General features: G+C 44.6%; 5 protein-coding genes and 1 long non-coding RNA gene across 6 annotated transcripts; all 6 read right to left on the minus strand.

Moving 5' to 3' along the window:
- Window positions 1–8,393: 8,393 nt before the first annotated feature.
- Window positions 8,394–19,893, minus strand: LOC309537336 (lens fiber membrane intrinsic protein-like). The gene is made up of 5 exons (XM_082232195.1): window positions 19,828–19,893; window positions 18,341–18,559; window positions 14,641–14,787; window positions 12,848–12,961; window positions 8,394–10,125 (listed from the first exon to the last, which is right to left on the minus strand). The coding sequence occupies exons 2-5, from the start codon at window positions 18,507–18,509 to the stop codon at window positions 10,091–10,093; spliced, it is 465 nt and encodes a 154-aa protein (XP_082088321.1). The 5' UTR covers window positions 18,510–18,559; window positions 19,828–19,893; the 3' UTR covers window positions 8,394–10,090.
- Window positions 19,894–30,212: 10,319 nt separating this feature from the next.
- On the minus strand, window positions 30,213–33,914 carry LOC309537335 (protein NKG7-like). The gene is made up of 4 exons (XM_082232194.1): window positions 33,376–33,914; window positions 32,973–33,119; window positions 31,774–31,887; window positions 30,213–30,531 (listed from the first exon to the last, which is right to left on the minus strand). The coding sequence occupies exons 1-4, from the start codon at window positions 33,551–33,553 to the stop codon at window positions 30,491–30,493; spliced, it is 480 nt and encodes a 159-aa protein (XP_082088320.1). The 5' UTR covers window positions 33,554–33,914; the 3' UTR covers window positions 30,213–30,490.
- Window positions 33,915–39,062: 5,148 nt separating this feature from the next.
- LOC309537334 (lens fiber membrane intrinsic protein-like) lies at window positions 39,063–56,570 on the minus strand. The gene is made up of 5 exons (XM_082232193.1): window positions 56,396–56,570; window positions 48,787–49,014; window positions 48,395–48,541; window positions 41,799–41,912; window positions 39,063–40,317 (listed from the first exon to the last, which is right to left on the minus strand). The coding sequence occupies exons 2-5, from the start codon at window positions 48,962–48,964 to the stop codon at window positions 40,277–40,279; spliced, it is 480 nt and encodes a 159-aa protein (XP_082088319.1). The 5' UTR covers window positions 48,965–49,014; window positions 56,396–56,570; the 3' UTR covers window positions 39,063–40,276.
- Window positions 56,571–62,288: 5,718 nt separating this feature from the next.
- LOC309537327 (peripheral myelin protein 22-like) lies at window positions 62,289–68,363 on the minus strand. The gene is made up of 5 exons (XM_082232186.1): window positions 68,250–68,363; window positions 66,644–66,862; window positions 64,219–64,365; window positions 63,971–64,084; window positions 62,289–62,853 (listed from the first exon to the last, which is right to left on the minus strand). Exons 2-5 carry the CDS (start codon window positions 66,819–66,821, stop codon window positions 62,753–62,755), a joined length of 540 nt encoding a protein of 179 aa, XP_082088312.1. The 5' UTR covers window positions 66,822–66,862; window positions 68,250–68,363; the 3' UTR covers window positions 62,289–62,752.
- Window positions 68,364–71,030: 2,667 nt separating this feature from the next.
- Window positions 71,031–83,281, minus strand: LOC309537331 (lens fiber membrane intrinsic protein-like). The gene is made up of 5 exons (XM_082232190.1): window positions 83,232–83,281; window positions 78,347–78,577; window positions 76,852–76,998; window positions 75,198–75,323; window positions 71,031–71,632 (listed from the first exon to the last, which is right to left on the minus strand). The coding sequence occupies exons 2-5, from the start codon at window positions 78,525–78,527 to the stop codon at window positions 71,592–71,594; spliced, it is 495 nt and encodes a 164-aa protein (XP_082088316.1). The 5' UTR covers window positions 78,528–78,577; window positions 83,232–83,281; the 3' UTR covers window positions 71,031–71,591.
- Window positions 83,282–92,017: 8,736 nt separating this feature from the next.
- On the minus strand, window positions 92,018–100,226 carry LOC309538061. The gene is made up of 4 exons (XR_014222096.1): window positions 100,208–100,226; window positions 98,220–98,369; window positions 94,630–94,764; window positions 92,018–92,486 (listed from the first exon to the last, which is right to left on the minus strand). It is a non-coding gene; the product is annotated as an uncharacterized lncRNA (long non-coding RNA).
- Between the last annotated feature and the right edge of the window lie 9,280 nt (window positions 100,227–109,506).

Raw genomic sequence — 109,506 nt, forward strand, 5'->3', positions numbered from 1 at the left:
TAGCCAATCATGTGCAGCCCATTGTGTAAATAATGTATATAAAGCAGATACTGTGAGGGGACTTTCATTCATTCCTCCTCACCACTATGAGCTGAATAAAGAGCATGAAATCACTTTGCGACTCTGAGTATATTTCATCAGGAGAGGCTGAAGGGTTACCAGACCCAGAGGCAACCTCAGCTTCCCCTGACGGGGCTGAGAGTGGAGCACCTGCAGGCAACGGGTCCTCCATCACCTCAGGAGCCAGAGCAGACTCAGCTGGTGCCTGCAGCTGAGGATCCAGCACAGGTGAGGACCCTTCAGGCTCATGCCCCAGCCCTGGCTCAGCTGGTTCTGGAGGCAGGGAATCTTGTGCAGTCTGGGATCCCTCAGGTTCAACATCCGATTCTGAATCCCAGGCCATCACAGTGCAATCCAAAGTAATCCCAGGATCCTTTGCAACATGCAAGGTTGTATATAAGGTAGGGGCTTCTTGGCAGACAAAAAAAAAATGGCTTCCTGACAACATATATTAAAAATCAGAGGCAAGTGGGGTTTTTTGTGGAAAGGGGAGCTCATCTACACTGGTCAATTATAACGTTAAAAATGTGTTCTTTAAATGTGCCACGAGAGGGCACAGTAGAGCAGTGTTGCGTCGTCAATGGTAAACAGCATTGGGAGCTATATTCTCATAGTGTTTTTAGAGCATTTTTCATATCTGTGTAGATCCAGCCTCAGTGGTAAGAACTACCATCTCCTTTTAATTTTTTTGCTGCCCACCCACAGCAGCCATTTTGTGCTGGCACCCAGGGTTGAGGAAGGATCAACTAGGTCCCCCATTGCTGCAAACCTTAGAAATGAACATCAGTTCAATCAGCTTTGGAATACCGCACCTCAAGTACTCCTAGCACAAGACAGAGAAGAACTTACCTGGTACTCCTTTTATAAAAAATGGAACACAAGTATTGAAGAAAAACTCAGTACTGCAAACTGCCCAGATGCCACTGTTCTCCTTGGCACTTTGTATCCAGTAGTCTGAGCCTACGGCGATGAGGAGGAGGACAAGGCTGATGAAAGCACAAATCACAGCGCTGATCTGCAGTATAAGCATTGTGAGAACGGTCAGATCGGAGACTGAGGAGCACAATAGGGATGATGAACCTGGGGAAAGGAGACATCCACATTATTCCACATCAGTTGCAGTTTGTGTTCAGGTGTGCTTTAAAGATGCACATGTGCTCAGAGGCTTGCTGCAGAATGTGCTGTCCTGGACAGAAGAGGTTTTCAGGCTGCGCAGACTATGACAGGTGTTTAGAATTTATGTTCTGGGTTCTGAGGGCAGTTTGCAAATTAAAATAAACCTGGGACCTCCTTCCCCACCCTGTTCCGCACCCTGCAGCGGCAGACACAGAGAGGCAACAGGGTGCTCCCTGACCGCTGCAACCATCGCTCAGGACAAGCCCCAGCTCATTCTCCTTCCTGAGCTCAGTGGTGGCAGCACTGGCAGGGGAAATAGGGACATTGTGGGATCAAATCAGAAGCCAGGCAAGGGAAGAAACCATGAATTAAATATAAATTATTAACTGATATAAAGGAAAGAGGGGGCTTCGCCTTGCTGGATCTGAAACCCTATTATGACACCTCATGTTTATGTTGACTGAAAGAATGGATGACACTGAAAAATACAGATATATTAGACATAGAAGGATGGGACAACAGATACGGATGGCACGTTGGATGGCACGCATATCTAGGTTACGATAAAGCAAAAGTACATGGGGGGGGGGGTTTTAAACCATGTTATTCAAAAATCTCTAAACACAGTATGGGTCAGATAATAAGACTTTGTATATATAAAGACACCTTGGTGGCTTTCACCAATGGAGGCCTTTTCGGTAAAGGGAAAAAATATGGAACCAAATTGGGCAACATATAAAGAAGAACAAAGCCAATTAAAACCGGAACAAAATTGAAGCAATTAGACATTATTGTATGGATTGGTTACAATATCATCCATTAAATGATGTGTTTAAATTAGATAAGAAAATTTGATTCGAAAAACAAATATCAAAATTGGAAAAGGAATTATTACGTACAGCACATGCGTGCGACACCGCGCATGTGTTGTTGTAGCAGTTTGCTGCCACCACCGTCCGAGTGCCGTACAGACGGCGAGAACCTCTGTTCGCGGCTGTAGTGGCGATGGAGGGATCCCACTGCCATCTGTATGCTGCTCAGGCAACGCTGGAGGCAAACTGCTATGTACAGTGCATGTGTGTGACACCACACATATGTTGTACATAGCGGTTTGCTGCCAGCACCGCTCGAATGCCACATGGGTGGTGGCGGGATCCTCTGCTTGCGTCTGCAGTTGTGAACGGAAGATCCTTCACATGTGGCGGCAGCTCGATGGCTGCTTGACCTGCCGAACCTGGGGGTGGCAAGGCGAGCACCCCACCGAGTGCCTTCTTGTCACTCCCCAGACATGGCACCCAGGATGCTCCATCCCCCCGCCCCCATGCGACGCCACTGGCTACCACCACCTCCCTTCTGCACCCCCACCCCCTCTGTAGGTTTGTTCTGCCTGATGGCACACCAACGTTTGCTGGTGCACGGATCCAGAGGTTGGGAATGGGTCTCTAGCTGTGGCCCTCTGTTACTGCCTAGTAACTCCAGCTCTGGTTGACAAGCTGGTGACTAATTAACCTATACGATTTCTCCAAATGGGTCTCCTTCGCTTTTTGATGCTGGTTGCCTGCCATAGAGCAATAACCAAAGAAATATATTTGTGAGTTTTTGAAGCACTTTTATAACTTTGCATGCAGATGAATGAGCAGTGATAGGGGCTTTTGGCGGTTTCGTATGCCTCGTTCCCATAATCATTCACAGATATTTTAAGAAAAGAATTCTATGCCTGGTCTGGTCTGGGGAGTTGCAGTCTGGGGAGTTGCAGTCTGATCTGGGGAGTTGCAATCTCTCTCTCTCTCTCTCTCTCTCTCTCTCTCTCTCTCTCACACACACACACACACACTGCTCTCCTTCCCTCTTCCCTCCTTCATTGCACACCCCTATTGCCTCAAACTACAATTGCCTAGCCTAACCTAGCCAAGAGTGAAAACATGAAGGGAACCAAATAAATTGTTATCTGTTCATTCAGGAGTATTTCTGCCCATGGTGCTTGGCTCATGGCGAATAACAAAAGTGACCAACATTCACTCAATTTCCCAATTCTTCCTGAAACAAAGGCACACATCTAGTCTAACCTAAATATTTCCTCCACTACAATCTTTTGTCTGCATAGTCACCATCTATCTTCCCCCATTTTTTTCTGCATAACATAGGAAGCTGTCTTATACGTCTCACCATTGCTTCATCTAGCACAGTATTGCCTTACTCTGACTGGCTGCAACTCCCCAAGGGCTCAGCCTTTCCCCTGGGATCTGCTACCTCTTCCTTCTTTAACTAGAGATGTCAGAGACTGAACCTGCATAAACAAGTTCTTTACCTCTATTTTTTCAGTCCCCTCTTTTTGCCTGCACAGATTAGTGGCAGACTCTAGCTTATATGGCTGCCTCCTCCTGTGTTCTGAAACTTTGTCTTTGTCTCCAGACATTAGTGTGCAATTGTGTCCTCAATGCTGATGCTTCATCTGTTGATTTCTGAACACAGAGGCAGCATTCATGAGGCACTGACGGTTACAACCTTCATAGACTTGTGTCTGGTTCCTCTCTAAAAGCTTTATATCCTCTGCCCATGACGGCATCTTACTGAGTGAAATATGCCTTAGGTCTGATCCAGATGGCAATTTCTATGAAGTCACCAACACTTTTTCTTATCCCATTCATAGAAGGCACAGGTCTGACCCTTTCCCCCTTTCCCTGCTCCTTTTCCAGGGAAAACTTGCTCTTTTGCTTTAAATCTGAGCAAACGGCAAAACGGCAATCCATAGAAAACCCAAATTGCTGTTTCCTCTGATTGAAGGCTAAAGAGTTGTTTTTCCCAGGGAAAAGCAGGAGGACAAGAGGAAGTGTGGATAAACCCTCAGTTTTGCTGGATTGAACCCCTTGGTATGTAAGCTCTCTATCAACCTATCCATCTGGGACTGGTGGCTTTGCCTATTTCCAATGCATGGCAGCTTCATGGGCACTTAAGAGATCCATTCTGTCCCATTTTCTGTAGATAACAAAAAGCAGCAACATTTCACATCTAAGTTGTATGCCCTTTCCCCTAAAGTGCACATTTTGTACTCATCCATCCCACCCAACCAAATATACATTCTGTATGCTCTGAAATGCATGTCTTCCGTAAAATTGACATTTTTGTACTGGAACCGAGCCACAAAATTCAAAGACATGTCTAATCCAATGGATAGCTGTGCTCCAATCTGCATACAAATCCAGGACTGCTTCACTTTAAAAAGTGGATCGAAGAAATGTATCAGCAAAGTTGGCATCGTCAAAATTAGAACAAAAAGTTTATATGTAGTCCAGTGGAAAAATAAAATAAATTGCTTTTAGTCCCTCTCATTTGTTCCCTGTATCAAAATTCACCAAAAATCAGCTACTGAAAAATTTCCCTTTCCCTCCCGCATAAATCTAGAGATGTTTAATCCCACCTGGCTCACAATGCCTTCCTCTTTTCTTCAGGTGAAGTCTTCACTCTGGAACAAGGGCCAGACATGCTCTGACTCCACCACCCATGGGAGTGCACTTTTCCCTCTACGGAGGCGGGGGAACCTATTTGGAAGGTCCGCCCCCAGAGGCTGATGGATCCAGTGGGATTCCAAATGGTTCTGGGAGGTTTTCTGGCTGATATGACTGGCGCTCCTGTTGAAGCTCTGGCTGACCTCTGGAACACCTGAATGGCTTGGGCTATTGACACGATTGCTCTGAGCGCCCTCCCCACTTTGTGAAGCCCGTTTGGCCCCCTGGTATACTCCAGAGCTTAGGACGAGGAAACAAGCTGGGAAATGGCTTGAACGCAAGTGGAGGAAAGATCCATATGAATGCAACCAAACACTGGTAGGGGCTCATTATTGAGCCTACCTAGAGGCAGTGAAGGCAGCAAAGAAGGCATACTTTGCTGCCTCCATTGCATCCTCATTATGTCGTCAGGGAGAGCTTTTCTGGGGTGTATGGGGCCTTTTACATCCTGGCCCAAAGGAGGTGATAGAACCAAAGGTAGCTCTTTGTGACTTGTTTGCAAAGCATTTTGAGGATAAAATCGCTTGCATCCACCCAAATCTTGGCTCTGCTGTTATTGCAGATGAATCTCATTATGAGTGGCATCTACATCTGCAGACATGTCCAGAGTGAAATCTACACTTGCTGGTTTCTGCAAATCAAACCACAGCTAAAGACACAGGAGAAAGCCAGGGCATAAATTCCTATCTCCCCCTGGCCAGCTGGCACTACTATAAGTAGACCTAACTGCTTGGAGCAGGGTAAGGAGTGGAGGCAGCGGACCAGATGGCTGGCCCATCAGCTTGAGGTTCCCAAACCTGCTCAGATTCTTTCCTCACTGTAGCTTCATTATTTTAGAGTCATAGAATTGTAGAGTCATCTAGCCGCAAGGGTCATCTAGTCCAACCCCCTGCAATGTTTGGCCCAAATGGGGCTTGAACCCAAGACCTTGAGATTAAGATTCTCATGCTCTACCAACTGTCCAGCTGAGTCAAGATTAAGCCCCATTGGATTTTCTTTCTTTTTAAAAAGGTTTTCATTAAAGCTTGCGGGGGAGGGGATAGAAAAAGCAAGATACAACAGTTTCCATCAAATATGAAGCATCTTTTTTAAACATAAGAATGAAAAGAAAGAAAAGAAAGAAGAAACAAGAAACAAGAAAAGAAAGGGGGAAGACTTTTGGTGCTCAGTCTATCAGCTTTACAGGCTTACGCAAAACCCTTGCTCCACAATAACGCTCAACTCTTCTACTTTCCGTACTTTTTAGTCGTCAAACCCAGATATCACAAGTTCATTTTCCTTTTCGTGCAAAAAGTCCATAAGGGTTTTTCAATCATGAGATTATTCCCCATTGCTGAGGAACAAGTAAGCCACCCAACCTCTGCCACCACTCATTGCTAAATATTGTTGTTACTGTTTGTCAGAATAATTAGGCTCTGCTAATTGTATCCTTTTAAGAAATGGAAAACAGCACACTTGAACATGACTAATGAGTGAGTCATCGAGGCTTGGTCCATAGCTGTAATGGAAAAAAACTGACAAAAGAAGGTAGAAAGAATGGGGGGAGGAAACGCTACTGACTCATTCCATGAACACTGGAAAAGAAACCCAGCCAGATGGGCGGGGTAGGAAAAAAATAATTAAATTAAATTAAATTAAATTAAAATTTATTTCATATTCATCTCAGAAAGGAGCCCACTCTCAACACTCAGAACATTACAGAGGGATCTCCTGGGGTAAATGTTATACCATGTTTATTGCCGTATGAACCTGTACGAAACTGATTTACATCACAATTTTATTTCTTATTTCTACACCGCTTAATCATCTACCTTTTCAAGCAGTGGGCATTTAAAAAAAAACAACTTACGGGATACAGGTATATCAAACAATAAAAGATGTATCATAAAACCAGCCACTACCTTAAAATGCCTAACAAAACAATAAAGTCTTAGTCATGCACCTGAAGTTCAAGGAAGTGCCTGCATATGTAATCTTGGCTGCGGGGAGAGCTTCACTTCCCTGGGCCCACTACAATGATAAGTGCCGCTTATAGAAGCTGTGCTTCCCATGACACTCCATTTTACAAATCTGCACTCTAATGAAACAAGACAGGGAGTAAGAGGGGTCACACTTTTATAGGGGTCCTGTGCCTTTGCTCCCATTTCATTCACAAGTATTTTGAGATCTTTCAGATTGATGGACATTTTGGCTGGTTGGGGGGTGGAGGACACACATTCCTGAGTGTGGGGACTTGCACCCAACTGCTCTCTTCCCTCCCTTCCCTCCTTCTCTCATTGGACATCTGCATTGTCTTCAGCTGCAACTATCCTACACCCAACTTTGGTTTGCCTAGGAATTGCAACCTAACCCGGTTGTGTCCCCCTTTGCTATGGAATCGAAGCAGAAAGGCAGGATAATAGGAGAGGAAGATAATTCTTTAAACCCTGTAAACAGTGCCAGATTTACATATAAGCTGAACAAGCTATAGCTTAGGGCTCCACACTCTTGGAGGCCCCCCAAAAAATTTAAAGGAAAAAAAACCTGGATGTACATTTCCAAAATATAAGATAAAAAACAAATAAAACCTACATACAGCAACAGTGTGTTGTGCCGTGTAGGCTCCTATGATGTAAGTAATGGGCCCTGCCTGCTAGCCTGCTCCCTAAAATATCACCGGTTTTCTCATTTCTATATACAGGGTGCCTACATTCTGCATGGACTGGTTGCATGGCAACATGTACAAATGGTTTTAGATACCTATTAGGTCCATAAATTACCATATAGCAACATTCAACACAAAAAACAGTGACAATGTGTTGTTGACAAAGGACGCTGGACATAAAAAGGGCCCCTTTACCTTCAGCTGCTAAGGGCCTCATCAAACCTAAATCTGGCCCTGCCTGTAAAAGAACCTGCTGTTCTCTCTTTCAGGAATTGTTTCTCTTGTTGATGTTCAGCTCCTGTCATAGGATATAGGAAGTTGCCTTAAACCAAATCCATCGGTCCACATTGCTCCGCATTTTCTACACTGAGTGCCTGATCTGCCTCTTTAAACAGCATCAGCCTGCATCATAGATTTGTATAACGGCACTATAATACCTGCAGTTTTATTTTAAATTCTTTTCATAATGGTCCCTAGCATAGAATTTGCATTTTTCACAGCTGCTAGGCTGACATCTTCGTTGAGCTATCCACTACCAACCCAAGGTCTCATTCCTGGTGCATCCCTGCCACTTCAGTGAACCTCATGAGCATATGTGTGAAATTAAGGTTTTCTTCCCCCGACATGCATCACTTTACATAAGTATATATTGAATGGTATTTGCCATTTTATCGCCTTTTCACTCAGTTTTGAAGCGTCCATAAATGGATGTTCATTTTATTGTGGGGAGGGGGAGATTTTGCACACAGCAGTCACTGAGAGAAAAATAAAGCATTTTATTTTATTTTAGAATCTCTTTTTGTAAGATTGGTAATGTCAACATGGTTCAGGGTCGCATATTTCTTTTTCCGAATAGTTTCACTGGAGGTAAATTTAACAGTGCTCAGTTGGAATGCCTCCAGATTGTCCCTGTTTTGTGGGAAGGAGTCAAGTACAGGCTGTGAATGTAAGTTTGCGCAAATGAAGTGGATGAAAGTGCTTGGTAGCCCTGACACTACAAATTCACTTTAAAAACAGAAACAGAGAGTTCTTTTGTTTTCAAATAATATTTATTATTTTCAGTAGATAAACACAGTAAAGAAATGAAAGATTAACAATAATAAAAACAAACAAAAAATAAAAGAAAAAGGGGAAAAAAGAAAAAAGATACATACAACATATTACCACTTAATTTAGTAAAATTAAGTACCATCCATCTTCATAAACATAGTATTTGACTTCCTCGAATCGCTTCCATCCGAATTTCTTAGTAATTATATGTAGCAGTTTCCAATATCAGTGTTTCAAAAGACCATATCACAGTCCTATTCATGTTACATAGCTTTCCTTAACGTACATTTTCTTATTTATAAATTTAATTCCATTTTAATCCTAGGCCTAATTGTTTCTTTCACCGGGAGAATCCGCGACCAGAAAGAAGAGGAACATCAAGAAGACTGGAAGAAATTTAAAGACTATTGGAATAAATATTGTAATATTAAAGATATGTAACCACTTGACAGAAACAGAGAGTTCTAGTCGATGCTACTCCTTTAGTGTAGATCCACTGAAATTAATGGCTGTGACTAACCTAGGTCATGGGTCTACTCTGATTAGAAATTAGTTGGCTACAACCCTTAGGTTGACCGGGGGGGGGGATGCATTAACAAGTGGTGTGTTTGTGTTGTGTGGAGAAGTGATTAACGGGAAGACGTATAAACATCCAACAGTGATGAAGGCAGGATGAATGCTGATTGTTGCATGACTGTCCCACAACCAAATCAGAATGGAGGCTCAATAAAGACCAGACATAGTCTAACCTTTGCCTAACCCATTTTTTGCAAACACACCTGGATGAAGGCTCAAAAAGTAGGTTGTCTAGGGGAACATTCTGTTAAAGAAAAAGTCACACTCAGGTCTAATTAAAATGCCCCGAAGGAGCTTGGCAAGAAAAACCATTTTTCTCAGAGAACTTGCATGTTTGAGAGACAGACAGAGGAAGGCCTATCAAGAGACAGAGAAGAGGGAGGTTCAATTGCTTTTTATGACTTTGCAGGACTGTCTTCTGGCTGCAGAACTTGACCTGATTCTGAATCGGAAGCCGTGTTTCTGTCGTCATATGCAGGCTGCCTTTTAGGCATGGGAATCTTGGGGTTCATTTTAAATATATTATTCATCATTAAAACCACAAGATATAGGAGAAAAACAGGTGAATCACAAAGGTCATGTGCTCATACAAAATGTGAAGGCAAAGCATATGATTTACTGCATAGCCATAGGCTATTCCTTTCTTCTGGATGCAGAGAAGATGTCTGGTCTATTCATTCCTTATCTTTAACCCAGCCACTGACTACTATTCATCACTATTCTTCATTAATAATAGTTGCATATGCTAAGCAAACAATATCCTGTATATACTCTTTAATCTCTTTTTTAAAAAATGAATGCCACTATTTGGGGAAGGAATGATTTCCTTCTAAACCAAAGTTAGCCTGTCTTTTGCTCTCCTAAGTCAGAAAGGCCAGTGGTATGGGATGCTGGGAGTTGTGTCTTCTGTTGGTAGCTCTGTTCCACAGTACTGAGTTAATAGATTCCAATTTGTGGTGAAGGGACTACATTGCTGTTTCTTAACCCTATTGCTATTATATAATGCATCAGTTTCGTCATGAAAGTATAGTTATTTCCTCCAGGTCCAGCTGTCTTGGTGCAGGCTGTGTTTGCATCCCACGTGATCAACATAACTCCAGGTGTCCTCTGAAGTGGTAGCAGAGTCTTTCCCTCATGCTCATGCTGACCCATCCAAGAGGAAAGCCAGCGCACCTGTCAGGAGAGAGAAGGAGCTGAATCGGGCAATCGGCAGAGGAGAATAAAACATCACCCAAGATATCCTGATCATTGACCCCAAGATTACTTCTCTTGCTCAAAGATGGGAACATGCTCTGATCCTCAGACCCCTGCCATTCTAACAGACAGACATATACCGTATTGGCCCGAATATAAGCTGCACTTTTTTCCCAAATTCCAACTGGAAAAGTTAAAGTGAGGCTTAAATTCGGGACCTTACAAAATTGGCTTTCATGAAATCATTGCTGAAACAGACATACAGTAAATTGGAACAAAAAAAATTATTTTGCTGCCAATTTGAGACTGTTGTGCAATTAATTCTAATGTCATTTATCGCTTTCCCCATATCTTACAGTGCAGTATTGATTTTTTAAATTTGCATTTACGGTGCTACAGTGTTTAACCCACTTGCGGGTCCTCTCTAGTACCCATAGGATTTTCTTCTACATGTGCCATTTATGGATGTGAGTGCCTGCGGAATTTTAAGGGAGCAACTTATATTTGGGTATTGTCTTTTTTCCTCCTCCCCGCCCCCTTGAATTTTAAAGGTGCGGCTTATTTGCGGGTGCGGCTTATATTCAGGCCAATACGGTATTTTCTTCCACAGAACTACATTCTTTGCACATTTTGAGACTTTTGCAAGGGACAAGTCCTAGGCAGAAATGGAGGTGTCTGGGGATAGGTGGATCAGCCTAGTTCTGGCCTGTTACACCCCATTCTCACATTAGTATGTAAAATGTTTATTTAAATTATGCAAAAAACATATTAAAATGTATTCACGACATGTATTAGTTCAATGTATACATTTCTAAATGAATTTGATCATAAAATGCATATGTTGAAGCCAAGACGTCCCTCCCTGAGCCATTGACACCAAACTGGGAGGGGCAGCTAATGCTGCAGAGGACATAATCAGAATTCAAAATGACCTTAGCAGATTGGAGAACTGGGCGCAAGCTAACAAAATGAATTTCAATAAGGACAAGTGTAAGGTTCTGCACTTAGGCAGGAAGAAGCAGATGCACAAGTATAGGATGGGGGACACCTGGCTTACTAGCAGTACATGTGAAAGGGATCTAGGGGTCTTAGTAGATGACAAGCTTAAAGGAGTCGACAGTGTGATGCAGCAGCAAAAAAAGCTTACGTTATTCTAGGGCTGCATCAACAGAAGTATAGTGTCCTGATTAAGGGAAGTAATAGTACCACTCTATTGTGCCTTGGTCAGAGCACACTTGGAACACTGTGTCCAGTTCTGGGCACCACAATTTAAGAAGGATGTTGACAAGCTGGAATGTGTGCAGAGGAGGGCAACCAGGATGATCAAGGGTCTGGAAACTAAGCCTTATGAGGAGCTGAGTATATTTAGCCTGTTAAAGGGGAGACTAAGAGGAGATATGATAGCCATCCTCAAATATCTTAAGGGCTGTCACGTGGAGGAGGGATCATGCTTGATTTCTCCTGCACTGGAGGGTATGACTCAAACCAGTGGCTTCAAGTAAGGAGATTCCAACTAAACATTCAGAAAAACATTTAACAGTAAGAGCTGTTTGGCAGTGGAACAGACTCCCACAAGAGGTGGTAGACTCTCCTTCCTTGGAGGTTTTTAAACAGAGGTTGGGTGGCCATCTGTCATGGATGCTCTAGCTGAGTTTCCTGCATAGCAGGGGGCTGGACTAGACGACCCTTGGGGTCTTTTCCAACTCTAAGATTCTACGATTTCATGTGACATATCAGCCAGAAGTCCACTTGAGGATCCCAATTCCGTTTCTGCTCTCCCACACTACGGAAGGAAAGGATGGCAAAGCCATTAGCAAAGACGTCCACCCTGAACACACATGATCCTGGAAACACTCAGACAGTGTTGACTTTGATCATAAGAAGCTGCCTTATGCAGATATTCTCCTTGGTTCACTTATAAGTCATTGGGCAGAAGTAGATGCTCCTCCCCACCCCACCTACATCTGTTTTTATAAGTTTTCAAAGGGATGCACTGTGGGGTAAGGCAAAATCAATATGCAATGAGCTGCTATTTTTGGAATGAAAATAGTTTATCAAGGAATGGTTTACCGGCTGAAAAAAATAGATCTAGATTGTCTGTGTACTTCATAGAGGGTGGGGAAAGTACTCGGTATCTATTCATTCTAGAATAATGAATATACAGCTAAAGTCTCTGGAGGAGTTTGTAAGGAATAAGGCCAATGAATTCCAATTTGCTGAAGTTTTGTACAAATGCACTTCTGTAGTCTGGAAGTCCTGTCTACATACTCAGGTCAAACTTGATTCAGATGTTTTTCCTGCCCTTCAAGCTGAATCTGGGGGAACCTGATTCCTTCAGAGGGTAGGTAAGAAGGGAGAATGACATTTCTGAATGGTTTTCAATGCAAAACATACAGAAGTAATCCATGCTTTCAGAAAAGCAGCACGCCCAGGGGATTGGTTCACATTCCGCCCTCTTCCTCTTTTGCTGAGAGTGGAATCAAGTGTATGGCATGTCACACCCGGAAACTGTCCAATATGTGAACCTCTACCCACAGCCAATGTGGCACGCTGCCAGGGGCACGACTACATGGTGATGCTAAACGTGTAAATCAGCCCCAGACTGTTCTGTAATGAAAGAATGCAGCTGGGAACTCTGAGCGAAGGTAAACCTTGAAGGAAGACATACATTTTCAGCATTTCCCATTCGACAAATACTCACCAGTCATAAGGAAGAGAGGAAAGGAGGCCCAGCCCAAGCCAAAAGACCATCCGTAAGAGCCTTTTCCTTCTGTCTGCCCTGTGAAGGTGGCCATGGCAATCATGACGCAAAGAGCTATTAAGGGGGGGAAATGCATTAGGATATTAGATTATGTATAAATCAAATCCTGGAAGATGACCAGGAAAATTCAGCTTGTACAAAATGAAGAGGCTCAGTTGCTCACCAAAGCCAAACATCATCATCAAATTATGCTGCTGCTGAAAGATGTGCACTGGCTGCCAATTAACTGCCAGGGTAGGTTCAGGGTGCGGTTATTGGTGTACAAAGTCCTAAGCAGTTAGGAACCAGCATGTTTAAAGGATTAACTCACCCCCTACTTTGCATGCTGACCACTGCGTTCTGCAGGAGACGGCATCCTGTAGGCCCCAGGTTCGTTCCACATTATGTCAAAATTGGGCCTTTGGTGTGGTGACCCTTGGAAGTCCCTCCCACTACATATCCTCAAGCACCTTCTCTCTTGTCTTTTTAGTGCCTGGTAAAGATGTTCCTCTTTCAACAAGCCTACTAAAATCTTTATCTCAGCTGGTATCTGTACTGGATCTGAATGGATCGATATGCAGATGCTGTTGTTTTAAACAGATTTTTATATTTACGGTTGTTATTTTTCAAATTGTTTTCATATGCCGTTGTTTAACTGTCTTTATATGTGTAACATGCAATAAAAAGATAAGTGTGCCATCACTCTGCAGTTCACTTGAACACAGACAGGTGGCGATGTAATGTACAGTGTGTTGAGAAGTGGTGGGTGGGTGGCCCAGGTGAGATGTAGAGGGACAGCCGGAACAGGTGGCAGCCACTGCCCTGCTCTGCTGCCCTCCTCTGCCTGCCAGCCCAGTGGTTTATTCTCCCAGGACCCAGAGAACCAGGCTGGTCAGCACAGCTAGTGGCCACCTTCCTGTGCTGTTCCTCTTCCCAGGCAAATTCTTCATCCCGCTTGGTTGTGGCAGCATGAGGTTAAAAGGGGAAAGTCTTAGAAGCATGCTATACTCAAGAAGGGGGATGTGGTTTTCATTCAATGGAAGCCACTTCTCCTTGCAGTGTGCCTTTTGAAGCCAACCCACATGGCTGATTTCCAACTCCAACATAGCAAGTGGAAAGCAGTTGCTCTGGGGAGGCTTTGAAAGCCCTTTGTACTCCCACTTCTCTTTTGTAACTCCTAAACCAGGGATGGAAAGGGCTGGGGTTGCATTGCACCTTTTAACCAGATCCATCAATTTGAGTGGGTCTACTCTGAGCATATGCCTGTTGTCTTTGTCCATGGAGGAGACTCTTGAGAGTCCCATGGACTGCAAGAAGATCAAACCTACAAATTCTTAAGGAAATCAGCCCTGAGTGCTCACTGGAAGGACAGATCCTGAAGCTGAGGCTCCAATACTTTGGCCACCTCATGAGAAGAGAAGTCTCCCTGCAAAAGACCCTGATGTTGGGAAAGATGGAGGGCACAAGGAGAAGGGGACGACAGAGGACAAGATAGCTGGACCGTATTCTTGAAGCTACCAGCATGAGTTTGACCAAACTGTGGGAGGCAGTGGAAGACAGAAGTGCCTGGGCGTGCTCTGGTCCACGGGGTCACGAAGAGTCGGACACGACTAAATGACTAAACAACAACAGCAACAACTCTGAGTATAACTTAGTTCCACTAATAATAGTTTGTGAGGTATATACATCTGAGTTCTGGGGTTTGAGGAGCTTGAACTGACTGTGGAATCAGATGGTTATGATGCCCAGGTTACCTGCAACAAGGCTGGCTACAGCTGCGGTCTTGGTCTTGGAGAGGGAGCCACATTGAAAGTCAAAAAATTTGCCAATAAGCGTAAGGCAAGAGACGGCTCCAGCAATCATCCCGAAGAACATGAAGGCTCGGGTAGCATGGTAGTAATCTTTCAGGAAGGAAGGAAGAGAAAGAAAGAAAGACGGTTAAATATATCAATGGGATTGAACAATAGGACTCATTCAGTACAGACTACTGTCAACAGTTCTTTTGTTGTTGCCCATAGCATCCATTTTATGGCGGTACTGACATAAACTTTACCAAGATATTGGTACCAGCATACAGAGAGAGAAAGAGTAAAGGTCTTAACTATAGTTACACTGGGCTCTCAGGCAGTTGAAGAACCATGAAAGTTTCTTCCTGTTTTGAATACCATACATTGAGTACTTCTAGCAGAATGCATTGAGTGTTGTGGGAGGGCTAGACCCTCCAGTGGCAGACACACTGTGCTCTTTTTGGGATAGTCTGTCCACTTCTAATAATAAATAATGATAATAATAAAACAGCCAAGCTCTCCTTGGTGCCCCACACTAGGCCAACACATTCAATGCCGGAGACTGATGGTGATGGCAGAGCCCTGAAAGAGCAATCCTCCCAGATTAACAATGCTACAAACAGTCCGCGATTGGTGGAGGATGGAGAAACCTGGAGGTGTCATCTCATGCAAGGTGACTACTTCGCCTTCGCGCACCCAGGTCTCCGTCACACAAACCAGGTCAACCCTCTTCAAGATAAGGAAGTCTCGCAAGGTGGTGGTTTTATTGCCTATGGACCTGGCATTGCACAGCACCAATGATGGAGGTGGGTAATCCCTGCTCACCCTACCCATGTCCCTTGGGATGGGGCGTAGATTAGAAGGGGTTCAAGCATCAACGCATCTCAAAACCCTTCGCCGATAATATCTACCCCCACCACCGTTCCTCCCTTGTCCTTCGACGGTGGCAATCCCAGACCCCACGCTAGCCTCCCCTATAAAGGAATGATATACCCTCACTAACATAACATCCCTGGGCCAAGTCTCCCGAATTGAAAAGGTATAATATTGAGATGAAAAATCAGCAGGACAAACATCCCCGGTAGGTAAAACCCATCCAGCCACACCCCAGGTAGCGAGGGGAGCCCCACACTGGTCTGCTAACTGTCAATCCCTCTCTCCCTCATAAGGGAGCCAGGGGGCTATTAACTCTTTCTGTGCCTTTGGGAGTATTAATGAAGCATGTGCTGTAAAATGGGGGTCACTAGCGAGCAGAGAGCCAGCTTCATGTTCAGAGACTCCGTCCGCCATCTCGCCAAAGATGCAGTAGGGAAAGTCGGTCGTTCTCGTAAGTTTTAGGAGTATTAAGCAAAGGCTCTGGTGTAGCCTGGGTGCTTGGTTTCAGCAATCTATCCATGGCATGAAGGTCTTTAGAAGTTGTTGCCATGAGAGTGTCAGGGTCACCAGGTTCATCTTCTCCATCGCTATCACTTGGGACAAGATCAGGAAATTGCACAGGTGTCTTTCTTCGAGATGAAGGGCTATTGGGCATATTTCGATATTGTGTTCCGGGCTCTAATGTCCTTATGTTTTGAATTGAGATCTCTGTCTTTATACTCAATAATCTCCGCTTCAGTTCTTCTAATTCTGAACTCACGGGTTTATCTTCCTCCTTCTTGCAGGTAGTGTTTCTATTGTTTAATTTAGCTTCCCTTATCGGTGTTTGCTTTGGTTCTCTGCCAGGGACTAGCTGCCTCACTGTCTCATCCTTGAAAACCCTTACTGGGTGAGACCGCCATAAGATGTTTTTCATCTCTATAAGTCGAGATGGAAGAGCTGGAGTTCTAAAAGTCATAAACAGGCGTGTGATGTTTCTTATGCTGGGCAGGAAATGTAATTTTTTCAGATCGACTTTTTGGTAATGGCAGTTCAAAAGCTGAGATAAGGATACTGTAATTAACCTACGATTCATCCACCTGTACTCATTTCGATGAATCTCAAGCATTATCTGGTTTGCTTGGAGGACTTGGCAAGGCCTTATTTTATCTGTGACTCGTATTGACAGGTCACTGGCATAGTTGTATCTAATCCTCCTTTTAGCCCTTTGGGCATTTATAGAGGGAGGACATTTATCCAAGTATTCCTCTATATTAGCTATTTTGGTGAAAATTTCATTCAGTCTTTGAAGAACTAAGACCACAGTTTCTGCCGACATCATGCAAATCTCTTGGTAAGGGTATAAATCTGGAATCTGCTGGAAACAAGTTCCTCTATTGTCTTGTTCTAAAGACATGGGTGGGTCAGCATTTGGGATAGGGGGAATCCCTCCTACTCCTGTTTTCTGGGTCAGATCATCTCCTTCCCTCCATGAAAGGGGGGGGGGGTCGGATCATCTCCTTCCTTCTTAGACTGGGGGAGGGTTCCCCCAGGACAGTTTGCTCTGTTTCTGAGCTAGGAATGAAGGTGTTTGCTTTCCGCCTCTTCTCTGCGTTGGCGGAATTGTGAGTCCCAATTATGCTGTTTTGGCTCTTAATGCCTCATTTTTTCCTTCTAGCAGGCATTCCAGATAATTAGAAGCATTCTATCAGGTCAAGGCCAGGTCTTATGTTCAATGGATGAAAACTGTGCGTTAGTCGCAAAGGCTGCAATCTATCTTCTTTAGTGTTCCTTGTTACGCTAAATTGAGTTGAGCCATAAAACAATAGGTAATGAAACAATAAAACAATAAACCAGTAGGCTAAAAGCAAAGAAAACAAAACGACAACTCAAAATATAAACATAGGGTCTGAAAATGGCTAAAACCTAATTAAAAGCTTAATTGAGGGCAGGAGGTTCTGGCTAGGCTGCTACCTCCGTCGCCATTTTGGCTGTATACCCACCCTGCAATCAGCTCTCACCTGTGGCTCCTAGTCCGCATGTGGCAATGGCCACTTCCCAGGAATGACTTTGACTGGCTGGCTGAACTAGGTGAAGGCAGCCAATGGGTCTCAGACCCTCGGTGAGCTAGGGACTTCCCCTGTGTGCAAAGAGAGGCTCTGGTGGATTGTGCAGATGAGATCAATAGTGGGTCCAATGATCAAGAGGGTGGTTTCTGCACATGCTGAAGATGGAAGTGAGGGGCAGATGGGGCTCATCAACCTGGGAAGACATCTGTAGCATAGGTGGCAACTCCCTGGGTGCCCAAGCACCCACAAAATTCCCCATGAAGGGGCCGGGCACCCACAAATTTCGGTTCCAGGGCCATGCACGCTGCATGGCACCCTCAACCCCAGGCACCCTCAGTTGCAGGGCCAAGTTGGCACTCCTGATCTGTAGGACATCTAGGAGAAGGAAGGAAACCTCTGCTGCTTTGTGGGATATCTACAGGAGAAGAAAAGGCTAGGGAGTAAACCCTACACAAGTCCAGAGTGGAGTCCCTAAGACTGTTGGATGACACCTTATGTGTCTCCTTCCAGCAACTTCTGCAGCTAAGCTGGTACTCTGCTTTCCTTTGGACCACACCAGCAAGTCCAAGAGTACAGTCTTCTCACCTGAGCACCCCAGGACCTCCATAAACACTGCTCAGGCTTGCACCCTGGGGAGATCACGTCGGTGTTGCTAATGCAGTGGTTTGATTTCGCTCCCAGAGGCATACTCAATTCTCACACTCAACAACAGTACTCAGAGCTGAAGACAGAGAAGTTCTTACCTGGCACATCCATCCCAAATGAACGACAGCCACCTTTGGAATTACAACCTACCCACAGGCCATTGTTGGAAACACTGTTTTGCAACCAGTAATCTGAGCCCAGGGCAATGAGGAGGAACAGGAGGCTGATGAAAGCGCAAGCCACAGTGCTAAACTGTAGGACATTCATTGCGAGAATGCTCAGCTATGTAACAGAGGCGAGAAATAAGGATGATGAACCTGCGGAAAGGAGATATTCATGTTATTCTTCGTCACTTGCATTCCCTCCAACCTTCCCCAGATGAAAATAGGGACATCTCTCTAATTTTTATTAAATTTTCTGTTTTACAATTTAAAGTACTAATGTTTACATCCTTAAGATATCAGTGACTTCCCTTCTTCTCTTCCCATGGTTCGTTTTACATATCATCAATCCCTGCATATTTTACAGAGACTATACCATTCCGTATTCCATTATTACATCCATCATAACTTATTTACACTCCTGAATTTATCTAAATGCTGCCCACGTTTTCAGCTGTACAGTTATTTCCCATATATTCAATAAACATTTTCCCATCTTCTCTGAACATATGCTCTTCTTGTTCTCTTATTCTATATGGAAAAGAAGAACATTTGTCACTAACCTCAAATGACCCCCTTAACCCTCCATTTGTTGTCCATCTCCCGAGCATTTTCTATCAGAAGAAGGGCAAGTGTAGGGCTGACATATTTCAAAAAGTGAAAATCCAGAGCTGCTTTTTTTGGGGGGGGGCAAAGTTGCTGAACTTTTTGGCAAAATCTCAAAAATAAATATTTTTTTGAGCTATTCACATGGGAAATCACCAAAATCCTGACGTCCGACATTGGTTGCCATACGACAGGATTTTCCCAGACATTTCCTGCCAAGACGCTGCTTCTGACTACTGTAGTATTCCAGCTATGTTTGTTTGTTTGTTTATTATTATTATTATTATTATTATTATTATTATTATTATTATTTCCACTGCATTCCAGTTTCACATGCACTTAGAGATCCATCCCTCCCTGTTTAGTGTTGTAACAAAAAAGCATCAAAATTTTGCATCAAAATTGTATGCACTTTGCCCTAAAATACACATTTCTATATCCGTCCTCTCCCATAACCAAATATGCATTCTGTATGCTTTTTAGCTCATTTGAGACATGCCTATCTGAACTGGAACTGCACCACAAAATTCAAGGATGGCTCTAATCCACTTGACACCCGTGTTCCAATCTGCATATAAGTCCAGGACTCGTTAACTTTAAAATGTGGACCGAACATACTTCTCAACAAAATAAGCATAATAGAAATTAGAACTAAGAACTTGACTGTGTGTGTGTCTGTTTAGTACTTCACTGCATGACACTAGTGCAAAGCAACAGATTTTAGTCCCTCTCACTAGTATCCAAATTAGCTAACCAGCTTGAGGGAGGGGGGGGATTCCCTTTCCCTCCAGCATAAATCTAGAGATGTTTCATCTCACCTGGCTCAGAATCGGCTCCTCTTTTCTTCAGGTGAAGTCAGCACTCTGCAACAAGTGCCAGACATGCTCTGACTCCACCACCCATGGGATTTGTATTTTAACAGGGATGGGCAGTATCAGCTCCTCCTCTCCGAGGGCACAGCCCTTCTGTGAAAGGCCCCCATCTCTCTCCACCAAGCTTTTTGTTCATTTGCTTCCTTCTTGTATCTAATTTTTATTAAAATTTTGTGTTTTACAGTTTAAAATACTCATTAAAAATATCTCTTTCCATGGTTCATTTTACATATTACAAATCCCTGTATCTTTTACAAAAACTGTACCATTCAGTGTTCCACTATTGCATCCATCAAAGCTTATTTACACTGTTGAATTTATTTTAATGCTGCCAGCGTTTTCAGCTGTACACAATTATTTCCCATATATTCGACAAACATTTTTAGCCTTCTCTAAACCTATGTTCTTCTTGTTCTCTTATTCTATCTGTTAAGTCTGCGTGTTGCGCATATTCTGTCAGCTTGAGTTGCCATTCTTCTTTGGTTGCGACCTCTTTCCTTTTCCCATTTTTGGGCTAACAAAACCCAGGCCGCAGTAGTAGCATACAAAAATAACCTTTTTTTGACACCTGGGAATTACAGTCTGAATCATCCCCAACAGAAAGGACTCTGATTTTTTTGGGAAAGTACTTTTAAACATTTTTTTTTTCAATTCATTATGGATCATTTCCCAATACTCTTTTACCCTTTTAAAAGTCCATGTCGATTCGCTTTGTTTCTTCTCTGAATGGTTGAGCTGGCTTGTACAGTGGATCAGTACGCTTTTTGCTCAGGTGTGAGGATCATTTCAGACTCCCCACCTGTTCTATGGGCGCATCCTCCCATAGCTTTAATAGCAGCTGCTACATCTGCAGACATCTACAGCTGTAGCCGGGGGTGCCAACTTGAGTAAAATATTGAGGGGGGGGGAGAGCAGGCAAGCCCCGTAGTGGTTAAGAGCGGTAGTCTTGTAATCTGGGGAACCAGGTTCGCGTCTCCGCTCCTCCACATGCAGCTGCTGGGTGACCTTAGGCCAGTCACACTTCTTTGAAGTCTCTCAGCCCCACTCACCCCACAGAGTGTTTGTTGTGGGGGAGGAAGGGAAAGGAGAATGTTAGCCGCTTTGAGACTCCTTCGGGTAGTGATAAAGCGGGATATCAAATCCAAACTCTTCTTCTTCTTCTTCTGCATGACGCAGTGCGCACACACCATTTGAATGGCAATGGCCATCAACTTTGGGGTCTCCCAACCACCTCAAATAATTTACTGGGGGCCCAAAGACCCCACAGCCCTTAGGAGTTGGCTTCCAGGGCTGCAGCTGAAGATCAAACCACTATGAAATACACAGGAGGAAGACAGGGTATTAATGATTCTCCCCCTCTCCACCACCAGGTATAATTGCATGCAGAGGGCCAGGAAGTGGAAGCAGTGGACCAGATGGGATGCCTCATGGTCCATGTTTGGCCCACAAGCTTGAGGCTCCCCAGCCTGCTCAGGTGTGTTCCTCATCGTAGCCTCTATGTTCAGCTGAGTTGGGATGAATCCCCATTGCCGATGATCAGAGAAGCCTCTCACACCTCTGCCACCACCTGATTGCTAAATTGTTGTTTTTGCCAAAGTAATGAGGCTCTTCACTGCAGATGGTGACAGCAGTCACGAAATTAAAAGACGCCTGCTTCTTGGGAGAAAAGCAATGACAAACCTAGACAGCATCTTAAAAAGCAGAGACATCACCTTGCCAACAAAGGTCCGTATAGTTAAAGCTTCCGTTTTCCCAGTAGTGTTGTATGGAAGTGAGAGCTGGACCATAAAGAAGGCTGATCGCCAAAGAATTGATGCTTTTGAATTATGGTGCTGGAGGAGACACTTGAGAGTCCCATGGACTGCAAGAAGATCAAACCTATCCATTCTGAAGGAAATCAGCCCTGAGTGCTCACTGGAAGGACAGATCCTGAAGTTGAGGCCCCAATACTTTGGCCACCTCATGAGGAGAGAAGAGTCCCTGGAAAAGACCCTGATGTTGGGAAAGATTGAGGGCACAAGGAGAAGGGGACGACAGAGGACGAGATGGCTGGACACTGTTCTCGAAGCTACCAGCATGAGTTTGACCAAGCTGCGGGAAGCAGTGGAAGACAGGAGAGCCTGGTGTGCTCTGGTCCATGGGGTCACAAAGAGTCGGACACGACTAAACAACAACGAGGCTCTGCTTATGGCGTCCCCTCCAAGTGTCCCTCAGTCTCATAACATTAGGGAGGGGAGTCCTGGGACAAATTTTGTACTATGTTTATAAGAACCTGTACTGAAGTTATTTATATCACAATGTTATTTTATTTTTATTAAGGCATTTCTTTAGGACTTAATCATATACATTTGTAAGCCGTGTGCATTAAGAAAACCAAAAACCTGCAGGAAACAGGAAAAACAAACAATACAATATACATCATACATGAACCACTACCTTGAAATGCCTGCTGGAACAAGAAAGCTTTAGTCATGCATCTCAAGTGCAGGGAGGAGGTTGCTTTTGTAATCTTGGTTTGGAGGGAGTTCCACTAGGTTAGTCCCACTACAATGAATGCACGGCTTATAGAAGTTATGCCAAGCGTGAGTTATGGAGACACTCCCTTTGACAAATCTGCATCCACAGTTGCCACACAATGGGTCAACATCTTCAGAGAGCTGTCCTGGTCCATCAATGCCACTTCAGACTTCATGAGAATACGTGAAATTTAAATATACAGTCGTACCTTGGAAGTCGAACGGAATTTGATACAGAAGTCCATTCGACTTCCAAAATATTCGGAAACCAAAGCATGGCTTCTGATCAGAAGCTGTGGAAGCCACATTGGACGTCCAGCTTCCAATAATAGTTCACAAACTGGAACACTCACTTCCGGGTTTGCGGCCTTCAGGAGTCAAAAGATTCGAGAACTAAGCTGTTCAAAAACAAAGGTATGACTGTATATGTATTTGTCCCAGACATGCATTGCTTCATTTCTGTAAATGTTGAATAAGAGCAGCCATTTTATTGCCGATCACTCAGTTATGCAAAGTCCCTTCAATAGCATCTCCTCAAACTCTGAAAGTACTGGTATCTTTTCACACAGGGAAAGATACAGCATTTCATTTAAAAAAAAAACAACCCCTCTCTATACAAAATTGTTAATGTCAATGTGGCCTGTTTGTTTTTCCAGATAGTTGTATGTTTCACTGGTGTTAAATTTAGAACACTCACTCAGGATGCCTCCGGATTGTCAGTTTTGCAGGAGAGGTTAATGGACATGCTGCAACTTTATGTTTGCACAAATAAAGTAGATTAAAGTGCTCTGTCGCCCTGGCACAACAAATCCACTTTTCAGAATGAAACAGAAGGTGCCATTCAATTCTAGTCCTACTCATTAATTTCAATGGGTCTACTCTGATTTAGGTGGCTAGAATTTAGACTATTTGTGGTTAGAGAGGTGATGGGGTGGATTGACAAGTAGTTTGTATGTGTATTTGTGAAGAAAGAATGAGAAGTCAAGTAAACACCTGACAAGCAGATCAGGATGAAGACAGGATGAGTGATATTTGTATAACTGCTCCACAAGCAAATCAGAATGGATGCTCAATAAAGACTGGACATAGTCTAAACTCCTCCTAACCTTTTTATTTTTTGCAAACATAACAGGATGAATAAACAGGTTGTCAGTCACATTCAGGTCTGATTAAAATGCCAGAAATGAATTCAGGAAGAACTTGCATGTGAGATGATAGATAGAACAGTTGTGTTGCACCAGCTGAGTTTTCAAGGATGTCTGCTGGGTACAGAACTTAGAATCATAGAATCATAGAATCATAGAGTTGGAAGAGACCACAAGGGCCATCGAGTCCAACCCCCTGCCAAGCAGGAAACACCATCAGAGCACTCCTGACATATGGTTGTCAAGCCTCTGCTTAAAGACCTCCAAAGTAGGAGACTCCACCACACTCCTTGGCAGCAAATTCCACTGTCGAACAGCTCTTACTGTCAGGAAGTTCTTCCTAATGTTTAGGTGGAATCTTCTTGGTCTCCTGGTTCTACAGGCAATTCCCCACCTATGCAGGGATGATGTTCTGAGGCACCATGCGCTGAAGTGAAATCATGTATATTGGGAACACCATTGGAAAAGCCTGCAAACACTATCTAAACCTCTGGAAAGCCTTGAAAGCCCCTTTAAAGTCCACCACAATCACACTCTCCAACCATCCTTTCTCAAACTCAAATTCTCTACAGGACTCAAGGTTCAGTGCAAAGGCTCCTGGGATTGGGAGACACTGTTTTCGCAACGTTGTTGTCATTTCCATGCTCTTTTAGGGCCATTCCCCTCACCTTCCATGCCACTTCTGGGTTCACGGTGATGCGTGCATGAACAGTCGTGTATGCCTTGAACATGCGTAAATGGAAGGTTGCCTGTAAATCCAAAGGCATATTTCTGTCTTTGTAATGAGGTTGCCTTTTTTGGCTTGGGAATCTGTGTGCTTGTGTTAAAAATATTCTCTATTAAAACCACAAGATGTGAGACAAACAGAAGAATAACAATAGCCAATTGCACATAAAAACTATACAAAATTTGAAGGCCAAAACTCAAAACAATGTAATCCATAGATAATTCCTTTCTGTTTGATTCATACAAGATACCTGTCTTTCTCGTTCCTTACATTAACTGAATGAATAATAATATTGCTTAGCATCATTCTTAACTCGTAATACTAGCATGTGTTAGGTCAATACTATACTGTAAATATTTTGTAACCTCTAAAAAGAAATGTTTTAAAGATGTCACAGTTTAGGGGAATGAAAAAGGTTTCTTTCAGAACTGGGAGTAGCCTATCTGTTTGCTCTCCAGATGTTGGTGAACTCCAGCTCCATTCTGCCCCAGCTAGCCTCGTCAATGGCCAACGAACAAGGATGATGGGAGTTGTAACTAGGGTTGCCATACGTCCAGTTTTTCCAGAGCATATCTGGTATTTAAAGGGTGAAAACATCATCTGGGGGGATTTTTTCTTAATTGCCAAAATGTCCAGGGTTTTTTGGTTTTAGACAAAGCACACATGTGCTCGGGAACTGCCTTCCAGGAGCATGAACAGCTGTGCCCGGCAAGCGGAAGCGGCATGCCTCAGAGCAGGAGGGGCGTCAGGGCTCCTTTGCGTGGTTCAGCTGGGGCACGGCAGAGCTCCCAATCCCCAGCTGAGCCAGCCCCAGTGCTTCCCCCGCTTGCAGGCAAACCAGTGCCAGACTGGGGGCTCCTTTAACTGCTCTGCTAAGCAGTTTCACAGAGCCCACCCTCCCTGATTTAATTTAATTTAAAATAATAAATAAATAAACAAACAAACTTATGTTCTCTCGTTTGGTTTTGAAGATATGGCAACCCTAATATATAACACAACAGCGTTTGTAGGACACTAAGTTGGCTAGTTCAGTAGTCAGTTAACGGATTCCAATGTGCTGTGAATTTGTTATTCCTTAACGCTATTGCTATTGTTATTGCTATTGTTATCAGTTTCATCACGAATGTATAGTCATTTCCTCCAGGCTCAACTTGTCCCAGTGCAGATGGTGTCTGTGTCTGTAACATCAACATAGCTCATCTGAAAATGCAGCACAATCTTTTCCTCACTATGTTCAAGCGGCATTCATATGGAAAGCCAGCCCACCTATCAGGAGAGAAAAAGGGCTGGTGAGAGCATAGCCAGCGGGAATAAAACACTATCTGAGATATCCAGATCACTGATCCCAGCATTACCTTCCTTTCTCATCAGGGGAATCATGCCCTGATCCTCAAAGCCCAGTTCTCTCCCACAGAACTACATTGTTTGTGCATTTTGAGACTTCTACAAGGGACTCCTCTTGCCAGGCTCCATCTGTTTTCATAGGTTTTCATACGTATTGTGGGATAATGCAAAATCAATCTGCAAAGAGCATTTACTTCTGGAGTGCTTTTCGGGACCAAACAATATATCTAGATTCTCTAGATGCAGATTGTCTGTGAATAAAACAAGTGCTCTGTCTCCATTCATTCTAGAATATAATATCATTTGTACTCAGCCAAAGTCTCTGGGAGACTTTGTAAGGAATGAGGCTAATGAATTACGAATTGCAGAAGTTTGGCACAAATGCATTTCACTAGTCTGGAAATCCTACTGACACACTCAGGTCATACTTGATTCAGATGCTTTTTCTGTCCTTCGAGCTGAATCTGGGGAAACCTGATTCATTCAGAGTGTTGGTATGAAGGGAGAGTGACATTTCTGAATGCTTTTCAAGGCCAAAAAAATCCAGAAGTAATCCATGCTTGCAGTAAAGAAGCACACCCAGGGGATTGGTTCACGTTCCACCCTCTACCTCTTTTGCTGATAGTGGTATTCTGTGTACAGCATGTCACAGCAGGAAACTGATCAATATATGAGCCTCTGTCCGCGGCCAAAGTGGCCTGCTGCCAGGGACACGACCACATGATGCTAAATGTGTAGCTCAGCCCCAGACTGTTCTGTAATGAAAAAATGCAGCTGCCAACTCCATGCGAAAGCAAAACTTTAAATAAAGACACACATTTCAGCATTTCCCATTTGACACATACTCACCAGTTATAAGGAAGAGAGGAAAGGTGGCCCAGCCCAAGCCAAAAGAAAAGCCATAAGAGGCTTTTCCTCCTGTCTCCCCTGTGTAGACGGCCATGGCAATCATGGCACAAAGAGCTATTTTTAAAAAATGCATTAAGATATAAAGTTGCTTGTACATTAAATATTCCAGATGGCTACAGGGCTGGGGTCAAGGATCAAGTGGAACTGATTGTATTTAAGTGTTGCTGTTGTAAACTATTTTTTCAATTTATAATTGTTTTTTTTTAAAAAAAATGTTTTCACATTTTATTTATTTATAATGTCTGATGTCTTACCGTGTTGTCATTTGTTGGAAGCCCCCCAAAGTACCTGTAGCAACCCAGTCAGATGGGCAGTCTATAAATATATAACTTATTATAAAGGAGCGTCTCCACCCCCATCGTTCAGCCCGGACACTGAGATCCAGCGCCGAGGGCCTTATGGCGGTTCCCTCACTGCGAGAAGTGAGATTACAGGGAACCAGGCAGAGGGCCTTCCCGGTAGTGGCGCCCACCCTGTGGAACACCCTCCCATCAGATGTCAAAGAGATAAATAATTACCTGACATTCAGAAGACATCTTAAGGCAGCCCTGTTCAGGGAAGTTTTTAATATGTAACGCTGTACTGTTTGTATCACTGATTGGGAGCCGCCCAGAGTGGCTGGGGAAACTCAGCCAGATGGGCGGGGTATAAATAATTTATTGTTGTTGTTGTTGTTGTTGTTGTTGTTGTTGTTGTTGTAGAAGTAGTAGACTATATTTATATATATATATTTAATTGGGTTCATATTTTTTTATTTTTTTTAATAACAATACTTATATGCTCCTGTATCCTAAAGATATGTTATAGAGGGTGACTAGAACAGCAAAAGGTATAGAGCTAGCTCACTAGTTCCTGCTGCCCTCTCTTGGATGTTTGCTCATCTAGAAAGCAGAAGGAGGGGTCCTACTTTAAAGAGAGAAAGAGAGAGACGGAGACAGAGAGTTAAATCTAATGCCAACCTACTGAGGAGATTTCACCCCTCCCATATCCAAGAATCTGCTGATGAGCCTGGTGATTTTCCAGAGAGGAGGGGGCTGTGTTCTGCTCTCTACTTATTCCACTCCAGCCTAACATCAAAGAGTCAGTTAGTGTGTCGGAGAGAGAGAGAGACTGAGTGTTAGAGATTGTGTGTATAGATAAGGTTGCTGCTAAGAGCAGCTGCAGACACTCAGTGCAGTTCAGCATTCATTTTGCTTAGACCTCATATAGCTCTGTATATAGTTGTATTATCATTGTAGATAGAATAAAGAAGATATTCTACAGAGCTGCTCTCCGAGTTGTTTATGCTCTGCTGTACTCTGCTATACTCTGCTGTGCGATGACTGTCTTCTTGTTGGAGTGAATCCGGTGTTCACAACTCTAAGCTGTGAGTCCACAGCACTTTGACCTGTTCCTGTGTAGAAGGTGGTCTCTGGAAGTGCTACCCCAGCTTGCCTGGCCCAGTCAGGGCTGAAGTGGATGAGTCCAGTCCGTGGCACTGGCTCAAGGGCGATGCTGACACCTACCAGTGTAGACCCATTAGTTTCAATCGGTCAGTTTGGTTGGATACAACCTTGACGTTTGTTGTTATGAATGGAGGAAAATGCACTGACACGTGGGAGGTGAAGAACTGATGACCAAAAGCATATAAACACCCCACAAACAAATTTAAGATCAAGGCTGGATGAATGGGTGCTCAATAAAGACTGGACATAGTAATAATAATTTTAAGCTAATCTCTTTTGCAAGCATATCAGGATGAATAAATAGGTCATCTAGCTGAACCTTCTGTCACATTCAGGTCTGATTAAAATGCAAGAAATGAACTCAGGAAGAATTTGCATGTGAGTAATGTAGATAATGCTTTTCCCAGTAGTGATGTATAGAAATGAGAGCTGGACCATAAAGAAGGCTGATCGCCAAAGAATTGATGCTTTTGAATTATGGTGCTGGAGGAGACTCTTGAGAGTCCCATGGACTGCAAGAAGATCAAACCTCTCCATTCTTAAGGAAATCAGCCCTGAGTGCTCACTGGAAGGACAGATCGTGAAGCTGAGGCTCCAATACTTTGGCCACCTAATGAGAAGAGAAGACTCCCTGGAAAAGACCCTGATGTTGGGAAAGATGGAGGGCACAAGGAGAAGGGGACGACAGAGGACAAGATGGTTGGACACTGTTCTCGAAGCTACCAGCATGAGTTTGATCAAACTGTGGGAGGCAGTGGAAGGCAGGAGTGTCTGGCGTGCTCTCAACATCAGTTGTCTTTGCAGAGATGTTTGCAGGTGCAGAAAACCATTGAAAAAGAATGCAAGCACTCTCTAAACCTCAGGAAACCCTTGAAAAACCCTTTGGGTAACCCAAAAACTCCACCAAACTCCACCACAATTGCTCCCTCCAAATCTCCTTTCTCGAACTTGAACTCTCTGCAGGCCTCAAACTTCAGTGTAAAAGGCTCCTGGGATTGCAAGAACCACGTTTTTGCAGCGTTTTAGGGCTGTCCCCCCCCCTTCTGTGCCACGTCTGGGTTCACACTGATGCGTGCATGCACAGTCGTGTATGCCTTGAACATGCGTAAATGGAAGGTTGCCTGTAAATCCAAAAGCATATTTCTGTCTTTATAATGAGGTTTCCTTTTAGGCTTGGGAATCTGTGTGCTTGCGTTAAAAATATTCTTTATTAAAATCAAAAGCTGTGAGACAAACTGAGGAATCACAATAGTCATTTGCACATACACAATATTTAGAATTTGAAGGCCAAAACTCAAAACAAACAATGCCATCCATAGATAATTTCGTTCTGCTTGATTCATACAAGATGCCTGTCTTTCTCATTCGTTACTTTAACCCAGCCACTGAATGAATAATAATATTGCTTAGCATCATTCTTAATTTGTAATACAGACATACCTCGGGTTGAAGTAGCTTCAGGATAAGTATTTTCGGGTTGCGCGTGACTTCTGGGTTTCGCAGCTTGCGCATGCACAGACAGAATGATGTCATGCACATGCGCAGAAGCGGCAAATCGTGACTCACGCACGTGCAGACGTGAGTTGCATTCACTTCTGGATGCGAACGGGGCTCTGGAACGGATCCCGTTCACATCCAGAGGTACCACTGTACTAGCATGTGTTCAGCCAATACTATACTGTAAATATTTGGTAACCTCTAGAAAGAAATATTTTTAAGGGAATGAAAAGGGTTTCCTTCTGAATTGGGAGCAGCCTATCTGTTTGCTCTCCAGATGTTGGTGAACTCCAGCTCCGTTCTGCCCCAGCTAGTATGGTCAAAGGCCAACGGACAAGGATGATGGGAGTTGTAACTAGGGTTGCCATAGGTCCAGTTTTTCCAGGACATATCTGGTTTTATACAAAGCACATGTGTGCTCGGGAACTGCCTTCCAGGAGCATGAACAGCTGTGCCCTGCAAGTGCAAGCAACATGCCTCAGAGCGGGAGGAGCATCAGGGCTCCTTTGCGTGGTTCAACTGGGGCACGGCAGAGCTCCCAATCCCCAGCTGAGCCAGCCCCAGTGCTCCCCCTGCTCACAGGCAAACCAGTGCCGGGCTGGGGACTCCTTTAACTGCTCAGTTGCAAGGAGTCGCAACCGCGCTCCCCACAGCCAGACAGTTTTACAGAGTCCCCACTTTAACTGCTCAGCTGAGCAGTTTCACAAAGCCCACCGTCCCCCTTATTATTATCATTATTTATTTATGATGATTTTTTTTAATGTCCTTTCCTTTGGTTTAGAAGATTTGGCAGCCCTAATTTGTAACAAAACAACATTTGGAGCGCACTAAGTTGGCTGGTTCAGTATTCAGTTAATGGATTGCAATGTGCTGTGAATTTGTCATTCCTTAACTCCATTGCTAGTGTATACTGTGTCATCTTCATCATGAAAATATAGTCATTTCCTCCAGGTCCAACTTGTTCCAGTGCAGACTGTGTTTGTGACATCAACATAGCTCATCTGAAATTGTAGCACACTCTTTTCCTCATTCTGTTGCAGCAGCATTCAGGCGGAAAGCCAGCCCACCTATCAGGAGAGGAAAAAGGGCATAGCCAGCAGAGGATAAAACACTATCTGAGTATCCAGATCACTGATCCCAGCATTACCTTCCCTTCTCATCAGTGGAATCATGCCCTGATCCTCAAAGCCCTGCCATTCTAACAGGCCCAGTTCTCTCCCGGAGAATACATTGTTCATTTTGAGACTTCTACAAGGGACCCTTCTTGCCAGGCATGCCTCCATCTGTTTTCATAAGTATTTAAATAGATGCATTGTGGGATAATGCAAAACCTATCTGCGATGAGCTTTTTTACTTGGTTGTGGTGCCCGCCCTGTGGAACGCCCTCCCATAAGAGGTCAAAGAAATAAAAAACTATCTGACTTTTAGAAGACATCTGAAGGCAGCCCTGTTTAGGGAAGTTTTTAATGCCTGGTGTTTTATTGTATTTTTAATATTTTGTTGGAAGCCATCCAGAGTGGCAGGGCATTAATAATAATTATAACAAAATAATAACAAATAAGAAAAATAAAAATAACCCACTTATCAAGAAGTGTTTTTCGGGATCAAAAAATAGATGAAAATTGTCTGTGAATGAAATAGGTAGTCTGTCTGCATTCATTCTAGAATATAATATCCTTTTTACTCAGCCAAAGTCTCTGGGAGTGTTTGTAAGGAATAAGGCTAGTGAATTACAAATTGCTGAAGTTTGGCACAAATGCATTTCCGTAGTGCGGAAATCCTGCCGAAACACATAAGTCAAAATTGTTTTAGATGTTTTTCCTGCCCATCGAGCTGAATCTGGGGAAACCTGATTCCTTCAGAGTGTTGGTATAATAATAATAACAATAATAAAATTTTACTTATATCCCGCCCTCCCCAGCCAAAGCAGGGCTCAAAGCGGATAATAACAATATGAAGGGAGAATGGCATTTCTGAATGCTTTTCAAGGCCAAAAAACACAGATGTAATCCATGCTTGCAGTAAAGTTGCACACCCAGGGGATTGGTTCAAATTCCACCCTCTTCCTCTCTTGCTGATAGTGGAATTGTGTGCACTGCATGTCACACCAGGAAATTGATCAATATATAAGCCTCCATCCGCAGCCAAAGTGGAACGCTGCCAGGGGCACGGCCACGTGATGATGCTAAATGTGCAGCTCAGCCCCAGACTGTTCCGTAATGAAAGAATGCAGCTGCCAACTCCATACGAAGGCAAACCTTTAAATAAAGACGCACATTTTCAGCATTTCCCATTTGACACTTACTCACCAGTTATAAGGAAGAGAGGAAAGGAGGCCCAGCCGAAGCCAAAAGACCATCCATAATAGGCATTTCCTCTTGTCTCCCCTGTGTAGACGGCCATGGCAATCATGACGCAAAGAGCTATTAAGGAAAAATACATTAAGATATAAAGTTGCTTGTACATTAAATATTCCAGGCTGACCCTGAAGCTGCAGCTAGTGAAATGCAGTGGCTGACAGATGTGCCCTGGTTGCCAGGTGGCTATGGGGATAGGGACAAAGGATCAAGTGGAACTGATTGTATTTAAGAGTTGTTGTTTTAAGCTATTTTTTATTTATAATTGGGGTTTTTTAAATCGTTTTCACATTTTGGTTATTTATAATGTCTGATGTCTTACAGTGTTGTCATTTGTTGGAAGCCACCCAGAGTGGCTGTAGCAACCCTGTCAGATGGGCAGCCTATAAATATATAACTTGGTAGTAGTAGTACAGTGGTACCTCAGGTTAAGTACTTAATTTGTTCCGGAGGTCCGTACTTAACCTGAAACTGTTCTTAACTTGAGGTACCACTTTAGCTAATGGGGCCTCCTGCTGCCGCCGCGCCGCTGCTGCACAATTTCTGTTCTCATCCTGAAGCAAAGGTCTTTACTCGAGGTAATATTTCTGGGTTAGTGGAGTCTGTAACCTGAAGCATATGTAACCTGAGGTACCACTGTAGTAGAAGGAGAAGGAGAAGGAGAAGGAGAAGGAGAAGGAGAAGGAGAAGAAGAAGAAGAAGAAGAAGAAGAAGAAGAAGAAGAAGAAGAAGAAGTATACTATACAGTTGTATCTTGGAAGTCGAAAGGAATCCATTTCGGAACTCGTTTGAATTCCAAAAAGTTCTGAAACAAAAGTGTGGCTTCTGCAGGGAGCTCCTACTTCCGCCCTTGCAACATATCCATTGGATGTGCTTCCAGGGCAAGGAGAAAGCAGGCCTGAGCTGGCCAAGCATCCATTGGATCTGGAACCAGTCTCACTGCCCACATGCCCTGATTGAAGCACCAGCCGGGAATTGGGCCTGATCATCCTGCTGCCCTCCCCTTCCCAGCTACATATCCATTGGAGATGTGGTAGGTGGCTCCACCACTCACAAAACCCTGGAGGTGGAGAGAGGACTATTGGATAGGTCCTTCCATCATTGATTTAAGCGGGTCTGCTCAGAGTATAACTTCACTGGATCCATAATACCTGCAACAATGCTGGCTATGGCTGCGGTCTTGGCCTTGGAGATGGAGCCAAATTGCACGCTACAAAAGGTGCCACAAAGACCAATGCAAGAGATGGCTCCAGCGATCATCCCAAAGAACATGAAGGCTCGGGTAACATGGATGAAATCTTTCAGGAAGGAAGGAAGAGAAAGGAAGAAGGAGGTTAAATTCCCACAACAGCCATTTTGTCCTGGAACCCACTTCACTTTAATCAAAACATTAATTCCTCCCTCCCCCCAGAAAAAAAAAGCATGGAGTGAATGTGTTATCCCTAGTCACACTGGATTTTCAGGGAGTTGAGGAATTGTCAGCTGTGCCCCCCCCCCCAAGTTACGGTTGAATACTACAACACTAGTACTCCGAGCGGAAGACAAAAAGCTTACCTTTCACATCCATCCCAAGTGAACCACAAGAATAAATTGCCAGAACTTTAGCACAAGCTTTCCAGAGGCCAATGTGGCCCGAGGCATTTTCCAGCCAGTAGTCTGAGCCCAGGGCAATGAGGAGCAGCAGAAGGCTGATGAAAGCACAAACCACAGCACTGATCTGCAGGGCCTGCATGGTGCGAATGGCCAGATCTGTGACTGCTCAGCGTAACTGGGATGCCAAACCTGGGGAAGGGAGACACGCACATTATTCCACATAGGTTGCAGTTTATGTTTGGGTGTTCTTAAAATTTACATATCTGCCGAGAGGCCTACTGCAGATTGTGCTGTCGTGAAGATGACCTCAGGCTGTACGTTTACTAATTCTCTGTTCCAGGTTCTCAGGGTGCAAGATAAACAAAAAATATACAAACTGTGCTGCCTTTCACCACCCTGCTCTCATAAGTGGTCCCTCCTCCCAAAATAATTCCCACCTTGATCTTCCGAAAACTGCTGAGTGCCTTGGTGGACCACTTACTAATTTTACCTGCCTGTTGCTTAGCGCCTACAAAGCCGCCCTGACATCTGTTAACTCAGTCAGGCAACAAGCCTATCTCTCCGTACGTGCCTTAAAAAAGAATATAAAGTGCTGATAACCCGTCAAAAGAACATCTGCAGCAGAAAATGCTGGTCAGAACTAATTATTTGTAGCCAGTGTAATATGCTTTGCCATCTTGGTTTTTTCCACCTCCTTCAAAAGCTTGATGGATAATGGCTTCGGAGATGGCCCTAAAGCTGTGGCACTCCCTCCTCACAGGTGTGAGTCTTGCACCATCATTATATAGCTTTTGGTGAATGCTAAAGAAACACCTCTTTACCCCCCTCTTTGACACTGGAGATGTCAAAATGATTTTTAAATTATTATTTTTTACAAAGTACTGTACGTCAGTACTTTACTGGGTCTCCTCCACCATTTGACACCATTTGCCTGTGATATAGCAGTAGCTGAATAAATACATTTGTGCACTGGATTATAATTATAATTATTTTTAGTTATTGAAAATACTGTATTTTTCCATTTATAAGACACCCCCTTGTATAAGAAAACCCCTATTTTTTTAACCCAAAATTAAGAAATTCAGTTGTTTAGCTTCTTTGGGGGGGGAGGGGGGGAAGTTACTTCCACCAATCGCTCACCCATATGCCAGCCACTGCCGATCGCTTGCCACAGCCATTGCCAAGTGCACACCTCGCCGTATTTGCCAATTGTCTGCCCGCTCACCGCCACCAGCAGCACACCCACTCACTTGCCACAGCCGCCAATCACCTGCCCAGTTGCCGCTGCCAATCTCCTTCTTGCTGCTACCATTAATCACACGTCCCCCCTGCATTCATTCTCCATGTATAAGCGAACACCCAATTATTGCCTTCTTCTTTTTTAGCAAAAAGCATTGTCTTATACATGGAGAAATATGGTATATGCCACCATACATCTGTAGGTCTCTGAATCCTTCTTATGAACTGTTGACACTCTTTTATAGCTCTGCATTCAGATATGTGGATAGTGATAGAGATCTTTGTGGGGTTTGTATGCCTCACTTCTATATCTTTTAAGATCTATCAGATTGATGGACACTTTGGCTAGAAAAATTATATGCCTGAGCTGAAGAATGGTGGCTAGCAGTGTCAATTGCGGGCAAACAATTGCTCTCCCCACCCTCCCCACACAACTCCATTCCTCAAGCTGCAACCGCCCCAGAACTACTTCTGCTTTGTGCCTATTTGTGCCCCAGTTAGTAAGTTAATGGAATTGAAACAGAAGGGTTGGGTGGGAGAGGAGGAAGACATGAAGAGAACCAAACAAATTGCCATCCATTCACTCAGGAGTCATTTCTGTGAATGGTGTTTGGCTCAGGACAAATAACCGAATGGCATATATCTGCTCTCCTTCCCTCCCTCCCTTCTTCTCTCATCGTTCACCTTCATTGATTCGACCTCAGCCTTTGACAGAAAAGAAGACTTTTTATGGAGAAAACTGGGGACTAAGATGGACAGGTGCCTCTGCTGAGTTTAAATTAAGAATTTCAAGCTTCAAGTCAGAGTAGACTGAGAAGGCCAGTTGTCAGGGCCAATAGACTCAGCCAGAGTGGTTAGACAAGGTTGTTTGCCAGCTCCCATTGTAACTATCCAGCCTCCCAAAATTTCAACACCTCTTGTGATGGTTTGACCCCTTTCCGTTTGAACAGTACAAATTCCACAAATTCCATATCTCCTTAAAATCATTTCTCCTACATATTCCCCATTTTACCTTAATAGCGCATGTTAATTTATCATTAGTAGCTATATCCCACACCTCTTTATACCATTCTTCTATTTTATATTCACCTTGCCCCTTCACTTCCTAGCTATAAAAACTCATACAGCTGTTAATAAATTTGTGAGCAAGCCCTTCATAGCCTGCAAACCTTCCACCTCATCATAAATTGATAACAATGCTACCTCTGGAATTTCAGACAGCTTTAACCCAATTTTTTTTTTTCAAATGGTCCTCTATTACTTGCATATTTTCCAATGGGTTTTTGATTGTTAGCAAGGCGTCATGTGCAAATAAACTTATTTTCTCTTTTCCATTATTGCTTATTCCTTATATATTTCTAACTTCTCAAATTACATTGGCCAGAGTTTCAATGATCAATACAAATAAAATAGGGGAAAGGGGGCATCCTTGTCTTGTAGCTCGAACTAGTGTTCATTCTGTTATACCATTGTTCATGATGACATATGCCTTGTTCCTCAAATATAATTGATTTATTAATCCCTTAAATCGTTTTCCAAATCCTAAACTTTCTATAATCATTTTTAATGCCAACCATTCTACATAGTCAAATGCCTTACAAATATCCAGTGCTACTATACCAACTTTCAGTTTATTTCTTCTTATTATATCCTTTGCTGGGATTGCTGAGCTTCCAGCTCCTGCTGCTGCTCCTTCAGACCATTAACTATCCACTGGCCTTTTCTGAGTCTGCCTCCCTTCAAGAGGAGAGATCACTGATGGCATTTCCTAACAAGAGTAGGCTAAGCATAGGTGAAGGCAACCAGTATAAGCCCCTCTTCCAGGCAACAGATTTGCTTACCACACGTCAGATCTCCAGAGAGATGTTTCTGCACACCAAAAGCCTCCAGGTCACAGCTCAGTCCTTCTCTCTACTTCTCCTTTGCTCTGTCTTCAAAGGTTACAGCACACAAACAACTTGCAAAAGGCCTTCAGCATTAGCAAGAGGAAATGGTGCAACCCACCTGGATTGCCACTGTGTTCCAGAAATGATCAAGAAGCCAACTGCCAACAGCAAGACAAAAAGTGGGCAGAGCAACAAAGATTAACTTCTCTGAAGTCTTATCCTGTGTTGGGGAGACCACCCCATCCCAATCTCCCATAAGGCACCAGTTCTCATATGGAAAATCCACCAGTCTATAAATAAGTCCTTTGTGAAAAGAGAAGTGTGCATTTTGAAAGATGTTTTGGTTTGCATATTGTTACAGAAAGTGTGATTCAAATGCAGACTGAATCAAATCCCCACCCCTAGGGCTAACTTGGCTGTCTCAATCCCCATCTTTCCACTCTCTGGCGAAGTTGGACTTGTACCCTAGGAGTTGTGTTTTGTTAGGGGACATACTGAAGCTTATGCAATTTGTAGCTCACTTTACTTTGCAACGGTTCTTGTTCGTTTATTTGTTCAATTTATATCTCACCCTTCTTCCCAAAGGATTGCCCTCCCAACTTCTGGTCTGATCGCCATGGCGTTTGGCTGCTTTCCATGGCACTGCACTCCAGTCATGCAGGAATTCAGGGGTAATATGGGAGTAATTATCCCTGCCCCCCCCGGGTGGGGGGGACTGGCCGTCACCCACGGATCATCTGATAACTGCCACTCGCTACAGAAGGTGGGGGCAGGGACGCTGGGTGTTGAGCACTGCAAAAATTGGAAACTCTCCAGAGCCATAGCCATGAGCATCCCTGTTCTTTAAAAATTAATTAAATCTGAACTTACAAACAGGCGTGTTCTGGAAGAAGAAGACAAAAAAAGACCTGCTAAGTAATTCAGTCACTGAGTGCCAAGCTTTGAACTGAGAAGGACTTTCAGCGTTTTCTACAGTTTATGTGAGGTGAGTGGCTGTTTCCTTTCTATACTTGCTATTTCATGATTTGGCAAGCCTCATTAAGAAATATCTAATTAATCAAATGGAATGCAGGAGGAACTGTATAAAAACTTGAGAATTGGATGCTTCATGGCTCGGTCATCTGTGGAGGGCTCTAATTAGAACTGGTGAAAACTAGATTGATATGCTTTCAGCTTGGGATGATAAAATGCCGAACTGTGGTGCAGTTAGCTGATGGATTACAACTGGGGTATATCTCACACAAAAACTGCATCTGCTTGTATGGATTTTCATCGTACAGTGGTGCCTCGCAAGATGAAATTAATTCGTTCCGCGAGTTTTGTCGTCTTGCGATTTTTTTCGTCTTGCGAAGCACGGTGTCGGGAAAGTTTTGGAAAAGCTTCAAAAATCACCAAAGTCTTTAAAAACCTCAAAAAGGCTACCACACCGCATTCTATGAGTTGCTCCTCGAAGTCAAGTCGCAACTGTATTAACGGTGTTAAGAAAAAGGAAACAAACTTGCAAGATGTTTCCGTCTTGCAAAGCAAGCCCATAGGGAAAATTGTCTTGCGAAGCAGCTCAAAAAACAAAAAACCCTTTCGTCTAGCAAGTTTTTTGTCTTGCGAGGCATTCGTCTTGCGAGGTACCACTGTATATCAATTATTAAAGTGAAGGTGAATCTTTGGTCTTGGCGAGCTTTCCCTAGGGCTCAGGGAGAGCAAGCTTGGATTTTAGAGGAATCAAACAATTATTAATTGTGGAATATATTCAATGGCATTGCTGTCTACGGGACATCTTTAATTGGACTCGGGAAACATCTGCTCATTAAGAGACTCGAAAAATTACTCTGAATTTCATTAAACAAAGGAAAGTTGGAAGACAGCCCAGAACTTTAGAGATAAGAGCTTGGTATGAAGATTGAACCCTTCGATGGAGTACAGTGCTTAAAATGACTGACAACAAACACAACAAAATTCCTGTCGCATGTCAACATATTTATGGATTTGTTAAAAACGATTGAAAGTCACATAACAGTGACTGTGATAACGATAAAGGGTTTCGAAGGGAATTTTGATATTGGGGATAAACAACAGAGAAAAATGCAGGAACATGTGAGAAATGTAGATAATAGTTGTGCTGCATCTGATGTCTTTGCAGGGATGTTTGCAGGTGCAGAAAACAATTGAAAAAGTATGCAAGCACTCTCTAAACCTCAGGAAACCCTTGAAAAATCCTTTTGGTAACCCAAAACTCAACCAAACTCGATCAAAATTGCTCCCTCCAAATCTCCTTTCTCAAACTCAAACTCTCTGCAGGCCTCAAACCTCAGTGCAAAAGGCTCCTGGGATTGCGAGACACCGTTTTCGCACCATTTTTGTCATTTCCATGCTCTTTTAGGGCCGCTTCCCCCCTTTCCATGCCACTTCTGGGTTCGCGGTGCTGCATGCATGCACAGTCGTGTATGCCTTGAACATGCGTAAATGGAAGGTTGTCTGTAAATCCAAAAGCATATTTCTGTCTTTGTAATGAGGTTTCCTTTTAAGCTTGGGAATCTGTGTGCTTGCCTTAAAAATATTCTTTATTAAAACCACAAGCTATGAGACAAACAGAGGAATCACAATAGTCATTTGCACATACACAATATTTAGAATTTGAAGGCCAAAACTCAAAACAAACAATGCCATCCATAGATAATTTCGTTCTGCTTGATTCATACAAGATGCCTGTCTTTCTCATTCCTTACTTTAACCCAGCCACTGAATGAATAATAATATTGCTTAGCATCATTCTTAATTCGTAATACTAGCATGTGTTTAGCCAATACTGTACTGTAAATATTTTATAACCTCTAAAAAGAAATGTTTTTAGGGGAACAAAAAGGGTTTCCTTCTGAATTGGCAGTAGCCTATCTGTTGCTCTCCAGATGTTGGTGAACTCCAGCTCCATTCTGCCCCAGCTTGCATGGTCAATGGCCAACAGACAATGGACAAGGTTGATGGGAGTTGTAACTAGGGTTGCCATACGTCCAGTTTTTCCAGGATATATCTGGTATTTAAAGGGTGAAAACACCGTCCGGGGGGATTTTTTTTTAATTGCCAAAATGTCCAGGGTTTTTTGGTTTTAGACAAAGCACACGTGTGCTCGGGAACTGCCTTCCAGGAGCATGAACAGCTGTGCCCTGCAAGCGCAAGCAGCATGCTTCAGAGCAGGAGGAGCGTTGGGGCTCCTTTGCATGGTTCAGCTGGGGCACAGGAGAGCTCCCAATCCCCAGCTGAGCCAGCCCTAGTGCTCCCCCTTGCTCGCGTTGGCAAACCAATGCCAGGCTGGGGACTCCTTTAAGTGCTCAGCTGCGGGGAGCGGCAACCACACTCCCCACAGCCAAACAGTTTTACAGAGCCCCCAGCCCAGTGCTGTAACTGCTCAGCTGAGCAGTTTCACAAAGCCTACTGTCCCCCTTATTATTATCATTATTTATTAATCATGATTTTTTTATGTCCTCTTCTTTGGTTTAGAAGATTTGGCAGCCCTACTTTGTAACACAACAGCATTTTGAGGGCACCAAGTTGGCTGGTTCAGTATTCAGTTAACGGATTGCAATGTGCTGTGAATTTGCCATTCCTTAACACCATTAATATTGTATAATGTGTCATCTTCATCATGAAAGTATAGTCATTTCCTCCAGGTCCAACTTGTTCCAGTGTAGACTGTGTTTGTGACATCAACATAGCTCATCTGAAATTGTAGCACACTCTTTTCCTCATTCTGCTGCAACAGGATTCACGCGGAAAGCCAGCCCACCTATCAGGAGAGAAAAAGGGCTGGTGAGGGCATAGCCAGTGGAAAATAAAACACTATCTGAGTATCCAGATCACTAATCCCAGCATTACCTTCCTTTCTCATCAGGGGAATCATGCCCTGATCCTCAAAGCCCTGCCATTCTAACAGGCTCAGTTCTCTCCCACAGGATACATTGTTCATTTTGAGACTTCTACAAGGGACTCTTCTTGCCAGGCATGCCTCCATCTGTTTTCATAAGTATTTAAATAGATGCATTGTGGGATAATGCAAAACCTATCTGCAATGAGCTTTTTTACTTGTAGGTTGTGGCGCCAGCCCTCTGGACCTCCCATCAGAGGTCAAGGAAATAAACAACTATCTGACTTTTAGAAGATATCTGAAGGCAGCCCTCTTTAGGGAAGTTTTTAATGTTGCGTTTTATTGTATTTTTAATATTTTGTTGGAAGCTGCTCAGAGTGGCTGGGGAAACACAGCCAGATGGGTGGGGTTTAGCTAGTTAGTTAGTTAGTTAGTTAGTTAGTTAGTTAGTTATAAACCCATTTATCAAGAAATTCTTTTCGGGATCAAAAAATAAACGCAGGTTGTCTGTGAATGAAATAAATAGTCTGTCTCCATTCATTCTAGTTACAGATAGGTAGCCGTGTTGGTCTGCCATAGTCAAAATAAAAAAATTCCTTCCAGTAGCACCTTAAAGACCAACTAAGTTAGTTCTTGGTATGAGCTTTCGTGTGCGTGCACACTTCTTCAGATACACTGAAACAGAAGTTTCCAGATCCTTCTATATAGTGAAGGATCTATATAGAAGGATCTGGCAACTTCTGTTTCAGTGTATCTGAAGAAGTGTGCATGCACACGAAAGCTCATACCAAGAACTAACTTAGTTGGTCTTTAAGGTGCTACTGGAAGGAATTTTTCCATTCATTCTAGAATATAATATCATTTGTACTCAGCCAAAGTCTCTGGGAGCATTTGTAAGGAATAAGGCTAGTGAATTCCTGAAGTTTGGCACAAATGCATTTCCGTAGTCCAGAAATCCTACTGACACACTTAGATCAAGCATAATTCAGATGTTTTTCCTGCCCTTCGAGCTGAATCTGGGGAAACCTGATTCATTCAGAGTTTTGGTAAGAAGGGAGAAAGACATTTCTGAATGCTTTTCAAGGCCTAAAAACCCAGAAGTAATCCATGCTTGCAGTAAAGAAGCACACCCAGGGGATTGTGTCACATTCCACCCTCTTCCTCTTTTGCTGATAGTGGAATTGTGTGCACAGCATGTCACACCAGGAAATTGATCAATATATGAGCCTCCATCCGCAGCCAAAGTGGCACACTGCCAGGGGCACGACCACGTGATGATGCTAAATGTGTACCTCAGCCCCAGACTGTTCTGTAATGAAGTAAACAGCTACCAACTCCATGCGAAGTCAAACCTCTAAATAAAGACGCACTTTTTCACCATTTCCCATTTGACACATACTCACCAGTTATAAGGAAGAGAGGAAAGGAGGCCCAGCCCAAGCCAAAAGACCATCCATAACTGAACAGTGTTCCCGCACACCCTGTGAAGGTGGCCATGGCAATCATGACGCAAAGAGCTATTAAGAAAAAATACATTAAGATATAAAGTTGCTTGTACATTAAATATTCCAGGATGACCCTGAAGTTGTAGCTTGTGAAATGCAGTGGCTGAAATATGTGCCCTGGTTGCCAGATGGCTACAGGGATGGAGTCAGGGACCAAGTGGAACTTATTGTATTTAAGCATTGTTGTTTTAAAGTATTTTTTATTTATAATTGGGGGGTTTAAAATTGTTTTCACATTTTAGTTATTTATAATTTTTGATGTCTTATAGTGTTGTCATTTGTTGGAAGCCACCCAGAGTGGCTGTAGCAACCCAGTCAGAAGGGCAGCTGTCAGGGAACTGACATCAGAGGAAAGGGAGTTGGTAGGGCTCCCAGAGACTGGGAGAGAGTCAGCAGCCAAAGCAGGGACAAGGAGGGGGAGCGAGGGGTCTCTGGAGGAGGATCTCAGTAATGCTGAGAGAGACGCAGCAGCCCAGGCAGGAAACAGCAGGGGAGAGAAAGGGGTGAGAGACACATCCAGCGAAAATAGCGGGGAGGTGTCAGAAGCAACTGCAGGGAGACCCATGCTTCGCCGGAAGCTGCCACGTCGTGAGTCCAGGAGACGCGTTTCCGTTAAGGAACTTCTTTGCTGGAAGCGCTTCCGCAGGCAGCCACTGTCAGACTCTACTAGTGACTAGAGCAGACATGTCTGAGGAGCTCTGTCACACACAGAGGTTTGTGGAGCCGCACAAACTCTGAGGGGGCACAATTTTAAGCACAAGCAGCTAATCATCCCCTGATAGCAGTCTGACAGTCTCTGTACGCTGCCTGTGCAGGAGAAAGCATCATGAGCAACCCAGCCGGAACCGGAGAGGCAGGGGTTGGAGCTGGTCCAAGCTTGGAAGAAAGGTATCAAGCTCTGGAGGTCCAACTTGCGCTGCAGACGGCGAGGCTCGAGGAGAGAAGGGCTCAGGATGCTGACAAAAAGGGGAGAACCACTCAGTTCCCCAGAAAGGTACCAGGATTGGTGCAGAAGTTTGGGGGGGACCCCAAGGATTACCATGCCTTTAGGACCGAGATGCAATATGCCCTGAATGTGCAGTTTGATGAGTTCCCTGATGAGGAATCGCGAGTTGCTTTCGTAATTGGGCATCTTGAGAAGGGGGCGCGGGACTGGGTTCGACCCCTGATGGCAACGCACAACGATATCCTAAAGGACACTATGAAATTCTTTCGTGCAATGGATATCATGTTTTCCAGCGATATTGAGGAAGGGGTGGTGCGCAGACAGCTAATGGCTTGCAAGCAGGGAAGCAGATCTGTCCGTGAGTACTGGACTGAATTTACCATGCTGATTCACAGATTGGGGTGGGATTTATCGGCAGCACCCATTCAGATGCTATTTGAAGAAGGTCTTTCTTCGGCTGTGAAAGACGAGCTGTCCAGGAGCCCCAGGGCGGTGTCTATGGATCAGCTGACCAAATCTGCGCTGACCATTGGAGCGCGCCAGGAGGCAAGAGCCTTGGAGAGGCGGGAAGGGAGAGGGGAACGTTGGAAGGAGTTACGCATTCCAGACATTCCTGAGCCAGCTTTCCCGCCGGCAGAGCCGATGGAAATCGGAACAGCCCGCGCGCGCGCAGTTTCAAAGCCCAGTGAGGGGGCGAAGAAGGAGGGAAAGGGAGCCCGGAAATGCTATCTCTGCCAACAGCCAGGCCACTTTGCCAGAGTCTGCCCCCAGAGGAAGGAATGGCAAGGGATGGTGGGAGCAGTTGAGGGGGGAGAGCAGGGAGAAACGGAGCAGGTAAAAGCCAACGCCTGGTTGCCACCGTCAGGGCACTGCAGCCAGGCCAAAGAGCAGTGAAAGTGCCCGTGCCAGAAGCTCCTCGACCTGCTCTAGTGATTGAAGTGTCGCTAGAGCTGCAAAATGGACACCCCCTAAAAATAAAGGCGCTGTTGGACTCAGGCAGCTCCTGCAATTTTATGAGCAAGGAGTTTGCTGCTGAACATCAGATACAGACTATCCCTTTAAGCAACCCCCTGCAGGTGACCACGATCGATGGCAGGGAACTGTTGGGAGGAGGAGTTAGCTTGCAGACCGTCCCAATGATAATGAGGGTGGCAAGGCACACAGAACTGATAGCGTTTAATGTGGCCACCTTGGGAGGCGCTCCCATTATTTTGGGAATGAGCTGGCTAGCCTTACATGATCCGCTGGTGGGCTGGCATCAAAGAGTGGTTTCCTTCGGTTCAGCACATTGCTTAGAACACTGCAGGGGGGAAAAGGGGTCAGCAGGGGCCCAAGCCACCCTGGCAGGGACTGAAGTAATGGGGAAGGGGAAGGTGCCACCACAGTATGCTGATCTCAGCGACGTGTTCAGCGAGAAGGAAGCTGACCAACTACCCCCGCATAGGCCCTTTGATTGCCAGATCAATTTACTCCCTGGAGCACAGCTTCCTGTAGGCAAGTTGTATGCCATGTCAGACAGGGAAATGCAGGAGTTGCGAGCGTTCATTGACAAGAACCTGAAGAGAGGCTTCATCAGAGAGTCCAAGGCAGCGGGGGGTAGCCCAGTGTTTTTTGTGGATAAAAAAAACACGGACAAGCCGAGACTGGTATGTGACTTTAGGCGGTTAAATGCAGTGACAGAGCCGGCGGCTTTTCCTATGCCCAGGATTGATGATATTTTGACCAGGGTGCGGAAAGGAAAGATTTTTACAAAGCGGGACCTAAGGGGGGCGTACAACCTGATACGTATAAGGAAAGGGGATGAATGGAAGACCACCATGTTCACCCCTTTGGGGGCATTTGAATACCTCGTTATGCCTTTTGGATTACAAACAGGCTCCGCGTGTTTTCAAGCCTTCATGAACCACGTACTGGGGCCTTTGCTCTACAAGAATTGCGTGGCCTTCTTAGATGACGTGTTGGTGTATTCGGAGAATGAGGAGCAACATGTGAGAGACGTCAGAGAAGTGTTGAGCAGGCTGCAAGCCAACAGGCTGTGGGTGAAACTGGAGAAGTGTCAGTTTCATACCAAGGAGGTGGAATTCCTGGGGTACCGCTTGTCAGACAAGGGGTTGGCCATGGACCCCGGCAAGGTTCAAGCGGTGCTGGAATGGAAAACACCCAAGACCAAGAAGGATGTGCAGAGGTTCCTAGGGTTTGGAAACTTTTATCGTAAGTTCATCCGAAACTTCGCCCACCTGACGGCGCCCATCACGGACTGTCTCAGCAGTAAAAAGAAGTTTGTTTGGACGGGGGAGGCGGAGCGAGCGTTTGAGGAACTGAAAAGGGCCTTCGCCTCTGATGAACAACTTCTACATGTGGATTTACAAAAAAAGCTGAGGGTCGAAACAGACGCTTCTGACAGAGCCATAGGGGCGGTGCTTCTTCTGCAGCCGGGGAAGGAGGGGTCAGAGTGGCGACCGTGTGCCTTCTTTTCGCGAAAGCTGAACAAATCTGAGAGGAACTACACGGTGTACGACCGGGAACTTCTTGCGATTTATGAGGCCTTCCGGAGATGGAGGCACCTGCTAATTGGTGCACAACAGAAGGTGCAAGTGTGCACGGACCATAAGAATCTAGAGTATTGGAGAACTGCGCGAGTGCTCAACCAACGGCAGTTGAGATGGGCCCAGGAGTTCTCCAAATTTAACTTTGAGATTTGTTACGTACCAGGCCCAGAGAACGTTAGGGCGGACGCTCTCTCACGCAAACCTGAATATTTGGAGGGAGAGGGTGCACCCGAAGAGACCCATGTCATTCCCGAGGACCGCTGGGTGTGTGGGGCGGCATTGGTGGGGCAAAGGGAACTGGTAGAGGGAACGGTGCAGGATGAATACGCCCAGGACAAACTCAGGGGTCTCAGGAGGGAGGGAGACAAACCCGGGGGTTTTGAGGAGAGAAACGGGGCGTTGTACTACAAGGGAGCGTTATACATACCTGAAGGGGAATTGAGGGAAAAGGTACTCAAGCAACTGCACGATAGCCCCACAGCAGGGCATTTTGGGCAACACAAAACCATGTGGCTGGTTACCAGGGAATTCTGGTGGCCCAAGGTCAGGGAAGATGTGCGGGAGTATGTGAGAGGGTGTGACCAATGCCAACGAGCCAAGGGGGAGAGGCGGGCACCGGCAGGTTTATTAGAACCACTACCCACGCCGGAAAGGCCATGGGAGGCAGTGGCAATAGATTTCATGACTGATCTGCCCAGGTCCAAAGGGAAAACAGCCATCATGGTTGTGGTAGACCTGTTAACCAAGATGGCCCACTTTATAGCCTGCTCACATGCGGTCACAGCGGAAGAAACCGCTAAATTGTTTGTGGAAAATGTGTTTAGGCTGCATGGCGCCCCCTTGAGGGTGGTTTCTGACCGAGGGAAACAATTTACTTCCAGGTTCTGGAGGAAGCTCATGAGCTTATTGCATGTAGAGGTGAATTTCTCAACTGCCCGTCATCCAGAAACCAACGGGCAGGCGGAAAGAGCTAATGGTGTCCTCCAGCAATATTTGAGGTGTTATGTGAATGACAGAGAGAATGATTGGGTGGAGAAGCTGGCGTTGGCAGAATTTGCCTACAACAATGCAGAGAACGTGTCCACGGGGATGAGCCCCTTTTTGGCTAATCACGGGTGTCATCCCCGAGCCTTCCCAGGGGGGGAAGGGGAGAACTGGAGCGTTCCAGCCGCAGAACAGTTCGTTGAAGAAATGGAAGCGATCCATCGCCAGCTCCAACTTAATTTAAACAGGGCGAAGGAGGAATATAAGAGGCAGGCAGACAAAACCAGAAGGGAAGGGGAAAGCATTAGGGTGGGGGACCAGGTGTGGCTGTCCACCCAAGGGTTACCATTCAAAGGAGGTTGTAAGAAGTTAAGACCCAAAAGGCTGGGCCCATTTGAAGTCACGCAACAGGTCAACCCAGTGGCTTTCAGACTCCGGTTACCGAACCACATGAAGTTGCACCCAGTGTTCCACAGGTCGTTGCTGTCACCGTATAAAGGGGACAGAGAGGGGAGGGTCAATAGGGGACCAGCTATGGAGGAAAAAGAACACAGCTACCATGTAGCGGAGATTCTCGATTCCAGGTGGAAGGGAGAGCAAGTAGAGTATTTGGTAATGTGGGAAGGGGAGCCGGAGTCGGAAAACACCTGGGTCAGGGCAGAGGATGTAGATGACGAGGTTTTGATTGAAACTTTTCATCAGAGATTCCCTCGTAAACCCCAGCCAGTGGCGAGGTTCCGGAGGGAATACTTCGCCACCACCGACGAAGAAGAAGAGTTGGAGGGGTTCTCTGATTCCGAGGTGGAGGAGGATTCAGGGAGTCGGAACGAAGACCGATGGAGGGAAATGTTCGAGACGTCTGAAGATGAAGAGGATTCTTTTCGGGGTTTCAGCTCCTCACCGCCCAGAGGAGAGAGTAGGGGCGGGGGAGAAGGGGGCCCTGGAGGGGAGGTGGATGTCAGGGAACTGACATCAGAGGAAAGGGAGTTGGTAGGGCTCCCAGAGACTGGGAGAGAGTCAGCAGCCAAAGCAGGGACAAGGAGGGGGAGCGAGGGGTCTCTGGAGGAGGATCTCAGCAATGCTGAGAGAGACGCAGCAGCCCAGGCAGGAAACAGCAGGGGAGAGAAAGGGGTGAGAGACACATCCAGCGAAAATAGCGGGGAGGTGTCAGAAGCAACTGCAGGGAGACCCATGCTTCGCCGGAAGCTGCCACGTCGTGAGTCCAGGAGACGCGTTTCCGTTAAGGAACTTCTTTGCTGGAAGCGCTTCCGCAGGCAGCCACTGTCAGACTCTACTAGTGACTAGAGCAGACATGTCTGAGGAGCTCTGTCACACACAGAGGTTTGTGGGGCCGCACAAACTCTGAAGGGGCACAATTTTAAGCACAAGCAGCTAATCATCCCCTGACAGCAGCCTATAAATATATAACGTAGTAGTAGTAGTAGTAGTAGTAGTAGTAGTAGTAGTAGTAGTCATATATTGGAAGTCGAAAGGAATCCGTTCCGGAAGTCGTTTTGAATTCCAAAAAGTTATGAAACCAAAGCTTGGCTTCTGATTGGCTGCAGGAAGTTCCTGATTCCACCTTTGAAACATATCCATTGGATGTGCTTCAAGGGTAAGGAGAAAGCAGGGCTGAACTGGCCAAGCATCCCTTGGATCTGGAACCAGTCTCACCGCTCACATGCCATTGTGTTGGGCTTGAGCTAAACCTGACTGAAGCACCAGCCAGGAATTGGGCCTGATCATCCTGCTTCCCCACACCCCCGCTACATATCCAGTGGATATGTGGTAGGTGGGTCACGAAACCCTGGAGGTGGACAGAGGACTATTGGATAGCACCTTTCATTATTGATTTCAGTGGGTCTGCTCAGAGTACAACTTCATTGGATTCAAGTAAGAACATATTGGGTGGACATTTCAGCTTGGCACAGTCTACAGCTTTGTGTTCAGGGGCTTGAGGGGCTTGAACTGACTGCAAGCAGATGCGTATGACCCCCCCCCCCCCGCCATAATACCTGCAACAATGCTGGCTATGGCTGCAGTCTTGGCCTTGGAGATGGAGCCAAATTGCATGCTAAAAAAGGTGCCACAAAGACCAATGCAAGAGATGGCTCCAGCGATCACCCCGAAGAACAGGAAGGCTCGTGTAGCATGGACGTAATCTTTCAGGAAGGAAGGAAGAGAAAGGAAGAAGGAGGTTAAATGTCAACAGCCATTTTGTGCTTGAACCCACTGCACTTGAATCAAAACATTAATTCCTCCCCCCCCAAAAAAAAGCATGGAGTGAATGTCTTATCCCTAGTCACACTGAATTTTCAGGGAGTTGGGGAACTGTCAGCTGCCCCCCCCCCAAGTTACGGTTGAATACTACACCACTAGTACTCTGAGCAGAAGACAAAAAGCTTACCTCTCACATCCATCCCAAATGAACCGCAAGATTCAACTAATCCAATATTAACACAAGTTCTCCAGAGGCCAGTGTAGCTCACTTCATTTTCCAGCCAGTAGTCTGAGCCCAGGGCAATGAGGAGCAGCAGAAGGCTGACGAAAGCACAAACCACGGCGCCAATCTGCAGGGCCTGCATGGTGCGAATGGTCAGATCTGTGACTGCTCAGCGTAACTGCAATGCCGAACCTGGGGAAGGGAGACACGCACATTATTCCACATAGGTTGCAGTTTATGTTTGGGTGTGCTTAAAATTTGCATATGTGACAAGAGGCCTGCCACAGATTGTGCTGTGGCGAAGATGTCCTCCAGCTGTACGTTTAATACTTAGAATCATAGAATAGAATCATAGAATCATAGAGTTGGAAGAGACCACAAGGGCCATTGAGTCCAACCCCCTGCCAAGCAGGAAACACCATCAGAGCACTCCTGACATATGGTTGTCAAGCCTCTGCTTAAAGACCTCCAAAGTAGGAGACTCCACCACACTCCTTGGCAGCAAATTCCACTGTTGAACAGCTCTTACTGTCAGGAAGTTCTTCCTAATGTTTAGGTGGAATCTTCTTTCTTGTAGTTTGGATCCATTGCTCCGTGTCCGCTTCTCTGGAGCAGCAGAAAACAACCTTTCTCCCTCCTCTATGTGACATCCTTTTATATATTTGAACATGGCTATCATATCACCCCTTAACCTCCTCTTCTCCAGGCTAAACATGCCCAGCTCCCTTAGCCATTCCTCATAAGGCATCGTTTCCAGGCCTTTGACCATTTTGGTTGCCCTCCTCTGGACACGTTCAAGTTTGTCAGTGTCCTTCTCTGTTTCACGTTCTCAGGGCGCAAGGTAAACAGAAAACAAACAAACTGTGCTGCCTTTCACCACCCCATTCTCATAAGTGGTCCCTCCTCCCAAAATAATTCCCCATTTTGATCCTCTGAAAACCGCTGAGCACCTTGGTGGACCACTTACTAATTTTACCTGCCTGTTGCTTAGCAACTGTAATATGCTTTGCCCTCTTGGTTTTTCCCAACTCCTTCAAAAGCTTGATGGATAATGGCTTTGGAGATGGCATTCTCGTGGACTGCTCTAAAGCTGTGGCACTCCCTCCTGACAGGTGTGAGTCTTGCACCATCATTATATGGCTTTTGGTGAATTAAGACACACCTCTTTACCTTGGTCTTTGACACTGGAGATGTATAAACGATTTTTAAAATGATTTTTTTACAAAGAACATCAATACTTTACTGGGTCTCCTCCATCTTTTGACATCGTTTGCCTGCAATATAGCAGTAGCTGAATAAATACGTTTATAATTATAATTTTTATTTATTTATTGAAATTATATACCACCCTATATCCACAGCTCTCTGAATCCTTCCCATGAACTGTTGACACTCTTTTGCAGCTCTGCATTCAGATAAAAATAGTGGATAGTTATAGAGACCTTTGTGGGTTTTGTATGCCTCACTTCTATATCTTTTGTAAGTATATTTTGTTGTTGTTGTTTAGTCGTTTAGTCGTGTCCGACTCTTCGTGACCCCATGGACCAGAGCACGCCAGGCACTTCTGTCCTCCACTGCCTCCCGCAGTTTGATCAAACTCATGCTAGTAGCTTCAAGAACACCATCCAACCATCTCATTCTCTGTCGTCCCCTTCTCCTTGTGCCCTCCATCTTTCCCAACATCAGGGTCTTTTCCAGGGAGTCCTCTCTTCTCATGAGGTGGCCAAAGTATTGGAGCCTCAGCTTCACGATCTGTCCTTCCAGTGAGCACTCAGGGCTGATTTCCTTCAGAATGGAGAGGTTTGATCTTCTTGCAGTCCATGGGACTCTCAAGAGTCTCCTCCAGCACCATAATTCAAAAGCATCAATTCTTCGGCGATCAGCCTTCTTTATGGTCCAGCTCTCACTTCCATACATCACTACTGGGAAAACCATGGCTTTTACTATACGGACCTTTGTTGGCAAGGTGATGTCTCTGCTTTTTAAGATGTTGTCTAGGCTTGCCATCGCCTTTCTCCCAAGGAGCAGGCGTCTTTTAATTTCGTGACTGCTGTCACCATCTGCACTGATCATGGAGCCCAAGAAAGTAAAATCTCTCACTGCCTCCAGTTCTTCCCCATCTATTTGCCAGGAGGTGATGGGCCCAGTGGCCATGATCTTCGTTTTTTTGATGTTGAGCTTCAGACCATATTTTGCGCTCTCCTCTTTCACCCTCATTAAAAGGTTCTTTAATTCCTCTTCACTTTCTGCCATCAAGGTTGTGTCATCTGCATATCTGAGGTTGTTGATATTTCTTCCGGCAATCTTAATTCCGGCTTGGGATTCATCCAGCCCAGCCTTTCGCATGATGAATTCTGCATATAAGTTAAATAAGCAGGGAGACAATATACAGCCTTGCCGTACTCCTTTCCCAATTTGGAACCAATCAGTTGTTCCATATCCAGTTCTAACTGTAGCTTCTTATCCCACATAGAGATTTCGCAGGAGACAGATGAGGTGATCAGGCACTCCCATTTCTTTAAGAACTTGCCATAGTTTGCTGTGGTCAACACAGTCAAAGGCTTTTGCATAGTCAATGAAGCAGAAGTAGATGTCTTTCTGGAACTCTCTAGCTTTCTCCATAATCCAGCGCATGTTTGCAATTTGGTCTCTGGTTCCTCTGCCTCTTCTAAATCCAGCTTGCACTTCTGGGAGTTCTCGGTCCACATACTGCTTGAGCCTTCCTTGTAGAAATTTAAGCATAACCTTGCTAGCATGTGAAATGAGTGAAATTGTGCGGTAGTTGGAGCATTCTTTGGCACTGCCTTTCTTTGGGATTGGGATGTAGACTGATCAGATTGATAAACACTTCGGCTAGAAAAATTATATGCCTGAGCTGAGGGTTGCAGTGTCAATCACAGGCACACACCTGCTTCCCCCCCTCCCTCCCCACACACCTCCATTCTCTCATGCTGCAACCACCCCAGAACTACTTTTGCTTTGTACCTGTTTGTGCCCCACTTAGTAGGTTAATGGAATTGAAACAGAAGGGTAGGATGGGAGAGGAGGAAGACATAAAGGGAACCAAACAAATTGCCATCCATTCACTCAGGAGTCATTTCTGTGAATGGTGTTTGGCTCAGGATGAATAACCAAATGGCATATATCTGCTCTCCTTCCCTCCCTCCCTTCTTCCCTCATCGCTCACCTTCATTGACTCGACCTTAGCCGTTGACAGAAAAGAAGACTTTTTATGGAGAAAACTGGAGACTGAGGCAAAGTTCTTAACCCAAGGTACTACTTCCGGGTTAGCGGCGTCTGTAACCCGAAGTGTTTGTAACCCAAGGTGTTTGTAACCCAAGGTACCACTGTATATGTAAATAACACCATTGACCAACTTGCTAAAATAATATGCTGCTATAAGCAGATGACATGCTCCCGTTATCCCAGACCATAAATTGCATAAGGAGATGGTTGAAATTGTTTGGGGAAGTATGTAATAAAGAAACGTTATGTGCCGATTATGCCAAGACCAAATGATGGTATTTGACAAGCCGTTAAGCACAAATGGCAATTTGATGGCAATCTAATAGAATCACTGCCTCCTTTCTTTAGGTGAAAGTCAGCACTGTGGAACAAGTCCCTGGCATGCTTTGACTACGCCACCTACTCAGTAGGGGTGGGCAGTATACCCACCTCCTATCAGAGGGTACCACCTCTCTGTGTATGGTCCTCATCTCTTTTCCCCAACCCTCTGCTTTCTTTTTATTTCTGAATTGCTGGATTGCGGGGTGGTAGGCTCTTTCTGGATACTGGTTCCACTAGAGAGATTAGAATGATGCACATATGCAATACCCTTTGGTTGTGCCACTGTACATAGGCATCATTGGAAACCTGCTCAGGCCCACAAACTTTGCTGGGTTCACTGAACTTCCTGCCCCTGCTACTCCTGCTACTCCTGCTACTATCAGCTTCCTGTTTCCGGCGGTGGAAAATGGCGGATCCCACACGATCGGACCTCAGCCGTTCCGATAATTCAGGGCTGATATGGGGGTAATTAGCCCTGGCAGCCTCCCCAGGGCAGGGGAGGACGGTCTCAGCGACCCACGGTTTGCCCCAGATTGCCGATGTGGCAGACGGCAGGGGCACTGGGTCACGGAGCAAGGGACGGACTGACACTCCTGCAATGCCACCCCATAGCCAGACGCATCTGTTTGGGAAAATATAAAGATTTGGGAAACAAACAGACACGCTCTGAACTGACGAAGCTGGGGAAAAACCTGCAGCATGTACAGTCTCTGGTGCAAAAGATCGAACTTCAAAGAGATCATCATCATGATGTTTGGAATCTGGAGGGGCTTTGTATGGTTTTTTTTTCTTCTTCCTGTAACGTTAACAATCCATAATGCATGCCAAGCCTCATTAAGAACCTCAATTGCTCTTCAAAAAGTGAGTACAGATGGACTTTCATATATAATTGGGACCTACTTGCAGCCACTTTTCTTCTAAGATTTGAAATGCCTGTTAAAGATGAAAACAAAGGACAAAATGGCTTCTACCCATCACACACTTATGGAATATCTGAAATACTTCCCTGATTAAGAGAAACAGGAGCTAACTGATGGTTGGTCATAAAGACTGGAAACAATATTATATATACAACTATTTGCAAAAAGATTTTTTTTTTATTATGAGCGAGAGAGAGAGGGCTAAATGGATGTCTGGCAGCCCCCCTCTAGGGCCCGGAGGGGGGATTGGGTGGATTCCAAAGGCTAATTGTTAACTGTCTGATATATGGCTACATTGCAAACAGTCTGTTTAAGAATAAATCAACAAGGAGGTTTCAGAAGGAGGTTTATCTCTGTTTCTTTGATAACACCTGAACGGGAAAGATCAACAATTTGGGAGGTGCCGAAATAACAGTTCTCAAAGAGCTGGATGCAATTAAATGAAACGGTGCGATGAAAAAACAAAAACAGCTGAATAAGTACAGTATACGGACAAATCTGCACTCCATAGGAAAAAAAGTATCTGTTTTCTGACATGAATGAGGATCTCAGAACCAGAGTCAAAACGTGGAGGATAAAGATTGGATATGGAATTATGAAAAACATTGAGGATGATGAGTAGCAGGACTATGATGTTGAAAGCGCTTCAGAATTCAGACCGTGGGAAGCCAAAACAAAAATTATTACAATTTGGAAAACAATTGGACTTTTTTTTATTTTAGATTTTTAAGTTTTTTGGATTTGATTTGATATGTTAATTGGATGTTTTTCTGGAAAATTAATAAATGCTTTAAAATAAATAAATAAATAAACCATTAACTATCCACTGGCCCTTTCTGAGTCTGCCTTCCTTCCAGAGGAGAGATCACTGATTTATTTTTATTTTATTTATTTTTTCTTATTTTTAAGTAATAATAAGAAATAAATAAAAAAAAGTGCACCTGAGACCATTCCATTGTAATTATCCAACCGCCCAAAATTTCTACACCTCTTGCGATGGTTTGACCCCTTTCTGTTTTAACAGTACAAATGCCACAAATAATTTCCACATCTCCTCAAAATCATTTCTCCTACATATTCCCCGTCTTAGCTTAATAGCACATGTTAACTTATCATTAACAGCTACTATATATCCCACACCTCTTTATACCAATAAATTTGTGAGCAAGTCCTTCATAGCCTGTGAACCTTCCACCTCATCATAAATTGATAACAAGGCTACCTTTGGACTTTCAGTCAGCTTTAACCCAGGTTTTTTTTTTTTTTCCAAATGTGCATCTATTACCTGTATATTTCCCAACGGATTTTTTATTGTTAGCAAGGTGTCATCTGCAAATAAACTTATTTTCTGTTTTCCATTATTGCTAATTCCTTTTATATTTCTATCTTCTCAAATTACATTGGCCAGAGTTTCAATGATCAATACAAATAAAATACAAAAATTGTCTTGTACCTTGAGCTAGTGTTATTTGTTCCATTATACCAGTTCACTACGAGATATGCCTTGTTTCTCAAGTATAATTGATTTATTAATCCCTTAAATCATTCTCCAAATCCCAAACTTTCTGTAATCATTTTACCACAGGTTATTCTACACAGTCAAATGCCTTACAAATACCCAGTGCTACTATGCCAGCTTTCAATTTATTTCTTATTATATCTATTTTATTCAGAACAATTCCTATTAAACTAGACATCTATCTTCTTGCTACAAAGCCATATTGGTTTTTATTTATATATTTATACATAAAATTATTCATCCTTTTTGCCATTATTGCGGTCAATATTTTAGCATCTTAATTTTTTAGGGAAATTAGTCTATACAATCCTGGATCCTTCATATCTTTTCCTGGTTTTGGAATATAGATCATTATTGATTGTTCCCATGATAGAGGGATCCTCTCACTCTCTATTACTGAATTATTTAATATTTTTAATTTAGGAACCAATATATTTTTAAATACCTTATAATATTTTGTTCCCATTCCATCTGCTCCTGGGGCTTTCCGCCCTTTTAGTTTACCTATAACTCCCTCTATTTCTTTTTCTGAAATTGGTTGTTCCATAACCTCTCTATCTCTACTTTCTACATTTATCTTCCAATTTCCATATTCATTAATTTTAGGTATTAAGTTTTTTTAAAACAAGGATATAATCATCCTTGAATAGATCTTATGCATTGGTGAGAAGAAATAAAATTTCTTCTTGCCCCCCCCGCCATCACTCTCCAAACATCTTTCATACCCTTTTCCCATAATTTTAGCTAATCTTGTAGCGTTATTACATCTTTCCTCTGGGGTAGGATTTTACTTATCTAATACCATATTGAAATCTCCTGCTATAATCACATAGCTTTTTTGAATGTCCTCCATTTCCTTAAACACTTTATCAAAAAATTCCACCTGATTTTCATTAGGAGCTTAAATATTAATCATAGTGTATTCTTCCACTGCCACTGTTCCCTGGATTATAACGTATCTTCCCTCAGGATCTTTCATCATCTTTACTATACTAAACCCACATCTCTTTGAAATTATAGTTGCTACCCCTCTTGATTTTGAAGTACCATATGCTTTCTCATAATTATTTATACCTCTCAGTTTGAGTTCATTAACCCCCTCTTTTGTATGATGCGTTTCATGTAAAAATATTATATCTGCTTTATCTTTATTCAGTAATGTTTCTATCCTCCTTTTCATACTCTACCCCAGTCCTTTAACATTTAAAGTTTAAATCCTTATTTCATTATCCAAGAGTTAAATCTAGTTCTTAATTTCTGGTCTCGTGTCTTAGGATACTTATCTAACCCATTCCCCATCCCAGTCAACACCCTCTCCATCCCTTCCATACCCATACATTCCAATTTATATTTCCTGCTATTTTTCTGAGGTATTTCACATCTCCCATTATCCTAATTGTCCTCTCAAAAGGGGGGGAGGGAAAGAGAGAGGTTCCTCTGATCACAGAGCCACAGCAGAACTTCTCAGTGATCAGAGATCACTGATGACATTTTCTAACATGAGTAGGCTAAGCATAGGTGAAGGCAACCAGGATAAGCCCCTCTTCCAGGCAACATATCTACTTACCCCACGTCAGATCTCTAGAGAGATGTTCCTGCACACTGAAAGTCTCCAGCTCACAGATCAGTCCTTCAGCATTAGCAAGAGAAGATGAAGTAACCTGCCTGGATGACTGTTACATTCATAGTTCAACGTCAAGGCAAAAAGAGGGGAAACGAACAAAGGTTAATTGTACCTTCAGATAAGCAGACTACTTTTCAAATACACTCACGTTACTTCCCTATGCAGGCAAGCAAAGAGCATGATGGGAGAAATGTGGCTCAGAAAGAGTCCTGAGTGCCAAAGAGATGCCTCTGTCTGAGGTTCCCTGTTTCTGCTTTGTGCAGTGAATTAGGGACACATAATTCTGCAAGGGGTTCCCACAGGTGGTATTGATATTGGCAACCTTCCTGTCATGTTTGCAGACATCTTTGTAACACAGAGTGGTCTGGTGCCAGAAGTCAGCTCCCCATAGAGCCGTCTTCCATTCTGTGATCATAACCAAGCCAGCTGCTGGTGAAGTTGGACTTGCACTAGGAGCTGAGTTTTGTTAAGGAACCTACTGGAGCTTATCCAATTTATAGCTCACTTTACTTTGTATCCTTTGTATTCTTGCTTGTTTATCCATTCAATTTATATTTTCCCAAAGTGTTTACTTCCAAAGCATTTGTCCTTCCAGACCTGAAGGTCTGCTTTATGCAGTAGAGGATGAGACATGACACTGAACCGCCCTCTATGCACGCATGCACGGTCGTTCATGCCTTGAATGTGTGGAAATGGAGAGCTTCCTGTAAATCCAAAGGCACATTTCTGTCTTTGCAATGACATTTCCTTTTAGGCTTGGGAATCTGTGTGCTTGTGTTAAAAAATTTCTTTATTAAAACCACAAGCTGTGAGACAATCAGAATAATCACAATAGTCATGTGCACATACAGAATTTGAAGGCCAAAGACTCAAAGCAAATAATGCAATTCATAGATAATTCCTTTCTGCTTGATTCATAAAAGGTACCCGTCTTACTCATTCCTTACCTTCTTTATTATAATTTTATTTGCATCCTTACAAACTATTCAAAAGGAACAGGTAAAAAAAGCAAAAAGAGTAGAAAAAGAAACTACAAATGACTGATAACAAACAACAAAAACAAAAAACCATCCCCACATATAGACTTCCCTTCCCCTCCTTCCCTGGTTTCTTTTGTTTTCTACTTCTGCATATTATAAGTTGCCAAAATCTAGTCTTTTTACTCTTTATCGCCCGCTTTCTCTTACACTGCTGAATTTATTCAAGACCTGCTAATCTGTTTACATATATATAGTGATTTGTTTAAAAAATACTCAACCTTTTCCAGTCCTTTTTATATTCTTGACCATCTTGTTCTCGTATCTTACTAGTCAGACCCACTAACTCCGCATATTCCGGCATCTTGAAATGTCACTTCTAGCTGGTACATCGTTTGTTCTCCATTTTTGTGCATACGAAATCGAGCTGCTGTAGTGGCACATGAACAGATTTTTTTTTTGGGGGGGGAGCCCTTCTGTTGCTACCATTCCCAAAAAAGGGGCTTCTGGTTTCTTGGGAAATGTTCTTTTATTTTTATTTTTTAATTCGTTATATATCATTTCCCAGAATTCCTTAATAACTTTGCACAGCCAACCCATGAGGTAATATGACCCTTCTACCTCTTTATACTCCCCAGCTCCAAACATTTTCACTAATCTGCTTGGCGTTAAATACCAACTGTGAATCATTTTATGAGATTTTCCTTCAGTAAATAACATGCTGTGTATTTCAGGTCTGTTTCCCATAATTTCCCCCAGAATGCAAATTCAATTATTTTCTCCCACATCCCTTGCCCAATTAATTGTACTGGGTTTCACAAATTCGCCTTTCTTTTCCAATTCTAGAAGCAGCCTGTACATTTTAGGCAATGTTTTCTCTTTAGTTCATAAAAGTTCCCTTTCAAACTGGGAACTCTGGTCTGCAAACCCAATTTTTTGTCCATCTTAAATAGTTCATTAAGTTGGTGAATCTGAAGTTAATCCACAACTTGAGTCTTTATCTCTTCCAATTTTTTCCATTCTGTTCTCTTAAATCTAAGAGATCTCTGTAAGTTATCCACTGATGGTTCATGTTAATTTCATTCCTTGCTATCGCATCCATTGGGGATAGCCACAACAGTGATTTCCTTTCTAATCAGTTTTTTATGTTTTTCCCAAACTCTGTGTAGGTTTTTTCTAATCACATGGTGTCAGAGCTGCCCGAGGTCCCAGCTCACAAAGGACCAACGCCGGTTCGTTGTTATATACAAAAGTCTTTATTGAAGTTCAGTTTTGGTTTCACAGCCGCAGCGCGCAGCTCTACGTCTGAAACTCTAGACCGCTGAAGCTCTGTCTGAATCTCCTCCCCCCAGACACCAGTTTAAGACTCTGGCCTTGCTCCACCTCTTCCTTTGCTCTTTCCTCCTCTGGTTCCACCCGTCTGCTGGGGTCTTGCCCTTCCTAGACTCTTCTGACGCTGAGTCCCCTGAATCTTCCCCCTGCCTCCGGCGGGCTTTAGGACCTGGTTCCCAATCCGGGTTTTCTGCTGTCCCACACACCTGTACATTCGAACTTGGCGCGCGCGCCCAGCCGGCAACCTTCCTCCTGACCGTTACACTGCTCCTGTCACTGCTTCCCCCTTCGGGGGGGCTAGCTGGACCTGACCTCCCCTCCGTTCCCCCACTCTCCGATAGAGGCGTGGTCAGCCCTGACTCATCTTCTCTCCCTGCTGGAGGAGACGCTGGCCCTGACACATGGGACTCTTCCCCCCCCCACTTCGCTCTGGTGGGGAAGCTGGTCCTGATCTCCCGCTGCTGCTTTGGGAGTCCCCGCTGGCCCCTTGTTTCTGGTGCGTCCCCCCTGGGACCCCCCTTGCCCTGACCATCGGCACCTCCTTCTGGGAATCTTCCGATCCGCTGGAGAAGCTCATGGAATCTCTCGGGTCACTGTCATACTCCCCTACACTGCCCTCAGATTCTTCCCCTTCGCTCTCCATTTCCTTCCTCCCCTGTGCCTCTGTTCCTGAGCCCCTGACACATGGTTTGAAAAGTTTTTACATATTTTCACTTTCTCATACCAGAGACCGGCATGCCATTCATACTTAATATCATGCCTTTCCAAGTCTAATAGTTGAATATCTTTGAGTAAAAGCCATTCCTTTAGCCAGCACATTCATTTAACCCAACCGCTGAAGGAATAATAATATTGCTTGGCCAGTGGACAAGGATGATGGGAGTTGTAGCTGTTATCTGGGAGAAATCTGAGGGCTCCCTTGGACAAAAACAAGGACACCAGCCAGGAATACCAGAGCAAAACAGCAGCCAGTGGCTTGGTCTTTATTGAAGACTGTCACGACAGGACTCCCACCTGCCACAAGGTGGAACAAGATGGAAGCCCAGAACAAAAGAGAACCCAAACTTTTATTAGCTGCTAATCCCCATGTTACAGCCCCCCCCCAAAACTGCATCATTCATACATCACAGTTACGTCATGAAAGGGGAGGTCTGGTGGCAGTAATCGGAGCATCCTGGACCCTGCCCCATGGTTCTCCTTGCCCTCCACCAAACACCCATCAAGTGTATCAAAAAAGATATTTACATTTCCCTGTTTCCCAGCCAAGTTAATCACACCCTTTTGTCTTCATCTGGGTTTGTTATTTCTGGAATGGCTACCTGTCTGGCACTCTGGTATCAGGATGCCAGGGATTATCACTCAGGCAGAGGGGCTGCTGAGTAGCTGAGCTCACATGTCTATGTGAATTTCTGAAGTTTTCCCAGTGAGCGAGTATATAGATACATTTATCAGTGAATCGTTACATTTGGCATCGTGCAGCAAAGGCCCTTTGAATAGATAGGAAGAAATTGTGATGAAGTGTTTCGTGGGGACATATCACAAAAGTCACAAAAGCGATTGTGCTGATTTTGGTAGTGGGCTGCACGTGCATGATATCTGCTGGAGGGGCAACCCCCCCCCCCAACCTATACATAAATTCCTGCAACGTAGCACAACAGCGTTTGGAGGGCATTAAGTTGGCAAGTTCAGTATTCAGTTAACAGTTTCCAATTTGTTGTGAATTTGCTATTCCTTAACCCCATTGCTATTGTATAATGTATTAGCTTCATCACAAAAGTATAGTCATTTCCTCCAGATCCAGCTTGCCCCAGTGTAAACTGTGTCCGTGACCCAGTACATCGACATAGCTCCTCTGAAATTGTAGCACACTCATTGTCTCATGCTGACCTAGCAGTATGCGTCAGTTTGCATTTCTTGGTACAGAAAGTGTTGATCTGATCTTTCCTATTCCAATTTATTCAAGAGGGTTCTCAAAGCTTCTCTGTGTGAAAGAAACTGGTGTAAGCTGGAAATTTCTAGTTGACATGTAAGTTTCTATTCTGCCTTGAAGCAAGTAGAAGGTTCATGATATTTGGGTCATTTCTTCAGAGAAGCTGAGTACAGCTGGCTTAAGCTGGTTTTGTTCTCTCTTTTTGTCAAGGTCATGCTGCCTATAATCATAAGGCCAGAAGGAGCCTGGGCTTCACTTTCTGTCTCTCTTTCCTTTGGGTGTAAAAAGGTCAAGGTAAAGGACCCCTGACAGTTAAGTCCAGTCACAGATGACTCTGGGGTTGCGGCGCTCATCTCGCTTTACAGGCTGAGGGAGCCAGTGTTTGTCTGCAGACAGTTTTTCCGGGTCATGTGGCCAGCATGACTAAGCCGCTTCTGGAGCAACGGAACACCGAAACCAGAACAGAGCATGGACATGCAGTTTACCTTCCCACCAGAGTGGTACCTATTTATCTACTTGCACTTTTTGACGTGCTTTTGAACTGCTAGGTTGGCAGGAGCTGGGACCGAACAATGGGAGCTCGCACCGTCGCGGGGATTCAAACCGCTGACCTTCTGATCAGCAAGCCCAAGAGGCTCAGTGGTTTAGACCACAGCACCACCCACGTCCTTTCGGTGTAGTGTTCTGTATATAGTATGCTTAGTGTTACAGTTTTGGTTTTATTATAAGTTATTGTAAATTAAAATTGAGTCTGCTGCAACTGGATTTCTTATGGATAGTGCCAATCCTGAATGTATTGGATTTGTGACCATTATGCTCATTTGCCTTCTGTAGCAGTAAAGCTCTGCTGGATGAAATCTTAATTGCCTCTGGTCTCTTTATTGGGAATCCTGCAATGTGTTTAAGTTTCTACTCTGCTAAGTATACATTGGAATGTGCTCTGGATAAATATTAGTAGAATGCATAATTCTAATGAGCAATACATTTTCCATAATATCCTAGCTAGACTAAAGGATGTGGAGAGACAAAATATTATGGCAGCTGTAAATAAAATTTGCTCCCCCATATTCTATGATTTAAATATCTTAGATAGCAGAGTCAATTACGTCACTAAATTAATAATCCCAGCCCAACGTAGGGCTTTTATGCTGGCCCGGTTGAATGTCTTTCCCTCAGCATTTGTCTGGGGAAGATATCAAAACATCCCTAGAAACAAGAGATTCTGCAGATGCTCTATGAATGTCCCGGACACTGTAGAGCATATTCTCTTTCATTGCCCATTGTACAGTACGCTCCGTCAACGCGTGCTGTCCCCTCTTTTGGGTGGTCTGGAACCCCAGCAAGGTGAATGTGCGGGATTCTGCCTATCCGACGTTGACCAAAGGGTAACGGCGGGGGTAGCCGAGTTTTTGGCTGCAGTCCTCCAAGGAGCAGGTTAACAAGGAAAACCACTGATTTTAGATGTATATATATATATATATGATTGTAGCCAACTGCTGCCTTTTTATATATATTTCAAGGCTTTTACATGTTATTTTCCTTCTTACGGTTTTTATTTGCATAATGCCTAATAAAAGGTTTGATTTCACAATAGTAGAATGCATGTCAGTATGTCAGGGTTTGTGCTCAAATGACCCCAGCCACGCCTGCTTGGTTGGTAGCAGAGTAGAATAACTTGCAAGATGATGTGTAATTCAAAACAACAACCTCAGTAAACTCTATTAGTAAAGGTTTACTAAAGGCATAACATGAGCTTGGTGGTACAATTCCAGCTCCCTGGAAGGTAAAATTCTCTCAAAAATCTGGTTGCTGCACAATTTAACAGAAAAAAATGAAACTTAAACGTCTATGTACACTTAGCAAGTAAAAATCAGGACAGAATGAGAGAAAAAGAACAGGAAAGAGTAGAATAACACAATACTCCTTTTGGTCTATAATTATAGACATCCCTGAAAGCACTTTGTCTTTGGGTAAGAGGTAACACACTGAGATTGTCCCAGCAGCATGTCTCTTTTCCCTTGATAACTTTCCTCACACAAAGAACACCCTAGAAACTTCTGTTTAATTATATAAGCACACTAGAAACGTCTGTAGATTCTGTGCCTTAGAAACGCCATCAAACCTGATCCCTGGCACAGTATTCAGGCGAAAAGCCAGCCCACCTGTCAGGAGAGAAAGGGAGCTAGTTAGGACAATAGGTCGAGGAGAATAAAACACTATCTGAAATAGCCAAATCACTGACCCCAGCATTACCTCCCTTGCACATCAGTGGGATCATGCCTGGATCGTCAAAGCCCTGCCATTCCAACAGGCACAGATGTTTTCTGTTCCACAGAACTACATTGTGCATTTTGGAATGACATCCAATACCACTTTTTAATGTGTTGCAGGGAGGGGAGATATTGGGTTGTTTTAGTTTTCATTTTGATTATGTATTCTGTGTTTTTATATTGTGATTTTATCTTGTGAAGCACCCTGAGACCTACAGGCATAGGGCAGTATACAAATTTTAATTATTATTATTATTATTATTATTATTATTATTATTATTATTATTATTTTGAGACTTCTACAAGGGACTCCTCTTGCCAGACACGCCTCCATCTTTTTTCATAGGTTTTCAAATAGATGCACTGTGCAAAACCAATCTGGAATGAAACCCATTTATCAAGAAGTGCTTTGCAGTAAAAGAATAGATCGAGATTGCCTGTGGATAAACCAAGTACTCTGTCTCCATGCATTCTAGAATATAATATCATTTGTACTCAGCCAAAGCCTCTGGGACAGTTTGTAAGGAATAAGGGCAGTGAATTCCAAATTGCTGAAGTTTGGTACAAATGTATTTCTGTAGTCCGGAAGTCCTGCCGACACACTTAGGTCAAACTTGATTTAGATGTTTTTCCTGCCCTTCGAGCTGAATCTGGGAAAACCTGATTTCTTCAGAGTGTTGGTAAGAAGGGAGAAAGACATTTCCGAATGGTTTTCAATGCAAAACATACAGAAGTAATCCATGCTTTCAGAAAAGAAGCACACCCAGGGGATTGGTTCACATTTCGCCCTCTTCCTCTTTTGCTGAGAGGGCATGTCACATTCAGAAACTGTCCAATATGCGAACATCCACCTGCAGCCAAAGTGGCACGCTGCCAGGGACACAAGTACATGATGGTGCTAAACATGTAGATCAGTCCCAAACTGTTCGCTAATGAAAGAATGCAGCTGGCAACTCCATGCGAAGGTAAAGACACACGTATTCAGATTTCCCATTTGACACATACTCACCAGTTATAAGGAAGAGAGGAAAGGAGGCCCAGCCCAAGCCAAAAGACCATCCATAACTGGCCAGTGATCCCACATGCCCTGTGTAACTGGCCATGGCAATCAGGACACAAACAGCTAGGAAGAAAAAAATACGTTAGGATATAAAGTTACTTGTAAATTAAATTCTGGAAGCTGCCGCTAGTGAAATGCAGTGGCTGGAAGAAGTGCTCTGGTAGCCAGAAGCAGGTGCTTATGACCCCCCATAATACCTGCAAGAATGCTGGCTATAGCTGAGGTCTTGGCCCTGGAGATGAAGCCAAACTGGAAGTCAAAATATTTGCCACAAAGACCAAGGCAAGAGATGGCCCCGGCAGTCATCCCAAGCAGCATGAAGACTCTGGTACTATGGACAAAATCTGGAAGGAAGGAAGGAAGGAAGGGAGGGAGGGAGGGAGAGAGAGAGAGAGAGAGAGAGAGAGAGAGAGAGAGAGAGGAAGGAAGGAAGGAAGGAAGGAAGGAAGGAAGGAAGGAAGGAAGGAAGGAAGGAAGGAAGGAAGGGGTTAAATGCATCCATGGGATTGGACAACTGCATTGCAGACATCCTGTATAATACCTCATGCCTGGAAAGGATCTGTTCCATGTCCATTTTGCAAGTATGCTGTTCCATTTTAGAATTAATCTGTATTTTTCAAGAGAATCCCCAACTTAAATAAATAAAATTAATTTAGACACAGTGGGGCACCATTTTGTGATGGTGTTCCTAATCCTACCTGTGGGGGGTCAGTACCTGAATGGAGCAAAGTGGGGCTGTTACCATTGCTGGCTGGTGCTTATGGGTACCGGTGGTGGGGGTGGCAGCAGGAAGTCCAACAGTAAGTGTCTCATTCTAAGTAAGGAGGCTGGCAGGTGGGGGCTGGCTGAGAACAGACTGAGGTTGGTGGGGCAATGCCCCATTTGCCCTGAGAGACCAGCCACCTATTACTCAGCACGATGGTTATTGAGCTGTTGCAACACCTGCCATGTTCCACAGGTGTTCATTCTGCCCTCTCCCCCCCAAAGCTGTTTAACATCTCCACAGTGGTACCTCAGGTTACATACGCTTCAGGTTACATACGCTTCAGGTTACAGACTCCGCTAACCCAGAAACAGTGCTTCAGTTTAAGAACTTTGCTTCAGGATGAGAACAGAAATCGTGCTCAGGTGATGCGGCAGCAGCAGGAGGCCCCATAAGCTAAAGTGGTGCTTCAGGTTAAGAACAGTTTCAGGTTAAGAACGGACCGCCGGAACGAATTAAGTACTTAACCCGAGGTACCACTGTATTAAGATGCTGAGAGATGCCATCAGGAGAGATAGCTGAGGTGACATTTTGTTTTCATTTCATTTATTAGACTCATCAGTTGCTTGTCACCCGAAGGTCTCCAAGCGACTTACAGCGAAAAAAGGGGGAAAAGTAATACATAATACCATAGAGTGAAAAAGGAGGGGGGGAGAGAGAGATCATATAATACCTTAATATTTCATGTAACATAAATTGCATTGGGGGCACATACACAGCAATGTTCTGACCCACCTATTAGCAGATAAACAAAACCTCCACCTCCGCCTAGTCCTAAAGTCATTGCCATTGAACCAACATTTCCCCTCAGTTAACCTCTCCACCCCACCCAGAAGTCTCAAGGCCAGCTGTTGCAAATCAGTGGTAGGTGGGTCCAGTGTCCTGCAGGATGGTCCAGCGTCTCTCTTCTCCTTTCATCAGGGAGCAGTAGCAAAGCAGGAAGATGGTAATGGAAGTTTTGGCTGCTTTGCAGTTGACCAGACTACTGTTCCTCCTCCTGCTGGTTCAGGTGCCACTAAGATGCAATTTGTGGAGTCCTGGGTATTGTTACAAGCTTATCAGATGTTCCTCAGTGTGAAGCTAGTCACAGTGGGACAACATCCATTAAGAAACCACAAAAAACTAGTCCCAAACTGCCAATCTCCCTTTGCAGTACACACACACACACACACACACACACACACACGTCACATGAAGCGGCAGTGGGACAAAGCAAGCCTGCGAATTAAGTGTGCAGTCATCCCAGGATCCTTTGCAGCATGCAGAAAGGTTGTGGTTGATAGTGATGGACAGGGACTCCCAGGGGCGCCAACTTGGGCCCCAGATTTTGAGTGCCCAGTGGCACACCGTGATGTAATGTGATGTCATGATGTCATGTTATGTTGCGCATGCTGCGGCAATTACCTGGGAGTACTGGAAGTCACGTCTGAGGCCTTGAACGCAACCAGCAAGGCCTCTGACCTGACTTCCTTGAGAAACTGGAAGTTACATTCGAATGCAATTTCTGAGGCCCTGTGAGGCCTCCAATGCACTTTTTGGGGCCTCACAAAGCTCCAGAAGTCGTATTGGAGGCGCCACAGTGTGGGTGCCAAGCACCCAGGTGTCCAGGGCCCCCTATTGTTGGTGCCAGTGGGGATTCCTCAGCAAACAAAAGTGGTGTCGTGATGGATCACCTGTTCCATATATTATACCACAGTAAAGTCCGTGATTTTTGGAGATCAGATGGGAATCAGTGATATGGAGTACCATCACCATTTTTATGCTGCCCATAGCAGCCATTTTGTGCTGGAACCCACTGCACTCAAGTTAGTGCTGAAGACCACACCACTAGGACTCTTAGCAGAAGACAAAAATCTTACTATTCACATCCGTCCCAAGTGACCTACAACCAGAATTGACTCCATAATAAACACAAAATCTCCAGAGGCCAATGGTTCTATTGTTATCTGCTACCCAGTGGTCTGATCCCAGGGCAATGAGGAAGAGCAGAAGACTGATGAAACTGCAAATCACGGTGCCGATCTGTAGGGCCAGCATTGTGACAATGGTCAGATCTTGTGACTGCTCAGATGACGAACCTGGGGAAGGGAGACATCTGCATTATTCCACATAAATTGCAGTCTGCATTTGGGTTTAAAATTTGTACTGTATATGTGCCGAGAGGCCTACAGCACATTGTACTGTCATGAAGATGTCCTCAGGTGTGCAGACTATGATAGGCAATTAATATTTCTCCATTTCAGGTTAATAATAATCAGTGCTTTTTTCTAAAAAAATGTTTAGGGGTACTGTCATTTTCCTACTCATATCGAAATATTGCCCCTCAATGAGGTCAAACTTAGATTCACAACATGTTTAGGGGTATACTTACCCCTGCATCCCCCCAGAAAAAGCAACAACAACAACAATAATAATAATAATAATAATAATACAGTGGTACCTCTGGATGCGAATGGGATCCGTTCTGGAGCCCCGTTCGCATCCTGAGCAGAACGCAACCCGCATCTGCGCATGCGTGGGTCACAATTCGCCACTTCTGCACATGCGCGTGACGTCATTTTGAGCATTTGCACATGCACGAGCGGCGAAACCTGGAAGTAACCCGTTCCATTACTTCCGGGTCGCCACGGAACACAACCTGAAAACGCTCAACCTGAAGCTACTTTAACCCAAGGTACGACAGTAATAATAATAATAATTTATTATTTCTACTCTGCCCATCTGGGTGGCTCCCAACAGAATATTAAAAACACTATAAAACATCTCAGAAGTTGATAGTTTTTATTTATTTATTTTTTAAAAAAACTATTTTACTGCAAAAGTCAGGCTCAAAACAATTGCTTTTAGTCTATTTCCTCAGCTCCAGCTATGCGCAGTACCAAAGTCCGCCAGCATTCAGGTACTGAAAAATATTCCTTTCTCCTAGAGAAATCAAGAGCTTATTGTCTCACAAGGCTCAGAATCTCCACCTCCTTTCTCTAGGTGAAAGGAACCCTGGAACAAGCCCCTGGCATGCTTTTACCCTGCAACCCACTCACCAGGGGTGGGCAGTATACCCACCTCTGATCAAAGGGTACTACCTCTCTGTGGATGGTCCTCATCTCTTTTCCCTGACCCTCTGCATCATTGTGCTTTCTTTTGACTTCTGAACTTCTGGATTGCGGGGTTGTAGGCTCTTTCTGGATACTGGTTCCATCAGAGATTAGAATGATGCACATATGCAATACCCTTTGGTTGTGCTACTGGAGAAAGGCAGCATTGGAAACCTGCTCAGGCCCACACCTTTGCTGGGATCGCAGAGCTTCCTGGTCCTGCTGTTCCTCCTTCAAACTATCCACTGTCCTTTTCTGAGCCTTCCTCCCTTCTAGAGGAGAGATTACTGATGGCATTTCCTAACATGAGTAGGCTAATCATAGGTGAAGGCAACCAGAATAAGCCCCTCTTCCAGGCAACATATTTGCTTACCCCACGTCAGATCTCCAGAGAGATGTTCCTGCACAACAAAAGCCTCCAGCTCACAGCTCAGTCCTTCTCTCTGCTTCTCCTTTGCTCTGTCTTCAGAGGTTACAACACACAAACAACTTGCAATAGGCCTTCAGCATTAGGCAAGAGAAAATGGTGCAACTCACCTGGATTGCTACTGTGTTCCATTGGTCAACAGCAAGGCAAAAAGTAGGCAGAGCAACAAAGGTTAACTTCTCTGAAGTCTTATCCTGTGTTGGGGAGACCACCCCTGTAGGAATGAAAAATCACAGGAGACGAGAGGCAGGTGTAACATGAGGCGTCTGTCTGGGCGGACCCTGAAAGCCTCTTTTATTGAATATTACAAGCATTGCCACAGGTGGGCCTGTGGCTGATTGGTTGATACATACACAAAGAAACTTGTGATTGGTTAACATAACTACTAAGGCGGGAATTACATGTGAGAGGTGGGGATTACATGTGATCATTTATCATTGATGGAGTAAAGGCTGGGAATCGGAGCTAGAACTAGACAGGCATGAAGCCTCCTAATTGAATTGTAACTAGAGATTAATATGGCACAAACAATATAACAATCAAGTTCTGTAGATGTGGTCAGCTAGGCATGGAGAGCAGGTACAGTTTGTTTTCCATGAGCTTAGGATGTCTGTTACTAATGATTGATCATAGCATGAAACAATGTAACAATCAAGTTCTGTAGATGTGGTCAGCTAGGCATGAAGAGCAGGTTCGTACAGTGTGTGCAAAAGCAGGGAAAAGCCTACAAGCAAAACTTCTCAGAAAGCAAGAGAAAGGAGGAACAAGGCTTCCCCAAAATGGAGCAGTTTTGTGCAGAAAGAGACTAACAGTTATGTGCAGAAAAAAGACTTCCCTTTACACCCCATCCCAATCTCCCATAAGGCACCAATTCTCATATGGAAACTCCACCAGTCTATTCACAAGTCCTTTGTAAACAGATAAGTGTGAATTTTGAAAGATGTTTTGGTTTGCATATTGTTACAGAAAGTATGATTCAAATGCAGACTGAATCAAATCCCCACCCCTAGGGCTACCTTGGCTGTCCCAATCCCCATCTTTCTACTCTCTGGCAAAGTTGGACTTGTACCCTAGGAGTTGTGTTTTGTTAGAGGATGTACTGGAGCTTATGCAATTTGTAGCTCACTTTATTTTGCATCCATTCTTGTTCGATTATCCATTCAAAGACAGCGTGCACACATATGTGTGCATGATGGGCGGAGGCGCGGCGCAGCGTGGAAGGTCAACAGAACACCAGCCCTCACCACCAATGCCGCTTGGCATGTGCACAGGGTGAGGAGGGTTTGCCCCAGCTCAGCCCTGGCTACTGGAGCCAAGCAGGGCTGTTCTTGTTGGGAATTCCATTCCACCCTTTTCTGCAGACATGGGACTGTTGTGTGTCACATGTCTGTTTACATTCCAGCACAGACTGCTGGCGTGAGCGGAACTTCTGCTCTGTATTACTATTCAGTCTCTCTCTGAGAAGACAGCAAGAAGAGATGCCATGTTTTCTTTGTCCTGATTTATGTATAATAAATGTGTAGTTTAGCATGTGTCTACAGCCTCAAGCCTCTTCTGTTGCACAGTTTGCACTGCTGAGGAAAGTGTGCTCAAGCCTGCAAGCTTGAGTCACTGATACACATCGAAGCAGAGGTTGATGGATCTCCACAGCAGCAAGGCTGAGGGGAGATGCTCTAGCTGGGGCCAAGCCATCTGGCCTTTAGACCCCTGATTCTGACAGTTCTGAGCCCTTTCCTGCCTGTGCAGGATTGGCCTATGTGGCCCTTCACTGGCAAGTCGTCGTGTCCCCCGCCCCAACACTGGCCAAGCAACCATTCCATGAGGGGGCTGTGGACACTGTGGCAAGACTAGGCTGGGCTCTGGGACACAGAGATACCCAGTTGCAGGCAGGATGGGATGGGGACTCCTGTGGGGGGTGCCTAGCTTGTGCCCCCTAAAAACCATGCACCCAGGGCTACAGCCACCTGCCCCCCCCGCACACTACGCCCTGCCTCCTGAAGTTCCCCATTTCTTCTTTTTGCAGTGGATGAAGAGGAGGAGACATGGACTGCTCCCCTCCCCCCGCTGCCCACAGATTGGATCTCCATCTCCAAACAACCCCAGTTTTACCATTAGCCTGAGAGGCATCACTGGCAGCTTTTAATCCTCATCTATACTCACTAGTTAACATAATCTATTGCCAAAGCATTTGGAAATTCCAGAAGTGGCCTTATCCAGGGCTCATTTCCTTTTAAGGAGAGAGTGCTGGATGCTTGCAAAACTTTTTGCAAAGTCTGGATAGTTTCCATATACCAGTACGTTTTGTGACTAGGGATGGGTGAAGCGACAAATTTCGGTGTATTTCTGTTTCTCGTTTGTCCAATCTTCAGTTCGGTTCAGCTGGAGGGGAGTTTGTCCAGTTTATAGCTCACTTCACTTTGTACCCTTTTTATGCATTTGTACATTTTTATGCAATTACCTATTCAATTTATATCCTGTCCTTTCTCCCAAAGGAGCATAGCAAGCCTATCGACAACTACATAACCCCTTCTCTTACAATCAGTAAAAAATGCTTTATGATTTTAGCCTAGTCTTTTTGCTTCTTATTGTCACCCACTAAAGATTTGCAAAGTTTGTTTTGAGCCGGCATCCTTACTCATTTGAGCCCGGTAGAGCCTCGCTGAGAAAGACTTCCTTCCTCAGCAAACCCACATCCTCATGAAAATAACAGAATATGAAGGCAAGAACTCAAAGCATATAATTTAATCCATAGACCATTCTTTTCTGCTGGATGCACTGAAAAAGCTTGGTTTACTCATTCCTTGACTTTCACCCAGCCATTGAAGGAATAATATCATTCATAATTATTCTTAATTTTTAGATCATCATACGTTGGGCAGATACTAAACTGTAGATATTCTTTAACCTCATTAAAAAAAAAATTAAATTAAAGTCTGTGTTTGGGGAAGGAATGATTTGCTTCTCATGCCGGACTAGGCACTCTGCTGCTCTCCAGATGATGTTGGACTTCAACTCCCATCAGCCTCAGCTACAGGGTCATTGGTCAGGTATGGAAATCGTAGTCCACAAAAGTTTGGAGGCACCTCACTGGGTAGTCCTGTTCTACAGTATTCAGGAAAAGGATTCCATTTTATTACAAAGAGACCTTGTTTCTGTTTCTTCTCACTAAAGTACATTCATTTTCCTTCAGCTCGAACCTGCCCCAGTGCAGGCTGCGTCTCTGTGCCCCACTGTATCAACTTGGCTCCAGGTGTCATCTGAAGTGGAAGCGCAGCCTTTTCTTCATGCTCATGCTGACCCAGCAGTATCCAAGGGGATAGACAGCCCACCTGTTCGGAGAGAAAGGGGGCTGATTATGGGGGAGCAGAATAAAACACTACCCAAGATATCTGGGGCTCTGACCCCAGCGTTACCTCTCTTGCTCATCCTCCAAGACCTGCTGTTCTCATGGACCAAAATATATTCCCTCTCTTCCACAGAACCACACTGACTGCACATTTTGAGACTTCTCCAAGCGACTAGTTGTGGACAGAACTGGAAGTGTCTAGGAGTGGATGGATAAGCCTATCTCCCATCCATGTCATTAATGCATAAACCTGTTCCAACCCATTTTCACACTACACAGTAAATTTTCTATTTTAAAATAAAACGTAACAAGAACTAACATGTATCCACAGCATACAAATATAAACACATATCTTAGGTCAACATAGGTAAAGGTAAAGGGACCCCTGACCATTAGGTTCAGTCATGACCAACTCTGGGGTTGTGGCGCTCATCTCGCTTTATTGCCTGAGGGAGCCAGCGGTGTACAGCTTCCGGGTCATGTAGCCAGCGGTGTACAGCTTCCGGGTCATGTGGCAAACCAGAGCAGTGCACAGAAACACCGTTTACCTTCCTGCCAGAGCAGTACCTATTTATCTACTTGCACTTTGATGTGCTTTCGAACTGCTAGGTGGGCAGGAGCTGGGAACGAACAACGGGAGCTCACCCCATCGCGGGGATTCGAACTGCCGACCTTCCGATCAGCAAGCCCTAGGCTCTGTGGTTTAACCCATAGCGCCACCCGCATCCCTAGGTCAACATATGCATTACTAAAATACATATTTTGATGTATATGTGCTGATTTTTAAAACGAGAGGCTTCTGTCGATGTCCTCCATGGGCACATGGGATCCTAGAACTATTGGGGTAGTATTGGATTTGATCATAGGAAGCAACCATGCAGATCACCTTGCCAACAAAGGTCCATATAGTTAAAGCTATGGTTTTCCCAGTAGTGATGTATGGAAATTAGAGCTGGACCATAAAGAAGGCTGATTGTCGAAGAATTGATGCTTTTGAATTATGGTGCTGGAGGAGACTCTTGAGAGTCCCATGGACTGCAAGAAGATCAAACCTCTCCATTCTTCAGGAAATCAGCCCTGAGTGCTCACTGGAAGGACAGATCCTGAAGCTGAGGCTCCAATACTTTGGCCACCTCATGAGAAGAGAAGACTCCCTGGAAAAGACCCTGATGTTGTGAAAGATTGAGGGCACAAGGCGAAGGGGACGACAGAGGATGAGATGGTTGGACAGTGTTCTCGAAGCTACCAGCATGAGTTTGACCAAACTGTGGGAGGCAGTGGAAGACAGAAGTGCCTGGCGTGCTCTGGTCCATGGGGTCACGAAGAGTCGGACACGACTAAATGTCTAAACAACAAAAGGGGCAGAAACTGCACTGGTTGTGCCTCCAAATTACCTTTGACTAGGGTTGGGTATTGGGGCTGTGACGCTGTTGGTTCTTCTGGACATCTCAGTGGCATTTCATAGAAGTCCGCTTACCCTTCGGTCGCACTGTGGGTAGGCAATACCTCCTGGATCCCTCATCCGACAGGGGCCCTGGTGCTGGGGACTGCCTGGCTGGATTCAAGCCTGCCTGCAAATTGGCCAGTGGCAGGCAGGCTTGGAGACAGGGCCTTCCCAGGGAGTGGGCTTGATGAGGCAGGTAGGCCCTAGTCCCAGCAACTAGTTTTTGTAGAATCTTCCAGCCAGCCAGCCCTTTTTCATACTGTTTTCAGACCTTGCTGTGGCATTGCTGCTCACCGTATTCAGTGCAGGAATTCATCCATCAGGGAAATCGGCACCTGCCGGCTGGTTTTTTTCCTACCTCATAGCAATCGTCACAACTTTGGTGGTCTAGGCCAGGGGTAGGCAACCTAAGACCCATGGGCCACAAGCAGCCAACGGGGGTCATTTAACTGGCCCAAGAGCCGCCCACGAACCAAGTCACCGGCTTGGTAAGTTCCCACGCACTGTGCTAAACCGGCACAGCACGGCACAGGGACTCGCTTCTGCGGTGCCAGAAATCGTGTCTGCACATGCTCAGACGCTGGAAATCGCCGGAAATCGCGGCCGCACGCACGCACTCACACATGCACACAATTTGGCCCATGGAGGGATCACTGCTGGAATGAACCTGCCCAGGTGAGTTAAACCTTGCTGAGTTAAACCTTGCCTGCTCTAGGTATAGGATGCTCCTTAGTCTTGGCCAGGCAGGGGAAAGGTTCTAGTCTTGGCCTACCCCTCCCCAAATGTAGAGTATCCCATTAAATGGGTCCAGGAGGAGTTGCTTCTGGCTGTATTCCCAGGTGGGGGCTTGGACCTCAGCACTCCTCAAGTTGGTGACCCCCATGGGAGTCCCCCTATTTGACATAAGCCCCTGCTGCTGCGTTGACCCTTGGTGTCACTTCTGGCAGGCGGGTTGGAAGTAAATGGTTGACCGATGCCTATGCCAAACCTCTTGCCTCTGATGTCAATAAAGTTGTGGCCTGGTTTGATCCCATTCATACTGTTATTTGGTTGGGGGAGTGCAGAGCCTGGTCACGCAAGTCAGGCATTATGGAGTCCTTCTGGCATAGTGGGGAAGAGAGGGTGCTGATTTGCAACAGGTCCTTTCATTGCTGTTAAGGGAGATGCAGGATGCGGTCCTATGAGACAAGTGTTCTACCCCACGGAGATTGATCTGGGACCCCCTCAGATATGTATGCTATCCTTCATGCTATTTAACACCTACGTATATACTAATCCCATAGGTAGCACACACAAAAATCATTTTTCTTAATCCACAATTGTTTGTGCTCATCCTCAACCTGCTGCTTTCAATCTTAAAAAAAAATTTCTAGATCCTGGCATCCCACCTACAAGGGTGGGTGTGGTGTCATAAGACCTTTCACCTAATTAGGTGTCAGGGAACTGCCTCAGTGCCGGAGGGAGAGAGCAAAAGCCAGAGGGATTCCAGAGAGCGTTCAGGGATCGGGAGAAGCAGCCCATCTTCTGGGGAAGAGAATCAGCGTAGCACCAGTGGCGAAGGGGGGCAGATGGGGGAAGCGGCGAGGCGGTCCCATGATTCCTTGCCTGGAACCAGCAGGGAGAGTAGGGGTCCTCCGCTGCCCACGCCCTCCTTGTGCAGAAGGCTTTCGCGCAGAGAGAGTAGGAGGAGACTAGGCGTCAAAGAGCTTCTTTGCTGGAAGAAGTTTAAGAAACGCCCACTGACGGATTCTGCCAGCGATTGAGTCAGCCACGGGTGAGTGGCTGTTCGGACAGAAAAGGTTCACTTAGGCAACCCAGCCAGGTGTTTGCACCAGCTTACGCATGAGCAACCCCTAGAACCATTACATTAGGGTATCCATATTTTTGCTTCCCTGCCCATGCCTCAGATAATTGAAGAAGGAACCCACAACGTCATTGAGCAGGTATGGATGCGCACGCACACACACCTGCTTTCATCTGTGTTCAAATGGACTCACTGTAGAGCAGCCCCAGACTTAAATAATGCAGCTGAGAATGCTAGGCGAAGGCAAACATTTTAATAAAGATGTGCATTTTCAGCATTTCCCATTTGACACATACTCACCAGTAATAAGGAAGAGAGGAAAGGAGGCCCAACCCAAGCCGAAAGACCATCCATAAGACAATCCAGGACCGAACACTGTTCCCACACACCCTGTGAAAGTGGCCATGGCAATCAGGACACAACCAGCTAGGAAGAAAAAATACATCAGGATATCAGGTTACTTGTAAATTAAATCCTTGATGCTGAGCTGGAAGTTGCAGCTAGTGCAAAATGGAGAGGATCAACTATTCACTTCGGGTGAAATATGACCAACATATATCCTTCTGCTTGAAAGAAGTGCACTGGCTGCCAATCTGCCGCTGTGCAAGGTTCAAAATTAGTGTACAAAGCCCTATATAGCTATGAACCAGTGTGACTAAAACATCATCTCAGCCCTTACATCCCAAGCTGACCACTGTGCGCTGCAAGAAATGGCATCCTGCAGGTCCCAGCCTATGAGGAGGTCTGTTCCACATGATGTCAAAATTGGGTCTTTGATGTGTTGGCACCTACACTTTGGAACTTCCTCCCTTTATATATCAGACAGGCACCTTCTCTATTGTCTTTCTGGTACATGCTAAAGATGTCCTGCTTTCAACGAACGTGCTAAAATCTTTATCCCAGCTGGTATCTGTTCTGAATCTGAGTTGATTGTAGATTATTGGCTGCTGTTCTGAACAGTTTTTCTATATTTATGGTTACTATATTCCAAATTGTTTTCAAATGCAATTGTTTGGCTGTTTTTATATATGTATCAGTTACATATAATGAAAAAGTAAAAGTGTCATCACCCTGCAGTTCACTTAAACACAGTCAGGTGGCGATGTGAAATAAAGTGTGATGAGCAGTGGTGGATGGGTGGCTCAGGCAAGGAACTGCCACAACATGCGGCAGCCGTTTCTGAGCAGCAGCCCTTCTCCACCTGCCAGCCAAGCTGTTCATTCTACTGCCAGTGCAGGCAAAGGTAGAAAAAGGAATATTTTAGGAGCATGCCTTGCTGAATAAGGGGGACATAGTTTTTGTTGGATAAACTCCACTTCTACTTGCAGTGCTGCTTTTGAAGCTGCTCTATACAGCTCTTTTCCATCTCCAACATTGCAGTTGGAAAAGAGCCATTTCTGAGGATGCTTTGAAGATCCTTTGTGATCCTCTTCTTCTCCTTTGCACTATAATATTGGAAGTACAAATAAGAAGGGGGAGGAGGATCATGAAGGGTTTTACGAACTGGCCCTTCTCCTTTGCATTGATGGAAATGGAAGTGGAAAGATGTATTTAGGGAGATCGCTAAGCCCTTTTCTAGGCTCCTACTTTCAACTTCTGATGTTGCAGGTGTTGCAGAAAGAAGCATCAGAAGTTCACCCTCCTGAGAGGCCTACAGCAGATTCATACCTTCCAGATGAACTGGAAATGCAGTAGTGGCTCCACCACTCTCTAAATACCTGGGATGGAGAGTAAGGGTTTGAATTGTACCTTTTATCATGGTAATACATTTCAGTGGGTCTACTCTGAATATGACTTAGTTGGAGTCCACCAATAGGATTCCGTGTGGACTTTCCCTTTCAGCTCAAGTTTTCTTGGCGTAGGATCTGTGGGATTTGTTCAGGCACAGTCTACAGCTTTGAGTTTAGGGGCTTGAGGGGACTGTGGAATCAGATGCATATGACCCCAAGGATACCTGCAACAAGGCTGGCTATGGCTGAGGTCCTGGCCCGGGAGAGGAAGCCAAACTGGAAGTCAAAAAATGTTCCACAAAGAATAATGCAAGAGACGGCTCCAGCAATCATCCCAAAGAACATGAACGCTCGGGTGGCATGGATGTAATCTTGAAGGAAGGAAGAAAAATGAAGAAGGGGGTTAAATGCCCAGAACAGCCAGGGAGACCAACAGTAGGCAGTGCCAGAGGCCATGTCAAGCAGAGCCAACCCCTGGCAGGTGGGAGTTGGCAGTGCCCCATTTGCCCTATTGACCAGGCTCCTATTACTCAGCAGCATGATTATTTTACAGTCATACCTCAGGTTAAAGATGCTTCAGGTTAAATCTTTTCAGATTGCGTCCTACGGTGACCCGGAAGTACCGGAAAGGGTTACTTCTGGGTTTCGCCACTTGTGCATGCACAGGCGCTCAAAATGACATCACGTGCATGCACAGAAGTGGCGAATCATGACCCGTGCGTGTGCAGACGTACAGACGTGGGTTGTGTTCTGCTCAGGTTGCAAACAGGGCTCCAGAACGGATCCCGTTCACAACCAGAGGTACCACTGTATTTATTTATGAATATCCATACCCCGCCTACTAACCAAAGTTCTTGAGGCAGCTTACAATAAAACATTTAATTTATTTTTTTAAAAGCAGCAGCGCAATCATCAAAACAGCAGAGTCTCCCCTAACCCCTGTTCTCCAGCATTCCAAGAAATGCCAGCCTGCAGCTGCATCACTTGTCTGTTGAAGCAGCTAGGCGTTATTTCCAAACAGGTCAATATGTCCTCACTCAGTGGCTACTGTTGTCTCTTACAGCCCCAGCCCTCCTGGCAGATGCAGGAGTTGCTGGTTCATGTACTTGACATTTCAAGCACTGCAGTAGTTCATTTGACGGATCCTTTTCCTTTCTTTCTGTGCAAGGAATGAGTTTTTGACTTGAAGGAGCAGTGCAGGGAGTTGAAGTATGATCAAGTGCCCCACACACTGCTGCATGCCTTAGAAGTGAAGATCAGTTCAGTCTGCTTTTGAATGCCTTAAGTACTCCTAGCAGAAGACAGAGAAGATCTTACCTGACACAACCATCTCCAAAGCTTGGCAATTAGGTATGCACATATTACAGAGGCCCAAGATGTAATTGTTGGTGACCACCCAGTAGTCTGAACCCAGGGCAATGAACTACCATCACCTTTTAACTTTTTTGCTGCCCACAGCTGCCATTTTGTGCTGCACCCAGGGCACCTTTATCATAGCATGAGTCCCAGCACCTAATATTTTACCCCACACACACACACACACACACAAAAGAGGACAGGGTAAATGTGTTATCTATAGTCGCACTGGACTTTCAGGGAGTTTCAGAAGGATCAACTGTCCTGCCACACTGCTGCATAACTTAGAAATGAAGATCGGTTCAGTCTGCTTTAGAATACCGCACCTTAAGTACTCCTAGCACAAGACAGAGAAGATCTTACCTGATACAAAACCCATCGGATATGAAATACAAGAATAGCTTGAACCGAAATGGCTGCAAACTTTCCAGAGGCCATACTTCACATTGCTGCCTTCCACCCAGTAGTCTGAGCCCAGGGCGATGAGGAGGAGGAGAAGGCTGATGAAAGCACAAATCACAGCGCAGATCTGCAGTATACGCATTGTGAGAACGGTCAGAACTGAGACTGAGGAGCACAATAGGGATGATGAACCTGGGGAAAGGAGACATCCACATTATTCCACATCAGTTGCAGGCTATGATTAGTTTTTTCTGTAAAGTTGCACACGTCCTGAGAGGCCTACAGCAGATTCATACCTTCCAACATTTCTCTGATGAAAATATTTTTTTTAAATGATATTTATTAAAAGTTTAACAATTACAAAAAAAGCGGGGGGAGGGAGACAATAAAGAGCTCCAATACATAAAAAAATAAAAAACAGAAAAAAAGGAATTCAACAATACAAGTCAATGAAAAGAAAAAAGGAAAAAAACAAAATACACATTACATCAAAACCAACAACAAAACCAAATCCAATATTCCCAAATCTTTATCTTTCATTAACTTGTTTCATCGACCTCCTCACGCCTCCCTTTTTTGTATTCTAGTTATTAATTATCTCAGCAAATCCTTTCCATCTTTCACTATATTCTGTCATTAAATCACCTTAATTTATTTTAACCTTATCTTACCATAAAAAGCCCTAAAACTTAAAACTTATTTATACATAATTCCTTAAAGCATTTCTACTAAAGCCAAATAGTTTCATTCCAACATTTTTTCTAACACTCATTAATTTTACAAAAATTCTCTAAATGAATTTTTAAACTTTCTTCTAATCTTCATCCATCGTCTCTTCTTCCTGGTCTCGGGTTTTGTCAGTCCTTTCTATCCCTTCCATCTAGTCCATCAACCTGGTGACCTTCTATCCGAGGCTCTTAAGTCTTTTCCATGTCCCTTCTGCAGATCTTCTTCATATTTATACGTGCACTTTACTTTGTCTTCTGCTGATCTTATTCTTAATTTCCATCCTTTCTCACTGAGGGGTAGATCTCAGGGAGACTCCAACTTGACAGTATCTTTATCCCTTCTCGACAGGTCAGCCCATTCTCCATAGTCAGCACTGAAATCCAAAAGATATTTGAAGGCATGTTTCAAAGTCCCTCCAAGGTTAAGGGCCCCCACAACTCCAAACTCCCCCTGGCCCAAAACCAGATCCCAAAAGTCAAAACATCCCTGCATAGGGGGATCTATCCAGCTTCCCATCTCCAAACCAAACAGTACTCCATCTCTCCAAATCTGACTTTCTCCAGGTTCAGTCGTCAGAAACAACAACTTATGTTCCTGCAAGGCCGCAACTCTCTCCATTTCTATTACTTGAGGTTCAGCAACAACCTCCTCCTTTGTCTTCTGCACAACTTGCCCTGTCAAAGCAAATTCCTGGATTGGTTCCTGCGTGGTTTCTATATAAGTATTCACTGTTTGTCCAAAATTGCTAACTGCAACAGTCATCAAATCCATCTTCTCATGTAGCTGTTCTAGTAAAGCACTTGTCTTGCAAAAAGCAAGCACTAAAACTTTTCTGGGCACATTCTTATTCAAGGTCAATGTCTGGTTCTCACGATCTTTAATCTCTACAGCTGGAGAATTCCCCAGATCGACTCCAACAACAGTTTCACAAGCTCCCTCTAGGGGAAACAATTTCTGTTTGTATCCGCCTTTTTAAAAGCAGATCCAGCAACAAAATTCCTTTCGTTTTTCAGATATTTTGTTCCTTTTAAGTGCAAAAGGAAACATTGGAATCAATATGTTTCTCTTTTTTAACTATCTGTCAAAAAACGTTTTATTCACAGTCAATGAACTTCCCCAAAGCGTCTGTCTCTGACACCCCGTTCCCAGGTTCAAGACGGTGGAAATTTATCTTTCTTTACTCTCTCTCCTGCAGGTTTAAACAGTCTAAGATTTCCCCCCTCTTCTCCTGCTTCCAAGGGGGGTTTGGTAGTTTTAACTGATGGAAATTTAGTCCTTTACAAACGACTTTCCAGACTTTAGCTTGCAATGTCTTTGCTTCAATCGATTTACAAAAGTGGAAGGCGGACTTCCTGTTTAGACCTTCCCGCTTCGGTGCCAAATTAAGATGTTTCATAATCCAATTTTCCGTTCTACTCACGGGTAGTTGTTTAAAGTCCAATTTTCCACAGGAAAAAGTCAGCGCTCTCCGGCAACAGCAATGTAGCTTCACTCCGTGAAAAGAGCAGTCGATTTGAAGCACCCCACGTCGCTCCAGATCCCTGAAACCAGGTTTCCCTGCGAGTAGGGGAGTTGCAAAAGGTGCCGGCCGAATCCCACATCCACAGGCTTCTCCCGCCTGTGGTTTTTAGTGGGTCTCCGCCTCGCCGTGGCGGTCCAGACCCTAGTTTCACGAAGCGGATTCCTCCTGGTCAGAGGAAATCCGCCATTGCCGGAGGCGCTAACCCGGAAGTAACCCATTTCTCCGATGAAAATAGGGATGTCATATGCAATAGTACTACTACTACTATTATTACTACTACTACCACTACTAATAATGTTTATACCTAGCCCATTTGACTGTTTTCTCCCAGTCACTCTGGGTGGCTTCCGACATACATACAGGGCTGCCTTCAGATGTCTTATAAAGGTTATAGTTACTTATCTCCTCGGCTCGGGTTCATACCCTCCAACATCTCTCCAGTGAAAATAGAACATCCTACCATACCCTTCAACATTTCCCTGATGAAAATAAGGATATCCTAAGGAAAAGCAGGACATTCCAGGTTTGGGTACAATTCTTTGTGTTTGGATAAGTGAATTTGTGGATAATGAGCAGACGGATAGCATAATGTAGTTCACTGAATTCCTTCAAATATCTCTGAGCTAGACCTGAAAGTAGTTTTCAGGGTTGCTGAGTGAACTAAAGATAAATTAAGTTTATTTTGGGGTAGAACTTTGTGCAATTTATAGTTCATCATCACTTTCATCCTCCCACACAGCAGGAGGCCCAGACTTTTAACTTCCTTTAAACAAAACAAAAAAAGTCAATCGGATAGCTATAAAGAAAGTTGAAAATCAAAATGTGGAGGCAATGTTCTTATTATAACCTATTTATCCTAGTGCCGATGACCACATCTTATTGATAAGATTTTTCATGCATTTTTGAACCACAGAGTGGACACTTTTGTCCAACTCAACATTCAAAGCAGAAAATCTAAACCTCCCTCCAACCTTCCTCTCTTGAAAATCGGGATGCCTGTCTTTTGGTGCCATGCTCTTGTGATAGAGGGACAACACTGCAAGTGTCAGCACTGGCTTCAAGCACCGGCTCATCCTCCGCTCTGAGTTCAGCAGTGGTGGTGCTGGAGGGGCAAACAGGGCATTCTGGGATCAAATCAGAAGCTGAATTGGCTTCTTTAATTCCGGGATGTCCCGGGAAAATTGGGACAATTGAAGTGTATGCAGTGGCGTAGCGTGGGGGGTGCCAGGGGTGCCGGCCGCACCGGGCGCAACATTTGGGGGGGCACGTTTGGCTGGCCCTCCTCGAGGAAGCAGGAACCCCACTGTCCTCGGACCTCCTCCGAAGGCTGGCGGTGGGGCGGAGAGACCTTCTCCCCGCGCCAGCCTTCTGATGGCTGTCCTGAAGACTTGTGGTGGGAGCAGTGGCGTAGCGTGGGGGTGCAGGGGGGCCTGCTGCACCTGGCGCAACATCTGAGGGGGGCGCGGAAGAGACTCGAGTGCTAAAATCCACGGGTTAGGGGGCGCAAATTACTTGCCTTGCCCCGGGTGCTGAGAACCCACGCTACGCCACTGAGTGTATGTCATTGCAATCAATCAACCTCCTCTGACAAGGACTAGTGTTGGATAAAACCCTATCCTACCAGTTTTCATATCTCCCCTTTTTAAATAAATATGCAAAGTGACTCAGAACAAAACAATGCCCCCCCCCAAAAAAAATGAATTTTCACAGCAAAATAGGCATCATAGGAATATCTACAAACCCAGAAATATGGGACCCCCAACAGAGCTATGCCAAAGTTTTGTGATCATTTTGCAGCACCAACCCCTCCCTTTCATGGCCTCTCAAATTGAGTATCTGATGCATCAAACCAGGCTTCATAGTTAACACCCCAAAACCTAGCATTGTCCAATTCAACACGAATCATTTTGCAGTAGAATCCCTGTGTTTCGCGGTGCCCACAAAACTGAGTAATGGATACAATGGCAAAACTTTGGAGTAATAAAAGCAACATTGAATTTGGGGTGACCAGTAAGGCCCACCTACTGGGCAAGTCAGCCACACAATTTTGGCTGCTGCCAAACGTGGGGGTTTGTGCTGCAAAACAAATTACAAAATTTTGGCTAAGACAATGAGCTTATCCACACTTCCTCTTGTCCTGTTACTTCCCACCCCCCTGGAAAACCGCTCTCGTGTTTCCCCCGGATTGCCATTGGTTCCGATCTACTGCTAGAGAGCAGGTTTTCCCTTGGGAAGGAGTGGGGCAAGGAGGAAACTGCTGAGACCCATGCCTAGAAAGCTGCTAGGACCTGTACTTTCTAGGCAAGGCACAAGCAGAAGTATGGATGAGCCCAATGTTGAATTTTGTGTGGTGTTAAATAGGAAGCCCAGTTTGATATATCACTTACTTTGTTTGGGGATGGGGGGGGTGCAAAATGTTGCAAAATGATTGCAAACCAGTTGCTCAGGTTTGGAGTGAATCAGGCAATGTTGGATTTTGGGGTGTTAACTAGGAACCCCAGTTCCATATATTAGCTACTCTGTTTTGCAAGCACCTTCAGCTATTTTAAAAAATACCCCTTTCTCCCACAGAAACCTAGAGATTTGTCATCTCACCTGCCTCAGAATCCCTTCCTCCTTTCTCCAGCTGAAGCCAGCACTCTGGAACAAGTCCCTGGCATGCTCTGACTCCACCACCCCTTAAAAGGGGTGGGAAGAGATTGGCACCGCCTCTCAATGGACACTGCCCCTCTGTGGTTGGCCCCCATCTCTCTCTGCCGAGCTTTGTGTACTTTCGCTTTCTTCATAATTCTCTGAATGGCTCTGAATGGCTGAGCTTCACCTGCTGGTTTCTGATGACCAAACCACCGCTAAAGACAAAGGAGGATGCCAGGCTATGAATTAGCATCACCCCTCGCCAGCCACCTGGCAACCCTATGCCTTCCAAGTTCCCCCTGCCAGCACCACCCCATTGTTGAATATCGCTTTTCTGCCAGAATCATTGGTCTCAGCTTATTAGTAGACACGGGTGGCGCTGTGGTCTAAACCACTGAGCCTCTTGGGCTTGCCGATCGGAAGGTCAGTGGTTCAAATCCCCATGACAGGGTAAGCTCCCTTTGCTTTATCCCAGCTCCTGCCAACCTAGCAGTTTGAAAGCATGCCAGTGCAAATAGATAAATAGGTACCGCTATGGTGGGAAGGTAAATAGCATTTCCATGCACTTTGGTTTCTGTCACAGTGTTCCGTTGTGCCAGAATCAGTTTAGTCATGCTGGCCACATGACCCGGAAAGCTGTCTGTGAACAAATGCCAGCTCCCTCAGCCTGAAAGCGAGATGAGCGCCGCAACCCCATAGACACCTTTGACTGGACTTAACAATCCAGTGGTCCTTTACCTTTTACCTTTACTTATTAGGGCCTTTGGGATGCGTGTGGCACTGTGGGTTAAACCACAGAGCCTAGGACTTGCCGATCAGAACTCCCGTTGCTCAGTCCCTGGTCCTGCCAACCTAGCAGTTCAAAAGCATGTCAAAGTGCAAGTAGATAAATAGGTACCACTCTGGCGAGAAGGTAAACGGCGTTTCCATGTGCTGCTCTGGTTCTCCAGAAGCGGCTTAGTCATGCTGGCCACATGACCCGGAAGCTGTAGGCGGGCTCCCTCGGCCTGTAAAGCAAGATGAGCGCCGCAACCCCAGAGTCATCCGCGACTGGTCCTAATGGTCAGGGGTCCCTTTACCTTTACCCTTATTAGGGCCTTTAAATGGTGGAAAACTGCAAAGTTGAATATGACAAGAAAGTGGTGCATCCAGCATTGGTCTATAGCCCTAATGGAAAAATTGACAAAACGTGTTAGAAAAAATATATACAGAAATGTGAGAGATAGGTTCCATGAATGGTGGCTTAGATTTCTCCCAGAGAAAACTTGATTCAGCCCTCAAGTCTCAGAAGGGCTTTTGCTATGGAGTGGGAACCTCTACCAAACCTATTTATATCACCATTTTGGGTTTTGGGGGTTGTTGTTTTTTTAAAAAAAAAATGTTTTAAATACCACTTAATTATTCACATTTCTAAAAGCAACCAACTGGAAATGAGATAATCAAATAATAATAAAAATATACGCTCAGGCACATGGAAATTCCAGGACCACCTTTTAACAGGGAGTCTGTTTCCTTGTCCAGTGAAAGTATAGAGAGATCTGGTGACCTTGGTCCAAAGGTGCCAACGTTCTTTTAAACAGCGTAAGATTTTCTGGAAAGGGGATTAATTTGCAGGAGTGGTGTGGAGACAGCAAACATTTGTGCAAGAAATGGGTGTGTCGTCTTTGAATGAGGAGCTTGAAACATTTCCTTTATTTTCCCTATCACTTTTCTCTTCTTTATGCTACTGCCTTTCTTTTCCAGCTATGTAAACTGCTTGGGTGAGGCTTTACAAAACTCTGTATGCATTCCTTTCACCTGCTTTCCAGCGTTGTGTTTGTACAGTATTTAATTAACCCTGCATCACATCACATATTCTATGAACCAAACATTCGCTTGGTTCTTTGTCTGAACATGCAAAGGCACTGAATGTGCCCAAGGCAGGGTCACACACACAAGCCCAACCTTCAACATCATTGCATGTGTTGCATTTCCTGCTGCTCCCTGCCAACCTGCCTGATTTCCAACTTGATGTGCTGTGAAGATCTGCAGGGAGCATTCTGCTTGCATTCACGTGACTATGGGAAGGCTCCTTTGCAGAAATGGACTCCTTGCTTTATTGGCATCTCTGCTGGTAGAGGAGGGTCAGGGTTTCCCAAACTTGCTAGCTAGGGGTGATGGGCGTTGTAGTCAAAAAACAGCTAAACCGAGGAATTTTGCTCCACTTGGTGGTCATTCATTATGTATATGACAGGCCAATAATGAGAATGGCAAGCCTTGATAAAATGTGCCTTTCTTTGGTATTCATAACATTATTTTTTTTGCATTCTCTGTGTTTCAGGTTGGTTTGTGCTGTAACATCTAAGTTATTGTCTAGTCCAGTGTTTCCTAAACATGGGTCTCCAGCTGTTTTGGACTACAATTCCCATCATCCCTGACCACAGGTTCTGCTAGCTAGGGATGATGGGAGTTGTAGTCCAAAAGCAGATGGAGACCCAAGTTTGGATAACCGTGTAGAGGGTTCTACTTCACCGAATAACACGGGGAAGCTTGAGGTCTGGGGAGGGAGCATTAAACCTAAGAACATTGAGGGTGGGACTTGCGTGTCTTCCGTGTAGGCCTTCCCCATAGAGTTTTGGATGGAGATATCAAGTCCCAAGAGTAACTTAAAGAGTTGTTTTAGAAAGAGTAAGTTCTGTAGTTGTTAGTGGTTCCAACACCCACTGAGAAGTTGAAGAATGGACAGCATATTAATGAACATTACTTGGAATGGGGGGGGGAGCAAAAAAGAAAATTGTCAGAAAATGTTGCTGAAAACCCTCATTTGGTGCTGAATGAAAGTCTGTTTGTAGTCCACATTACTAGACAAAGGAATCCATGGACCAAGAGTCGAGTGCTGGAAGGTGGAAGGGAACAAGCACTTTAATTTCTTTCAGGAACCTAAATGCAAGTGGAGAAGAAAGGGTAGGGGTCCTCTTGCTGAATTTTCCTGAGTGGAGCGGAATGTTCTGCAACTGTCTGGGGGAAGGAGGAGAGCTGAGGAAGGAAATTCTCAAAGAATTGCTCAGAATATTCTTTCTTGAGGATTTTATTTTTCAGCCCTGTCCTAAAACCCTTCTCAACAGCCATCTGGCTCAGTTCTGAAGACACCCCTTCCCTGAAATTTAAAGAGAAATGCCGTTTCTCAACTGCGTGCTTTGAAGTGAGAATTTATTTGAAGATTGTGGTGGATCGGTGTTTAAAAGCACGAGCTGGAAAAGGAACACTTAATCCGTTACAGGACGCAGGTGCATTCTGCCAAATGGGATTTGCCAATTTGCTCAGCATGTGAATTAGTGGATTCTTGTGATGACTTGTTTGTTTTCTGTACTGTCCTTCATCCGAGGATCACAGGGTGACTTACAATATAAAAACACAATAATACATAGCATAGCAACAAATGGAAGAAAAAAACCCCAATAAGCCCCCAACACACACACACACACACACAGAGAGAGAGAGAGAGAGAGAGAGAGTTTAAAAGGCCTGAGAAGAGAGGAATGTCTTTGCCTGGTGCCTAAAGATATGTAATGAAGGTGCCAGGCAGGCCCCCCTGGGGAGAGCATTCCACAAGCAGGGAGCCACTGCAAAAAAGGTCCGTTCTCGTGTTGCTACCCGCCAGACCTCACGTGAAGGAGGCACATGAAGAAGGGCCTTGGATGGTGATTGCAGGGTCCATCAGAATCGGACCCCGTCTCTCTTTTTTCTCCCAAAAAATTTTTTTTATTCATTTTATAACACAAATAAAGAACACAAACAGAAAAACAAACAATACAAATTCTTGTCATATCCTTATTTTTCTAAACATTGTTAAGGGGGCTTCCCCAGGTCCCACAATATCTGATTTTCATTTTACTTCATCTTTAGCAGTTTACATATATCATAGTTTCTAACCATCTTTTTTTATCACACTTAAGATAACTTCACATTTTATCGCTTACAAATATTATTTTAAAATACACTATCTTCTGCTTCTAACCCTACAGCCTATATCCACTTCCAAAGCTATTCTAAGATTTAAATATTAACATATTTTTTTCAAATATTCCTTAAACTTCTTCCAGTCTTCTTCCACCGTCTCTTCTCTCTGGTCTCGGAGTCTCCCGGTCAGTTTGGCAAGTTCCATATAGTCCATCACCTTCATCTGCCATTCTTCGATAGTTGGTAAATCTTGTTTCTTCCAATTTTTCACTAGCAATATTCTCGCAACTGTTGTGGCATACAGGAAAAAAGTAACATCCTTTTGGGGGATTTCACCCCCAGAATCAGACCCCATCTCTACTGGCATCTAGTAGCAGCAAACGAAAGATGGCAGTCCCAGAAAAGAAAAAGTCTAGAAAGGAAGCAAGCGAAAAATGGTTCCTAGGGCTGCGTGCCACTAGGTAAACGTCCTGGTTGCTTGTTTTAGTATGAATTGAAAACTACAGATAGGGAATAGACGAATCGGTCCATTTCAGTTTCTTGACATTTCTCATTTTTCTGATCTCCCCTTCAGCTCACCATATTCCCATATCCCATTTATGATTTCTTAAAGAATAGTCCTATCAAAAACTCATTCACATTTTAGTGTTTCTCCCAATAAGCACATTTTTCTAGGCAATTTTGCTTCATATACATATCCTTGCAAGCAGTTCCCGTTAATATAATGCCTTTTAATGTTATTTTCATGAATACTTGTCCTTTTATATACTGGATATGCTCAGTTTTGTACACCTTTTCAGGGCAGGCGAATTGCATCATGAAACTGAGAGAAGTGCAGATTTTGAAGGACAGCTTTCTTTCCAGACGTGCTAATTATAGAACCTAATATTAAAATGAGAACTGAAACAACTTCTTTCCCCCACCCACTAACTACTGTGTTAGGTAGGTGACATTAGCCTTTAAGCTTTGGAGGTTTATTTTGCGCAAGATGAGAAACCAGACACAAAAACCACACTTGGAGCCAACAGGTTAACCTCACCCATAGGAGGGATTTTCATTTTTGTCGCATTTTAAGCTACCCTTTGTCAGGGCTGTCTTTAGCAGATGCGGCACTGGGGTGCAAATATCCACCCAGCGCTCCCAAATTACGACAGATAGTGTTGGGGTGGCCGTAGCTGCACACTGCCAGTCATGGGGGGGCAACTCTCCCCCATGCCGCTGCAGGAGAACGATCCCCACAGAGGCTTGGGGGTGAGGTTGGGTGCCTACCAAGCCTCCTCGGGAGGAGAGTGATCCTTGCAGAGGCTTGGGAGGGAAGCTGCACGCCCGCCAGCCTTATGGTTAGTGGGGCACAGCTGGTGGGCGTGCAGGGAAAGGGGAGGCCGCCAGCAAAGCCGCACAGCTCCCCCACTTTCTGGGGCGCCCCTGAGAGGCCGGCGCCCTGGTGCGATGCACCACTAAGCCCTATGGGAAAGATGGCTCTGCCCTTTGCTCTGGAGTGTCTCCAATACCTAGAAGCAACAAGCAAAGAAATGCAATGCAATGCGAGGAAAGGGCCAAACTGGAGGCAAGCCAATAAAAGTTTATTATTTCATAAAACTCATACACTGCTTGATTGTAAAAACAAACAAACAAACCTCAAAGTGGTTTACAAAAGTTAAAACAATAACATGAAGGGGAAAATTACAACCCTGTTTTAAAACATACAAAATTTAAAATACTAAACCAGATTAAAATTACCTCAACTTTCTAAGCATTGGGGTAGGGCTGTCTAAACAGGAGTGATTATAGCAAGTGCCAGAAGGATACTGAAAGCTCCGGTTTGATCTCAGTAGGCAGGGCAAAAAATACCAGCTACAGAGGCTTACAGAATCTTTTATTGTTTATTCACCACCCATCTGGTTTGGTTTCGCCAGCCACTCTGGGCGGCTTCCAGCAAATTATAAAAAATAATAATTTTATTATTATAAAAATAATAAATAATAATAAAATGTCAGACATTAAAAACTTCAGATGTTTTCTAAAAGTTGTACAGTGGTACCTCAGGTTAAGAACTTAATTTGTTCCAGAGGTCCGTTCTTAACCTGAAACGGTTCTTAACCTGAGGCGCGCTTTCGCTAATGGGGCCTTCTGTTGCCGCTGCGCTGCTGGCATGCAATTTCCGTTCTTATCCTGGGGCAAAGTTCTTAACCTGGAGCAACCACTTCCTGGTTAGCGGAGTTTGTAACCCGAAGCATCTGTAACCCAATGTACCACTTTATAATTCTTTATCTCCCCAATATCTGATGGGAGTGTGTTCCACAGGGAGGGCACCACTGCCAAGAAGGTCATTCCTTGTTAAGCCCAACTACGGTTTCTTTGCAATGTAGCCCTGACAGCTAACTTAGGTTGTGGCTAGCCTTGCATTAAAAAGCAGAGACATCACCTTGCCAACAAAGGTCCGTATAGTTAAAGCTATGGTTTTCCCAGTAGTGATGTATGGAAGTGAGAGCTGGACCATAAAGAAGGCTGATCGCCGAAGAATGGATGCTTTTGAATTATGGTGCTGGAGGAGACTCTTGAGAGTCCCATGGACTGCAAGAAGATCAAACCTCTCCATTCTTCAGGAAATCAGCCCTGAGTGCTCACTGGAAGGAAGAAGAAGAAGAAGAAGAGAAGAGTTTGGATTTGATATCCCGCCTTTCACTCCCCTTCAGGAGTCTCAAAGCGGCTAACATTCTCCTTTCCCTTCCTCCCCCACAACAAACACTCTGTGAGGTGAGTGGGGCTGAGAGACTTCAAAGAAGTGTGACTGGCCCAAGGTCACCCAGCAGCTGCATGTGGAGGAGCGGAGACACGAACCCGGTTTCCCAGATTACGTGACTACCGCTCTTAACCACTACACCACACTGGACAGATCCTGAAGCTGAGACTCCAATATTTTGGCCACCTCATGAGAAGAGAAGACTCCCTGGAAAAGACCCTGATTTTGGGAAAGATGGGAGGGCACAAGGAGAAGGGGAAGACAGAGGACGAGATGGTTGGATAGTGTTCTCAAAGCTACCAGCATGAGTTTGACCAAACTGCGGGTGGCAGTGGAAGACTGGAGTGCCTGCTCTGCTCTGGTCCATGGGGTCACGAACAGTCGGACACACCTAAACGACTAAACAACAACAAGCCTTGCATTGCAATGCTTAGCTTTAAGAGGTGGCATTTGCCATACATTTACATTGATGAAGATGTTGCCTTCCAAGCACTTGGGGCTGGCCCATGACATGCTGCTGTCTGAGCCTGAACAGCAAATGGTGACCCTCCCCACATGGCACATGCAGGTCTTGCTATCTGAACACAATGCATTCTCAGGAAATCATTTGTTAGGCCAGCGTTCACATAACAAGTCAACAATTTCCATTGAGTCCTATGGGAAATTTTCCAATGCGGTCCCGGCCATGGAATTTTGAGCCCCAAATGACAAAAAACAAACCCCCCAGAAAATGCTCTGAAACCTCTGAAATGCTCCCTTGTTTGTCCACTCTCTCCAGCCCACCTCCCCCACATGGTGTCTGGCAAAACAGCTGCCACAAACCAGCAAAACATCAAAAAGTAAGGCTGGTTTAAGGCTGCTCATTTGTTTATTGTACTACATGCAGGTCCAGCTATTTGGATATCTGAATCTGCACTGTGTATAGCAAGGTTAGGGTACATGTTTGGATAAGTGAATTTTTGTATAGCAGGCATTTGGATAGCAGGACCTGCATGTAATATAAGGGGGTTTTTGCCAGCTGAATGCAGAATACCAACTTTAGCCTTCCGAACTCTTATTTTCTGCACCTAGAGAACACCAGTCTTTTGAGAAGCTTGAAAACTGAGATAGCTCCCGGAGACCTTGACTATAGCTGTTTGCAGGGAGAAACCTATTTATTTGGAGGCTGCTGTTGCCTCAGTATTGCCCCTGCCTGACACCTGGAATTATCAAGGGAAGTAATAGCGCTACATGTCAGAACTGTTGCTTCACAGGTAAGCTACTTTGGTCCTCTTTCTTTCAGTGGTGCATTTCCTCCTTTGGGGCAATGCATAAGGGGCACCGTGCCTCTTAACACCCAGTGATAGTGTGAAAGTGAGATTAAATCACAAGACAGCACAGGCAGTGGCGTAGCGTGGGGGGTGCAGGGGGGCGGCCGCACCGGGCGCAACATCTGGGGGTTAGGGTTAGGGGGCGCAAATCCACGGGTTAGGGGGTGCAAATCCACGGGTTAGGGGGCACAAATCCACGGGTTAGGGGGCGCAAATCCACGGGTTAGGGGGCACAAATTACTTGCCTTGCCCCGGGTGCTGACAACCCACGCTACGCCACTGAGCACAGGCACTAGCCAATAGACTCCCTCCATGGTCAGTGTTTTACCGGGTCCTTGCAGATTACCAAAACTTACTCCAGTACAGAAAACAGTGCAGTTGTACTCAATGCAGTGAGAACGTTTTTCATGCCACCACTAAAGCTCCAAAAATGTTCACATTTCTTCAGTCCATCTTCTGCAGGGTAGACATGCCAAAAAGGAGGCAAACCAAATGAGGGGTGAAGGAAGGCACTTTATTTATCACGTCGGTTTTGTTTGTTTGTTTTGTTTATCTCGGTCATTCTCTACGGGGACGTGTTTCTCCTCCCTGCTTTTTCGACCCATACAACCATCTTACGAGGTAGGTCAGGCTGAGAGATGGTGGCTGAAGCCATGCCACCCAGCAGGCAAGCGTCTGAACTTGGGTCTCCCCAGACAAAGTCCAACACTCTGTTGATATAGCATTATACTTGCAGGGGAAATCATCACAATGAGTTAGCACTGAAAATAGCCTTTTTAATCTCAAGAGTGGATACGTCAAGGTCTAGTAAGATATGCAGGACAACTATAGTTCGCACAAGCAGGTCAGCCCTTGGCTTCCAGCTGAATTGTGGAGGCAAACCATGCTTTGAGTAAGTCATAGTTTGCCAAAGTGTTATGTCATGGCAAGCCATGGTTTGTTCATGGGAACTGGGGCAAACCAGAAGCCCACTGATGTAAGTCAAACCATGGTTTGGCCATTACATTTACACTGAGACAAGAAAGGCACTTTCTATCATTGTGTCCTGCTCCATCGTGGTACCAAGAAGATGGCTATACTTAACCCAGAGAAATATCCCACGTCTGAGATTTCATGACAGGAGAGCAGCCATGCTCTTATTGGCAGTTCTTCTGGTCCCGGTGGCAGAGCTGGGCCCCCAGACCTAGTAGGTAGATGTTTTGTGACTCAATATTTGTAGTACAGCTAGGTGGAAGAAAACAGGAGGAGAGAGAGAGAGAGAGAGAGAGAGAGAGAGAGAGAGAGATTTTAGCTCCTAAAATACAAAACACCTCAGGTCCTGATAGGAATCCAATTCCTCATGCTTCTCTGGCCATCAGATCATTTGATGAGCAGAGAGGAGTGGGGGAAAACCCTCCTCAGCTAGTCTGCACAGCTCAAACACCTACTTCCTGGTGCTTGTTTCTTAAAGTACCCCCCCATTCCCCAGACATGCTGCAAAACAAATTATGCATTTCCAGGTCCAGGAGAATTAAATTATCAACCTGAGTGGGAGCAAATTCTGGATTTCATCACTTAATTTGGTGTTATGAGTTCACATGGTGGGGGCTTTTCTGAGCTCACTCTCCCCACCCCCATTTTACCACTGGAAAATTAGAATTTTCTCTTTTAGGATTATAGCTGAATTGCTGGGGTTTTTTGCTAGCTTTTGAAATACTGTTTCAGCTGCCCCTTTCTTTACTCCTTCCAGTATAAATATAGATATAACAATCTACATATTTGGCAATCCCAATTCCTCTTCACTGCAAAAGCATGTAAGACTCAGATCCTCTCGCCTGCTCTTGATTCCTCCATTCTCTGCAGCATGAGAAAGAAACTCATAGTGTGAAACTCTGAGCAATGTCTGGCAAATGTACACACCCAATAAATAAATAAAAACTAACATGTGAAAGAAAGGAGTTTGTATAAGCCCATCGGTTCTCTGAGATCCCTGAGCTAGGGCCAGACTTAGTCAATTTTAAATTCAATTCTCTACATTTCTGCAGCAATCTGAATTTTTCTTTTTTAAAGAAAACCTCATTAAAACCCTCCAGCTTTTTAGTGCAATTTTTCACAACTAAATAAATTGTTGTGCGCACTTTGGGCTAATGTACACAATTTTGCAAACACTTTCCCCCCAATACAGTGGTACCTTGGTTCTCAAACACCTTGGTACTCAAACACTGCAAACCCAGAAGTAAGTGTTCCGGTTTTCAAACATTTTTTGGAAGCCGAACGTGCTCCATTTTGAGTGTAACGCTTCTGTTTTGAGTGCCACACTTCCATTTTGAGTGTTATACTGAGGTCTGTCTCGTCTTTGCTATTTATTTTGTGATATTTTTTTCCGGCTCTTTCTTGTTTTTGTTTTTTGTGATTGTGTGGAACCCAGTTCAGCTACTGATTGATTGTGTGACTGCAGTACATTATTTATTGCTTTCATTTTATGAATCAATGGTCTCGTTAGATAGTAAAATTCAGGTTAAATTGGTGTTTTAGGTGTTGTTTTTAAAAGTCTGGAATGGACCAATCCATTTTGCATTACTTTCTATAGGATAGTGCACCTTGGTTTTGGAACGATTTGGTTTTGGAACAGACCTCCGGAACGAATTAAGTTTGAGAACCAAGGTACCACTGGAAAGTGAATTTTGTACATTCCTTTCACTAATATAGTCGTTTTGATGCACCTTTTCCCTTAACATATGCATATATATTTTTTGCAAACATTGGTTGGAGAACTGCAACACAAAATTTGGAGAAGTGTGAATTTTGAAGGATGGCCGGGTTTCCGTTTTCATATTAGTTTGGAAAGTGTGATATTGGTAGTTTTGCCTTTAATGTGAACTGAATCAAATTTATCCCCTGTCCCAACTTGCAGGGAGGTTTTCTTTAAATTACAGTGGTACCTCAGGTTAAGTACTCAATTCGTTCCGGAGGTCTGTATTTAACCTGAAACTGTTCTTAACCTGAAGCACCACTTTAGCTTATGGGGCCTCCTGCTGCTGCCGCACCACCGGAGCATGATTTCTGTTCTCATCCTGAAGCAAAGTTCTTAACCTGAAGCATTATTTCTGGGTTAGCGGAGTCTGTAACCTGAAGCGTATGTAACCTGAAGCGTATGTAACCTGAAGCGTATGTAACCAGAGATACCACTGTAAAAAAAGAGAGGGATTCATCCAAAAATGGTATTGTTCCCTTGCAGTCTGGACCAGAACCACCCAGAATGTCTGCCATCTGATTCTCCTCCATTTCTAGGCTCAACTCTAGCCTTTCCCCCTCTCATAATTAAGAAGTGACAAGGCTAAGGCCACACCTGCAGATGTTTGGGGCCCATGTGCAAAGCTCGACTCACCTGTAATGAGGTGCATAGGAACGGAAGCCCAGCCCAAACCATAGGACGAACCAAATGCGAGTGAATAATTGGTGTAAGGTTGCGAGTGCCTCTGCACGTATGTAAATATCGCCATACCAATCAAGATTAGGAGAGCTGGGGGCAAAAAAAGGAGATTTTAAAAATGAGAATATATAAATTAAAAACAAAACAACATAATTGCATAGGAAGAAAATAATATAAAACACTAACATAAAAAAAACCCCAAGACTTCCGGGTTAGCACCTCCGGAAATGGCAGATTTCCTCTGATCAGGAGGAATCCGCTTCGTGGAAATTAGGGTCTGGACCGCCATGGCGAGGCGGAGACCCATCAAAAACCACAGGCGGGAGAAGCCTGTGGACGTGGGATTTGGCAGGCACCTTTTGCGCCTCCCCTACTCGCGGGGAAACCCGGTTTCGGGGATCCGGAGCGACGTGGGGTGAGCGGCGCGGTGCTTCGAATCGACTGCTCTTTTCACGGAGTGAAGCCGCATTGCTGTTGCCAGAGAGCACTGACATTTTCCTGTGGACAATTGGACTTTAAACAACTACCCATGAGTAGAACGGAAAATTGGACTATGAAACATCTTAATTTGGCACCGAAGCGGGAAGGTTCTAAACAGGAAGTCCGCCTTCTGCTTTTGTAAATAGATTGAAGCAAAGCTAAAGTCTGGAAGCTAAAGTCTAGAAAGTCTTTTGTAAAGGACTAAATCTCCATCGGCTAAAACTACTAAACCCCCCTTAGAAGCAGGAGAAGGGGGGGGAATCTTAGATTGTTCAAGCCTGCAGGAGAGAGAGTAAAGAAAGATAAATTTCCACCGCCTTGAACCTGGGAACAGGTTGCTAGGAAGACAGACGTTTTGGGAAAGTTCATTGACTGTGAATAAAACGTTTGTTGATAGATAGTTAAAAAAGAGAAACATATTGATTCCAATGTTTCCTTTTGCATTTAAAAGGAACAAAATATTTGAAAAACGAAAGTAATTTTGTTGCTGGATCTGCTTTTAAAAGGACGGATACAAATAGAAATTGTTTCCCCTAGAGGGAGCTTTTGAAACTGTTGTTGGAGTCGATCTGGGGAATTCTCCAGCTGTAGAGATTAAAGATCGTGAGAACCAGACATTGACCTTGAACAAGAATGTGCCCAGAAGAAGCCTTAGTGATTGCTTTTTGCAAGACAAGCGCATTATTGGAACAGCTACATGAGAAGATGGATTTGATGACTGTTGCAGTTAATAATTTTGGACAAACAGTGAATACCTATATAGAAACCACTCAGGAACCGACCCAGGAATCTGCTTTGACAGGGCAAGTTGTGCAGAAGACAAAGGAGGAGGTTGCTGTTGAACCTCAAGTAATACAAGTGGAGAGAGCCGCGGCCTTGCAGGAACATAAGCTGTTGTTTTTGATGACCGAACCTGGAGAAAGTCAGATTTGGAGAGATGGAGTCTCGTTTGGATTGGAGATGGGAAATTGGATAGATTCCCCTATGCAGGGTTGTTCTGGCTTCTGGGATCTGGTTTTGCACCAGGGGGAGTCTGGAGTTGTGGGGGCCTTTAACTTTGGAGGGACTTTGAAACATGCCTTGAAATACCTTTTGGATTTTAGTGCTGACTATGGAGAATGGGCTGACCTGTCGAGAAGGGATAAAGACATTGTTAGGTTGGAGTCTCCCCAAGATCTACTCCTCAGCGATAATGGAAGGAAATTAAGAACAAGATCAGCAGAGGACAAAGTAAAGTGCAGGTATAAATATGAAGAAGATCTGCAGAAGGGACATGGAAAAGAGTTAAGAGCCTCGGATAGAAGATCACCAGGTTGAGGGACTAAATGGAATGGATAGAAAGGACTGACAGAACTCAAGACCAGGAAGAAGAGACGGTGGATGAAGATTGGAAGAAAGTTTAAAAATTCATTTAGAGAAATATTGTAAAATTAATGAGTGTTAGAAAAAATGTTGGAATGAAACTATTTGGCTTTAGTAGAAATGCTATAAGGAGTTATGTACAAATAAGTTTTAAGTTTTAGGGCTTTTTATGGTAAGATAAGGTTAAAATAAATTAAGACAATTTAATGACAGAACATAGTGAAAGATGGAAAGGATTTGCTGAGATAATTAATAACTAGAATACAAAAAAGGGAGGTGTGAGGACGTTGAAACGAGATAACGAAAGATAAAGATTTGGGAATATTGGATTTGTTTTTAATTTTTTGTTTGCTTTTGTTTTTGGTTTTGATGTATTGTGTGTTTTGTTCTCTTTTTCCTTTTATTGACTTGTATTGTTTAAATTTTTTTTCTTTTCTTTTTCTTTTTTTCTCTGTAATTTTAAATTCTCAATAAATATCATATTTTGATTTTTTTAAAAAACAAAATCAACCCAACCCCAACACACATACCCAATAGTCACAGCTCACAGTCCATCAAAGGCCTGGAAATAAAGATAAGAATTTACCTGAAGAAGATTCTGGCGAGGGGTGTATAAATAAAACAACAACAACTTATGCCCCGCCCATCTGGCTGGGCCTCCCCAGCCACTCTGGGCAGTTTCCAACAGAATATTAAAAACACAATAAAACATCAAACATTGAAAAGTTCCCTAAACAGGGCTGCCTTCAGATGTTTTCTAAAAGTCAGGTAGTTGTTTATTTCCTTGACATCTGATGGGAGGGCATTCCACAGGGCGGGCGCCACTACCAAGAAGGCCCTCTGCCTGGTGTAGCCAGAACTGGCACACACCAGGGCAAGCTGGGGATGGGGAAGGTGAGGTTGGTGCAGGAAGCACTCCTGGGGTGACAGAGGATGACGAAGAGATGGAGGGCAGTGCACAGGAACCGAAACAACAGAACCCATCACCAGAGCCAAAGGGGACCCTGTCTCCACAAACATGGCAGGCTCTGAGGCATAGAGAGCAGCTAGTGGGGCACTCCAGTAGGCTGAGGCAGGCAAGGGCCCACAGCCCAGCTCCCTAGCTGGCCAGGTGGGGCTCGCTAGCTCTGGGAGGTGGTGGGCGATTCCTCAGCTGGCGTAGGCTTGGAACAGGTGAGGATCCCATGCCTTGCCAAACCTAAATGCCGCAATCAGCATGCAAGGCATAAAATGGCAGCGGAGCTGAGGTTCTGTATCTACTCAACTGTCCATTGCAACTGTCCATTGTTGATGGACCACAGCTTGGCTGCTCCAGGATCTCTGTGGGACTGTGCTTCGGTTTGGACTTTGGACCTGTGGGGACTGGGGATTTGACATATTTGCCACCAGGTAGGCCAGGGTTTCAGGACAGGAGTCTTCATTCTTGGGTCCCCAGGTATTCTTGGTCCACAACAAGTACTGTCCTGCCCAGGCAGCTTTGTCAATGGTCAACGATGGTGGGAGTTGTTGTCATCTAGGGACTCAAGGTTAAAGAATCCTGACTAGCTAACAGCAGCCCTTTGGGATTCCCAGGAGAGGAGTCTTCTTTCTCAACTCTACTGGAGATGGTGGGGATTGAACCTGGGAGCTTCTGTGTGCAAAGGAGGTGCTCTACCAATGAGCCACATGGACCCTTCTGGGAAAAGAACCCGCATTGGGGTTACCTGAAACGAGGCTGAAGGTGACGGCAGCTCTCAGCAGGGATATGTTGAATAGCAGGTCACGTTCAAACGAGATGCAGACGCACAACAGAGAAAAGAAGCTGCAGAAACATGCAATCACCAGGAAGGCTCGGGTGAAGTGGATATGTATGGCTGTGGTTCAGAAAAGGAAGTGTTAGGAAGGGCAAGGATTCCGGGTAGAGTGACTGGGTGGTCGCCGACAAAGTAGTGCCACCGAAATCAGCGCACCTGAGTTAGTCATGTCCATGAATTTTAGTGGGTCTACTCTGAGTAGGCTAGCGGTCGAGGCAACCCATTCTTGCTCCCAGCTTAAAGAAGAAAATTAACGTAAGAATTTAAGAGGAGTCTTGTTGGATCAAACCAATGGCCTATCTAGACCAGCATCCTCTTTGCCGCAGTCCCTATGGACACTGGCGGAGGAAGGGGGTGCAGTGGATGTGGTCCGCCCTGGGTGTTATCCCGGGAGGGGGGGTAACATCACTGCCCCGCCCTCCTGGGACGCTCGCCCTGCCCCCACGGGTGGCTAGTGTTAGGATTCTTTTCCCGTGCTGCAGTCATGGGATTGCTCTTATCAAATGACTGTGTATGTTTTCATTCCACATTGTGGGAAGTCATGGAGACAGGATGTTTGTATTACCGAATTTCCGTGATGTAGGACGTTTGTCCTTTGTCCTTTCTCTTTGCTGTCTGATGTTGAAGAGGGAGCAGCTGAGTTACGATGCTCCGAGTGTGTATATGTAAATAAACGCTACTGCGCTACTGAGTCTGTATGCTGACGGCCTATACTCTGCTGATCCTGAAGTGTGCTGATGCCTCTAAGGTATCAGTTGCTGTGATGTTTGGGCTGGAGAAAGATTTTGAATCTCCCAAACGAATGACCAGGAGGGAGAGAACATGCTGGTTAGGCATGTGTCTCTGCCAGACTCCTACTTGTGTGTAGGACCGCCCCAGGGTGTCATCCCTGAGGGAGGTGACATCACCCCCCACCCCCCCTGGGATGCTCACCCCGCCCCTGTGGGTGGCTAGTCCTGCCCCCGGGTGCACAGCATGGGAAGTCTGTAGTAGTCAGGATGTGAGCACAATGACCCTGTCCAACTGCTGTTCCCCAGGGACTGGTATTCAAAGACATGCACCTTCTGATCTTGGAGGTTTGAATGCCGTCATCATGACAAGCAGCCCTTGTCAGCCACACCCTCCACAAATTTGTCTTACCCCCCCCCCTTTAAAGTCAAACGTTTTGACAAACTTGATGTCACTTTTGTAACATTAACTGGTAGAAACAGCACTTTGGGGGTACATGGCTTCCTCACTACAGTTCCCAGGATTCTTTAGAGGAAGCCATGCTCTTTAAACATACAGTGTGGGTGTCATCCATGATTTACAACATGGTCGTTCTGTTTGTAGAATCCTAGTGCTGGTGGGATTTCGTAGGCCATCAAGGCTGGGTACACGCCACATATTTCAAGCACATGACTTTCCCCCAAAGAATTCTGGGGACTGTAGTTTAAGTGCCACAGAACTACGGCTCCCAGAAAGTACCCTTAACTAATGATATCTTTTGCACAAAGGTGGAAGATGCTGCAGCTATCATTATGGTACGAGAACATTTGGAATCCATAGGTACTGGCTCTCTGGGCACCGGAGAACCCACAAAATTCCCCATGAAGGGGCCGGACATCCACAAATTTTGGTGCCAGGGCCATGCACGCTGCATGGCACCCACGGCCCCAGGCAGCAGCAGTCATGGGGCCAAGTTGGCACTCCTGTTGGAATCTGGCAATTGCTGGGGAGAAATGATGTATAATTTGAGGGTCTCCAATCAACTGGAAAATCCATTTCTATGTCATATGGTGGAGGCCTTTATTTCTTACACTATTTCAAAATATCTTCATAACACTCTGCCTCTTTTAATGTGTGAAATATTTTGTTTTGAGTTCTACTCCCCATTGCTGCAGCTAGGGGTACTAGACCTCTAGGGTTGAGCTGGAATCTTAAGTTTTGCTTTCTCTCCTCCAAGTCACAGGTGGAGAGCACAAGTCACCAGGTCAGTGAAAGCGAAGAAGAAGAAGAAGAAGAAGAAGAAGAAGAAGAAGAAGAAGAAGAAGAAGACACTGCATCCTGCCCCCCTCCCTTCCCTCCTTCCCTCTCGCAATTAAGCTTCATCTTTGCAAATGGTCTCAGTGACTGTGGTTAATGTTTAATGACATCATAGGGGTCACCCCATGACATCACCAATGGGACACCTCTGCAAATAGAACATTTTATGTGCATTGTACAAATGTGACACTAGATGGTGATGATGAGCTTATGGGAAATTCAATATATATATTTAAACATTTTTTTAAAAAGCGTTTTCACAGCATATATATATATATATATATATATATATATATATGCAGGTTTTGGTGTCTTCGGGTGTCTTCCCGTGTAAGAGTCGGGGTGTCTGTGCGACGTTTCGACGAGGTCTCACTCGTCATCTTCAGGCTGGTGCTTTCGGCTTCTTGTTACTGCCGGAGGACGGACAGACAGACGGAGCGGCCGCCTCGCTCGCTCTCTCGCTCGCCTTCTAGGTTTCCCTGCGAGTAGGGGAGTTGCAAAAGGTGCCGGCCGAATCCCACATCCACAGGCTTCTCCCGCCTGTGGTTTTTAGTGGGTCTCCGCCTCGCCGTGGCGGTCCAGACCCTAGTTTCACGAAGCGGATTCCTCCTGGTCAGAGGAAATCCGCCATTGCCGGAGGCGCTAACCCGGAAGTAACCCATTTCTCCGATGAAAATAGGGATGTCATATGCAATAGTACTACTACTACTATTATTACTACTACTACCACTACTAATAATGTTTATACCTAGCCCATTTGACTGTTTTCTCCCAGTCACTCTGGGTGGCTTCCGACATACATACAGGGCTGCCTTCAGATGTCTTATAAAGGTTATAGTTACTTATCTCCTCGGCTCGGGTTCATACCCTCCAACATCTCTCCAGTGAAAATAGAACATCCTACCATACCCTTCAACATTTCCCTGATGAAAATAAGGATATCCTAAGGAAAAGCAGGACATTCCAGGTTTGGGTACAATTCTTTGTGTTTGGATAAGTGAATTTGTGGATAATGAGCAGACGGATAGCATAATGTAGTTCACTGAATTCCTTCAAATATCTCTGAGCTAGACCTGAAAGTAGTTTTCAGGGTTGCTGAGTGAACTAAAGATAAATTAAGTTTATTTTGGGGTAGAACTTTGTGCAATTTATAGTTCATCATCACTTTCATCCTCCCACACAGCAGGAGGCCCAGACTTTTAACTTCCTTTAAACAAAACAAAAAAAGTCAATCGGATAGCTATAAAGAAAGTTGAAAATCAAAATGTGGAGGCAATGTTCTTATTATAACCTATTTATCCTAGTGCCGATGACCACATCTTATTGATAAGATTTTTCATGCATTTTTGAACCACAGAGTGGACACTTTTGTCCAACTCAACATTCAAAGCAGAAAATCTAAACCTCCCTCCAACCTTCCTCTCTTGAAAATCGGGATGCCTGTCTTTTGGTGCCATGCTCTTGTGATAGAGGGACAACACTGCAAGTGTCAGCACTGGCTTCAAGCACCGGCTCATCCTCCGCTCTGAGTTCAGCAGTGGTGGTGCTGGAGGGGCAAACAGGGCATTCTGGGATCAAATCAGAAGCTGAATTGGCTTCTTTAATTCCGGGATGTCCCGGGAAAATTGGGACAATTGAAGTGTATGCAGTGGCGTAGCGTGGGGGGTGCCAGGGGTGCCGGCCGCACCGGGCGCAACATTTGGGGGGGCACGTTTGGCTGGCCCTCCTCGAGGAAGCAGGAACCCCACTGTCCTCGGACCTCCTCCGAAGGCTGGCGGTGGGGCGGAGAGACCTTCTCCCCGCGCCAGCCTTCTGATGGCTGTCCTGAAGACTTGTGGTGGGAGCAGTGGCGTAGCGTGGGGGTGCAGGGGGGCCTGCTGCACCTGGCGCAACATCTGAGGGGGGCGCGGAAGAGACTCGAGTGCTAAAATCCACGGGTTAGGGGGCGCAAATTACTTGCCTTGCCCCGGGTGCTGAGAACCCACGCTACGCCACTGAGTGTATGTCATTGCAATCAATCAACCTCCTCTGACAAGGACTAGTGTTGGATAAAACCCTATCCTACCAGTTTTCATATCTCCCCTTTTTAAATAAATATGCAAAGTGACTCAGAACAAAACAATGCCCCCCCAAAAAAAATGAATTTTCACAGCAAAATAGGCATCATAGGAATATCTACAAACCCAGAAATATGGGACCCCCAACAGAGCTATGCCAAAGTTTTGTGATCATTTTGCAGCACCAACCCCTCCCTTTCATGGCCTCTCAAATTGAGTATCTGATGCATCAAACCAGGCTTCATAGTTAACACCCCAAAACCTAGCATTGTCCAATTCAACACGAATCATTTTGCAGTAGAATCCCTGTGTTTCGCGGTGCCCACAAAACTGAGTAATGGATACAATGGCAAAACTTTGGAGTAATAAAAGCAACATTGAATTTGGGGTGACCAGTAAGGCCCACCTACTGGGCAAGTCAGCCACACAATTTTGGCTGCTGCCAAACGTGGGGGTTTGTGCTGCAAAACAAATTACAAAATTTTGGCTAAGACAATGAGCTTATCCACACTTCCTCTTGTCCTGTTACTTCCCACCCCCCTGGAAAACCGCTCTCGTGTTTCCCCCGGATTGCCATTGGTTCCGATCTACTGCTAGAGAGCAGGTTTTCCCTTGGGAAGGAGTGGGGCAAGGAGGAAACTGCTGAGACCCATGCCTAGAAAGCTGCTAGGACCTGTACTTTCTAGGCAAGGCACAAGCAGAAGTATGGATGAGCCCAATGTTGAATTTTGTGTGGTGTTAAATAGGAAGCCCAGTTTGATATATCACTTACTTTGTTTGGGGATGGGGGGGGTTGCAAAATGTTGCAAAATGATTGCAAACCAGTTGCTCAGGTTTGGAGTGAATCAGGCAATGTTGGATTTTGGGGTGTTAACTAGGAACCCCAGTTCCATATATTAGCTACTCTGTTTTGCAAGCACCTTCAGCTATTTTAAAAAATACCCCTTTCTCCCACAGAAACCTAGAGATTTGTCATCTCACCTGCCTCAGAATCCCTTCCTCCTTTCTCCAGCTGAAGCCAGCACTCTGGAACAAGTCCCTGGCATGCTCTGACTCCACCACCCCTTAAAAGGGGTGGGAAGAGATTGGCACCGCCTCTCAATGGACACTGCCCCTCTGTGGTTGGCCCCCATCTCTCTCTGCCGAGCTTTGTGTACTTTCGCTTTCTTCATAATTCTCTGAATGGCTCTGAATGGCTGAGCTTCACCTGCTGGTTTCTGATGACCAAACCACCGCTAAAGACAAAGGAGGATGCCAGGCTATGAATTAGCATCACCCCTCGCCAGCCACCTGGCAACCCTATGCCTTCCAAGTTCCCCCTGCCAGCACCACCCCATTGTTGAATATCGCTTTTCTGCCAGAATCATTGGTCTCAGCTTATTAGTAGACACGGGTGGCGCTGTGGTCTAAACCACTGAGCCTCTTGGGCTTGCCGATCGGAAGGTCAGTGGTTCAAATCCCCATGACAGGGTAAGCTCCCTTTGCTTTATCCCAGCTCCTGCCAACCTAGCAGTTTGAAAGCATGCCAGTGCAAATAGATAAATAGGTACCGCTATGGTGGGAAGGTAAATAGCATTTCCATGCACTTTGGTTTCTGTCACAGTGTTCCGTTGTGCCAGAATCAGTTTAGTCATGCTGGCCACATGACCCGGAAAGCTGTCTGTGAACAAATGCCAGCTCCCTCAGCCTGAAAGCGAGATGAGCGCCGCAACCCCATAGACACCTTTGACTGGACTTAACAATCCAGTGGTCCTTTACCTTTTACCTTTACTTATTAGGGCCTTTGGGATGCGTGTGGCACTGTGGGTTAAACCACAGAGCCTAGGACTTGCCGATCAGAACTCCCGTTGCTCAGTCCCTGGTCCTGCCAACCTAGCAGTTCAAAAGCATGTCAAAGTGCAAGTAGATAAATAGGTACCACTCTGGCGAGAAGGTAAACGGCGTTTCCATGTGCTGCTCTGGTTCTCCAGAAGCGGCTTAGTCATGCTGGCCACATGACCCGGAAGCTGTAGGCGGGCTCCCTCGGCCTGTAAAGCAAGATGAGCGCCGCAACCCCAGAGTCATCCGCGACTGGTCCTAATGGTCAGGGGTCCCTTTACCTTTACCCTTATTAGGGCCTTTAAATGGTGGAAAACTGCAAAGTTGAATATGACAAGAAAGTGGTGCATCCAGCATTGGTCTATAGCCCTAATGGAAAAATTGACAAAACGTGTTAGAAAAAATATATACAGAAATGTGAGAGATAGGTTCCATGAATGGTGGCTTAGATTTCTCCCAGAGAAAACTTGATTCAGCCCTCAAGTCTCAGAAGGGCTTTTGCTATGGAGTGGGAACCTCTACCAAACCTATTTATATCACCATTTTGGGTTTTGGGGGTTGTTGTTTTTTTAAAAAAAAAATGTTTTAAATACCACTTAATTATTCACATTTCTAAAAGCAACCAACTGGAAATGAGATAATCAAATAATAATAAAAATATACGCTCAGGCACATGGAAATTCCAGGACCACCTTTTAACAGGGAGTCTGTTTCCTTGTCCAGTGAAAGTATAGAGAGATCTGGTGACCTTGGTCCAAAGGTGCCAACGTTCTTTTAAACAGCGTAAGATTTTCTGGAAAGGGGATTAATTTGCAGGAGTGGTGTGGAGACAGCAAACATTTGTGCAAGAAATGGGTGTGTCGTCTTTGAATGAGGAGCTTGAAACATTTCCTTTATTTTCCCTATCACTTTTCTCTTCTTTATGCTACTGCCTTTCTTTTCCAGCTATGTAAACTGCTTGGGTGAGGCTTTACAAAACTCTGTATGCATTCCTTTCACCTGCTTTCCAGCGTTGTGTTTGTACAGTATTTAATTAACCCTGCATCACATCACATATTCTATGAACCAAACATTCGCTTGGTTCTTTGTCTGAACATGCAAAGGCACTGAATGTGCCCAAGGCAGGGTCACACACACAAGCCCAACCTTCAACATCATTGCATGTGTTGCATTTCCTGCTGCTCCCTGCCAACCTGCCTGATTTCCAACTTGATGTGCTGTGAAGATCTGCAGGGAGCATTCTGCTTGCATTCACGTGACTATGGGAAGGCTCCTTTGCAGAAATGGACTCCTTGCTTTATTGGCATCTCTGCTGGTAGAGGAGGGTCAGGGTTTCCCAAACTTGCTAGCTAGGGGTGATGGGCGTTGTAGTCAAAAAACAGCTAAACCGAGGAATTTTGCTCCACTTGGTGGTCATTCATTATGTATATGACAGGCCAATAATGAGAATGGCAAGCCTTGATAAAATGTGCCTTTCTTTGGTATTCATAACATTATTTTTTTTGCATTCTCTGTGTTTCAGGTTGGTTTGTGCTGTAACATCTAAGTTATTGTCTAGTCCAGTGTTTCCTAAACATGGGTCTCCAGCTGTTTTGGACTACAATTCCCATCATCCCTGACCACAGGTTCTGCTAGCTAGGGATGATGGGAGTTGTAGTCCAAAAGCAGATGGAGACCCAAGTTTGGATAACCGTGTAGAGGGTTCTACTTCACCGAATAACACGGGGAAGCTTGAGGTCTGGGGAGGGAGCATTAAACCTAAGAACATTGAGGGTGGGACTTGCGTGTCTTCCGTGTAGGCCTTCCCCATAGAGTTTTGGATGGAGATATCAAGTCCCAAGAGTAACTTAAAGAGTTGTTTTAGAAAGAGTAAGTTCTGTAGTTGTTAGTGGTTCCAACACCCACTGAGAAGTTGAAGAATGGACAGCATATTAATGAACATTACTTGGAATGGGGGGGGGAGCAAAAAAGAAAATTGTCAGAAAATGTTGCTGAAAACCCTCATTTGGTGCTGAATGAAAGTCTGTTTGTAGTCCACATTACTAGACAAAGGAATCCATGGACCAAGAGTCGAGTGCTGGAAGGTGGAAGGGAACAAGCACTTTAATTTCTTTCAGGAACCTAAATACAAGTGGAGAAGAAAGGGTAGGGGTCCTCTTGCTGAATTTTCCTGAGTGGAGCGGAATGTTCTGCAACTGTCTGGGGGAAGGAGGAGAGCTGAGGAAGGAAATTCTCAAAGAATTGCTCAGAATATTCTTTCTTGAGGATTTTATTTTTCAGCCCTGTCCTAAAACCCTTCTCAACAGCCATCTGGCTCAGTTCTGAAGACACCCCTTCCCTGAAATTTAAAGAGAAATGCCGTTTCTCAACTGCGTGCTTTGAAGTGAGAATTTATTTGAAGATTGTGGTGGATCGGTGTTTAAAAGCACGAGCTGGAAAAGGAACACTTAATCCGTTACAGGACGCAGGTGCATTCTGCCAAATGGGATTTGCCAATTTGCTCAGCATGTGAATTAGTGGATTCTTGTGATGACTTGTTTGTTTTCTGTACTGTCCTTCATCCGAGGATCACAGGGTGACTTACAATATAAAAACACAATAATACATAGCATAGCAACAAATGGAAGAAAAAAACCCCAATAAGCCCCCAACACACACACACACACACACACACACACACACACAGAGAGAGAGAGAGTGTGTGTTTAAAAGGCCTGAGAAGAGAGGAATGTCTTTGCCTGGTGCCTAAAGATATGTAATGAAGGTGCCAGGCAGGCCCCCCTGGGGAGAGCATTCCACAAGCAGGGAGCCACTGCAAAAAAGGTCCGTTCTCGTGTTGCTACCCGCCAGACCTCACGTGAAGGAGGCACATGAAGAAGGACATTGGATGGTGATTGCAGGGTCCGTCAGAATCGGACCCCGTCTCTCTTTTTTCTCCAAAAAAATTTTTTTTATTCATTTTATAACACAAATAAAGAACACAAACAGAAAAACAAACAATACAAATTCTTGTCATATCCTTATTTTTCTAAACATTGTTAAGGGGGCTTCCCCAGGTCCCACAATATCTGATTTTCATTTTACTTCATCTTTAGCAGTTTACATATATCATAGTTTCTAACCATCTTTTTTTATCACACTTAAGATAACTTCACATTTTATCGCTTACAAATATTATTTTAAAATACACTATCTTCTGCTTCTAACCCTACAGCCTATATCCACTTCCAAAGCTATTCTAAGATTTAAATATTAACATATTTTTTTCAAATATTCCTTAAACTTCTTCCAGTCTTCTTCCACCGTCTCTTCTCTCTGGTCTCGGAGTCTCCCGGTCAGTTTGGCAAGTTCCATATAGTCCATCACCTTCATCTGCCATTCTTCGATAGTTGGTAAATCTTGTTTCTTCCAATTTTTCACTAGCAATATTCTCACAACTGTTGTGGCATACAGAAAAAAAGTAACATCCTTTTGGGGGATTTCACCCCCAGAATCAGACCCCATCTCTACTGGCATCTAGTAGCAGCAAACGAAAGATGGCAGTCCCAGAAAAGAAAAAGTCTAGAAAGGAAGCAAGCGAAAAATGGTTCCTAGGGCTGCGTGCCACTAGGTAAACGTCCTGGTTGCTTGTTTTAGTATGAATTGAAAACTACAGATAGGGAATAGACGAATCGGTCCATTTCAGTTTCTTGACATTTCTCATTTTTCTGATCTCCCCTTCAGCTCACCATATTCCCATATCCCATTTATGATTTCTTAAAGAATAGTCCTATCAAAAACTCATTCACATTTTAGTGTTTCTCCCAATAAGCACATTTTTCTAGGCAATTTTGCTTCATATACATATCCTTGCAAGCAGTTCCCGTTAATATAATGCCTTTTAATGTTATTTTCATGAATACTTGTCCTTTTATATACTGGATATGCTCAGTTTTGTACACCTTTTCAGGGCAGGCGAATTGCATCATGAAACTGAGAGAAGTGCAGATTTTGAAGGACAGCTTTCTTTCCAGACGTGCTAATTATAGAACCTAATATTAAAATGAGAACTGAAACAACTTCTTTCCCCCACCCACTAACTACTGTGTTAGGTAGGTGACATTAGCCTTTAAGCTTTGGAGGTTTATTTTGCGCAAGATGAGAAACCAGACACAAAAACCACACTTGGAGCCAACAGGTTAACCTCACCCATAGGAGGGATTTTCATTTTTGTCGCATTTTAAGCTACCCTTTGTCAGGGCTGTCTTTAGCAGATGCGGCACTGGGGTGCAAATATCCACCCAGCGCTCCCAAATTACGACAGATAGTGTTGGGGTGGCCGTAGCTGCACACTGCCAGTCATGGGGGGGCAACTCTCCCCCATGCCGCTGCAGGAGAACGATCCCCACAGAGGCTTGGGGGTGAGGTTGGGTGCCTACCAAGCCTCCTCGGGAGGAGAGTGATCCTTGCAGAGGCTTGGGAGGGAAGCTGCACGCCCGCCAGCCTTATGGTTAGTGGGGCACAGCTGGTGGGCGTGCAGGGAAAGGGGAGGCCGCCAGCAAAGCCGCACAGCTCCCCCACTTTCTGGGGCGCCCCTGAGAGGCCGGCGCCCTGGTGCGATGCACCACTAAGCCCTATGGGAAAGATGGCTCTGCCCTTTGCTCTGGAGTGTCTCCAATACCTAGAAGCAACAAGCAAAGAAATGCAATGCAATGCGAGGAAAGGGCCAAACTGGAGGCAAGCCAATAAAAGTTTATTATTTCATAAAACTCATACACTGCTTGATTGTAAAAACAAACAAACAAACCTCAAAGTGGTTTACAAAAGTTAAAACAATAACATGAAGGGGAAAATTACAACCCTGTTTTAAAACATACAAAATTTAAAATACTAAACCAGATTAAAATTACCTCAACTTTCTAAGCATTGGGGTAGGGCTGTCTAAACAGGAGTGATTATAGCAAGTGCCAGAAGGATACTGAAAGCTCCGGTTTGATCTCAGTAGGCAGGGCAAAAAATACCAGCTACAGAGGCTTACAGAATCTTTTATTGTTTATTCACCACCCATCTGGTTTGGTTTCGCCAGCCACTCTGGGCGGCTTCCAGCAAATTATAAAAAATAATAATTTTATTATTATAAAAATAATAAATAATAATAAAATGTCAGACATTAAAAACTTCAGATGTTTTCTAAAAGTTGTACAGTGGTACCTCAGGTTAAGAACTTAATTTGTTCCAGAGGTCCGTTCTTAACCTGAAACGGTTCTTAACCTGAGGCGCGCTTTCGCTAATGGGGCCTTCTGTTGCCGCTGCGCTGC

Source organism: Podarcis vaucheri (assembly GCF_965113315.1).
Source record: "Podarcis vaucheri genome assembly, chromosome: 7".
Taxonomy (NCBI): Eukaryota; Metazoa; Chordata; class Lepidosauria; order Squamata; family Lacertidae; genus Podarcis; species Podarcis vaucheri.

Coding starts and splice junctions, on each gene's coding strand:
- LOC309537334 (XM_082232193.1), bottom strand. CDS start 48,964: ATGCAGGCCCTGCAGATTGGCGCCGTGGTTTGTGCTTTCGTCAGCCTT. Junction 48,542..48,786: donor ATTTGGGATGGATGTGAGAG/GTAAGCTTTTTG, acceptor CCTTCCTGAAAG/ATTACGTCCATGCTACACGA. Junction 41,913..48,394: donor CATAGCCAGCATTGTTGCAG/GTATTATGGCGG, acceptor TTTTCTTAATAG/CTCTTTGCGTCATGATTGCC.
- LOC309537331 (XM_082232190.1), bottom strand. CDS start 78,527: ATGCGTATACTGCAGATCTGCGCTGTGATTTGTGCTTTCATCAGCCTT. Junction 76,999..78,346: donor TCCGATGGGTTTTGTATCAG/GTAAGATCTTCT, acceptor CCTTCCTTCAAG/ATTACATCCATGCCACCCGA. Junction 75,324..76,851: donor CATAGCCAGCCTTGTTGCAG/GTATCCTTGGGG, acceptor TTTTCTTCCTAG/CTGGTTGTGTCCTGATTGCC.
- LOC309537335 (XM_082232194.1), bottom strand. CDS start 33,553: ATGCAGGCCCTGCAGATCAGTGCTGTGGTTTGTGCTTTCATCAGCCTT. Junction 31,888..32,972: donor CATAGCCAGCATTGTTGCAG/GTATTATGGATC, acceptor TTTCCTTAATAG/CTCTTTGCGTCATGATTGCC. Junction 30,532..31,773: donor TCCTCTCTTCCTTATAACTG/GTGAGTAAGTGT, acceptor CTCTCCTGATAG/GTGGGCTGGCTTTCCGCCTG.
- LOC309537327 (XM_082232186.1), bottom strand. CDS start 66,821: ATGCTGGCCCTACAGATCGGCACCGTGATTTGCAGTTTCATCAGTCTT. Junction 64,366..66,643: donor ACTTGGGACGGATGTGAATA/GTAAGATTTTTG, acceptor CCTTCCTTCCAG/ATTTTGTCCATAGTACCAGA. Junction 62,854..63,970: donor TCCTCTCTTCCTTATAACTG/GTGAGTATGTGT, acceptor CTCTCCTGACAG/GTGGGCTGGCTTTTCGCCTG.
- LOC309537336 (XM_082232195.1), bottom strand. CDS start 18,509: ATGAATGTCCTACAGTTTAGCACTGTGGCTTGCGCTTTCATCAGCCTC. Junction 14,788..18,340: donor ATTTGGGATGGATGTGCCAG/GTAAGAACTTCT, acceptor CCTTCCTGAAAG/ATTACTACCATGCTACCCGA. Junction 10,126..12,847: donor TCCTCTCTTCCTTATGACTG/GTGAGTATTTGT, acceptor CTCTCCTGACAG/GTGCGCTGGCTTTCCTCTTG.